This window comes from Mixophyes fleayi, chromosome 4 (genome assembly GCF_038048845.1).
Source record: "Mixophyes fleayi isolate aMixFle1 chromosome 4, aMixFle1.hap1, whole genome shotgun sequence".
Lineage (NCBI taxonomy): Eukaryota > Metazoa > Chordata > Amphibia > Anura > Limnodynastidae > Mixophyes > Mixophyes fleayi.
In genome coordinates, this window is record NC_134405.1 from 140047560 (window position 1) to 140191738 (window position 144179).

The 144179-nt window shown below is 39.7% G+C and overlaps 3 protein-coding genes across 5 annotated transcripts; 1 reads left to right on the forward strand and 2 right to left on the reverse strand.

Moving 5' to 3' along the window:
* Window positions 1–7999: 7999 nt before the first annotated feature.
* Window positions 8000–24272, reverse strand: GTF3C6 (general transcription factor IIIC subunit 6). 3 transcript variants are annotated; one of them, XM_075208517.1, is made up of 8 exons: window positions 24140–24272; window positions 23178–23285; window positions 19749–19881; window positions 18521–18601; window positions 15016–15079; window positions 14321–14365; window positions 9957–10064; window positions 8000–9370 (listed from the first exon to the last, which is right to left on the reverse strand). In XM_075208517.1, exons 3-8 carry the CDS (start codon window positions 19845–19847, stop codon window positions 8970–8972), a joined length of 798 nt encoding a protein of 265 aa, XP_075064618.1. In that variant the 5' UTR covers window positions 19848–19881; window positions 23178–23285; window positions 24140–24272; the 3' UTR covers window positions 8000–8969. The 3 variants fall into 3 exon arrangements, with proteins under 3 accessions (XP_075064618.1, XP_075064616.1, XP_075064617.1); XM_075208515.1 differs by having other exon boundaries at window positions 19749–19922; XM_075208516.1 differs by lacking the exon at window positions 23178–23285 and having other exon boundaries at window positions 19749–19922.
* Window positions 24273–24302: 30 nt separating this feature from the next.
* Window positions 24303–68689, forward strand: FSCN3 (fascin actin-bundling protein 3). The gene is made up of 7 exons (XM_075205948.1): window positions 24303–24351; window positions 28621–28686; window positions 44329–45028; window positions 46774–46883; window positions 49821–49980; window positions 66386–66556; window positions 68329–68689. Exons 2-7 carry the CDS (start codon window positions 28630–28632, stop codon window positions 68532–68534), a joined length of 1404 nt encoding a protein of 467 aa, XP_075062049.1. The 5' UTR covers window positions 24303–24351; window positions 28621–28629; the 3' UTR covers window positions 68535–68689.
* Window positions 68690–83280: 14591 nt separating this feature from the next.
* On the reverse strand, window positions 83281–101685 carry PAX4 (paired box 4). Its single transcript, XM_075205949.1, has 8 exons — window positions 101535–101685; window positions 99834–99964; window positions 98124–98339; window positions 96392–96470; window positions 91672–91833; window positions 88250–88332; window positions 86383–86452; window positions 83281–83607 (listed from the first exon to the last, which is right to left on the reverse strand). The coding sequence occupies exons 1-8, from the start codon at window positions 101683–101685 to the stop codon at window positions 83396–83398; spliced, it is 1104 nt and encodes a 367-aa protein (XP_075062050.1). The 3' UTR covers window positions 83281–83395.
* Between the last annotated feature and the right edge of the window lie 42494 nt (window positions 101686–144179).

Genomic DNA, 144179 nt, shown 5'->3' on the forward strand with positions numbered 1-144179 from the left:
TATGTTAGTAAAATTATTTTATATTTGATTCTTGAGAAACAGGCAACCAATGTAGAAACTGACAGAGTGACTCAGCAGACAAAAAATGATTTGCAAGGAAATTTAATCTAGCTGCTGCGAGCAAAATAGATTTTAGGGGCTCGAATCTGATTTTGGGAAGACCAGTAAGGAGGGAATTACAATAGTCGATGCGGGAAATGATGAGCGCATGAATTAAAGTTTTTGCAGTGTCTTGTGTGAGATATGTACGTATTCTGGAAATGTTTTTTAGATGTATGCAGCATGATGTAAATATAGAGTTGATGTGGGTAACAAAGGATAGTTGCCAGTCAAGGATTACACCTAGGCAGCGGGCTTGCGGGGTGGGATTTATGATCATGTTGTCAACAGAAATAGAGATGTCAGGCAGGAAGCTTTTATTGTTGGGTAAGAATATTATTAATTCTGTTTCTGAAAGATTGAGTTTGAGTTGGCAAGAGGACATCCAAGATGAGATGGCAGAAAGACAGTCAGTAACGCAAGACAACACAGATGGTAAAAGATCAGGAGAGGATAGATAAATTTGTGTATCATCCGCATAGAGATGATACTGAAATCCAAAGGAGCTTATTAGTTTTCCAAGAGAAGTGGTGTAGATAGAGAATAGCAGAGGGCCTAAGACTGAGCCTTGAGGTACTCCAACTGATAAAGAAAGCGGGGTAGAGGTTGTTCAAGAGAAATTAACACTGAAAGAGCGATTAGATAGGTAGGATAAGAACCAGTATAGGACAGTGTCTTGAAGACTTAGGGATTGTAGCCTCTGTATGAGGGGAGAGTGGTCAACATTGTCGAATGCAGAAGAGAGATCCAGGAGAATTAGAAGAGAGTAATCGCCTTTAGTTTAGTTTAGAAAGCCTAATTGAAGAGGATCCAATAGGTTGTTTGCAGAAAGGAAACGTGTGAGACGAGTGTAGGTAATTTTCTCAAGAAGTTTGGAGAGGCATAGGAGCTGAGAGATGGGGTGGTAATTTGAGAGTTTGGGTCAGAATTTTGTTTTTGAGCATATGTGTCTCCATATCCCACTAACTAAAGGGATGATTTCTGGGAATTATAATTAGCTCATTGAGACCACCTTTGATGTGCCAGGCCAGTACGAATGGGAATGGGAGGGGGATCTAGGACCCCTCCAGATGAATCTTGTTGAGAGCAGCTCAGATAGAGGATTTCCAAAAGCTCGATCTCTACATTAATTAAGGAAACAGCTTATAAATTGTACAACACCCCAGACAACCTGTACAAAATATATCCCACAGCCACGCCGAGCTTCTCTCTCTCGCCCCATACCTGATGAGAGCGCCCCTTCCAATATAATCAGACTTACCTGAACACCGAAGATCCAGATCTCTGATGGAAGCGGCATGCGGGGTCTAGACATTGCCGCTTTAAATTAACATTGATGTAAGTCGCGCTGACGTCAAACTGAAGTGCTGGAGTCATGTGTCTTCGGAATGATTGCCTGCCAGCATGCAGCTTCCATCTGAGATCTGGAGCTTCAGTGTTCAGGTAAGTCTGCTTATATTGTATTAGTTTTTGTCAGAATTCGTTTTTTTCTTGTAGGACTAAAGCCTGTCGGAATTTTCAGGATCGTTAATACAATTACTACCGCAGCAGGACAATGTCCCCAAGTTCACCTTACAAAGCACCAAGGAGTGGTTCAAGACAAAATGCTTGGCTGTTCTGAAGTTGCCAGCAATGAGTCCAGTGTTAAATCCCGTAGGACACCTGTGAAAACATCTGAAAACAGTGATCAGGAGAAAACACCTGTCAAATCTGGGTGGACTGGAGCAGTTTGCTCAAGTAGAGTGGACCATACTGCAAGTAGAGAAGTGCAGAAAGCTCATTCATGGCGATAGGAAGTGGTTGATTTTATTTATTTTGAAGAAATATTAAGTCTGGGGTGTCAATAAATTTGTCAATGCCAATTTCTAATTTGAAAGGATGTTCAGTATTATATGCAGAATCCAAAACAATGGTTCTGTAATATTACTAGAGAAACAATGTTGGAGATCAAGTACCGTTATTCAATTCAACTTATGTTTAAACGAAATTGTGAGTTATTTGAAAAAACTAGAAGGGTGCCAATCTTTTTGACTACGACTGTGTAGTATAAGTAAATAAGAAAACATTGAAACATCTGCATTTGTGCATTTAATAGAGAGGTATATAACTGCAATATTGATTTATAGTATTATCATCATAAATATAAAGTTACAGTAACATGATTTACCTTCAGATGTGATATCTCCTAGTAATTAAAGAACAAATAAGCATACACCATTGTATAGGTAAGTTAATACAGATCTTCCAAATTAATGATGGGAGGGAATAAGGGATATTGGGGATGTAGCAGAGGAGCAAAGAGGGATTGACATGTTTAAGAATATTAGAATTGACAAAATCAATCAAATTGGAAGATCATTTTACAGTAGTCTGTTTACAGACCATCCAGTGGTTTGAAAACGTACTTTTATTTGTTATTTAGTTGATTTACGCAACGGGTTTATAAATCTCTCCCAAGCTTCAAAAAAACATTGGACTTTGAATTCTTTATGTAAAGATGTTTCCAAACAATCCATCTTAAATATAAAAATAATGTTTCTTTACACAAATCAATGAAGGAAAGCTGGAGTGTATCCAGTTTGGAAGTATACACTTAGATGCTACTGAAATTATCAATAAGAACTTTCTTCTCCCTCTTATAAATTTTGCTTTTATATTTAGAAATCCCAGTATGGTATATTCTGGGAATATGGGCACGCAATTTAAAAGGTGTAAAGTCACATAATTCTTAACCTGAATCCCAAATCTCTTAATTACCTGAAATCTCATAGGCAATAGTATAATGTTGCATCTCTATAGGTACATTTGGGGTATTATGGTGAGGATAAATATCAAATTAGATGACTTCTAGATGGAGAGATACCCTGTGTAATGCATTTACCTGTACATGCTTGCTGTTCGTTTAATTGAATATGAGAATGCTGACAATTCTAGTTTCCTGGAGCTATGGAAATTATAATTGCCATTGAGAGATACCACTTTTATGCTGTTGAAATAAGGTATACAGACAATTATGTACTAGAAACTGCTTTGGGAGGTGTTTGTGTGTTTTATAATTAAATATCCAGTTCACGGTTTCAAACTGAATTTGGCAGGAGGAATAAAATAGTGAATATAGTGCTGAACTCATAAAGAAGCTAAATTATGAGAGTAAATTAATGTGAATTTAGAATTAACATATAAATGAGTGGTTTTGTTATTAGATTGGTCTGTTAAAGACAATGCTAGTCATACCTTCTCTTGCCCATGTGATAAAAGGGAAAATAGCCTTTCCTTTGTTTAGTTATAGTTTATAGTTATAGATAATAGATTTGTCACAAGTTTTAGTATAGCAGGAAGTACTGCTAGGGTGTATACATTTTTTGGAAATGTTGGCATATTAATTGTTTCCTCCACCTGAAAATGAAAGTGGAAGATGCTGCCATTCTGTAAGCGCAGTAGATTTTGCTAAAATGTTTTTAAGATTAAGCAGGTAAAGATAATGTATGCTCTTTAGTAGTTGCATTCCTAAATAGGTAATACTTTTTTTTTCATCCATTGGAGGCAAAGTTATTTACTCCTGGTTGGTTGTATTTTATTTTCCAATGCTAGAACCAGACTTATCTATATTTACACCAAATTCTGATATTACCAAAATATACCAAATTGTAATTTTTCCCCATAATAGGGTTGTTAGCTTTGTTCATGATTTCACATGCCTAGAACTAAATTGTCTGCAAATGCTATTAATTTAATATTACATTCTCCTTATTGAATAGCCCGGAATTGGTCCCATGCTTGCAAAATTATAATAAGCGGATCTAGAGACAAGTAAAGCATCCTTGGTCTATACCTCTAGTCATTGGTATAATTTCTCTTTTCATGACATTAATAATTAATGACGTAGATGGTTCTTTGTATAGGTATTTAATAAATAGTGCAATGGTAGTTGAAAAGGCTTATAGTACAAATGTTTTAAAAATCACTGCATGAATTTTTTTTAAACGTTTCCTCAGCATCAAGACTTAGGGCTAGATTTACTAAGCTGCGGGTTTAAAAAGGGGGGATGTTGCCTATAGCAACCAATCAGATTCTAGCTGTCATTTTGTAGAAGGTACTAAATAAATGAAAGCTAGAATCTGATTGGTTGCTATAGGCAACATCCCCACTTTTTCAAACTCGCAGCTTAGTAAATCTAGCCCTTAACGTTTTAAGATTTCACTTTGGCTGTTGATGCTACTACAGCCATTATTGCTGTTCTTTTACCTTTGACTGAGTGATGGCCATAGATGAAGCCTAATTGATGTCGTGTTGGGATCAGGGGCATTGTTTTCTGAAGGACCTTAATTTAACTAATAATGTAAAATCCTGATTTAGGAGTGATATTCATCTATACGCGATAAACCTAATGTAATTCTATATTTAATTTGGTTTAGGAAAAAGGATTGTTATAACATTTTTGGTATAAATTCGTTAAAGTAGGTACCAAGTACTCCCGTAGTATTTTATAAAATAGTCTTCATTTACACCATCCTGCACTGATGTCTCTATTTAATTTCTTCCTCTGTTGGGTTACAAGTATGGCTTACTATGGTAGGTAAAGACACAGAGATTTGTTAAAAGAAGTGGCAAAATATAGTTCATAGTAATCATTTTGGAATTGTGTTGCAATTTCTGAATGAGAGGTGTAACATATACCTGTTGTTGGACCTGTCACTTTTGTAATATGATATTTCCTCTTATGTTGCTTAGCTATATGTGCTAAGTCTCCCTGATTTTATTTCTATAGAACTGAAAAATATAATTAAAAACACCTATGCACACTGGAGAACAGTATAAATTCATATGAATGCTTAAGCTCCTTTATGAAAAATGAAGTGTAGGCTTCGGCACCAAAAAAGTAGCAGATCTCACCCTACTCTGTCCCTGATAAGTTTCCACAGTCCTTCCAGATATCCTCGGGGTCTAGACTTCCTTGTGGAAACTGCCAGCCGGCAGCAACACAATATGGTTGTTTACTATCCGAGGAACTGTGGAACGCACGGAACTTCAAGTATGTATGGTAGCTGAAACAAGCCAAAACACTAATTTAATCTGTCTCAAGACGACACGTTTTGTCCAATGGACTTTCTCAAGGGGACAACATTTTATTTTGTTCTCACATACACAGTGGTCTTAATTGTCCTGGCTGCACTTTTTCAAATGATTTTATTCACTTGTACACATTTTATTAATTTAAAGAAGTGCACCTTTTCTTTTTTCACAAATTCTAGTTTGTCTATTTGGGAGTTGGACCACTCTTAAGGTGCTGCATGCTTTGAAAAATGGAGGCTCAGGAAAGGTTTTGTGACACCCTGAGTACACTTGCTGATAAACTGACTAGGGGCTCGCCTACATGAGATGCCTTGACGTTGGCAGGTGAACTTATCCTAATATAGTCATATTGTGCACAAAATTTTTATGTATACGCTGACACATAGTGGAAAGTTAGCACCTGGTCTAATGACCAATAATCTGTCAAACATAACATTCTATGGCCATATACTTATAGCCGCAGGTGTGTGCCCATCCCCTGTAATGACATCATCGCCCATTCAAAAAAAACATTACCTCAACTCTGTAGCTGCAGACTTTTGATCAATGCAGACCATGTCAACCACTTATGTTGCTCCTACATCCCAGCATAGCGGTCAATTTAGAAAATGAATGCGACTTATATTTGTTAGATGGTCGTTTGTATAAACTAGTAACATACGCAGCTCTATGCTGCTGGACACAAATATATAGTTTTTGGACATTATATATATATATATATATATATAAATAATATAAATGGCTAGTGGCGTGTGTTAGTCTGTCTGTGTGTGAAAAAAAAAAAAAAAAAAAAGCTGCAGCGCCACCTGCTGGGCAGAGTTATACACTGACCTATATATTTCTTGAAGAAGTGACAGTTGGGAGTGGTTGGTGGTTGCCGGGGGTGACAGTGGGGAGTTTTTAACACCTTAAGTAGCTTGATTTGACTAGAATGCATGAGTATCATGTACGGGTTAACTGACCTACTAAATTCTTAGTGTGTGTGGAAAAAAAACCTCAAAAAGGGCTGAAATTTGGTATACTGACATTATTGACGAATTGAGGGGTCAAACTCATTTTCGTGAGGTAATTTTACCTCATGAACACACATGTGTACAGTGGCGGATCCAGGGGGGTGCGATCGGGGCAATCGCCCCCCCCCCTAGCAGGGGTTTGCTGCTGACGGCTGCACAGTATGTGCAGGTCCGTTTGGCAGTGACAGTGTGCTGCCCGGCTGCTCTGATTGTGTTTTAAACACAATCAGAGCAGCCGGGCAGCACACTGTCCCTGCCTGTCACTGCCGAGCAGACCTGCACATACTGTGCAGCCCCCGGCAGCCTCAAAAGTCGGAAAGGGGGCGGGGTCTAAATCGCCCCGCCCTAACATCCCCACGGGGAACAAACATTTTCTAGATCCGCCCCTGCATGTGTAGCGGCGTGTGTTAGTGTGTGTGTGTGTCTGTGGAAAAAACTATTTTCTCAGAAAGGGCTCATCCGAATGACCTGAAATTTGGTATACTGACATTATTTGACAAAAAAAATGCATGAGTATCATGCACAGGTTAACATATATATATATATATATATATATTTTTTTTTTTTTCTAAAAGCAAAATTTTAGAAACAATATGATAATTTTAAAAGCAACTGTTTGTTATATTTAGTACTGCTTAACTTCCTGGTAGATGGCAATCAATTAAACCAACTGCTTAATTTACTCATAACTATTGAACTTTTTTTTACTAAAAAACATCCAACCCATTTGTAAAACCATCCAGTGATTGTGTGTGAAAAGCTTGTCTGGTCAATCTTTGTATTGTCCTTGAATATATTTGTAGACAAATAGATTCAAATACACCCATGCAATCATTTCTTTAATAAGCTTGACCATTTATGAGCCCACAAGATCTCGTGGTCTGTCTTATACACAATTGCTCAAAACGTACCGCATATTCAAGATGCGATTTAACAATTAATGTATACAATACCAAAACTACTTTTGTTTCACCTGTATCTATGCCCCGTTGTATGTATCCTAACATTTTAGTAGCTCTTGTAGTAGGTACCTGACCCTGGGTTCTGCTACTCATCTTATTGTTTACTAGTGTAGCCAAGTCCTTTTCCATCTCAGATCTCCCCCAGTTGTATCCCATTTAATTATATAGAATGCGATTATTACCAAAGCCTAAATGCATAATATTACATTTTTTTACACTGCTGTGTGTTAATGACCAGTGCAAAACTTAATGTTATCTGCAAATATGGACACCTTATTTCCTAGACCTATTACAAGATCACTATTAAAACTGATAAAAAGGCAAAGCCTAGTAATAATACCTGAGGCACTACTACAATAACGTTATCCTAATCTGATTATGTTCATTTATAACACTCTGCTCGCTTTCTCAGCCCGTTATAGACCCATGTACATACATTTTTCCCCAAAGTCCCAGTGCTTATATCTTGTTTATCAATGTGTTATGTTGAACTGTATCAAATGCTTTCACAAAATCCAAATACATCCCCCATCATCTGCATTGCCAAGATCCAGTTTACAATTGACTTCCTTATATAAACTGATCAGATTAGATTTGGCATGATCAGTCCTAACCATTTTATATGGCAAAACACACCTTCACCTGCTGGAAGACACTTATGCTTCCTTAAGATGATCTTGCTGACTGAATTAACTAGAAAATCCTGTGGGAGGTCTACATTTATGAAACAGATTGTGACCAGTCCTACTTCTTGTTTGGCAGTGATATAGTGTAGTATAATTAATTATCAGGCAAAAACGTGAACAGAACGGTCATCAGAAATATGATAAAATACTATAAAAATAACATCTCTTATACATGGGGCAACACCTCTTGTATTTACCAAACACAACTTTACAAACTAAGTTTGACAGTATTTAGTTATCACAGTATACAAAATGGTTCAGCTTCATAGAAAAAAAAAGCACAGCAACTAGTATATGCATTTTGCCATACCTCCTTAGGGCTCTAGTAAACATAATAGCCCTGTAGCCTGTTAAATTGTATGTATAGGTATAGCACACTATACTTTTTTTTCTTGTCCACGGCCAAAACCGCACACCCGTGTTCCAGTACCCACACCTTAATGGAATTCAGGATTAGTGCATCTAAATGATGCCCATTTGCTTAATCCCTTATGTGTTTAAACCAGCTTCTACATCATGTCGCCTTTAACATAACCATGAGATTGATCTCTCCAGAGTCACAATGCAGCAATCAAAGTTTAGAAAGACTCATAACCCCTTATAGGAGAATTGGAGTTATACACACCTAGATATTCTGTACTGCAATATAAATAACGTGGAATAGTTCTTTTGGTAGATCATTAATTTCCCAAAATTGTTTGTTTTAAACAAAAAATGTTTAAATGAGCTTCAACATAAAAAACCTACAGAATTATCTCTATTGTTGTGCTGCCATCAGAACTTGATAGCAGGTCCAGATACAGTGCACAGTTAATTACCATATTTCCCCATGTATAAGACGCACCTTTTCCCCAAAAATTTGGGATCTAAAAACTGGGTGCGTCTTCTACAGTGGCAGGGGGGGAATCCAGGGGAAAGGGGGCCCCTGCAATCTCCACACACTTTGACAGCTACTGTAATATTTTTTTTCAAATTTTGAGGCCAAAATTTAGGTGCATCTTATACATGGGAGCGCCTTATACATGGAGAAATACGGTATTTATGGATCTACTCAAATTTGGGATTTGTTTATAAAGTGGCCTACAATGGATAAGTAAACAGCACCCATTGTAATTGACCAGAGTCTGATGTACTTTTTACAGAGTTGGGTCATGGCAGATATTGTCATCTGGTTGTGCAGAACTAGCTTCCTCAGATGGACATATTGCATGCTCCAATGTAGATAGATGCTTGTCTGTGTCATTGTCTATTTTCTCCAAGTCTAACTGTTGATCCCCCTTGGATGCAGGACATCCTTTCCCCTCAGAATCCGAGCGCCTCTTCCTCTCAGAGTCAGAATGTCCTTTCTCAGAACCAGAGTGCTGTTTTCCCTCAGATTCAAAGCTTTGGTCCACCACTCTAATCTCCTCAGTTGATCCATCCAATTGGCCTTGGCCTTCTTCTTCACTTTGAGATTCTTCCTGTGCAAAGCTGCATATCATTTGAGGCCAGCTAGGAGAACTATCATCTTTAACATGGAACCATTCTATCTTTCCTCCTGCAAGAAATATGGATCATGGTTAAAGCTATTCCAATCAGATAGAAACCAGGTAAATTTACTACAACAATATTGGCATTCGGTGTATTTTTACATGGATCACAAGTGGATGGAATAATTGCCGATATAGAGGCATTATGACAGCAGTGTGTGCTTCCTATGAGGCAGTGAAAAGGTACATCAGCTGAACACCAGAAGGGGAAAGAGAGAGTAATCTCACATAAGTCAATAAAGGCAGCTCATACTTTCATATCTTGTTATAGTAACATTCTAATAGTGAATCATATGAAGGCAGACACTGAATTTGTTTTGCTTCATTTGTATTTGACTAGCGTTACAATTTCCCTGTTAAGATTAGCAGCCAGGTGGTACCTCTAGATCAATAAAGATTGATTGATTTATTTGGGGATTTATTTCATGGCTTCAGTATTATACCTCTAGTGCCTAGTAAAATTCCTCTTTGTTAGGCACAGAATAAGAGAAACATTTACAAGGAAAATCAAATACAATATAATCGACAGTGTTAAACTATAATTAATACATACATATAAATTAAAAAAAATTCCCAGTTTAAACAAATACTGACCTCCCTCATCACCTTCTTTCTTTTCTGTCAAAAATGTCCTGGTCATATTCAATTTCTTTACAGTATGGCACTTGTACTTCAGTTGTGGTTTTGCATTCTCTCCATCTCCTGAATAGAAAAGAGTGCAGTAAAAACAAAAACATGCATTTTATATGCCAGTAAATCCATTCTGGCTGACAAAGTAATATACTGCCAGAGGCCCTTACATATACCCAAAGCCTGGATTACCATTTCATTTGGTGCGTCAACATCCTTCATGCTCCAATTTTTAAGCTACATACTCCACCTTTCCTCTTATGTTTTTACCAAAGAGCACCATGCATGGACAGGAGTTTAAATTAAAATGGCAGCACCCAAGTTACATAAACTCAATAGGAAATATTCAGATATTACTATAAAAAAAATTATATAATAAGCTCTAAATAAAATAATGAATCTGCATCATTCACCACAGCATTAAGTTGCCTATCCTATATTCCATAAGGAAAACTCAATTTCACTCTGGTCCTTCCACCACCCTGACCAAATATTGGCACATCTAACAAAAGACACCATTTTGCCTAGCAAATGGATGCAAGTTCCATGAAAACATGTGAAAGTGGCTTTTTGAAATGTGCTGCCCCATTCTTCTGGTTCATAAAGGACTGCCACTGTCTATATATTTACAGAGCAAAATATTGGAACACACTAATGGAAGGGGCTGTTTTTAAAATATTTTTATGTGCTTTCTTAATTCTGCTTTTTTGTTTTCTCTAAGTGCAGCTAATGTATTAGAGGCAGCAAGAGCACGTCAAAAGAAATCACATTGGTAGTAACACAATCAATGTAAATTTAAAAAGCCGATGAACTTTTATTAACATGTATCAAAGGCCTACATGAAGTGAACGTCGCCAATAAGTAGGGAAGAGTTCTTTTCAAGGTAAATTAAATCCACAGGTTGTAACACTACTGATGAGACAGCTGCACCACTACTCAGGAAAAGCAGAAAATGTCCTGATAAATACACCACCACACAGGTGAAGAGGTAGGTTATGTATCGAGTTACAGATACAAGCCTTCAGTAGGTCAATCAAATGTATTTGCAAAGAATCAAGATACAAATCGGTAGCAAAGTGTTAGCCTGTTCCTTCAACTTAAATTAATTACTCCTGGGTAGTGAGCAGCATATAACAAAAAAAATAAATCAAAATTTTGGGTCCATGGCCAGGAAACTCCCTAGACCTTAATCCCATTGAGAACTTGTGGTCAATCCTCAAGAAGCAAGGTGGACAAACAAAAACCCACAAATTCTGACAAACTTCAAGCATTGTTTAGGCAAGAATGGGCGGCCATCAGTCAGTAGGTGGCCCAGAAGTTGATTGACAGCATGCCAGCGCGAATTGCAGAGGTCTTCAAAAAGAAGGGTCAACACTGCAAATATTGACTCTTTGCATAAACTTAATGTAATTGTCAGTAAGAGCCTTTGACATTTATGAAATGCTTGTAATTTTACTTCAGTATACCATAGCAACATCTGACAAAAAGGTCTAAAAACACTGAAGCAGCAAACTGTGAAAACAAATACTTGTGTCATTCTCATTTTGGCCATGACTGTAGAAATGAAACTGGTGGAAATTAATTCATTGTAAGTATAACAATCTCATTTTCTCTTTCATCCATGGAGAACACTGGAGATGTCTCAAAGCTGTCCCCAAGAGAGGATACTCTTAGAAGTAGCGGTTTGCAGCACCTTACGTCCAAAACTGGCATCTTTGGATGCAAAAACGTTGAATCTGTAGAATTTTGTAAATGTGTGCAACGAACACCAGGGTGTAAATGTATCAAGCTGAGAGTTTTCCGGCGGGTTTGAAAAACCAATCAGATTCTACATATCATTTATTTAGTACATCCTACAAAATGATATCTAGAATCTGATTGGTTGCTATAGGCAGCATCTCCACTTTTCAAAGCCGCCGGAAAGCTCTCTGCATTTACCCCCTGGGGGTAAATGTATCATAGTCCGGTTTTTGCATCCCGTGCGAGATCGCAAGATGACAGCTAAAATTTAAAGCGGCGCTGCAAGAAGAATAGTATAGAGGCCAATCGAAAAAGATGTAGTAAACTCCTTCCTTTCAGTAGGTCTTACAGACGCTGTGTTAATTTGTGACAACCACCGACGACTTAGCCATGAGCATGGTCTGAACCAAGTGGTCAGGGAAGCCTTTAGCTTTGGAGGAACATGGCTTCAACAACCATGCCATTAAAAGGTATCCAAGGCAAACTCTGGTGAAGAAAAGGTCCGTCTAATTGAATATGCTCCATACAAGCTATGACCATCAATGGAATATAAAAAAAAAAAAAAAGAAATCTACAACACAAAAATTAGAAAGACATTTTATGAAGATACACCATGCTGACCCTCACTTCCTTACATGTCAGGGAATTGAAAAGGGGCAAGAGTAATTTATGGTGAAGGGGTAGCCTAATAATTGTTCTAATTCAATTATATGCTACAGAGCTTGTGAGTGTATTTTTATATTTTGCTTCTTGGTAAATAAACTTGCTTAATTGATTAGAGCAGCGATTTCCAACCAGGGGTTCAGGAACCCCTAGGGGTACTTAAAGTGTTACCTGGAGGTTCTCATAAAAAAAAAAATGAAATCAGTAATGGCTGCACATTTGTTATTGTCAAGTGAATGGATCTACTTGCGATGCATCTCCTGTCAGGTGACATATCATGTCCGGCCAGGGAGCCAGGAAGGGAGTTCGAATGATGAGAATGGCCCATCACTATCTGGAGAGCTGCAGGTTGCCACAGATTTTCTGTAACTAGCAAGGTACTTGTAGCTTTACAGTTGCACACAGGCCCACTCATTTCTTACAACACCCCTGGCTGGAGGCCTGCAGATCTATTCCTCTTCCTGAACTGCATGCTTCAACTAAATAGAAAAGGCACACTGTTCAACAAGAATACAATCATGATTCCTACCTAGTTAATAAGAAATATAAACAAAGACAGCTAATCACTTCTTTATGGATAGAATCGGCAATGGATCGTGGTTTAACAAGGGAAGTAAAACTGTTGGCCTTGAAACACACATGCAAAATACAGCAGCAGCTTCTGTATCTGATCAGCCATGTGCTGAATGGCCAACTCCCCCTCCATATTATTATTATTAATATTTATTTATAAGGCGCCACAAGGCATCCGCAGCGCCGTACAGAGACAAACAAAATCACAATACAATGGGAGACAGCACAGTACAGTAAACACAGCAACTCAGTACGCTCAATGCACAGCTAGAGAGGGCGGGGAAGGGGGAGGGAGGATCCGCAAACGACGGGGCCCAAGAAGGAGGGCGCGGAAGACAGGGAGACCCCCAGGGGGGAGGTAACATCTTTATGATATAACATAACATCTTTATGATATGAAATATAATCTCTCAAAATACAAGAAAAGAAAATAGGACGGTGATTAAATAAACGTTGGTTTTACATATATTGGGCACCAAGAGCAACCAAAACCAGTGTGTTGTTTGTGGTGAAGCACTGCTAAACATTTGGTGGTTTCATTTCCTATTTTACACTGGGTCTACCGATTCCATGCACTTTAATTAATCTAATGCTAATAGCTATTTTATTATGTTTGTGTAACATTTTGCAGTGTCTGTTTTTACTGTCAGACTAGATATGCCTACATTGTGTAGCTGTTATAACTGTAATGTTATTCCTTATTTTAAATAGCCTATGCCATGGAGGATTAACTGTAAGTGAATGGAGGAAGATATACTACCAAGTAAGACTGTGCTGAATTACAGTTAATAACATGTGAAAAACAAACTTCACTTTTTTGTTCGTAACAATGACTGTAGGACAGTGCATTGATTAGATATTAAATACAGAACACACCTCAGCAAGTCAACCAGCAATAATGCTTTGTATTACAGGTTGAAAAAAAAAAAAAAAAAAAAAAAGAAGAAAACTCTGAACAAGAGAAACAATTAAAAAGACAGAAACCTGAGCTGCTTATTCTACTTTGTTGTATACACTTTAGAAGTCCAGGCTATCTTAGCTTCCTATAAATGTCTAATATGTTAGTCGTTAGCTGGATCTGAAAACCCTACACTAATATTCTTTTTGATACTGTTACTTTTGATCCCATTCTTGTGTGCAGATGTATTTCTGTTTTTATCCCCTTTGCCATGAATGACCAGGACCTTTAAATTAATCACCGGAAAAGGATATTAAAATTCAAATTGAACAGTGATTTATTAAATTTTCTTGTAAGCAATAAAAAAACACAGCTAATGTAAGGTGTTGACTGTGCAACACAATAAAGCAAAATGTATGTTTATCATTTCAAATGTGCAGATGAAAATGTTTACCTTGTTCTGGTGTTTCTTCAAATATCACACAAGTACCCAACACATCTAGAAATACAGAAAATGTAGAAAATTGGTAGTCATTCATATTTTGTGGTATAAGGATGTACATGCCTGGATTTGTGGAGTAAATGAAAGGGAAGCACTCTATTTACTGCACTTAAAATTTATGCATAAATTATTTACATATTCTAAACATCTAACCATAGCTTTAATTAGGGCAGTGGTTCCCAAACTGTGCGCCTAGGCTCCCTGGGGTGCCTCAGCGATCTCACAGAGGTGCCTCGGCCAGGGCCAGTGGTAGAGTGGGGGACTACTTTGTAATTATTTTGGCTTAGGGGTGCCTTGAAAAAATTATGGAAACCCTAAGGGTGCCTTGAACTGAAAAAGTTTGGGATCCACTGAATTAGGGTGTAAGTTTCTCCTTCTACTTATGTTATACCAATGGAATGCATGGGGTGGTTAAAACCATGTTACAGTAGTGGCTGCACCGAGGGTGGTGTTATTAGGAGACACAGAAAATGGGACCTACTGCTATGTCTATTTTCACAATATAACATGATTACTAGGGATGACAAGAGCAAACACTGATATGACACTAAAGTTCTTCGATGGCAGACCCCCCCCCCCCCATAAACCAGGACCTGTTTTTAGGTTATACATCACATAAGTAGAGAAGTAACCAGTCCGTTTATTACCTTCATATTCTCCTGCAAACACGTATTTATCAACTTGTAAGAAAGGTTTTTCTGTGTTTATCCCCTGCACGGAAGGGAAAATTGGGTTACTTTATTTTAACTGCTTTCTGAATTTTTATTTTGCAACCGTAGTCATTTAGGATTTTCCTGGTGGTAGAACTGGCAGTAAAATAAACAAGCCTACATTGCAGGTCACAAAACAGGAAATTAATTGAAGTAACAATCATTGTGCCAAAAGGCAGTCAATTATGCCTAGGGCTAAATATATGATAACCATCACTAGCAGAATTTATAGACAAACATGCAGCATGTCTAGTTGGCACTGTGGCCTGTAGGGTCTGCAGGCAAACAACTTCACATTCAGTAAAAACTAGTGTCTAGAGTCACTGACCAAAAAGGGTAAATCTTATATTTCTGCCTGGTCTGTAAGTTGGAGATACAAAATATATATTATATTTAAACTTAAAATAGTAATATGCTAATTCTTATGAACACCACAAGCACTACTTTAAATCGACTCACTAATTATCCACTCCTATTACAAGTTTACAGTCACAGACAGGCAATGAGAGAGAAAGCGATATAGGGCATTGCATTAGTACTACATCAATAACCCTCTATCACAATCAGCAGAATGCCAGGAGAGTATGATTTTTGTTGGGATATTATGCAGGTGCTTCTGCGTAGTAACACAGTATTTTCAGTCAAGACAGTCTCAGTGTGGTGACAAAGAGCATGAAACACTCCAAAAAGCAGGAGCAGGGGAGGCAAGTATATATACATACTTTTATTTATTTAGATGCTCCATACACACCCTGAATAACATAAAAAAAAAAAAAGGATTTTTAGGCGGAGATACCTTTTAAAAAGAAATAACTGGCTTTAGTAATAGAATCAATGACACACATCATTAAGGTGCAAACCTATTGACACAACATACACCTCTTCACCTAAGAATTTGTGTGACCACTAACTAATGAGGAATTAATTACTGTATCACATTAGAAATCATTAAGTTAATGAAAGACTATATAATTCTGTTTTTGTGGCAGTTTGCGGATATTTCCCATAGATATTAAATGCTTACAAAATTAGAGCAATCCATTCACACCAGATCAATCCTACACTTTGGCTTTCTAAAGACAATTAATTTATGCAATTCTGAACCGCAAAATATTTGTGGGGTTTCTGCTTTTTAAATGCCATGGACCTATGTAACATGTACTTTACTCCTGACTTCCTGAATGAACAGTCAAACAGTAGTTATTGCAGATGGCCCGAATAGATCATTTATTGTATAAAAGGCAAGGGACGTTTCAGCGTTTAACTGGCATTATCAGGGGTTTTGAGATGTTAAGGATGACACTCTGCTCTAGTGTCCATATACATTACATGGCCAAAAGTATGCAGACACCCGAACATCACATCCTTATGTGCTTACTGTTCAATCTCATTCCTAAACTACGGGCATTAATATGAAGTTGATCCTATGCTTAGCAGCTATAACAGTCTCTTCTGGGAAGGTCTTTCACTAAACATTAGGACATGGCTGTGGGATTCACATCCATTCAGCCACAGAGAATTTGTGAGGTTGGGCATTTTTGTTGGGATGAAGGACTGGCTTGAAGTCAGCTTTCCAATTCATCCCAATGGTGTTTTACCGGGTTAAGGTCAGGGCCCTGTGTAGGCCAGTCAAGCTTTCTGGAAACCAATTTTTTTGAAGGACCTTGCTTTGTGCACAGGTGTATTGTCATGCGAAAACAGGAACCAAGGGGCTCAGGCCAAACCATGCTAAACAGAGCCAGACCATTATTCCTCCCCCACCATACTTTACAGCTGGCAGTAAGCATTCTCCTGACAAACCCAGATTTGGGTTTGTCAGGCCAGATCAGACTGCCAGAAGATAATGCTAATACGTCACTCCTTTCCAGAGACCAACAGCGGTGTGCTTTACACCACTGCAGTCAACGTTTGGCATTGTGCATGGTGATCTGAGGCTTGTGTGCGACTGCTCAGCCATAGAAACCCAATTCATGAAGCTCAACTTCACAATTACAGCACTTACAGTTGGCCAGGGCAGCTCTAGCAGTGCAGAAATTTGACAAACTGATTTATTGCCAAGGTAGCATCCTATGACAGTGCCACGTTGAAAGTCGCTGAGCTCTTCAGTACGACCCATTCTACAGCTAAAGTTTGACTATAGAGATTGTATGGCTGATTTTGTGGACATGTTAAATGGACAAACGCACTAATCAAAAGGAAAGTCCACATACTTTTGGCCATGTATTGTATATTCAATATCCTGCTAATATGTGTTTAAAACTCTGAAACATAAAAAATTAGAGTGTGCATTGAATGAATCTTAGCTGCATGCAGATTCCTATTGTCATGTATAAGTTCATTATGATCTCTATGGTAAACATATTCACCATCCCCCTAACTTACACAACCAGCCGTATTCTCCTACACTACCTGCTCACTGCTGCTTCCCAAATCGTAATGCTGCACACTTCTACGCTACTGCACCTCTGCAGTCAATATAGTTGTCACATATCCATGACTGTTCAATGTTAGCCTGTGGCCTGTATGTGATGTAGGGTACTTATGTTTGATTAAGGACTTGTGAATGTGACGGAGGACTTGAATGTCTGGTTGTTGCATGAACGGGTTGAGCCTTGTGTTTATATGTCCTGACAATGTTATACATACACAACATGTATGTCACTACATATACAGCGCACTTCCCCAGCAACAAATACAGCAAACCTTACACGTAAAAAACAATATATATAGACTTTGTTTCACATAAAGCTGCTCTTGCAACCATAATCTTTCTGTGTCTGTTTTACAACCACTCTATGCTGCTAGCGGACCCTGCTCCTTCCACTAACTTTAAGTCTGTGACTTCACACTTGCCCTCATTCTGCACCTCTCATTAGAACACTGCCCCCTCTACTGAAATAATATGTGCTGATGTGAACTTTCAGAAGATCTGAATGGCTACAGGTTGTTATATTCCTACCCCCTTTGAAAGTGGGGACCCATGAAAGAAAAGGAGAAGAAATGTTAACATAAAAGTGCTTAGGCCCTTATTGAGCGCACCTTAAAAAGAAAATCATACATTAACTGACAGGACAGACATACACAGTTAAACTTGCTACAGCAACACATTCATACATATGAGAAAGCAACACTGAAACGCATAGATCCTTACATAGTTTTTATATTTGTTTAAAAACATTCCACACTGGGAAATTACTGAGTCCCTTTCTCTAAGTTCACATACAGTCCTACAGCAATTTATAAAAACAATTGCTTTGGCTTAGTGATACCATTTTCTGACCCGGTTATTCTGCAGGCATACTGCATTTTTCTGCAAAAATCCAAGCGCGGATCAAAATGAGGATTCACTATCGATTTAGATGGAGTGTGAAGAGACAAGATAAAAGTTAAGTGAATCATTGTTGTTAAAAAAGAACATAAAAGTCAAAATAAATGCACTTACCAATATTTTGCATTTGTTGTCACATTTTTCTAAAATGTCTGAATCAATGATACCTGTTAACTCTACCAATACCAGTTGTTCCTGAAAGAAAATGATTTTTTTTTTTATATAAAAGCAGCATATGTAGTCAATTTTACTTTACCTTAATATATCTGTGAATCCACTGTTTGTATACTAGACATGAAATACTTTAGAAAAGTATCTTAGCTAGCATAAATCTAGTTAGGTTTCCTTTATATACATAAATGGTGGAAACAAATAAAACCCAGTAGATTCATAGTGTGATCTAACCCAGAAGTATAGAATGTTGTACAAAGTAAGTTGTATGTACTGGTAGTAAATGGAGACATCAGTAGACATTAAAGAGTATCCTATGTGGTTCAGTGAGAAGAACTTTGAAAAAGTAGTACTCCCCCTTTCAACCTAATAATAAAAATAAAAACAACAAAAAAAAAAACACATTATAGTTAAAGGGCTTTTCCAGTTTATTTAATCATTCACTAAATCCTCTCTCTTCTGTATAACAGTTCTTTCAATTAGCACCACCGTGTTGCATCTTCCCTGCTATGGAAAGTCAGGATGATGGCAAGACCCTGATAAATATAGAGAATGGCGGGGGTCCCAAGGAAAACATTCACAACAATGTACTATCTTAGAGAGGTAGGAGGTTTAGAAAGAAAACCTGTTTAAAGTGCTTATTGACAAGTCTATTTTGCCACTTTTTGGGTTGGTCTTATTCCAATTTCAGTATTTGGAACAAGGTATAATTTGTGTGTGTATCGCACAAACAACTACTTAGGGGCCATAAAATTTGTAAGAGGGGTCTTCCCTCTCCTCTTTCAAATAATGATATTAACACTTTAAGTGGTTTCTCCCCTGGGTCTTCATTATTTCTCTGTAGGCAGTGGATGAGGCGGTGTGTCTTAATGATATCATCATGTTGTCATTAAGTCACACTCCTTCCCTTATCAACCACCAACAGGTAATAGCTGCGGGGGACATGCAAGTATAATTTTAACTTCTTTGACCCCTCTATGTGCTAAGGATGAGTCCCACTCGTCCTTAGCACTGAAAGAGTTAAGGAGATGCAGACATGCTCTCAAACAATCACAGGGTAAGAAAAAAAACTTATTCAGCCTAGAAAACAAAGACAAACAGCTAAGTATACATGGATGTCCATTTCAGAAATATAAAGTAAAGAAAGTATACAAGTTATTTTATCTTTTACCTCTTCTTCTTCGTCATAATCATCATTTTTTTCAGAAAAACCCTCAGCTTCTTCACTGGTCTGTTGCAGATGAAAGTTTGTGCGACTGTTGGAAGTCATACTGAATCGCAAGGATGAACTGCAACTGCTAGTTCTAGGACACAAGGTGGCAGCAGATACACAGGTCTTGATTACCTTGATGTTTGTTAGAAGGATGAAAATATTAGTTCAAGCTTAAGCTATAGACATATATAAGTTACTGTATACTTTATGGCTCTAAATGCAATCAGAAAGCTTTTCACTGCAGCCATTTTGCAGAGAAACAGATTACAATTCAATGTCCCCAGAAAACATTATTATTCTTACCAGTGACCACTGTATACACAATGATCGACAGCAAGGTGGCTTAGTGGTTAGCACTTCTGCCTCACAGCACTGGGTCATGAGTTCAATTCTCAATCATGGCCTTATCTGTGTGGAGTTTGTATGTTCTCCCTGTGTTTGCGTGGGTTTCTTCCGGGTGCTCTGGTTTCCTCCCACACTCCAAAAACATACTGATAGGTTACTTGGCTGCTATTAAATCGCCCTTATACCCCATTGATACTGCACCGGGTTTTTGCCGGGGCGAGCTCAAACGACCCGGGTCTTGGTGCAGTATGAATGGTACAAGTCAAAAATCCCAGGTCTAAAAACCCGGGTCTTCAACCCGGGATTTATCGAGGGGTAATTCCCGGGTCGGACCCGGGTTGCCTGCACTATGAATGGTGCAACCCGGGTTTTTCAACACGGGTTGCACAGAAAACAAGCTGATTGGCTGTCTGCCTGTCTCTGGAGGATAAATAAATGTTATTTTTTTTTTATTTCTTTTATTCAATTTTAAAATATAATAGCAAAACAGTTTTGCTTCTTTGAGGATCCTTTTAAAACAGTAAAGGTATAAATTGCTATGGCTCTGAATTGCTGATGATTCAGAAGGGCAGAGGGAATAATTGGGCATCAGTTAATTAAATGATGAAATTTAGCTGCTACATTGAGCAAACCAACTAATCATTATGCTTTTTTAACTATGATTTTACTTATATAAAGTGTCAATAACATCACCATTTTTCAGCCAATGAAAACTGCTCTGGTGATGACTCCCACAAATTGCCAGGTCACAGACTTGTGCAGTATGAATGGGGTCAACCCGGGAAATTCCCAGGTCCGAGGTGCAGTATGAATGGTGTTTCTGAGCTGGGACGCTCCGAGCCCCGGCAAAAACCCGGCTTGAAAAACCCGGGATATTGCCGGGGCGGCAGTATGAAAGCGGTATCAGTCTCTCTCGATCTGCATGTGTATATTAGGGGATTTAGATTGTAAGCTCCAATTGGGCAGGGACTGATGTGAGTGAGTTCTCTGTACAGTGCTGCGGAATTAGTGGCACTATATAAACAAATAGATGATGATGATTATAGAACTCCCACTTCAGATTAATGCTTGTCCCTTTATAGATCTGTATCCTGGACCTAAAAGTGGAAGGCATGCTGTTGGAGAAAGATAACATTTTATTTACCAATGCAGGTAACAGGGGAAGCCTGAGCCAAGTTACTCTTCTCGAATAAAGAAGGGGGGGTGAACAAATGTCAGAATATATAAAAATAAAATCAGCCTATACCTCTATGGTTTATAACTGCTATGTCTTACACTTGTTTAGAACTACTGTTACATAATGAGAAGAGAAAAAGAAAGAGATCTATACTTAAAGGCACTCTCTATCCACTCAAACAAACAACAACAAAAAAAACAGGTGCTTCAAACCACGACTTTATTTACTCCTATTGAAAAGTTTTTTTCATCCCAAGCGAAATATTAAAATGACATTGTTATCAGTGCTATTACTATCATTAAAAAACTTTTGTTGTAACAATACTAGAATTGATTGAGAGTGCCTCCAATATAGAAATCTTCTTCTCTTTTTGTATTAATAGAGAAACTTTATTCTGGGAGGGCAGCCCCATAGAATGTTATACAAAATACAACATACAAGAAATAAGTATAATATGATAGGAAAAATCCACTGAAAGTCATACACAAATAATTGTTGCATTCAGCACGGATAATACATTCTTTGTTTTACTTATTTAGAATTACTATATTTGGGCAAAAAAAACAGTGATTGTTGAGATAGCTTCCTGAGGTTACACTAATTGCACAAAAGTAACAATGGGAAAGTCATAGAAAAGTCTACTGTTTATTATTTTTGGTTTTGTTCACTGTAAAATAGATTTAAAATAATTAAGTGCTTTAATACATTACCAAAAAATATCTGGTCCGAAAAATATTTTTAGTTTAACAAAGACGTAGCAAAATTACAGTTGCTCGTAATTGCAAACACATGTTCTAGCATACATACGTGACAGCCATCACTATCAATCAGCATTTGCACCTGCCCTGTACCTGGTGCACGTGATACTGCCTAAAAGCACATAACTCAAAGATGTAACCTTGGCAATCCCTCACTGTAGACTCCCCCACTCCACCCATGAAATTGTAGCCTGTCGGAAGTGTACTTTGTGTTCGAAGTTGATTTGGATGCACTTGCATTACCTAGCGTATAGTCTTTTTCGGAGCATGCGCAGACCAATTTTACACAAAATATGGCACGCATTGGCATTTATGGTCTATAATTAACCAAGCCCTTATACTCTGCATTGTTGTTAAATCAGAGTCACTGTGAATCTTAATGGTTACAATGTATGTGAGCCTGGATGAATACGTGTGCTTCACATGATGTTTGGGCTGATTGCTAGCTGAAACCCTAAGAGTAAGACTAGTTAATTAGACCAGTAATTACCTCATGAGCTATGCAATTTACAGCAAACCACTTTCATAGGTCACATTAAAAGCACAAATTATCGAACAATAAATAATGGATCACTTATGAACCATACAAAATGTGAACAGGCACTGCTTTTTAATATACTGAAATTATGATTTTTCTTCCATATAAGGACAGCTTTACTTTTATGGATCGCAGATAAGTTTTACTTGTTTTAAATGTAAAGACATTTATCATGCGTTAAAGTTTATTGGGATTTTTTACTGAGTTATCTGGTGTCACACTTTATGCTTGAACTTAAAATATCTGGGTTGTGCATATACTCTTACACTGAATTGCTATGTTTTTTTTCTTTATAAAAACTATATTCACTCTATTTTTGTGGAGTTTATTCAGCCCCTGTGCGTTTGTATGGAACAAAGTTTCCTACACAGATCTACTGCTATAGAGATGAAGATGCCGCTTCATAAAGTTTATTTTTATTATAATTTTGATATGCAGCTATTCACCAACACTATACATGGACATCTGTAGTTTTATTTACTAAACTATGTTTGGCAATTCTGTTTTCGTATATTGTTTTAGATTGCTGCACTTGAAAACAGGTGTAAAAAGAGAAGGAGCAGCCTTACCTGTATGTAGAATATTGATTGGTATAGTCACGGTTTATTGTATTGGACTGTCAGCTAGTGCCACAACCTTGTTTTTTTTTTTCACAATGTATAGATTCATATTGATTTCTAAAGAGAGAAGAGGACAGCGCACAACAGTCCATTTAATATATGCTCCTCCAAAGAATAAAATGTAAAGATATGTTTGGACTACAAATCATCATCATCACCATTTATTTATATAGCGCTGTACAGAGAACTCACTCACATTAGTCCCTGCCCCATTGGAGCTTACAGTCTAAATTCCCTAACATACACACACAGAGACAGACTCGTGTCAATTTTGATTGCAGCCAATTAACCTACCAGTATGTTTTTTGCAGTGTGGGAGGAAAACAGAGCACCCAGAGGAAACTCATGCAAACACGGGAAGAACATACAAACTCCACACAGATAAGGCCATGGACAGGAATTTAACTCATGACCCCATCGCTGTGAGGCAGAAGTGCTAACCACTTAGCCACTGTATTACAAATATTAATTCATAAATGAAAGTATAGAAACCAAAAAATATAAACTGCTCTATGTGAATTTTTTGTTGTTGTAATATATACAGAATTTTTTTTTTGCAAGAACAGATTATATTTGAAATAAGGCTGTACTTAATGTGTCAAGCACTACAGGAAACTATGTAACTGTTGCTTGTAGAATACCTTGTTAATACGAGTACACAGGACAAAAAAAAACAAGAAGCAAAGGCAAAGCAAAAAAAACTAATGATAGGACAGCATTATAATAGAGGGAGACAGAAAGATGATAACATGGAGAGAGACAAAGATAGCTGTATAACTATACTATACTGTAATACTTGCACACTAAAATATATGGAGCTAAATAGATGGATATACACACAATACAAAATCATGATACATTAAGCACAGCCTCGTCCGCATTTCCTGACATAAAGAACAAAGCACGCTTACTGTTCAGCATCCAGCAGATAGGTAACCAACTTGTAGCTAAACCGCTGGAACTAAACCAAACAGAACATCGTGGAAGTGTGCAACATAAGAGGCTAAGATCCCCTTCATAGCAAGGACCTTCTGACGTCACCAGGTCATGTGACTGCTGTGGTCACATGGTACACAGGGGAGGAGGCTGCTGCACATGTTCCTGTGTAGTAATGGAGGGTCAGGTAGAGCAGTGTTATAGTAACAAACATTGCAAGATTTCTACTGAATTCAGATGGAAGGATAGTTTCCCTGTCAGACACTATTTACTCCCAGAAAAGAGTCTTAAAAACAGGACACACTGAAGTGTATTAGTAGTTTACATGTCAGTAATTGGAATAATCCAACATTGTGAATGAACATTCCCAAAGTTGCATTTTCTATGTTTTTTAGTGCTAAAACTAAATGAGATATACGTAGTAATGGACAGTGATCTATCATAATTGCGCTTTGCCTTTACTGTAGTCATTTTTTGAATTTCATAGTGGGTCCTATCCCAACAGTAGAGAGAGGCAAATTAAATTTAACGGTTTCATATTGCAGTACTTTCAAAGCAATTCAATAAAGGTTAGGGGGAAACAATGAGGCAAAATTAACAAGTGTTTGCTGACAGCTTTGAGGGATTTTTACAAAACAGTCATATGTGAGTACTGCTTATGTTTTATGCATACTTGCCAACCTTTTTACACTTCTTTCCCGGAGATCCCAGGCAGGGGGGCATGGTTGGAGGGCGGGGCGCGGTGAAATCGCGTCATTTTGACCCCTCCCCTGTGACAAAATTCCATTTTTGTTGGCGGGGGGCAGGGCCAAAATGACGCGAATAGCATCATTTTGATAGCAAGATGCTGTTTGCAGGATATTTGCCTGCACTCCCGGGAGTCTGGGAGACCTACCCGAATTTCGGGAGTCTCCCGGACATTCCAGGAGAGTTGGCAAGTATGGTTTTATACTTGCCAAATAGTATACATAGGTCTTGTATAATTCTCTATGGTAGCAGAACATTTATATATATTTTTTTTTACATGACAGGTAAAGACCAAAAGCAAAAAAATATGTGTTGTTGAAAAATAACTGCTATGAGGTAAATTCACATTCTAAGGGGGAGATTCAATTGGCCGCAATGTTCCTGAGAACATTGCGGCCGTGCTTTATTACCATTATAAATAATGCAGCTTTTTTTTTTTACTGAAATAATGCTGATTTTTGCTCTCACTCCAGCTGCCAGCAAAAATCAGTGTTATTTCAGTGAAAATACCAAAAAAAAATCGGGGTGAGGTGTATCGCGGCCTTGCCGGAGACACATTGTACAGATATTTTGTAAATTTAATCTCCCCCTAAAAATGTATGAGCGGAAGGTTCAAATGTAAAGGGTTTTAAAGTCAGTATATACATTGCAGTTAATGATAGGTAACATTAGAATTCCGCAGAAAGAATGTATCCCATGCTTTGGAGAAAGGTAAAGTATTTTGGCAAAAGCCATGGTGGTTTGTAACAGGAAAACTTACTAGAAAAAAGAAGTAAGAAATCTTGTACTGTTAGCATTTAATGGATAATGCAATATCTTCCATTGCACGTCATTCCATTCAAGGGAGTGCAGACAGACATTGCATATCAAAGGTTTGCCATCCACAGTCCTAATAAGCTTTTTGTGGTCTCAGCTATCCTGTAGTTCACTGGATGACATGTTTGAGAGCCTGCAAACACAGATGTGACCTTTCCATGAAAACCCTTGTCCACCCTGGTCAAAAAATGATGAATCCTTTTATTCATTAAAAGGAAAGCACACTACTTTCTTAGAGGATAGACCCTTTGGTTTATTTTGCAAATGAAACCACTATCTGGAAGAATTTGCTATATAAACGATCCAGTATAGTATGCATAGCCGTAGTGTCCCTGCAACTCCTGCAATCTTTAAGAGGGCATCCGCTATAAGTCCTTGTTTGGCTGGTCCCTCCATTATGTCATATTGTCAACCTAATACAATCGAGAAAGTAATTTGTGCCACTCAGTTCAAACCTGATGACATCAAGTTAGTGACAAGGGGGAGAGGGACCATCATAGACAAAATACTTACTACGACTGAAAATGGCAGGAGAGGAAAGACACTGCTAGAGGGTGTATTTAGCACATCTAACCTTGAGTGAATAAATAAACATAGAAAAACTATTTAATCTTTCATTTTCTTTGGTTATATATATGTTTATTGAGAGCACAACAGATAGCTGAAACAGTAAGAAAGATGTAGCCACTATGGACAGGAAAAGTTAACAGCAATTCTTAATGTTATGAGAACAACATACGTAATAATGACTATAAAGATATAATAGACACTACAAACTACAGCGAGGGCTAGAGATGCCAACTTTTTTGGAGGTAGGATAATAACTGGGGGATAGGTATAAAGAATGGTTAGGGGGATCAATAACATATCTTAGTAAAACATGGAGGTGTGCTTCTGCGTATTCTGCAGCTACTGCAGAAAAGTTGTTTACATCAATAAATCCAACCTGCGTTATTTTGAGAATTCATGTCTAGGACACAAGTGGGATTTGAATGCCACAGGGTTTTAGCTAGTAAACAGGCGTGTTCCACAAGTGCCCCTCTCCCTGGCACATAAAAGCATTTTGCTACCAAAATATTTAATACAGCACGCTGAAAGTGCTTGTGTTGTATTGGACCAGCATTCTCCAAAGTAATGTCACCCGACTCACTTCTCCATGCTCAATGATTCAGAGGGACTAATCTTCCTCTCTAGCCGATCTACATCTACCTCCCCTCTCTGTCAAGCATTGCATTGGTTCCCCCTCCGTCAGGGCCGTAACTGTGCGAGAGGGGCTACCAAGGGAGCAGTGCTGAAGGGGTGCACAGTTTCAAAATATTTTCGGTTAATATGTTTACAATTGAGGGCTATGGGGGTGGCAGCTTGCATTCTCGTCCCAGGCGCTAAAATTTTAACTTACGGCTCTGCCCTCCGTTACAGAATCCTCTTCAAACTCCTCATCTTCACCAACAAAGCCCTCTTCAACTCCACTGCTTCTTACGTATCCAATCTCATCTGCATTCATACTTCCTCTTGTCCTTTACGGTCACCCAACAACCGCCGCCTCACCTCCCATCTGGTTACCACATCTCACTCCCGCATTCAAGATTTCTCATGTTCTGACTTCCTTCTCTGGAATGATCTCCTTCATTCTATCAGGCTATCTCCTAGCCTGCAAAACTTCAAATGTTCCCTTAAAACCCACCTGTTCAGGAAACTTACACTTCCTCTGTCTAACCTATCACCAGCCCTACACAACCCACCACTTCATGATCCTTCTTCACTAATCATGGTAAACCTTCCCCTCATTCTTCCTCAGCTCCTCATACTACACGTTCTTGTTCATCTTTTCCTTCAAATTTCTAGTCCCTTCACCTGGACTTCCCACTTTGGGTTTCTTGTTAGTCTGCCACTTCAATTTAGATTGTAAGCTCCCGCGAGCAGGGCCATCTTGTCCTTGTGTCTTCCTCCTTCTGCTACCTTTGCCTTCAGCACCCCAACCTCATTTTTGCACCTTGACTCTAGGCCCCTGCCCTTGGTCTCATCTTCTCCCTTGCCTTTGCATCTTGCAGGCTCTGATCCTGTTAGTTATTCCTGGCCACAGGATTAGCTTTAGTTCACTCCCCACCTCTCCTCCTTCCACTTTCTAGTTTCTACATGTTCTGGAATACACTTATACCTCTCTGCCCTGTGTACCTGCTCTCAGCTGGGTTGATAATTTAACTGCACTTTGTTTTTGTATTGACCTGTATACTGTGTTCTGTTTCGTCCTATGCTCTCTGTACGGCGCAGTGGACCCTTTGTGGCACCATACTACTAAACGATAATAATAGTTGAAGTGCCTGTTTACATTTGTAACACCCATGTGCCACGCTCAGGAATATGCGGGATAATTACTGGTTCAATCAAATGCATTAGTTCATCTTTGCATAAAAAAGAAAAGAGAATTCTCAAAATATGGTCTGATGGTGGTACTTGAGGGAGCGTGGATATACTCTGGTTTACAGCACCATTACTTCCAACGTCATTAACTTAGGAGACCATTAGAGAATACACAATTCATGAAGGGAAATAACTTTATCCCTCCAACATAGAGCCAATCTGGTCATATATTTTTGGGTTTAAATATCATTATCATTTTTGTATTTTTTGTCTTACTGATTCTGAATAGCAAAGAATCACAAATGAGAGCAAGAAGCATGTAAATCCATGTCAGCTCTTACAAAGCTGTGATTTTAGAGACAACAGCAACTGAAGCAGCCATTCAGCTGCTTCCAGCTCTCAATTACAGTGATAGTTAAGTTGTTGGCACCCAGCACTTGTTGATGAACTGCCTGGACTGATAAAGTACATGGTAAGACTATGAACTGCTGACCCTGACGTATACATAAACCTGTATTTCTGTTTTTCTCAGGGATGACCTATGATCTTTGTAATGTTCGGCTTACCCAGTTGCAGGAGGTTCTACTTTGAAAGAGCAGTAAGTCATCACATTAAGGATATGAAGAACTGAGCATTAGGCTAACGGATATACCTTGCTCAGGATAACAGTAGGAAAATAAGAACATACCACATATATAATCCCCATTTTATAAAATGACCTTGGGCAAACTGACTGCTGTAGTCACATGGTACTCGGAGTACTACATATGGTGCTGCAATTGTACATGTTCCTGTGTAGCTGCTGAAAGTAATGGAGAATCAGGCAAGAAGATGTGGTAATGTGGAGCACACTGGTGAAAAGGAGGCATGTGGGGAATGATCTGTTAATTCAGGGGCATGTGAGAGAAAAGCTTGTGTGCAGGGGTGACATAAGGGAAAAGCTTGTGTGCAGGGGGGTGACAAGTGATGGAAAAGCTTGTGTGCAGGGGGGTGACGTGAGGGAAAAGCTTGTGTGCAGGGGGTGACGTGAGGGAAAAGCTTGTGTGCAGGGGGTGACATGTGATGGAAAAGCTTGTGTGCATGGGGTGACGTGATGGAAAAACTTGTGAGTAGGGGGTGACATGTGATGGAAAAGCTTGTGTGCAGGCGGTGCCGTGATGGAAAAGCTTGTGTGCAGGGGGGTGACATGTGAGGGAAAAGCTTGTGTGCAGGCGGTGACGTGATGAAAAAGCTTGTGTGCAGGGGGGGTGACATGTGAGGGAAAAGCTTGTGTGCAGGGGGTGACATGTGAGGGATAAGCTTGTGTGCAGGGGGGGTGACATGTGAGGGAAAAGCTTGTGTGCAGGGGGGGTGACATGTGAGGGAAAAGCTTGTGTGCAGGGGGTGACATGTGAGGGAAAAGCTTGTGTTCATGGTGTGACGTGAAGGAAAAACTTGTGTGCAGGAGGGGGGGGGGGCATGTGAAGGAAAAGCTTGTGTGCATGGGGGGGGGGCATGTGAGAGTAAAGCTTGTGTGCAGGGAGGGACATGTGAGGGAAAAGCTGGCTGGTAAAGCAGAAAAGTGAGTATAAAGCTGGTGGGCAGAGAGACATATGTTTGATGAGGGGCATATAAGGGAGAAGTTGGTGAGTATAAGGGTTTAGGTGTATGTGGAAAGGCCATGTGATTGATTGATTTATTTATTTATTAATCTTTCTAACTGCAAGACCCTGCTGAAAGCTCGCCTGGTTAAGGAAGCGTTCAAATAGTGCTTGTGATTTCTGGATGGACATATCTCTGTGACTTGATTTCTTCCACAGCACTGCTCCATATGGTGAAAGGACACATTCTGGTGTTGTCTAATGTGGTTTTGCTCCTTTACGGTATCAATTCATCAAGTGATATTGCGAAAGTTTGATATTGCCAGAAACAGTGGTAAAAATAACTCTGATTAATTGAATGCTATGAGGGATAGCTATGTTGGCACTGGTTATCACAAGGACCAGCAAGTGGAATAATTTATCTGCCGCTATAAATGGATATTACCAGAGCCTTCTGTGTGCTGTTTCATACTACAAACAGCTGGTTTGTAATATCTAATATTTGCGTAACACACATGAATATGTGATGTAAACCAGTTGATCCAAAACTTTCTCAGTTCGAGGCACCCTTAGGGTCTCCATAATTTTTTTAAGGCAAGTAGTCCCCCACCTTGCTTACCACCGACCCTGGCTGCGGTACCCCTGTGAAAACACAGCAGCACCCAGTTTGGGAACCACTGATGTAAGCAATACATGCTGTGCGTACTCTGTTCTTGAGATTAATTAGACATGTAGCTATGAGCAGGATGATGTCAGTGATTGTGGGGCATTTGCCTTATCCAATGCGAACTCGCTGGCAAACGGTTTCAATTTTAATAGCATACATTTTGAACAAACCAAGATGAGAAACCATTTATTCAAAAATTAAACAAAAATAAATTAAACAAAAACACAAAAAATAGCAATAAAAACTAATTGCGTCTGCAAAATCCACATGCCTAAATAAGTAATGGTAGAGTGTTATCTCTGTAATCACTTGGCTTAAAAAAAGATAATAAATGTGTTAAAATTAATCAGTGACGGTTATCAAGTACATCTCCATGATTTCTGAAGATTTCAGCTTTGCTGAATCATGGCCTTTGTACCGAATCCATATGTTACATCTGTGATATGCATTAATCTTGCATGATAATGTTGGATGTTAAATACATGGCTATAGCATTATTTGATTCTCAAAAATATGGTTATTTCCTGAATTTGATCATACATGACAGGTACAGTTGGGACATAAAAGATATAAATTTGTAGCGATTCAAGTGGATATGTCTGGCAAAATGCAACATTCATTTTGCTAGGATAATTAGCTTTTTCAAGGCAAGAGACCCCACAAGTAGTCTTCTCACACTCCAGCCAATCGGAAACAAGTGGCTCTGATTGACTAATGCACAATAAAACTATGTATATTTTTGCGCTTGAAAGTTGGAATTATATGTCTGTATGTGTTACCCAGTATTGTTTTATTTCTGTGTTTGTTCCCAATTGTAAAGCACTACGGAATTTGCTGCCGCTATATAAATTAATGTTGATGACAATGACATGTCCAACTTTAAATTAGACCCTTTATGATATCAAGCTAAAGTGCCAAAATGTCATAAGAGGCTGTGGAAATATTGTTAAAAATTTGTTGACCTCCACAATATGGGCTTTCATTTCCATTGTAAGTTATGTGCATGTCATTCAGCTGCCTAGACTATGCATGATTTGCTTACCCTGGCTCTGCTCTTGCACTGAAATGATAAAGATGTAAAATGCTATAAATGCCAAATGCCTTAATAGAGCAGTGCTTTATTAAGTTTCTATATCAATGATGTCACAAAGGCTTGGGCTGTATTTACCATGTTGGGATTGTCAGTGAAAAGAAATATCGTTGTTTGGCAATAGAAAGCATTGCTGGTTTGGTGTCTTTTTCTAGATGGTGGTTAATTTAGAGAGGCAAGCTGTTGGTCTATCGTAGGATGATGTATAAAAACTGAAACCATCAGTGATATTATGTGAGGCGCATTTGAGCCTCAGCTGTCATCACCAGGTGTATGTTTGGATACCATAATGCCTATTGGAGACTGCATGAAAGTTGGCCTAATTAATCAGGCCGCTAACTATCTCACAGCTGAATGTCACAATATCAACACCTCTGGCTCTGAGTTGCGAAGAAGTCAGGCAAGTATTTGATGTGTGTGGATGCTGGTGACTACAAATGTACAATATCCCATACCAACCAGATATATATACATACATATATATATATATATATATATATATATATATATATATATATATATATATATATATATGTGTTTTGAACAAAATCAATCAAGGCTAACTGCTCATTGGTTGCTATGAGTCACTGCATTTTGTTACAAAATAGCCCCCATTGATCTGAAGTTGATCTGATATAGATCTGAAATTTGGTATCTTTACCTACTGTTGGCACTGTGTTGTAGTTTCATCTGGATAAGGACATTCCAGGTGCCACCAGCAGATGTTCACTGATTTGCTTATGCTACCGCTTGTTCTTAATTCATCTTAAACATCCAGTTAATCCTACAAAAGTATTTTTAAGCCCCCTCTCCCTCCTTTTTTTTACCATAAATATACTCCTGTCCCCTCTCCGTCCATTCAGTGAGATGCCCTGTTGGGGCTCACAGCAGCAGGGGGCTCCTCTTCAACTTCAATGCAGTTCACACTTGACAAGATTGGATCAGGGTATCCATACTTTAATTTTAAGTGCAAGGCAAAACAAGTGATTAATAGAAAATTTTAACCTGTGGTACAAGCAGCCAATTTAATAAAAATGACTCCGGCGAGAACACAGAGCAGGATATCATACTGGGGTTGCATTGCCTAAAACACTTGTTGTGAAATGAGGTATTAATATCAACCTAATCAGTCTGTCCCTCGTTTCTCACAAAATGTGGATTATGACATGTACTTTTTATAGCCCTTGCTTTTGTTCCCCAGCCTAATAGAATACCACTGCAGTGTTTAATTACATGTGGATAAGAGGGCATTGTAGTTAATTGTAAATATGTATATTGTGTATTGTATATTCATGATGTGGCAGTGAGGTTGTTATTCATTGTCCTTAAAGTGAAGCCGGGTGGGTTATGGGTAAAGATCAGGAGGTGTCCAGGATACAGGTGAAGGGGCTGGAACTGCATTAATTCCCCCCCCTCCTTCCTCTACAGGAAGCATGGAACAGCTGGGGACCCTGTGACATCACAAAGAAGTGTAAGGGGTTGATATTAGGTGGGGCTGACTGCTACCTTATCTTTGGAGGTGGGGGAAGCCAATTGGTATCAATTGTTCTCCATAGGACTAGTCCAGACATTTTGTCTGCGTCCCAGCAGGGGGCTTCTGTGGAAGCACAGCTCATCTCTACTCCCCCTCCAACCCCCTGATACAGCACCCACCAATGTTTAAGAAGGATAGACCCAGGGGTTTGCCCAGGGAGGGGAAATTAGACCCTAGATATAAGGATCCACTCCAGGTGGAAGGAGATATTCATTCTGAAAATTGATTCATGGAAAGTGCAGTGTGACTGGTTTTCAGTTTTCGTTCTCTACCAATAGACTACAGCTGCAGCTAAGAGAAGAACTCCATGGGTCTCTAAGTCAGAACATCCAGGTAACTGTAGCTCCTTAAGCTAGTGGGGTAAGGGACAGATGATGTGGTAAACCTGCCTGGCATTTATTTACTGTGTGTACATAGTAATCTAGGGCCTGATTCATTAAGGATCTTAACTTGAGAAACTTCATATTTCAGTCTCCTGGACAAAACCATGTTACAATGCAAGGGGTGCAAATTAGTATTCTGTTTTGCACATAAGTTAAATCCTGCCTGTTTTTTCATGTAGCACACAAATACTTGATAGATTATTTGTACACTGAATTTTAAAGTTGATATTTGTGTGCTACATTGAAAAACAGGCAGTATTTAACTTATGTGCAAAACAGAATACTAATTTGCACCCCTTGCATTGTAACATGGTTTTGTCCAGGAGACTGAAATAAGAAGTTTTTCAAGTTAAGATCCTTAATGAATCAGGCCCCTAGTGATTATTTTTATTACAATAAATGTATTGCTTTACTTTCTAACTGCATTTGCCTGAGTGGCTATATGAAAACTAGAAGGTACTGAGTAGACTTCCCTGGCATAGAAAGGCACCCGTGGGTGGCCAGCAAGCATGAAGTGGGTAACATTGGGCCAGATCAACCCAGTATCTTTACAACACTCATCACACCAGGCAATGCATGTTTGTTAGTTCTTTAGTGCAAAAAGCACAGACAATGGACTACCGAGCAATGAGGAAATTAATATGGTAAGTTAAATCATCCTTCACCATGTTCTGTACAAAAGGACAAGTGCACATATGGTGCTTACCTAAATTACTTTATAACCTTGAGTACTTATTTCCAATAGTGAAGGGTTCTGGTGGATCCTTAATATTGTGTGTCATATTTTCCTGGCATGGTTTGAGTAAATCATTTTCCTAGAAGGCTAGGGCAGTTTCCAGTTGCTAATTAATAGTACTGGGTGATTATCATGGCCCATATTGCAAGATTTATTTCCTAATGGAAGGTCTGTCTTCCAGGATGACAATGTCACCATCCATAGAACACTTGTGGTCGCTCAATGGTTTCATGAGCATGATACTGATTTTATTCATATGTCATGGTGTTCTCAGTCACCAGATCTGAACCCAATGCAGAGGTTATGGGATATTTTGGAATGACACTTGAGACAGCCTTTTCCACCAAGATCAATCAGGCACTCACTTGAGTGACTTACTTTTGGAAAAATGGTTTTAGATCACTTCTGCACAATTCCAGATATTGGTAGACTCAACGGTGGTCCTACACCCTATACAGTGACTTTATGTTGTGTTTCCATTTATCTATGCGCTACCTCTTTCTATTAAGGAATAGAGGACCTCTGCCCAAAATTGGGCTAATGTTTGGCAAATGCACATCACTTGCATAAGGGTACACTAACACACACCCATTGTCTGACACCTCTAAAGTGTATTTAATGGCATTTGTGATAGCATTTAGTACATCACTAATGTCAAAGTTGCATAATTGGATGAATGAAAGTATATTGTTTAATATTGTTTTACCATGCGATTGCGATCAGTATGCCACATAACACAGATCCGTACGTCACGTAACGCGTGGCATGGTGCGATCGCACGGTAAAATACGCACGTACCCACTCGCATTACATCATTTAGTTATTTATATAATTCATATTCATATTGGTTCCGTCACACTGTAACTTATGAGCAGATACTATTTGGTTTATTATTAGTTTATATAATATGATTATATGCACACTTTAGTGTTATTTAAGGTTCAGGTCATAGGAATTGTTTCATGTCTGATATCATATTAAACCCCTAATCATATATTGGTTAATTTTGTCTTACCGTGCGATTGCGATCAGTATGCCACGTAACACATGGCATGGCGCGATCACGCGGTAAAATACGCACGCACACACTCTCACTCTCTCATTTAGTTATTTATATATTTCATATTATAATGGTTCCATTCCACAGTGATTTATGAGCAGATGGTATTTGGTTTATAGATATATATATTTTAAAGTTATATGTACACTTTAGTGATACTTAAGGTTCAGGTTACAGGAAACAGTTACAGGAAACATGTCATGTTTAGTATCATTGTAATCCCCTACTCATCAGCAGTTGTCCGGTTCATTCCCCGAAGGGATTGCATACTCTAGTTAGCGATGTTAGGGAATAAATATTTAAAATGTTACTGACTGTGTATTGTGAATAGACTAGCTTAAACTGGTTTCTGGGCGGGAGAATCATCTGGAATCTTGACCCTCACCCTTGGAGGGTGTTGTTTGAATTAGCCTATGACCTGTTTACACTGGACTCTCCTGAAGTCTGGACCTATAGAAACAAGCCACGTCATCTGTATTGTCTTCTCTGTGACACTGAATGTATATATACAAGCTCCCTGGGACTAGCTAGGCCAGTCGTTCTCTGACCACAGTATTCTGAAGTGAAGTACTGTTCTTGCTGGATCCAGTAGAAATGCGCAGCGATCACGGCGGTATTTATGTATCTTTTGGTATCGTTGTACTGTATTATAATTATGTATTGAACTGCTAAATTTTGCATCTGCTAAATAAATTACTTTGTGCTTTGGAAACAGAAATCGCTTAGACAATGCTTATTGAAAAATCGATAAAATTACTTTAATAATTTGGGGGCTCGCAGCAGAGGTTACGTTACTGGAGGATACGCAACACATACGGATTTCGGTTCCTCAACAAAGGCTGGAAGACGCGTCACATACGGGAAAGAATGCAATGTGTTCAAAACCTGTTGTTCATTCTGTGTTGTGAAACTGAATGTCCATTGTTGCATAATCTAAAGGAGAGCTAACTTGAATCTAGGGACAAGAAAGAAAACTTTCTTTTTATTGTTTTACGTTTTAAAATGTATTGCATCGCATAGTGTATGTGTACTTCCGGTGATATTGTCACTTGTTTAAACAGTCGTTTTATAGTTTGTTATATGTACAGCATAATGACTTGCTAAAGCTTCTGAAAAGATATTACTATTGTTTGGGGAATTTATTTTCTGTGCAGAAAACAAAAGGTTGTATGTAAATGGTATGCATAAAGATAAGAGAAGAGTTTGTATACTGTTGAAAAGAGACAGATAAGAGAAGAATTTGTATACTGTTGAAAAAAGACAGACAAAGAGGTGATTTACTGTTGAAAAGACAGGGATATCGGTTGCTGCCTGACGAGGTGGACTGGACGGCCGAGGTTGTGTTTGAAAAGAGAACACTATTCTAGTAGTATGCAGTATTTTGAGTAGCATACAGTGTTGATTTATAAGTATTATACAGTGTTTTTCAGTAGTATACGGTTTATTAGTAGTATACGGTGTTGTTTTCAGTAGTATACGGTATTTTAAGTAGTAGACAGTGTGGTTATTAGTAGTATACGGTATTTTGAGTAGTATACAGTGTGGTTATTAGTAGTATATGGTATTTTGAGTAGTATACGGTGCAGTTTTTCAGTAATATACAGTATTGTGAGTAGTATACGGTGTATTGAAGAAGTATATGATTTGAATAAGTAGTATACAAGGTATACGGTGAGAACAGGTTTCTAAACAAATGTTAGAAATGGTTGATGAGGTTAAGGAAGGGCCGATTGGTTCGGCGCAGTTTTTTATGTTTAAGAAATATGGTGCGTACACAATGGCGTATTGCGACAAATGGGTCAAGATGACTAAGGATTGTGAGACCTTTTCCAAAGATCGGTAGTTTCAATTCAGAGGTGTTGAATAATGTTACAGATAAAGTACGGTTGATTAAACCAACAAAAACGAGAATTAAACATGATGACTGTTTAAAATTGTGGCAACAAGAAGGGTACACGTGGCAAGGGAGCGCGTGCTAAGCGGAAATAAGCGTGGCGCAAAGCACGCACACAACGGAAGTGAGCGTTGCAAAGCTTGGAGAACTGAGCGCATATGTGCCCTCGCAACCAAATGCGGTTGGGGTGGTAAGTACAGCCGATACCAAAAATGTTAAGAATTAACCAGTAACTTGTATCCTATAATTTATGTTAAGGATAATGTATCAAGAGAAGAAGGTGAACCCACCGTCATTTCGGCCACTGCCCATGCTAGTAAAATGCAAGAGGCACCACCTGGACAAGGAAAGGGAACGGTTCCACCAGCAGGGGCAGCGGCTGAAATTGGTGAGAATAATGTAGAAATTAATAGAAGGGGGGACATCCATTATTCTGCAACAGCAATTCCAGCAACTAGTTCAGAATGTAGTGATTTGGTAGGTTTGCATTCTGTCTGCACAATAGGAGTTCCCAATGGGAAGGCGGACAGAGATGGCCTAGTTCCCATAAGACATGTAGAAATGCATTGTCCATGGACTAGATCTGAACTGCGTTCAATTATATCTGATTTCCCAGATCCTAGGAAAGATTTAGCCAAGTGTCAGAAATTTGTTAGAGATTTGGGTTATGCACATGAGCCAACTAATAAAGATTGGTGAGTGGTGTTTAGGGCCTGTCTTCCTCCCGGTATTGATATACAAAAGTTTCTTAAGGATTGTATGTTGGAGGAAGAGAAGTCCTTAACATATGATGATAATCAGGAAAATATTAACCACATGATTTCTCAGCTGGCCTTATACTTTCCTTTGGTAGTGGACTGGAGTAAAATTTTCACTATCAAACAACAGGATAGTGAAAATGTAGCAGACTATCTTTCTAGAGCTCTGATAGCGATGGCAAAATACACTGGGTTATCAGACATAAAGGATGATGTACACTACAGGGAGGTAGCTGTTTCAGTTTTAATGGATGGCCTCAGGGAAAATTTGAAAATAAGGGTGCAAACTTCATTACCAAACTGGAGAGGGATCACTGTAGATGCTCTCAGGGAGTAGGCTATAGAACATGATAGAAATATAAATAAACAGAAAGAGACACTAAGTGATAGGTTAATGATGGTAAGTATCCAAGCACTAGAGGGACTGCACACACGACCACAGTATAATAACACCTGGGGGTAAATGTATGAATCTCTGGATTCTTCATCTCCGGCGTGTACAGCCTCTTCAGCGCTTAAATTTAAAGCGGCGCTGCATTGTAAAGGGAAACTTCCCTTTACAATGCAGCGCCGCTTTAAATTTAAGCGCTGAAGAGGCGAACACGCCGGAGATGAAGAATCCGGAGATTCATACATTTAACCCCTCGTTTAAGGAAAAGAAACAACATGAGTTGAGGAAGTGTTTTAAATGCACTAAAACGGGACACCAAGCAAAGGACTGTACAACGACAAGAGCGGAAGCAAAGAGACTTGGGCCACCTAAGGGGGAATCACATAGACACCCACAGAAAAGGCGCACACAAGTCTCAGGGGTTTCTCAACAGTTGCCTGCACACCTCATAGCAGCAAATGCCTTGGGGGAGAGCTATAGCCAACTCTAGAGGTCAGGTCATACCTGTAGTCCTACAACCAGGCAGGGTAAATGTTAAACTGTGCTAAGTATTAGTGTGCAGGTTTAGAAAAAAACTGATTTAAAAGTATATTTTGTTGTTAGTGCTTGTTTGTTTTATGTTTGTCACGGGCACTAGGAGTCTTTACCCAGGAATCACCAGGTGGTAGGCTTACCAGAGCAATGTAGGTGGTAATAGGGTACTCTGGTAGCAGGGTGATCACGGAACAGTAAATAGCAGATGATGAGATGCTCAGGAAAGTCTATGACTAGCAACACTGGTAATATGGAGGTAATAGTACACGAGGAACTGTATGGACAAGGACACGTGAAGGTAGTCAGTGGTCTGCGATAGCAAGTTGTACCACTGCTATAGTGAGGAGGAATGTCCAACAGAAACGAGGAAGTGATGAGAGTCAGCGGTCTGCGGATAGCAAGTTGTACCGCTGTCTGGGTGAAGGAATGGAATCCAAGTGGAGGTATCCGGGGAGTCAGTGGTCTGCGATAGCAAGTTGTACCACTGCTATGTGAGAGGATACTGGAACAGGTGATACTGGAAACAGGAATCAGTGGTCTGCTACTAGCAAGTTGTACCACTGAATATATATGTGAGGAGGTGCACGGGGAGAGACTGCAACACAGGGTAAACACGGCACCTTAACACGATCCACAGTAATATGCACAATATAGATATGTATATATGAATGACTGAACAGCACTGCAAATATGGAAAGTCTCTTGAAGTAATCCGGCACAAGATGGTACAGTCAATGATGGTAATAGTCTCAGCGGATAGTAAACTCCAGAGGAGAACAAACTCAGTCCAGCAAGGTATGCAATACACCAGCACAGTCAATGAGAAGTATGCATACCGTGGTTCAGAAGCAGGCTGTCAGACAGGAGCGCAGCGATACCTGAGCGGCAGGAGGCCGGCAGGATGAGAAGTCCCTGGATAGATGAAGCAGAGGTCTAGTAGGTGCAGCGCACAGGTAAGTAAACCAACAGGGACACGAATCCACAGGAATCGGTAGAACGCGGACTGGACTCTTGGAGGACCCAGGAGAATGGTGATGATCTAGCAGCAGGATAGCGGATGAGACAGGAATCCAATGCTGACAGGCGGGTAGAGACCAGCGGAACACAGGAAGGCGTGGAGAGCGGATCAGCAGTAGATGGACGATTAGCGCTGGCAGCAGCAGCAGGACTCTGCGGATCCCCGGAGGTAACCAGTAGCAACCAGCAGGTGCAAATAGCGATGGAACACGGGTGAGCAGAGTAGACCAGGAGCTGTTGATCACGGAGAGTAGCGGATGGCAATAATAGCAGCAGTCTCGAGGAAGCACGGGAGAGATGAGATGAAGACTGCAGTGCACAGGAACAGCGGATAAGAATCAGCTAACAGTCACGATGATGAAACACAGCCGAGTTGCAAGCTGGAGTCTGTAGTGCACGGAGGCAGCGGATAGGAATCAGCTAACAGTCACGATGTGGAAACAGAGACGAGTTGTACGCTGGAGACTGTAGTGCACAGAGGCAGCGGATAAGAATCAGCTAACAGTCACGATGTTGGAACACAGACGAGTTGCAGGCTGGAGGCTGTAGTGCACGGAGGCAGCGGATAGGAATCAGCTCACAGTCTTGATGATGAACAGGTGAGTAAATGTGGAGAGTGGCTGAAGTGCACGGAGGCAGCGGATAGGAATCAGCTCACAGTCTTGATGATGAACAGGTGAGTAGATGTGGAGAGTGGCTGAAGTGCACGGAGGCAGCGGATAGGAATCAGCAAACAGTCACAATGATATGAGATAGAGTTGAAGTGGCTTAGAAGACTGTAGTGCACGGAGGCAGCGGATAGGAATCAGCTAACAGTCACGATGATACAATTGATGGTAGAAGTGGTATGGGAACCACAGTAGTAGAAGTGGTTTGGAAACCACAGAGGTAGAAGTGGTTTGGAAACCGCAGGAATCAGCAGCGCTGAACAAACGAGGAAACACCTTCAGAGACTCATGGGGAATGAGACTCCCAGATCAGGCAACGTGGTGTTGACCACAGGTGCTTAATATAGGGAGTGTTGCCTGATCTGCCAATTAAGTTAAAGGGACATACACTGAAGGGTAGGAAAGGGCTGCGCATGCGCAGACCCTCAGGATGGAGGACGGCCACGGTTCCTAAATGTCCGGGAAGAGGCACTCACGGTCCGGTGAGTGACAATGTTGTCTTGTGTTTGCTTTCCTGGTCGCTGGCCGATGGTAAGGAATGAAAATGTTTGTTTAATTTGTTCTGTAAAGATAACTATCTTGTCTTTTCTTCTCACAGATAAGGGTAGACAAAAGAAATATAGATTTAGTGATTAGGGGGGTGGGATAGAGAAGTGAAAAAAAATACTCTTGAAAGACAAATTAACAATGGATCATTGGAACTCTCTTTGTTTAAGGCTGCAGTGGCTCATGATAATGTGTTTGGCTGAGAGTCATTATTCAAAAATGAAGTATGTACATACTTTGCTCTAAAATGTCGTTTATGTGTTCCAGATAGAAACACCTGTGAGATATTAAGTATGAGTCACTAAGAGTTAATTTTTCACTTCTCTATTATAAGCTAGGAAGTCTGTCACAAAGGTATATAGTTATGGTGATACCAAGTTCCATATGAGCTAACGACAGACGACACTGGATTGCACGGTTGACGTAAGACCCCCTAGTTAAGTATGGGGAGGGGTCATAGTTTAGCGAATAGCTAAGGGGATTAGTGGAATAAAATACAGCCATCATCCCATAGTGTCCAATCCAGCTGTCATGTTTACTGTAAAATCTCCTTTTCTGCCTTTCTGTTTGTACTCAAATCCTTGTACTCAAATTCTCCTATTCTTATTATTCGTTGCTCTCCTATTTTCTCATTCTTTACATCTGTTAGTATCTCTCTCTTCTCTTGTATAGAGATACAAAAAGATGTAGACACAGTCTCATTCATGGGGCTAAGACATTTGTGACATCAGACGGACTCAGGGATACACACACTAGATTGACATAAGTCACAGAAGCAGCTAGGGGTTTGTTTTAATGTGTATAGAAGCTGCTGATTTTAAGCAAGAAGGTTTTTGTTGTAGGAATATGATTCATGTTTTATAGATTGCATATCTGTTTTTTTTTATCTCCTGTGCAAAGTTTGCCTTTATATTTATGCAAAAAGGGTGGAGGGATCGCTATAGGTTAGACATACAGATATGCATCTCTGTGTAGAACATTGGAGTAGGATTTTTGCCACAAGACAATGACATAATGTGAAACCCTAGAAAATGTAAAATTTTCATGTTTTATATTTTTTCACTGTTAGCCAGACATGTACTGGATACTGTTATATTTGAAGAAAGTGTTATAGAGATAGAGCACTTTGCCCTTCTCACTTAGCCAAGTAGCTGAACGTGTGGGATTGAAAATGGCATGTGAGTTGGCAGAGGGAAAATCAGTTGTAAGGTTTTAGACCAAACTAAGTGAGTGCTGGAGGTTCTCTCATGTGCCTCCGAGATTATATAGAGTAGGACTAGTTCTGTTTCCACTAAATATTCCTGAGGTACCCGCATTATGGGTGGGAGGTCACTAGGGGAAAAGTACGACACCTAGGTCCTTTAGTATGGAGTCTCCCAATATTTGGCAAGCCGATCACTGTTTCATGTACAAAGAAACTTGAGTATTGGGAGACTAGGAAGAACGAACAGACAATAGCCTGTCCCTAAAGTGTTGAAGAAAAGAAATGTTGATATTATTGGAATGTATATTTTAACTCGGGATGAGGATGTTATTGGTGAACATGAAGTGTTTAAATGTTGTCTGAGCTTAAAGACATGCATTGAACGGATGAACATGTTAGACATGAAGAACTGTAGTAGAATATTCTATATTACTGATACATGTTCTATCGTACTATGTACCCTTCCAAATAATGTATTACATGTTTTATTGTACCCTTGAAGGGCATACAAAAAGGTTATCTCCAAGCTGCAGTGGTATACGGTCTACAGTAAAAGTAAAAAAAATTGTTTTGAGGATTAAGACTCTCTTATGGTAACCTGTTTAGATCTACAGACAGTGTGGTCATACACCAAGGGGGACTTACATTACAGAGCAATGAAACGTGGTACTGAGATCCTGCATATAAAATCTTTAAGGTGATAGTTTATTATACTATTAAAGGGCGGAACTGTCGAAGTCGCATAATTGGATGGACGAAAGTATATTGGTTAATTTTGTCTTACCGTGCGATTGCGATCAGTATGCCACGTAACACATGGCATGGCACGATCACGCATTAAAATACGCACGCACACACTCTCACTCTCTCTTTTAGTTATTTATATATTTCATATTATAATGCTGCCATTCCACAGTGATTTATGAGCAGATGGTATTTGGTTTATAGATATATATATTTTAAAGTTATATGTACACTTAATACTTAAGGTTCAGGTTGCAGGAAATATGTCATGTTTAGTATCATTTTAATCCTCTATTCATCAGCAGTTGTTCGGTTCATTCACCGTAGGGATCGCACATTGCATACTCTAGTTAGCGATGTTAGGGAATAAATATTTAAAATGTTACTGACTGTGTATTGTGAATAGACTAGCTTAAACTGGTTTCTGGGCGGGAGAATCATCTGGAATGTTAACACTCACCCTTGGAGGGTGTTGTTTGAATTAGCCTATGACCTGTTTACACTGGACCCTCCTGAAGTCTGGACCTATAGAAGCAAGCCAGGTCATCTGTATTGTCTTCTCTGTAACACTGAATGTATATATACAAGCTCCCTGGGACTAGCTAGGCCAGTCATTCTCTGACCACAGTATTCTGGAGTGAAGTACTGTTCTAGCTGGATCCAGTAGAAATGCGCAGCGATCGTGGCGGTATGTATGTATCTTTTGGTATCGGCTGTACTGTATTATAATTATGTATTGAACTGCTAAATTTTGCATCTGCTAAATAAATTACTTTGTGCTTTGGAAACAGAAATCGCTTAGACAATGCTTATTGAAAAATGATAAAATTACTTTAATACTAAAAACAAAGAATGGAAAATGGAGGACATGGCACCAATTATGCTTGCTTTTGTTTCAGGTTTTCAGTTACATTAAGCATTCAATTTGAAGTTACTGAAGTTTTGAAGTAAAATTTACCATAAGCTCTCAAACAGAGCAAAAGTTTTATGTAGTAGTAGAAGTAGTAGTGTGACTGTGAGATGCTCAGAGACCTCTGATTTGCTGTTTTTTCTCCCAGAAATATTGGTGTATTTTTTGCATATAATCATAAATATTTGTATACAATTTTTAATTAAAACCTTTAAAGTTGCTTTTACGTTATAATTTTATCCTTACTGTGAAAATTTTTTAAAAAAATATTCTTTGGACATGCAGAAATGGGTGATTCTTTGGGTGAGCTCTTTTACAGGCATCAGGAAGCATCTCATGGTTTAGCTCATGTATGTGCTTTTTTTGGTATTATGTTTAGCCAATAACATTATAATATTTTGTATTTTTCAGGTTGCTTCTTTATAAAGTGATTCTTATATTGCATATAATGCAATTGTATTGTCGACAATGCAAGCTCGTTATAATAGTAGACCGTTTCATTTTCTATTATTTACGTCTCTTAGATTTGGGAACTTACACACAAGGGTAGCAAGGAAGGCAAGCCTGTGGTGGACTTGAAATCACAAGATGGGTTGAACCTTGTAATAACAGAAGAAGGAACTGTCAGATGTTTTACAGCGTGCCAGAAATGTCAACAAGGTCTTTTCCAATTAATAAATAATGATAACGGGACCTGGACTTTAAAATCATTGTTTTCTCATAAGTACTTGGAGTCTGATGGAGAAAAGGTCTTCTGCTCTGGTAGAACTCGCTCTAGTGAAAATCAATGGATACCTCATTTAGCCATTCATGCCCACATAGTCCTGTACCATCTAAAGAGCAATTGCTATGCTCGAGTTGATATAGAGAAAAGCAGAATCTATGTGGACCTTACTACTCCCTGCCTTGCAAGCTGTGGTTTTGTTTTGAGATTCAAATCAGGAAAGTACCACCTTGAAACGTCTGCTCATAATTTTTTGTCTTCAGAGAACAAACTGGAACATGATTTTTCTACAAACACTGCATTTGATATGCACCTGAAGCCAGGCTGCATCGCCAGTTTTAGAAATTTGGAAGGGCATTTTATTTATCCCCAAGGAATCAAGAGCATGCTTCTTCCAGGACAGAATCCTCCTTCTATGCAAGAGTTGTTCATTATTAAGCGGTGTCCTCCATGGGTCACTTTGCAAGCTAGGAGTCATCGATATCTGGCTATCGTACATGGCAAGTGAATTTCTGTCTCAATATTTTGAGTGTAGCATGCTGTTATATATATATATTCAATGTATTATAATGGACTAGTCTTAAAGACTATAAAAATATGCTTTAGTAGAAGAGTATTGGGTTGTTAATTTTGTTCTGAAATAAAAATAGTTTTGCCCTATAGCAACATGACTCTTTAAATTAAAGTACATTTAATTGCATCTAGTGTTTTATTGATAGTAAGCTGTGGAATATAGCTATTCCCTCTCTTCATTTTGGTTTTGATTTAGGCATTATCGTAATACTTAATTATTGTGGACTGGAATCCTTATAAGATTGTCTGCTTTAAGGTGCTTAGGTGAATATTCTGTATTAATACTAACAGTATTTATCAAGTAAACACAGAATACCTAATTTATGACGTTTTGCAACTGTGCGCTTTGATGGCCCGTCTAGTGCACGTTTACTTTCTGCATCAGGGGGACATCGCTGATATCTAGAAGTGCAGAGCACAGTTCAAAAGTGTAAATATCACATCTAAATATGTCATTTCATTAATCTCACTGGTTAGTTGGTGGGTGAATGAAGGTGCAACTAAAGTTTCAAATGTCCATCATCCTGCCACAGCACAACTTACATGATTTCCTGAGTTTGACATTACTCATTGTGATTTTTCCAGATCTTCATTTCTCCTGCTCATTCTTGCAAGAGAGATACCTATGTTCATAAATGGTAGGCTACATTACAACAGTAGTTTTATTAAATAGATTAAAGTAAATTGCACTTTTATTAGCCAGAAAGGAAAAAAGCAAAAGAGTTGTTGTCACATTCAAACTAGACAATGAACCAAACAAAAAAAAGGTCATCAGGCGCTAATGAGTGATAATATATAGTATAAGTAGATAGTAAATAGTATACCAATATAAATACATTGCTAATTCTATATTAGCTATTTCTCTATGGCGGTCTGTGTCCATTATATAACACTAACAAAATACAAATAAATCAGAAGCACTTTATATAACTATCAGACAGGCATAAATTATTGTTTAAACTCTTTTCTTAAATATATAAGTCAGAGACATAAACACTATTCAACCTTTCATTCTAAAAATAATACACACATCAACACCAAAACAGTGAATATACCAGATTCTAAAAACAGTAAAAATGTGATAGATAGTAATCAGGACTTTAGGATAGTCCCCAGTTGCAAGCAGGGAAAACTTTTAGGATAGTCTCATCCAAATTAATCCTATGTAGTTCAGCGTGGACCTCTTTATGGCCAAACAGAATATCCTCCCTTTAGGAACACACATATCTCAGGTTACTTGTTGAGGACTGGAAACCAAAGGTCTCCTCGATTGATCATGCAGGATTCCTGCACTGCAATATCGGACTCGCCTGTATCCCGAAACTGTCATTCAGGGTTCTCACAATGCAGAATTGGACTTGCTGAGCTTTTAGTATCTCTGCCCTTATAATGTACAATGAACCGTTCTTGTGAATTAATCAAACACAGCAGAGTCCAGACACCTTGCAAAGCACCTTGCAGCTTATAAATTTGTTTGATTAGCATAATACAGTCCAGATATAAATCAAACTTAATCACACTTAATGTTTCATGGCAAGGCAATTTTTTTTTTAGTAGCTTTGTATACAAGGCTGCAACCACCATGAAGATTGCTATGAACTATTTAAAAATCTTTTAGACTAAAGGCACTAATAATGATGTGGTCCATTAATCAATCTTCATATTTTTGTAGGGGAGGACGTGAAAACCACCTCTAAAACAGTTTCCGTGTTTCACTTTCAAATGGATTCTGGAACCAGGATAGTCAGGCTATCTAGCAAAGATGACAAGTACCTTGCCTTGGTAAGAAAAATTCAGATGAAAATTCTGTCTAATCATGTTCAATATCTTTTTTTCTGAAATACATTTTACAGAGCTTAAAAAAACTGTTGCTATGTTGCTTGTATATGATCACTCTCATATCCAGTTTTAATTTACTGACATTTATGTATTTCCTCATGGAGCACTTCCAAAGATGATACAACTAGGCAAGGACTTATAGAAGGCAGGCAAACGCAGGTTATTTACGTGCATTGCTCAAATGTACAAATCAGCACTAAAACTAGTGATCAGAGTAGGCTGATATATATGGTGGTACGCCATACCGCCACTTCTCCTACTGCCTTCATTGTAAAACCATCAAATTCCATTCTCTTGCATTGTCCATGCCACCACTTCTAAATTTCCACTATGACCACTGACTAAAACCACAGCAACCAGACAGTTCTTTTATGAGCGGGCCTTGTGTCCAGTTTACAAAACAGATACCGTTTCAAGTAAAAGCCCTTTTAACTCCCAATTGTTTTGCCAGGCTTGCTATCTTAGAGCAGCATAACCTCTTTCCCACTGCCTGAGTACAAAGTATTTAAGGTTTAAGAGAACCTCAAAGTTTTGCCTTTACCCAAATGTATTAACAATGAAGGCTCAGATATGTATTGTAGATAATAGCACACTGGGCCACCCCTCCTTCTGGCTTTATTGAATGACATACTGAACTATAGGCAAATTTGTCTAGGGTTCCAGGTTTGGAATAAAAATGTAATAGGGTTTTATTTAAAATGAAGCAATCAAAAATAAAACAGTTTTACTATTGTATTTTGCCTATGTTATCAGCACTGTTATAAGCAAAGGTCTGTTTGTTATCATGGAACAACACAACATATTGGTCCAGATTCATTAAGGAACCTAAATGGAAATATTTTACGTATTTTGTGTTAAATTGTTCTGTGCAGAAACGAACTATATGCAGGATAGCGCAAGTGTGCGCAATTCATGTTCGAGCTAAATGGACACTTCCGATAGCCTGCGATTTTATGGGCAAAATGGGGAGGGGAATTGGGCGTATGCACGTAGTCAATTTACAGTAATGGCGTGCCAAGCTTGAGCACCCGATTTAAGCTTTGGGCATCTCTAAGGTACGTAGATGTTTTACTGTTGTGTCCTTTGCACCAGCTACAGGTCAGGTGTAAGTGCAGAGTGATAGTGATGACGGCCGTGCATGCATGCTAGAACATGTGTTTGCAATGAAGAGCAACTGTAAAAAATGCATCTTATGTATAGTAGACATTAGTAACATCATGTAAATATATTTCATAAGGGGGAAGGGGAACAAAAATAAAAAATTGGTTCAATGTTTTTCCATTCATTTTTCTATTTTTTTTCTGTGCGTTCTCCTGGGACTTTATATTCCACATATGTATTGTACGTATCCTGCAGTGTGTCAGAGAAGAGCGTACCTATACCCATATTCAACGTTTCTTCAGATCCGCTTGTAGTTGAATGCGTATGCTGGAATTCGGAAGTTTTTAAAAAAACGCACAATACATTTCTTTTGCGTGCTTCAATGAAACAGGCCCATCATATCATACTACATGCTGACCTGTATTCAGATACTGCATTATTCTGTGCTATACTAACTGAGTATACTGGGGTGCAAGGGGTATATTCAGCACATTAGTATGGGCACAACTAACAGGTTTACAGCTACTGAATGGGGTTGAGCCAGTGTAAGTTGATCTGAGGGCAAGAGTGGGAGAGATAGAGAATGAAAGAGGGTGATGTATACTACATGGAGAAATTGTAAAATGACGTGAACTGGAAAAAATATTGTTTTGTTGATTTTCTCAGATGTCTAGTACCTCAATAAATACAATTTTCATGAATCACTCAAAATGAAAGCTCTTGTAGCAGATGATCCCAAAATAGAACTTTGGGGATTTATTAACAACAGTAGGAACAATTTTTGAGATGTTTTTTTCAAAAATGAATGTGTGTCTTTTTGACAATCAAAATTTTGTTTTTGGAAATCGTACATTTTTAACTCTTATTGAAACTCTAGCTCAATCAGCTGAGCTAAAAATGCGATTTAAAGAAAGTTAAAAGCAAATTTTTCTGTAAGAGACTCGTACATGTTGCTATAGGTCATTATCCCTTGGACATGTTGTTTATATTTTAGTTAGTAAAAGTTATGATGATATACGTGCCTTTCCCCCATAACCAAAAAAATAAGTCTAATACCACTGGGGCTCATCATAGCACCCCTGGGTGGTTTGTGTTGGGGTAATTATTGTAAAAAAGTAAAAAAATAGTAAGCAACTTTGCATGGGTGTCCAACACTGTTCATCATCCTGCATTAGTGTAACAATGACCGTTGTTGCTTGGCTCACTTGATTCAACTTTATTTTCATTTAACATTGCAGATCTCCAGGGGAGATCTCCAGACAGCATCCTGTGGGCGTGGTCATGGAAATTACATCTCTAGGCCCCACCCCTCTGCTAAACTATACCAATTTTGTCCAATTACAGCACAGGTAATGGAGCGATTAGCTCCACCCCACCCACTTCACCAACAAACATGGTAGAATGCAGGAGGTTGCCCTACTCTTGCGAGAGGTTGTCCTATTCTCCTGGGAGTGCGGGAGAACACCCAAAAATTCAGGAGTCTCCTGGACATTCCGGAAGAGTAGACAACTATGACATATGCAGTATGAAAACAGATGTGCGTTCAGTTCTAAATAAGTCCTATAATGTTTAATAAGATCAGAATATACTGTATGTGTAAATATATGTGCTTTCATTTTAGTTATACTGGGACTTGTTAGATAAAAAATGAAGGATTAAATTAAGTATTGTGTTAAACGTATAAAAATATATTATGACCGGATCATAAATGAATGTAAATTACTGGTAATTAAATTGCTCCTGTCACACTGATTCAGATTGTTTATCTGACCAATACAGAGAAGAAAAAACATCATACTTGTGAATGGGCATAACACAGAGAAAGAAACAGCTTTCAAAGTCCGGTGGCGATATGGAGCAGTTTACCTTCGTGCTTGTAATAATGCCTATCTTAGTGTTTGCCCGACGGACTATGTTGTAGCAAAAACAATAATACCAGGTAAGAATGATATTCTTCTGTCTGCATCATTATGTTTTGAGCATGTTCTCTTCAGGACTATTTCTGTAATTGTTTTTTCAGTTTATATTCCAAACGCACAGCATTGTATCTAAGTCTATAAATAGTAAGAAGAGAAGCTAGCAGAACTTTCATCATGTAAGTAAGGAATCATGACACCAGTGTTGTAAATCTCTAGATAAAAAGAAAAACAGAGTACAACAGCACTGGAGCTTCTAGCATTAAGCTATTCACACACAAGCTAATCTTCCCCTTCTGCTTTATGTTAAGTTTCCAATTAGGATGTTCAGTACATGGGCAGATGCATCTTGAGAACCGGAGGGTGCAGCAGAAGACCTTTGAGAAGGTCTATGGGGTGAGGAATTCAGAATTCAGCATCTCTTAATAGGAGGAGCTGAGTGCTAGCTTTATCTACCCAAAAGAAAAATACATATGTTTTGGAAGGCAAGTTAATTTAAATCAGACCAAAGTAAACAAAATGAACCAAAAATAGAAACATTTACACAACAAATGTGACATAAATAATAAAGGTATACCCCTTATTATTGATTTCTGTAAGACTTAAATGAGGTTAAACCAAGAGGCATTTTAGGTGAAAAAAAGAAATGTTAAAATTAGTGAAGGGGTTGTCTGAAAGTGGATGTAGGCAGAAATTTAAAATTATGTTTTCACTCTTTCGATTAAACCCATTTCCAGTCAGTTCTGCAATTCTGCGCAAGTAGGCACATACTGATTCTCTGGCGGTAGTTATAAATACAGGTATGTAGACATACATCTATACATGCATAAGATTGACAATTAGGGCCATTTGTTGAAATAGAAAATTTCTGCACTTTTGTACTTTCACAATTGATCTTTATTGTAATTAGTATCACTGCATGTATTCAGCAGTACAATGAATTTTTACCAAGATCCACAATCTAATATAAATGTGTCCATTTTTGGGTTAATGTAGTGCTTAAGAATGCTTGAGTATAGTGCTAACAAGCCAATAGATAATAGAAAATTTACCAAAAGACTTGCTTGTTGTCAAATACAAGAAATGTACAATAAATGGAAACACCAATATAAAGTAACTTAGTAGGTATTTGCCCCACCATGTGCAGCCACTATGACTTGCAGGGAGGATGCAGCACCATTGATCCACAAGAAAGTCACTCAACTGATGCCTGGTTCATGGTGGTGGAAAATTCTGTCTCAGGCATCATCCCAGAATGTTTCAGAAATGCTCAATTGGGTTCAGATCCTGGGACTGAAAATGCCATGACATATGGATTACCCAACTATTACCCTTATCCAGGTCATGCTTATCAAATGATTGGGTGACCAAACATGTTCTTTGGATGAGAGCATTGTCATCTTGGAAGACACCTATCTCATTAGCAAAGCAATGCTGCAGCATAGAATAAAGAGTACCATAAAATAGTGATTAGCATTGACCTTGCCTTCTAAGGGAATGATTGCACCCAAACCATGCCAGGAAAATGTAGCCAACAACACTACAGAAGCACCTGGGTTGGTGCCACAGGTGCACTCGTCCGTTTGTAGAGAATATAGAGAAGGATGATTTATCTGTCAAAATTTGGTTACACACTGACACACCTCCCTTGTCGGCTGGTCAAATTCAGAAATAACTGTTATTTGATAGCTCCCTCAAAGCCTTCTGCTCTGAGGGAGTAAGGTTAGATTTAATCTGGCATTTCTTACAAGTCTGCATTTATAATAAAGGCTTTTATTGAAGGATTATTGAAAGTAGGGTCAAATGTGCTATTGGACCTAAAAGGCGTTGAGGAGGACCCAGACAGATCAACAAAAAATAATTTTAGTTTAAGTCATCTGTGTAGTTTGAATAAACCTACCTTCCACTGGAATTGAACATAGAAAGAGGTTGGCATAATAGAAAATTCCTTAGATAGTACTGTGACTTCTGGATATGTCAAAGGTCAGGAGGAGATGTTATATCAGATTTTACTGTGTGTTGAGGGAGGCAGAAGTTTTAGCCACCTCTTCTGCCAACTTCTGTGGTTGGGTCACGGACGTTTTTGGTGGTGCCCATTGCGGTCTTGTATCCATGAATAAATATATTTCAGTATCTTGAGAACCGGAGGGTGCAGCAGAAGACCTTTGAGAAGGTCTATGTCTGAAGAGGAGATACCAGAGCTGTTATATATTGTATTCAGATCAGCAGGTTTTCGATTCCTTCTTTGTCAAAGTTCCATGAATGGTCAAGAGAACCTAAGTGTAAATGATACTGAAACATTCACTGCTAACAGGTGTTATGCAATACATAGTAGGGATAAGCCGGTGTGGGATCTAGAGTTTTTGGTTACTAGTGGCAGTTTAGCAATAATATTGACAACGTAACAAAACTACATCTATTTTTTAATATCTTGATTCCCTGTGCTCTATTCTCCAATCCTACTGTCTGCTTGTGAACCTCCACTTTCTTGTGCGTGACCCCTGCAGACCCCTGTAATGTCCTTATTAACCTTGCTCATTTTATTGTAGATTTTTTTATTTATATTATTTATTTGATTTTTCAAAATACGTAGAGATTGTAGTTTATTAAAATAATTATAGTACATCCACTCCCCACATCATCAAATTCCTAAAAAGCAGCAAATCTTCTCCCTAACATCATCAGATACCGAACACACATTAAACCATTCCTCCTTCCATATTCTTAAATCCCCAATACACAATACAACACCCCGACATTATGAAATCACCAAAACTCAATACATCGTCCCTTCCAACATCAACATATCTCCAAAACACAGTGCACCCTCCCTTCCCCACATCATCAAATCTCAATAGCAAATGCAGTGCATCCCTCTTCTCCTCCCTGTCAGGAACACACAGAAATAGCAGTGGATCCAATATATTTAGTCTGATTTAACTCTACCCGCAAAGGAGGTGCAGAGTCTAATGTGGAGTAGGTTTTCACCAGTGACCACCGCAAGGAGACATGGCCTTCACTGATTGCACCATTCAGGTCGTGGCCCCCCGATGCTGGTACAAAATATGACTGGCAGGTAAGTATAAGCTACTAAAAGACTGAATAAGGACTGCAGAAGCACCCAATAAATATAGGGAAAAGGTGAAGCAGAAATAGCGGTGAAGGACAGCAATGACACTGGAGCTGCACAGGTAGGTATTTAGAAGTCTCTTTGAGCTGAAATCCAGGTAAGTATAAAAAATCACTAGTGCAGAAATGCAGGCAAGTATTAAGGAATCACGGAAGCCAAAAGGTATCTTAAAAGCAGGTGTCACACGCCGGGCGATTGGGCCATACACCCCATCCCCGGCACACTTACCTGCTCCAGCCGTCCGCTCGCTCCAGGTCGGGCATCGACATCTTCGCTCCGGGTCTGCGCATGCGCAGACCCATCCTGTCAATTTCCTCGGCCCCTCTCCCATTGGTTAAAGTTTTGGCTCCAAAAGTTTAAAAGGCACCTCCTCTGTATCCTCAGTGCCTGTTCTTTTTTTTCTTTTTTATAAATTTTATTTTTGCAAGGTCAAAAACCAACATCACCGACAAACATCATAGAGAAAACGAGCAAGTACACATCAGAAGAATCGTATAATATAATCAGATCGTCATGCTACAATAATACGGATGAATCGTGATGCGTGTGAAAAGATTGACCAATAGATTTTTATTTTATTAAGAGAAAGAAGTCAGGAAGAGAGGAAAGTGCCAAGTGCCACAAGGACAGAGGGCAAGAGGCAGAGAGTAGGACAGAGAGGCTGTAGAATAGCCGAGAAGAAAAAGAGAAAGAGGAAGAGGAGAGGGATTAAGTGGAGAATGACGGACAAATGTATGAATAGTATCAAGTGAAAGGGGAATAAGCGTGGAAAAACGAGAGCCAGGGGCTCCACACCTTAGTGAACGGTCTTGACGTCCTATTGATGATGCTGGTCATGTATTCCAGACGCTGGACCTGCCATACTCTGTTGATAATAGCCTGGATTGATGGTGGAGACTGCTGCTTCCAGTCAGCTGAGATTTGGCAGGTAGCTGCCGACAAGATATGTCTAGCCAGCTTATTCTGGTGTCGAGTCGCCGTGGGCGCTCCAAAGGGCAATAGGAAAAATTTAGGTTCTAATGGTATCGATATCTGGAGAACCGATTCGATCAATTGTTTAATCTCGACCCAGAATTTTGTTAACTTGGGACAGGACCACCATATGTGGATAAAGTTACCCTTATGGGAGCACCCCCGCCAACAGCGATCAGAAGAGTCTGGGAGAATTTTATGAATCCGGGAGGGAACGTAGTACCATCGGTGCAGAACCTTGTAGACATTCTCTTTTATCTTAACACAGATTGAACTGGAGGCAGCACTCTTATATATCTCCGACCATTCCTCGCCCAAAAGGGTTTCCCCCAAATCACGTTCCCAGGCCAGTTCATGAGTCCCTAAGGTCTGGAGAAGGTGGGGCGAGTACATAGTATAGTGTTGAGATGAGGCCTTTCGTAGAGGACTGGCAGAGGCAGAGGTTTTTCAAACAAAGTAAGGGGACGAGAAGAGAGGCGAGATTTAGCTGTATGGTGAAAATGACGGAGCTGGAGAAATTGGTAGAAAAATTTAGAGGGAATACCCATTCTAGATTGGATATCAGTAAACGAGGGGAACACTACCGTGGATGTGAGATCGTTTAAGAAACGGACCCCTTGCGAAGTCCATGAGGAAAATACCTTAGGGGAAAGGCCCGGTGCGAAGTCAGAGGAGTTAAATAGAGGTATTAAAGGAGAGGGATGAGGGGAGAGGCCAAATTTCCGAGAGGAAGAGTCCCACAGCGCTAGAGAGTGTGTAATGACTGGGTGGAGTGAGACACGCTTTGAACGACGAGCCCGTGGGAGCCATAGGAGAATGGATAGAGATAGCAAACCCAGACTTTCGGCCTTGATCTCGCTCAGTGCCTGTTCTTTATGTTTCATAGCATTCTGATGTGGATCCTTGTCCTCCTGCTCGTCTGCAGAGCTGACACTCCATTACAGCGCTTCTCCTCTGTTCCTGTGGAATCTGCTGACTGCTGAACAAACACCTCCTGAATGTTCTGCCGCCATTCCATTAGTAACCAATTGTCTGCAGAGCTGACACTCTACTATTGCCAACCCCTCAGGATTTTTCCTCTAAGAAGTTCCGCCTAGGTACTCCTAGCAAGGGCTGCGACCTGCAGGGAGAAGCAGCTAAACCCAAACCGCCTCTTGCGGCTGCTCCCTGGTGAATACCATCTCCTTGTTAGACTCCGCGCCTTGATGGGGCGTTGTTTCTAGATTACGGCAGGATCCTGTTCATCTACCGTTCTGGCATCAGAATTGTGACAGCAGGGCTAGATAGACTAGAAGATCTTGTACCATACATGTGCACTGAGCAGACTTAGAGTCCACATTAAACTAAGGGGATGGGCCAGAGGCAGGACTCGATCATGTGACTGAGTCGTTAAAGCTTGGGCGTGCACACATGCATGTAATTTAATGGCGATCGCATTGGTATCTTGAGCCATATTGCCCAGGAGCTGCCTGCCTGGCAGGCAGGTGAAGTGGTCCAGGCAGTGCACCGGATCCTGGTAAGTATACAAGATAGTCCATTGTGTCACACGCCCCCCACCAAATCCACTTGAGACTGACTACCTTTATCCTTACCTGAGTGTTTTTCACTTTACAGCAGAGGTGTTGACAATTCATTACTATGCAGGGGTGATGGGGAGTAGAATATCCAAAGAAAATTAAGTATTAGTGTGCTAGTTATAAGTAAAGTCTCAATATATTGTGAATGCAATTTTAAATCCAGTGATACTATGAAAACGTTTACCAGAGCACTAAATAAGCATCTACACCTGCTGAATAAGGGATAACTTATTACAAAAGTAAATATTCTGGACCAAGACCTGAACATTAATGGAACTAAGTCTGTGGCCCTTGGCAAGACTGCCCAATAAAATGAAGAACATGGGAAAACCTAAAGAAGAAGTGTGAAATCCTTCTTTTCACATCAAACCATATATACAGTATATAGTATTTCCCTCTCTGATATGTCACAGCCAATGTAAGCTTTCTTGCCTACAATGTAGTGTAGATAACTTCCTCCGAAAAGTCCCTGTTTGTCACTATTGTGGCTTCAGCAACCATGCCTTTAACAAAGCCATATGATGTGAGCCTGATGTAGAACAAATAGAAGATGCTTCTACAAAGGTACCTTCCTCCTGGCTCTGCCTCCATGTTAAAATGTTAGTATAACCCAATCCCCTTTATGGCCAAACTGGAGCCACAAAGATAACAGGCACTCCCCTTATTCAGCTATCTGGAGAACATGGGAAGTGTCGCAAACCAGAATCTCCATGGAACAGACACAGAGACTACTAAGAATGCCAGAGAATCCCTAGTGCTGAAGCATAACCTGTTTATGTGCTGTTGGGAAAACTTGTTAGTCACCCACATTGCCAGAGAACTTTAGGTTTCCCTCTCACACACACCATGGGCGCTACAGTGGCAGAATGAATTGGACCGGCCTGTCAAATAGTACTGACTGGGCCCCTGTCAACTGTTCATTACAGCCCTGAGCACCTGGACTTTGATGGAGCCTCTCTTCATCCTGGAACCATACCACTGAAAATGTAATTTCATGGCTCCCCAACTCTGAAGACTGGTGTGCCTTGAACATAAGATCCAATCTAATCTGCTAGAAGGAGAATGTCCAGGTACGATAATAATTCCACAAAACCCAAAAGAGGGGTGCCTAATAATGAAGCCAAACCAAAAGGCAGAGCTGAAATGTTAATGCTGTTTAGCGAATTTAATAAGGCCGTGTAAAACTTTCCCAGATGAGAAGAAAGGCATCCTTTATTTCGAAGGATACCAAAAATTGCCTGAATTCCCTGCCAAGATGCCAAATCACCTGAAGGCTGAAGTTCCATATTTTCCTGTTCAAGGTGAGCCAAACTGAAGTGTCTGGCTTTTGCACCAGAAAAAAGTCTGGAGTAAAATCCCCAAGTGTTCCGTACCTCCATTAAAGGAACAATAATTCATGATAAGCATTGACCAATGGAATACTTTAGAGGCAGCCTCCTAACCTTTTTCTATGGTAGGCCAGTGGAAAGAACCTATATGACAGCATAGGCATGATATTAAACAGTATCATGCCCATGTTGTCACATAGGTTTAAAGGCAAGTTTGCCCTTAAAGACATTGCCATTTTAAATTTAGCTGTCAAAGTCGCTAAAATATCTGCAATTTGCAGAATTCGCAGTTCAATACATTTACCCCCTGGGCTCTTAAACAGCAGGAGGGAAAATCACAAGGGGATGCCATATCTCTCCTCTCATCTTCATCCCCTTATATTTGAAGCCAATAGCATCCCAGATGACCTTGAATAACCCTGCAGGGTGGGATTTCAAAGTTGGAAATTTGGACTGTTTAAGAAGGACCTGCAAGGGGACTCAGGTGTGTTTGAGGTTCTACTGAGCCTGGTGTTTGAGTGTCCTCTCCTACCAGCTCCATCGTGGTTCCTGCTCCAAAACCTGCAATTTAGTCAATCTTTATTGGAACAACTTGTAACCTGCTTTGCTCCATTGGAGTTGCTTGAGTGTCTGCCCAACTGATGTGCCAGCAGAGTGGCTAGGGTGTAGACTCCTACCATTTCAATAGATAGCTTTGGCCAAGAGGCTGGGACCTGCAAGTTGAAAAAGATTTAAAGAACAGCTTGGCAGATAATTGTTTATATACAATGTCTATGAAGCTGAACAGGTTGGCTACGATATTCCGATGGTAGAAATACCAATGGAAATATAACCGACAGGCTAAATGCTGGTATGTAAATTCCCACAGAAATTTACATACCGGCATTTAGCCTGTCCGTATTTTCATGGCGGCCATATTTCTAGTGGTATTCCGTCAGAAATATTACTACCACCAGGCTGAACAGCTTGGCACAGAGATGCTAAAACAATAGCTTGGCAGGGAGTCAGACTTTGGAGTAATTCAGCAACAGCATCAGGACTACTGACTTTGGCAACAGCTTGACCATAGATTGTCTACAACTTGGCCGGAACAGAATAGAACTGGAGAATAGGACTTAACAGCTTGGCCAGGGATTGTCACAGCCGCTGATACAGACTCTGCTGTAACATTGAATGTGCAGAAAAAGACAGCTTGGCCAAACTCTGAGTACTTTCCCTTTCCTGGTGTACCATCATTGGATTACCATAGAAACTGCATTAGCACCACTGCTGAAACTACAGCTTGGCCAAAAGTGCAATTTATATAACTTGTCTGAATGAAAATTCCCATGCATTTTAATAGTGGCTCAGGTATAGTGTGTCCTTATAGTGTAATATATTGGAGATAGCAATAACAGCTTGGTTGGACTCTCAGTGTACTGGTGTACCATCCATGCAGTCCCGGCAGGACCACTAGAAAATTACAACTTGGTCTGAGAGCGGTTTTATACAGTCTGGCCTGGCTAAAGAATATAAATATTTCTATATAATGATTAACGGATGCTATTGGGTGTTATTTTAATTGTTCTTAGTTATTATTGGCGATTGTTTACAGTTATCTTCTGTTATATATACAGTTGTATCATCTCTCACTCTTTGCCTGTGTGATCCTGAACCCTTAGATACCAGGGTTACCTCCTGGGCTCTTGCCCTTACACCCTGGTATCCTAACAACCTATGCAAAAGAGGCCCCTGGAGGTCGAAGATGTAACCCATCTGTACAATGCCTCTCACTCACATATTCGGATAGAATGTCTACCAATTGCCCAGGTACAGCTGAAGGTGGCTCCCAACCCAGACGAGACTGGATTGGAAAGAACCACAATGTGCACTGTTAGCTTCAGTGGGCTTAGACCCCAGGTGCAGGGATGCCCACTTCTGTCTTCCCCTCTCTTGAACACTGTGTGGAGTGAAAGGTTGTCCTGTTGTGGCTAAACCTTTGTTCTAAGAGGGACACAAAAGGAAACCCTGATCCCTAAGACTTGGGCGCTTGAAATGCAGTGAAAGAACTGTTTTTCTGTCCTCCCATCGCCTGACAAATGATGTCAAGTTCTACATTTCCCTCAGAAGAAAAGTGCTTCCAAAGACTTTCTGTTTTCCCATCAGCTTCCCAGGACCTGAGCCAGAGTGCTTACCTGATAACCACTGATGAAGCTGAGATGCTAAATCTAATTAAAGCCAAAGCATGTCTACCTATAGTATCTACCAATGGAGGAAGTTCCCACTTAGCCATCTCTTCAGAAGGCAAGGGACATAAAATAGGAATATATGTATAACAAGAAAATACATGTCTGGCTTAGACCAAGCCTGAGCAGCTTCCAGATCCAATAATTCAAGGGCCTTTCAAATTGCCATAACTAGTTCATCAATGCCATGTCCCTTGAAGGATTCTTCATTGAAATCATATGGACTCTTGCCTTATGAGGCTAATTCTGATACTGAATTGTCCCGTAAGAGATCCTGGGCAACCTAATGACACTTAAACCAATTTCATTACCCCAATGTTCTGGCCGACAGAGGCTCAGCTGGGTAGCAAACAGTGGGACTTAGAGATACTTAGGAGACAGTCTCGTGATAAGGAGCGTCCGTTCAGATGGTCCTGCTAAAAAATAGTATGTCAGGATAGTCACTTGTCTTCAGCCTCGGACTGGCCTGCCGGGCAGCCGGACTATCCACCGGTAGGCCCGGAGGGGTTGAAGCTCCGCCCCCTCTGCTGTTGTGCCCGCGGATCTCCATCTAGATGTGCCTGAACCATCCCGCCCGTTCTAGACTTACATTTTGAAGGAGGACACCCGATCCCGCTTCTTCTCTTTTCAAGCCGCATTCTCACGCCGATAGGATCTCATTCAGCGTTAGTTAATGTTTGGTCAATTACACCCGGGACACGTTTCTTATTCCATTGTTTGCGCATTTGTTTTTATGGTTACAGTTGTTTTTATTGCTCTTTCTGGTCTGCACGGCCATTTCTCTGGACCTATTAAATATATATTTTTTGATTAATCACCCCTCTTCCATTTATTTTTGGGATAACCTGTTTTTTCCCCAATATATGTCTCTATTCTAGTTGGGTTTGTGTCACATATTCCATTATTGTGTCTTTTTGTCTTTTCCTTTAGATTTGGTTTACTGTTTATATATCTGCTGACTGCTATTCCCTTTCCTCTCCCCCCCTTTTTTGTCTTTCCCCTTTCTTTTTGAGGTCTATTATCCCAAGCATTTGTGGACTTTTTGAGACATTCTGGATTGATCCTCATTCAACCTGCACACCATCGTTATCAATTAGAGCTCCAACAGCAATAATTGCTTTAATATTGATTATTAAAATAGAGGATCCTCTAACATAGTTGCTGCATTATATAAGGGTATACATACATACATAGCTACACACATACAGACATATATAGTAAAAATTGGTGTTATGTTATCAATGTTTATTTTTTATGTTCGTTTTAATGTGCGGTATCATTGCTAGTTTTAGTGTGCGGTATCATTGCTAGTTTTAGTGTGCGGTATCATTGCTGGTTTTAACGTGTGGTGTCAATGCCCATTTTAATGTGGGGTTTTGATGATTGTTTTAATGTAAAGTATTTTAGTTTATGGAAGTAATGACTTTTCTTGTGCAGACAAGCTAGACGAGCCCTCTGGGAGAGCTGTAAATGTCGTACTAGCGGGTTATAGGTGTCGTAATGCAGGATGTGTCAATGCTTACAGCCTTATACCCAATGAAGACACTTTGCTCCTAATTTTAGATTTTAGGGCCCCCCCCTGTCTTAAGTGCCCTGGGCCGCTAATCCAGCTCTGGGCGGCGTGGCCATTTCCGTCACAAACTCACTACCACGCAGGTGTAGAGAGCCGTGTCGGTAGTGTGTTTTTCACTTCAGCAGGGGAGGAGGAGTGTGCTGTCTTCCTGGTATCACGGCCGCCCAGAGGAGCAGGATGCTGGAGCTTTCTACACAGGTAAGTGAGTGCCCTCCCAAGCCAGCCAGCCTGTCATTTTTTTTTTTCCACCAGAAAGGAGCAGAGAAGCCCGGAGGGAAATGGGGGAGTGGAATCAATACACATACTGCAGACCCCATCTAAATGGCACCTTATAATGAAACTTGTTAATGTCCTTCAAAATAATACTGCAGCATAAAAGAAAAACTCTACGAAAAATGTAGGGAATGGAAGCTTTTTGTTTGACAGCAAGTTTTACTTGTGTAGCTTAAACACACTAAAGCCTTATAAGATGGATCACAAGTAAAAATAAAGACTTATTTACCAAATATATATATATATATATATATATATATATTTACCAGGTGTCCTTGTTCTTTACGTTGTACGTTGCCCTCCATGGGCTGACCACACCCCCTTGACTGGCCACACCCACTCTTACAGTTTGCCACACCCCAATGTAGTGGGCCCCTATCACTGCATTCCCCCGGTGGGCCCTTCATGCCCCAGTCCCACACTGCTTGTCTTTTTAGGACCTGCAGCAATTTTGGTTAGCTCAGCAATGGATTGAGCCAGGGATCCTGTCCAACTTATTTGTAAAGTCTGAGGGCTGAGCTTCTGTTTGCTCAGGTGTCAGTGCAAGCAGGCTTTTGATTGACAATGAATCACTAAGCTTCCCTGTCTTTTAACTAGAGAGAGGGATGAGCCATGGCAGCATGTGGCTACTTTAATATGTGCATGTTTCCTGCACTACAACATAGCTGCTGCTTATTAATTTATTAGCAATGTGCTCTTTTGCTAAATTCAGGGAGCAGCGCTGAGTATTGCCAGCACCTTAATTGCCATCCACCAATGAGTATACTTGAATGCATTTCTCTCGATCATGAGGCAACACACAACTTTCTCAAAGTGAAAACTGGCTAAAATATTTTTTCGTGGCCTGGAGGGGCCTTAAGCCAGGATTTCAATAAGAAACTATTTGTGTATACACAATGTCATGCATTTCACGTCACTCACTTGTATGCAATTAAATCAGGGTATGGGAAATATTAAAACTGAAATGTTTGACATGTAAATAAATCATCCATTGTGTAACAGTAGTCACACTATGTATCAAACAATACCACTCTTTTATGTAGAATTTTGTTTTCATTGTAGAAACATCCATGTTCAATGAAGCTTGTTTTATTATTACTATGAAGAAATAATATATCTCTAAATAACTACAAGAATTAATTAAGCCTAATGTGAAAATAATAGGATTAACAGCTTTCATCAGTTAGATTTTGTATTACAGCTATAATAATGGAAGATTTACTAAATGTAATTTCTTGACAATCTGGAAAATATTTGTGAGAACTTGATTTGCATGATTACCTCAAAATGTATTCTGTAGTGTATGCTTGTTGTATTATGTAATTTACTTCTGCTAGTAAAGCAATCTATTTTTAAATATAACAATAAGAAAGTAGAGGAAGAGCAGTAATCTCATTACTTTAATGCTGTATATATCTGGTAACCCGCATATTAGGGAACTCTAGGCAAAAACATTTTAGTATAATTTTCTGGGGCTGTGCTAATTGTGTAAAATTAAGTAATTAATTCAATTGAAATTATAATTCCTTTGTCATTGTCCCTGTAATCAGGGGTGCCAAAGGGTAGGGGTGTATTGGGGGGCCTACTGGTGGCAAATTTGTTGGAGGTGGACAGATGTCCCTTCCCCATCCACTGCCCCACATGAGCCTGTTTATGGGTGAGGAATGTGACTGCACGGACCAATAGTTTCTGCGTTGTCACACACTCCTAGGAATTGAACACGGCTTTTGCCAAGGCTGTGAGTGGGGAGAGGGGGAAAGAATTAGGCACATCGGGTCCTGAGATTCCTCTGGGCACCTTGTATTTAATGCCTATAAAATATTAATACTTTTAATATAAAATACTACCAAATAAAATAGTTATTTTCTGAGAAAAACAATATAAAATCAGTCAGTATGTAGCACAGAAGTTTATTGACAGTATGCCAGGGCGAATTGCAGAGATCTTCAAAAAGAAGGCTCAACGCTGCAAATATTGACTCTTTGCATAAACTTAATGTAATTGTCAAGAAGTGCCTTTGACACTTATGAAATGCTTGTAATTTTACTTCAGTATACCATAGCAACATCTGACAAAAAGGCACCATTAGGGTGCCAGAGTATTAGGTCCCCTATGCTCCAGCCTACTTGTGTGTTGCTCCCAAGCTGTCTGCCTGATTCCCTGGTTACAAACTTCTCCTGACTTTGGTTTTTGAATACTCCTTTGGGCTTTATTTCTTATCTCCGGTATTGGACCGTTGGCTGCCTGACTATTTTTATGTGTACCTTGTTGTCTGCATCGTTTCGACCCGGCTTTTCTGACCTTTCTCTACCATCCAGTTGCTTTGCTGGTAACTCTTTTGGAGGTCTGCGACCTGCTTGTCTTTCAGAGTGAAACCCAGACCTCCTTGCGAGGGTCCTTGGCGAAGACCAGAGATTCGTTAGATTCCACACCTCCAATTAGAGCTGTGCCAATACTAGCCATCAGTCTGCGTGTGATAATATGACAACTTTTTCTATAACATCACTAATTGTCCACCTTGACCACTGGTTGCACCCTTATTTTTGCATTCAGAATTTTCCGGCGGGTTTGAAAAGTGGAGATGTTGCCTTTAGCAACCAATCAGATTCTAGCTATCATTTTGTAGAATGTACTAAATAAATGATTACTAGAATCTGATTTTTCAAACACTCCGGAAAACTCTCAGCTTGATACATATACCCCTGGGTGTTTGAGCCTGTTTACTATTAAGGTCAACGCTCTAAGATTCATGGTGGGTTTTGGGGTGAGTTAGTCTGCTTTAAAACCGTTAGTTCAACTTATCGGTCACTCGTGCAGAGGGTTAGGGAGAGAGGTGGGTGGGAGAGCATTTGTAAGTATGGGGAAAAGTTATCCTTTCTATAGTGAACTTGATGATACATCCTGTATTTTCGTAGTGAGGGTTTGGTAGTGACTAACAGCCAATGGAGTGGCAGAGAGAAGGTCCAAGAGTTTAATATCAAAACCAACACATGCAGTATAGGTTTATGTCACTGGCCCAGGACAAGGACAAGAATATTTGGCAAACATATAAAGCACAGTATAAGTGCAAGTACAGTAGAAGTATAGTGCTTAACTTTCTCAAAAAGAACACGAGTGACATATAACTAGACTAAGATCGTGTATATTGGAGGAAAGCCTAGTCTAAATACAATATATGAGAATTGATCAAACAGTTAATTAGAATTTTTATATTTATCTACGTTGCTTTCCAGGATACTCCATCTCCATTGTTTCCCTCAAGGAAGGCAAATTAAATGTTGTTGCATTCATAGCTAAATTTTTCATGGTTGCCTTGGAGATTGGGGGTGGGGGTTTCCGATAATCAATATAATGCTTACAGTTCGTAGAGAGAGAGAGAGTAGCCCAGAAATAGTACATTCCTTTTTAAGGGGTGAGAATAATCAGGACACCACAATATCTGTGGGAATTAGCAAGAGAGAAACAAACACCATTAACATATGAAAAATTTTCTAAGCTTTTTTGGTGCTAGGGTTTTTCTCTTTAAGTCATAAGATTTGGTCCAGTCTCTGGATGGAACTTTTCAACTAGGAAAGATTGCAGATTGGGGTGCTTCAGTCAGAGTCGGTGGGATTCACAACTTTTTTAATCAGGGGTTGTAACTCTGTGTGATATTCTTTCATGAGTCACCGGGAGGTAGAATGGGTGGCCTCATCGATATGGAATTATATGGTTTCTCATGAACTGTGTGTCAATTATGAGATTTTGTCTCTTCTTCAAGGTGGTGTGTGCTAAATCTTGGAATATCTACAGGTTGTGCCCTGAGTAGGCTACAACTGGTGCATTACCTGTCCAAGATAATAAGCCTCTCCTTGGAACAGTCCCACCAGATATTTTGGAAGAGCATCACATCAACTGATTCTGCAATATTCTTTCTCAGGTCCCAGTTTGCAAGGTCTTCTAGTTGTTCTTTCACTGCTTCTAATTCCAGTTGTACATCTGTCAACTCCTGCTTGACTGCTTCTTAGTTATTAAATACATTGTCAGCCATCTGTCCTAGCAAATTTGTTTGCAACCACAAAACAGCGAGGTACTCCTTAAATTTGTGGATGATTGTTAGTATTTAAGGTTGTATTGTGGTCTGAATCAATTTCATCAACTTGGGTGTTGAGCGAATGGCATCAGTGCTGGTTTATTCCTTTTAGGATCTGGGACTGGAAAGGTGTGTGTTGAGTGGGCATCTTGGCCCAGTTTCTTCTTTTTCCCTAAGAAGAATAACATCTGCATGTGCTAATTTCTTTTGTCATTGTGACATGGCACCATGAGTGTATTGTGAAATGGTTATATTGTTCAAGAATTTTCAGTGTATCACTCAGAGGTATGATTCTTTCCTTCAGAGAGTTGCCTGTATTATTATATTCTCTTCTATACTTACTATACTTAGATGTCGAGCCCCAGAACCACAGCTTATTTAATTGTATGAGATCATGATGGGAGACTTGCTCATGCTTTTAATTGGGCCCCGTTATCTTTAGGGCAAAGAATGATCAAGTGAGTTTCAGCTCTGAAAGAACTTCTCTCTGCAATATACAGAAGACTCTGTGAACTAATGGGATTGTTGGAGTAACAGATTGGATTGGGTGATCCACTAGAGTCTTTTCGGAGTTGTAGTGCTCCCTGGATAGGGCTTTCAAATAGTTGAGGAGCCTGATGAGAGCTTACAGATAAGCTCTGCTAGAGGTTGCAGCCCTCCCAAGATGTTGTAGGGCATGCTGGAGCAAAGAACATGCTCTGATGCGTGCTGTACAGACAAACTGTAAGTCTTATGATGGCTAATCCTAGTCAAGGACATTATCTGGGGTGCCCCTTGGGAAAGTATCTCTCAATTGGTGTCAGTAGAGCGGGGTAGTCTCTATGATTAGTCTGAATGGTAATATTTGTGTGACTGAGCTCTGTATAAAAGCGTCTTCTGACAATGGCTGTGAGGTCTTTTTGACCTGTATGTAATCTCATTAGAACACTATATTATTACCAACATGCCTGATAATGATCCTATCGATTTTAATAGAATCATTATCAGGCATCATGGCCATTTTCAAGCCACAAGCTCTGCCATGTTTACCCATTTGCCTGACATTGGCTATGATATTGCAGCATTAGAATGTTTTATTTGTTTCAAATGTAATAAATGATGCAGTGTCACATAGAAACCTGTGTCATACTAATTATATTTACATACTATATGTAACATACCTCTCACTGATCAGAACACCTTGATGTAGATAACAAATAAGTGCATTATTATTCTTTAAGTGTCCTTTATCCAGTCATATTTATTAATAATGTATGTCCTCTCTTATCCGCTAATAAGGTGTGGATGAGGAGTTCATTCTACGACTTTCTAATCGTTGCTTCCTGGTACTTCGGGGACATTATGGATACATTGGCCACTCAAGTAGTGCAGACATTCTGCAGTGCAACAGCCCAGTTCCTGAGTGTATTGAAATAAAACCCTGCAAATTGACTATCTACCACTTTAAAGGTAAGAAGATGATAAACAAAATCTAATAACCCCAATTCATCACCTCTCAATAACCATACCTAACGGTTGGTATGAGGTTCTTGTGGTAACACACTGAGTTTGGTTTTTGCTAAACAAGGCATTGAACATTAAGACCAAGCAACTTCACCTTTGTTTCGTCAGTCCAAAGGACATTGTTTCATAGATATTATGTTTTGTTCAGATGCAACTTTACAAACCTAAGCCAGATTACAATGTTATACTTGGAGAGAATGGGCTTAGTCATAGCTAATTTTCCAGGAAAACCATGCTTGTTCAGTCTTTTTCTGATGGTAGCATCATGAACTTTAACATGTTGACAGAGGTCAATAGATCCCACGATCATAAACCATTAGCCAATCACTAGTATCAAATGTACATTATTATATATTTTGTATGTTGTATGTAATTGTGTATGTTGCAAGTTTTGACAAGTGCTTGAAGTTTTTCAGAATTTTATTGTTTTCTCCAACTAAATCCATAAACATACCTGAAACTTGCTTGTTGTGTATTCAGGACATATAAGTATAGCATTATGCCCACTGAAGCTCAGCAGAGAATGAGCAATCAGCTGCTGTAGATTAAGTCTATAATGATCCTACACAACAAATGTGAGGAAAACTGAGACTTGAAAATAATGATTGCTCCTCTGAAACAGACCCACCCAGAATCTCAAGTTTTGTGATATTTATTTTATTAAGGATATTTCAGTTTCTCTTCATTATTTTAACCTAATTCATGCATCCTTTTGGGATTCTTTATGGGTCTTTACTAACTGCAAAATACACTGATTCACAGCATGTTAAGTTTTGCGCATTGCACTTTTTCCCCCATCTAGCACCTTCCGCTTTTGGGTACTGTCTGTGTAAAATAAAATAAGACTGTGCCTGCTTTTTTGGGATGACAGGTCCACAATCAAATGTGCAAAAAAAAAAGTCACTTCCACTTTAGGACCACCACCTTCATTAGTTTAAAATGTTAATTTTTTTTCCAAAACTACTGCTCATTTGAGCATTATTTATTATATTTATCATGATTGACGAGCCAACTGACCTGTCATTCTGCTGATGGAAAGAGCTCAGTGTAAGGAACGCCAGTGTAAATGCACTCTCTCAACCCCTTCAATCTCATTAAATATATAGTTGTGCAAAACAAAGTCTACTTTTTTGCAAAGCACATGTGCCCAGTCTGCATATATCTCCCTTGAGACAATGCAAACGTTTACAGTTTTCGCAAACACCAAAATCTCCATGGGTTAGGGTTAGGGTTAGTGTTAGGGTTAGGGTTTATTACTCAAAAATAAGTGCATGAAGTCACAAAATAACTGCTTTAGCAAATTAATGTAAAATTCTATGTCATATAGGGTGTTGAATAACAAGGGATTGATTCTACATCTCCAGAACCAGGAACCATGCAGTCATGGACTGGGAAAGAGTATGTATGGTAGATAGATCATTATATTCTACTAGTGCTTTCTAATAGATACCATGAAATGCCACACGTGCATTGTATTCCAACAACTGCAGCTTAAAAATTTTGTTAGTGTTTAAAGCAAAGAGAAATCTTCTACACAATGAGCCCAGCTTCTCTATGTAACCTCCATGCTCAGCCTGACCCTACACATTTATGAAAGAAAACGGTATTCTATATTCATTATGATACACTATGTTTCTTTCTGCGTCATGTTCTCATCTGTCATTACATTATGTTTTACACTTCAAAAATGTTTTATTGATTTTTTTTTATTTTACCAGGTCATGGCAGAAACTTCTGGAACATAACCCACCATAAAACATTTCACACAAATGGGCGATTTCCATCAAACTTCTGCATTGAAATTAGAGGAAGAAATATCCTAACTGTCCTTGCTCCCAATGGCCTGTTCTTACGGGGTGACAAGAGTGGGACCCTTATTGCAGATAGCAGTAAGATCAGCAGTGAATGCCTATGGGAATTCTAATAAATTTTGAAGGTACGTAGATACTAAGAAATATGGCATATAGTCTTTATTCAAAAATATCTGAAAAAAAGATATGGGAAGGGATTGAAAAACAAGAAAATATTTATAACACATAGGTGGTGTCTGGAAAGACCACATATGCCCATGCCTAGGGTAGAAGACACATAAGGGAAACAGCTTGTATTGCACTGTTTTTATATTTTTACTTTGTATGCAAATAATTTATTTACATGTAGCAAATATTTAACCATGGTGTTAGGAACCCCTCCAGCCGGCACAACACAACCCGGAGTCTACTCTGCCAGTCAGGTGTTCACTGGAGCCCCTGGTGGTGGGGACAGACTGGGCTGTAGACTGACAGAGGGTCGTGAAGTGTGTACCAGCTGGGGAGAACCCAGGCAAGCGGAGTGAGGTCCACGCAGAGGTCAAGGGCCGGCAGCAGGTAGCAAGTCCAGTTAACAAGCCGTGGTCAAGGGTCACAGGCAAACAAGAGATACGGTAACAGGCCAAAGGTCAGGGTCACGGGATACACAAGCGAAGTCCAAATCCAAAGCCAAGGGTCATACACGAGAGGTCAGCAGAATACAATAGACAGGAACAGGAACAAGCAGGTCAGCAGACTGAGGAACGGAAGCTATAAACCGGCAATGAGGTAGCAGACCTCATTGCCTTAAATAGTAAGCCCAGCCAATCAGAGCCTAGCTCTGGCAATATCCAGCCCCCTTGCACCTAATAATTAATTGGCCCGCAGGCAAGTAATACACTAAGCGCATGCGCCCGGCTACTCACCGCCGGGACGCAGCGCTGAATCGTCCATCCGTTGCCCCGGCAATGGCCGGGTTATGGGCGGAAGTGACGTCCCGGTCGCCATAGCGACGGCCGGGACGTGGGTAAGTGAGTCGCGGGTTCTAAAAGGGCTGCACTATAAATATTTATTTGAGATGAAAAGGGCCATTTAGCAGGGCCCAATCCCTCCTCCCCTATGATAACAGTGCAGTGCTGTAAGCACTCCATACCATATGAGGTCTGGTAAGTGTAAGCACTAAACGCACAGACCCAGACTCCCTCTTTTGTTTCTTGTACTATCTTAGTCCACCCCTGAGTTTAGGGTAGGAAAAGTATGTAGTTCTGACCCCCCATTAATGCTGCATTAGAAAGTACAGAGAGCTCTTCTTGTTAAATGTGCTATGGTCACACTTGGAATTGTTATTTTACTGAAGGCTGACATATAGGGGCATTTTCAGTTAGCTTTCCGGTCCGCGTTAATGCGGTACCGTATTAACGGCAATACTGCGCAGGATTCGCGGTAACGCGCGTTACCGCGAACCGGAAAGCTAATTGAAAATGCCCCATAATGTCAAATAGTGTTAGAAAGATATCAGGTAGGTGGTTTTACAGACTCCCTTTTGACTCAGTGGCTTTTAGGGTCTTTACATGAAAGTTAGAAAAAAATTATAAAAAAAAAGCTCTTTCAGTAATCAAAATTTGCTTTAATTGTAATCTTAAAGAAATTGATCTAAGAATCATTAAACGCTCATTTCTGCACAAGTCATTCCATGATGTTAATGAATTGCAATAAATATCACTGCAGCATATTCTTTTTTTGCACAATTGTGCCTGTTTGAGCAGCAGACAGAAGAACTGGCCCACACTGCTAGTCTGCATTTGATGTTACTCCATCCAATTGTTCTGTAATCTTGGGCTTATGACAGAAAAGCAAAGAAACCAGCACACAACATTTATGCTAACAAGTAGAAAACAGTGGGAAGGAAAAAGAAGAAAAACTTATTTAATGAGAAGTTTGAAAATGTGAGACAATAAAGCTGAGCTAAACCAGGGGTTTTCAATTTTTTTCATTCTGAACCCCCCCTCCAAACATGCACCTAAAAATCTTAGACAAAGCAGTTTACTGTCAACTTATTTCCTCTCTCTACAGCACCCAAAGCAGCTAGCTCTGTACTTAAACACAAATATTTAACCTCAAAACACACTTTTTTTTTTTTTTTAAAGATTTTATTTTTTGCAAGGGTCAACCAAAAGTAACATTCTGTACAGCACTGTGTTATAAACATCTGAAGAATACATATGTAATAAAACATACAGCGTCTTATTAGAAGAGAGCATTAATAAGGATGTTGACCCAATTTTTCAAGAGAAGCAATAATTTTAGAAAGAGAAGTAAGACTGAGGAGAGTAAGCAGGGGGGGCGGTGTGGCGGGCCGCCTACGTATAAGAGAGAAGAAGTGTAGTAGAATATGGAAAAAGAAAAAGAAAATGAAGAGATGGGAGGAATGGAATAGGGAAGGGAAAAAAGGATCCAGATGGAGTGATGCTGTAGAATCAAATGACAAAAGGGGTTTGGATTTGGAAGTATGAGGTCCACGGCGCCCAAACCTTAGTGAATGACTTAGAGGTATTACGGATTATACATGTCATGTATTCCATCTGATAAACGTACCAAATCTTGCCGATAATCGTCTGTAGAGTTGGAGCATTGGGCTGCTTCCAGTCTGTAGCAATCTGGCATAGGGCAGCAGAAACTACATGGCGAAACATTTTCATTTGATGTTTGGTGGCCGATGGGATCCCGAGAGGGAGAAGGAAAAACCCGGGAGAAAACGGGATGTCAATCTGCAGTAGCTGTGAGGCGAAGTCCCGAAGTTCCGTCCAAAATGGGGCAAGTTTAGGACACTGCCACCAGATATGGAGGAAGGACCCTTCTGCGCCACAACCTCTCCAACATGTGCTAGATGAATCTGGGAAGATTTTTTGTAGTTTGGTTGGAACCAGATACCAACGATAAAGTAGTTTATAAGCATTTTCTTTCAGTTTAACACAAATTGAACTGGAGGCTGTGTTAGTTCTAATTTCCTCCCAGTCTTCCTCAAAACACACTTTTATATACACACTTGCAAGATTTAATTCCATCCAAGAGGGAAGACTTATATAGACCACTTTTATGACATAAAAATTCTCCCCTTATTTTCTCCCATGCAATATCCAGCCCTGCGATGTACTGTGCAACTCCCTCTCCATTAGACACTGTGTTCCAGATGAGACAGCACCAACTGCTAATCCACAATGTAAAACATTACCTAATATCTGTGATTGTTTGCTCTAGCAATGAACTCCACTGACAGCCTACTTCAACTGTTATGGGCCTATCTGCATAAGTAGAGAGGCAGGAGGTGAACAGAACTACTCAATTTCTTCAAGGACTGTCAACACATACCTGCTTATTTCAGGTATCAGTGGCTACAACTACAATAGCTTTAAGTGCCAGTTATTTTCCTGCACTTGCATTTGTCTCTTTTCTTGCCATTCTTTCATCACTGTGTTATGATGGGGATTCTAAGGCCTGTAGGTAAACACCTCAGCTTTGTTCCTGAGCATAAATTAGAGCAGGGAATTGTTCGAATAGCTCTCCCTAAAAGAGGAAGGGGAAGGGATTCTGGATGCTGCCATTATCCTAATAGGGGGTAATGCATGAATCCCCCAGATTGCAAATGCAAAGTAGAAAAAAAGGATTAGGCGCAAATAGGATTAGGAAAGGGAAAATTAGGGTGAACATTAATTGGGAATTCTACATTACACTACACACTTATTTATATTATTTATATTGTGTATGTTTAGAATGTAGTCGTGATCTATGACGAAACGCGTTGGGCCCTATCACAGTTAAGACTGTTCCCTAGCAACGTACTTCAACGTCCCGAAATCCCCTCCACTGCACATCTGAGCCGCAGGTGAAGAGGTCTATCCCTCTGACAGAAGGACAGTGAAAGATACCTTTTGAGGAACATTGTTAATGCTCAAATGCATGGCATACTGCTAATCGAGGGAGAAAGGAGTCCCATATGAGCCACTGATATTTTGCAAGACACCTGTGGCATATAAGATCGATTTTGGAATTAATACACTTTTATAATAGTCTACCCAAAGGACATTGGAGTATTGACATTTGGTCACTTAATGGACTGAATATTCTTTAACACAAATTATATCCTCTACATGTATATAGCAGATCATGTGATCAGAAATATATCACATTGCATACAAATTTAATGCTCACCCTAATTTTCCCTTTCCTAATCCTATTTGCACCTAATCCTTTTTTATTCTACTTTGTTCCTGAGCGTGCCAAGGTGGCATTTGTCATATCTTTTCTCTCAAAACTCTAGCCTGAGTATCATCTCCATGGCAACGGAAGGGAATAAAATGATTCGCTGTTATACATAGCAACTGCCTTCATATCAAACTTTCAGAAGGTCTTCGACAAGCCTGGTTGGGTTTCCTCTGCAACTGCAAATATTTTACACCTGTGACAGTACACCCTGTCAATATGTTATTTGTTTCCATAAACTAGCTTTGGAGTTAGGGTGGAAAAACTAGGCCCTGCTGGCCACTTCTTGCAAACCTCAGCCCAAACCAAGTATAAATTGGTAGAACATGATGTTCCATGGATGACCTCATCACCCTTTGTAATAAAATTAATGTTTATGATTGATGCACAAGATGGAACACATCCAAGACAGCAGCCTTCGTGTTTGGCTCCAAACTTCTAGAGATCCCTTGTTGTCCCTCCAGAGGAACATCTGCATTTGGATTAATTTAATCTCTATGTAGAGGAACAATCCTGCAGACAATCTTTGCATGTGCTGTGGCATCAAAGGCCCCTTTCAGCCAGTGCCCCTGAAATTTGGAAATGTCAAATCCTAGCTGATTCTGAAGGGACCCTCCTTGGCAGTAGTAACAAAACTTATTCTGCATTCTCTAAAATTATTTTAGCAGTTTCCTTGTTTCTTTAAATCCTTTTTACTACTACAGTTTTCCTGGATTCAGGGGCTGCTTTCATTAAAATACCCTGGTTCTGTAAAGTATTAAAAGTACTTGTCCCTCTCAAGAATCCTTTCTACATAACTGGATCTATTTGTTTTCTGACTATGTTTTTGTTTCCTGACTGTCCTCCTTAACTTACAATTTGCAAACATCTTACATTAAAGCAGGTCTGAAAAGTTACCACTGCACCATCCCTTTGATAGTCCCATTAATTCTAGGTACCACTCTCTGAGGTTGAGTGTATCCTCATTCAGTTGAATCCAAGGTCATGTCAGATTACATAAATCACCATAAAGAATTAATTTATCCTACCAGTCATCATGAATACCGCATCGTGCCATTCTGCCTCTGCCATTTACTGGCTAACTTTCAACAATTAATGCATGAGATATTTAAGGGTAGCTTTATCAATTTATCAACTATCATTTATGTAGATTACAGCCTTATCTACGAATCATATCCCTTATCGACTCCACTTGAAAACTGTCCTTCAGTCTCTCCATGTAAATGAAAATAATGACCTTATTTGGAACTGAGACCTTTTAGCAGTGAAACAAGCTCTAGAGGAATGGAGACACCTTTTGGTAGGATCACTTTACCCCATTATCATTTACCAAACATTAAGGTCCTCAATATCTGCAATCCACTCAGATCTAAAACATTGAAAGTATGGTCCTGGCCATGATCAGTGGCACCAGCGGACATGCAATAATGAAGTTCTATTGCGTGCTCAACAATGCTCTTGAATTTATTTTTCGATCCAGACGTGATACACAATTCTAAATCTCTTGGTTTTGAACAATTGCACCTATACAGTTCACCCTGCATCACACCTACTCTGAATAAATCTGAAGAGGCGCACTGTGCAAAAGTGTCAATTTTCTTTTTATTCCTCCTAAAATACTGCTCAGTGTAGCATCATTTATGCTGACATTGTGACTGTCTATTACATGCCACTTTTGTATGATTGAAGCTGTGAATCAAAGTGTGCAGGGAAATGCTGTGTGACAAAGTTCAGCTGAAAGGCACTAAGGGCCTTATCTGGAGTTAGACACATTTTGCGCGCCAAGGGCCTTATTCAAGTCCGAATGCAACTTGTGGTTGAAAACAAAAAAAAGAGTGCAGAACTCGGACATATATTCAATATGAATCTTGGTGTAAGTACACTCTGCCTAAACGGTACTTGTCATATGTTAACAAACAAAACATATTGCTGGATACACACAATATGACAAAGGAAGAACGCATGCAAAAAAAATTTGTTTTTAATAAAATAAATGATCAACTCATAATTTTATAATCATTACAAAATGTGTTTTAAAGGGTTTTTTTCCCAATTCATTTTTTACACTATATATTTAAATCAGGATATTCCTAATCTATACTGTACATACTGCATAAACATGTTCTTTGCTATTTAGTGGCACGCATACATGTAGACAAAGACATACATACATACATACAAAGACAATGCTGTGTCAGTCATCGTTATAAGCACTTACACCTTCCCCATAGCTGGTGCAAATGATACGGCTAAAACAAGTGTACTTACAATAAACCCAGGACTTGAATCGTCCACATCTGCATTAGCAGGGCCGCCGAGAGGGGGGGGGGGAGGGGGCCGGTACTAATTACCCGGGCCCAGCTCAGGCCCTCACTGCTGACGGCTTTTTATTTATTTATTTTTTTCACCTACACTTTTTTACAAGTGGGGGGTGGTGGCTCCGCCCTGTTCGTTGGTGGGGGGAGCAGGGTAGTTAAAAATAAACCCAAAAGACATATACTCATGTGATCGAGGTGCCGCGCGTGACGTTATCAAGTCACGCCCGACATTCAGTGAGGAGCCGCGCAGAGAGAACCCAGCAAGAAGGCAGAAGAAATGAAAGGAAAAGAGTTGAAAGAAGCCAATAGAGGTAAGTAAAGGAATGGAGGCAAGGAGAGGCAAGCAGAAAAGCAGAAAAGCACAGTGTGAAGAAAAAGGGGGGGAAAAGGCACAGTGTGAGGAAAAGGGGGGGCAGAGTGTGAGGAAAAAGGGGGGACACAGTGTGAGGTAATAGAGGGGGCACAGTGTGAAGAAAAAGGGGGGGAGAAAGGCAAAGTGTGATGAAAAAGGGGAGGAGAAAGGCACAGTGTGATTAAAAGGGGGGGGAGAAAGGCATAGCGTGATGAAGAAGGGGTGGAAGAAGCATGGCACAGTGATGAAGGAGAGGGGGAAGCAGCATGGCACAGTGATGAGGGAGGGGGAGGGAAGCAGCATGGCACAGTGTGATGAAGCGGGGAAAAGCAGCATGGGTGGTGCAGTGTGATCATAAGGAGGCACAGCGTGGTTGTGATAAAGGGGCACAGTAATGTGTGTGTGTGATGGCATAGGGGCCTTGTAGCAATGTAGTGTGTGTGAGGTAGGTGGTGGCTAATTAATGGGTGCTATTTTGTTTGGGACGATGGTGGGGCAATTTAATAGTGGGGACTAAGATGGGATGGTTTAGGGGCTATTGAATGTAGGGGTGGGTTTGGGGAGAATGAGATATTTTTATTAATTGTGACTATGAATTATTAAATGGCAGTGATGGTTGTGGGAAATAGGTACATTTATGAAATGTAAATACTATTAATTTATTGCTGAGGCTATTTGCATGGAGGGAAATTGGTTAATTTATTAAATGGAAATACTATTATTTTAATGTTGGGGCTGGAGGAAGGTCTAATTATTACTCGTGGGTGCTATTGATTTAACACCGGGGCTGGTTGGAATTTTCTACATGTACCCATTTTTTTTCCAAATAGGGTCCCCAACATTCCAGGATCCAGACAAGCCGCAACTAAAGAAACCAGCAGCCACAGGTGGTGAATGTGACAAGAACAGGTAGGAAAGAGCAGGACAGTCTGTGAAATGTTGTGATTCTAGTGGGACAATCCTAATTTTTGGTGACTGTTCTGCCCAATGTAAGGGGCAGGCCAAGATTGTTAACTCTTTATATACACACTGCATTGTTTATATACTACACTATGGTGCTAGATGTCCTGAAAGTCAGGAGTGCACAACAATGTAGGTTTTTTTTTATGTAGGAGTGTGGCCTAGTGTTTTTCACCTGCTAGCCACGCCCCAATGATGCATAGCCACGCCCCCAATCGTAAGAAGACACCTATAGCTACTTTTACACTGCAGCTGAGCGGCGGTGCAAATTTTTTCCCATGCTCAACTATAAGGGGGGCCCCATGAAGTTGTTGTACCGGGGCCCTGAATTCCTCTTGGCAGCCCTGTGCATTGGTGCTCCGTTTCTGTACATTGCCTACGTTACCCTTTCCACCCACGTGCATGCAATTATGTTTATTGGTGTAAGTTCTGTTTTGGAGCATGTGCAAGGTGGATTTACGCAAGATACGGCACACAAATGGACTTATGTTCGGACATGAATCTGGCCCCAAATGTACATAGGATAAGACACATGCAAAAAAAGCATATCTAAGTGTATATGTTAAGTCGCATGCATCTTAAGATGCATTCAGCTCGAGAACAGCAGTATTTGTGCAAAACTAATTTAGGCATAAAAGTGTGTATACTTACACTCCATGACAGCATAGGTATGTAATGAAGTGTCATATGCACAAGAGGGAAAAGTATCTGCACAGTTATTAATAAAATGTGAAAATCGCATTTTCCATATAAAATGTGCTTAAATACTAACACCTCCACATCTGCTGTTTTCTCCTTTAAAAACAACAAAGGGGAATTTACTTTCCTGTAATAGAACAAATGGGAATTTCAATTAATTAATGAAAATAGATTGCCACAAGTATGTGAAGGTGTCCATACTGTCCTTGGCCGTTGCATCCGCGCCCTTGCCCATACCGTTCTGCCTCCGGGTGCAGGGGGATGCAACTCAACAATACAAATAAATCTGGAAACAGACCATATGCATGCATTTTTGTGAATGAAGCAAAGTGCAAAAATGTGTATCTTATTAATAAGATGTGCCCCAATAAAAGTATATAATGAGACCTGATCTCCGCCAGCACAGAGTTCTACAAAAATCTCGTGAAGCAAATTGGAAATGTCTGTGGACCATTCCATACAGCAAGGAACACTGCTACAAATTTACTCTCTCCGCTTTCTCATTTCAATCATTTTTAGCAAATGCAATATTGTTTTAGGAATCACTTTATTATATGGGAAAAGTTTTGTGATTTATAATTTATTGGTCAAAGTGTGCCTGAATGTACATTCCGCAAAAGGTAGGTGTAAAATGCGTCCCATTCAAAGTATAGAATTAGGGCTTGATTCAGAGTGGAACACGTAACTCAAGATTGAAAAAGCTGCATTCAACTGTATGCATATGTACGCCATATTCAATATTGTGTCCAGGTCTGAATGAATAGCAGATTCGACCCCTTGACAACTGACAAGCCTATCAGATACTTACATCCAACTTGAACAGTTACAAAAACCTTTTATTTTATTTGCACAAATGAAATTCCTATGAAGCATCATTTAAACTTGAATATCCTAGCTAATACAGCTGGAACATCTTACTGACATGCATACACAAAAACTATAAAAAAAAAATGTCTTTGCTACAACATGCTAAGCAAATCCTAATTTGTGGCCGAGCGACTACTAAAGTCTCAACATTTGCAAACCTCTAATTACAAGTGGTTCACTAGTTTGGGTGTTCATCATCATCCGCATCCGCTACTTGCACTTGATCACCGGCAAATAAAGACACCTTTAGTCGTATCTGCGACTATGTCCCAATCTGAATCCACAAGCAACTGCTCTTACTGTATACGGCATACGTTATAACAGCCCTTCCTTCTCCCGACACTCCTGTTATGACGTAAGAAGTTATAAGTGCCGAAAAGTAGGTCTGGATTGCCATATCTGCGTTCATTTAATATCTGAGCATGCAGACTTCAAAATAAATGCTCTTACCAAAATCCTATACCAGCTCCAGTGCTACACATTTTGGGCTGGTTTCCGCTATGAGAGATATTTCAAGTGTGGAGTTATCTTACCGTAGCAAAAACCAGCCACAGGCTATTCAGCATAGGACTGGAGACACAAAAACAGAGTGTTCCCCAACCCATCGGGTACCTGCCCCACTTTGAGATACCTTATTTGTTGGTTATTCTGTAAGCCCCAGGGTAACTAACAAAATCAGGGCCCCTGAAGTGGCTTCTTTACCAACTCAATTGGTCCCAGTAAAGCCCTTGTTCATTTTGCCAAAAGAGTAAAATAAAAAGACACATTTTGAAACTAAAGTTTCATTGAATAAAATTCATTGCCAACTTTATTAAATAATAAAATATGCTGGTCAGCCATCGACCATCACATTTTGTGGTGCACCTTGGATACAGTTTGTAATTGATTTCTTGTGTGTATTTATTTATTAAAGTCACCCCTGTCTTTTATTCAATTAAACCTTTTTACTATTGTGATATAATAGGCAGGGGTCTTACTTGGAGAACAGGGATGGCAAATTTGCCACTTTAGGAGTCCCAATATTGTAATTACACTAGCCCTCATAGCCTTGGGCTGGTCAAGAAGAGCCCCATCTCTTTTTAATGCAGGTCTAGTAGTCTGTTGGGTGGGAGAGGCATCAGCCAAACAGGAGGACTTTGACATATATCCTTTAGCTGACTGTCCATCCATTGGAAATTACTGTTTTACAAAGATGCCAAATTAGTCCTTTGTTATAAATCAAGTTTATTGTGTTCATTGTTTACATTTATATTACAAAAACAAAGATATCACATATATATGGCGAAAGTAGTATACACACACAGAGCACATGGACATTAAATACAAATTGGTTTGTTACTTTACCCTCATGTTCTTCATCTGTTTCTGTGAGTTAGTAAAGCAAATTCTTAAAGTTTTTGTTTACATAACTTTTTTCATTGTTTCTTGTTCTGGGCCAAACAATTACAATGCAGCTTTCCAGGATTTTATTGGTGAAATAAACACAAATCTTTTAACAAATCTTGGCTCATTCTGCGGAAGTATTGGGACCTTGTTAACCAGCAACCTTAGTAAGAATACTGTCCAAACTGGTGTGTGCTTATTTACTCTCAGTAGTGGTACACAGGTCGCAACCCTTCAAATGTCCATGGCGATCCACAGCTATGATGGTTTCTTTGGTATGCATAATTGTCCACACTGACCAATGGTACTGGCGGATACCTGTTTGGTGTACTGACTTCATGGTGAAGAGGAAGGGACCGTGGTTGTATAGCCATGGAGACAGGAAGTGACATGTTATCTAAACTGGGAATATCTGCATTTAATGAAAAGTCAGCAGGAAACATAGTGTTGCTTGTAATTGGAGACGGTGGTGAAACAGAGGAAAGTCCTGCAACAAATCACAAAAATATGTCATACACAGGACATGAGTAACATTGGGTTTGACAGTTGGCAGGATGTCAAAATAAGTAATAGAGATGTGGACTCCCTCAATTGAAAAGCCTGGAGAAATTTGAAACTAACCGGGATACATCCAGCTTACCAGCTGAAGCTGATTGGACAAGCCACTGCAGCTTTCCAATAGATAAAACTGACAATAGTTTTGGTAACATTCAAAATTATCCAAGCTCTTAGGCTTGTAGCATCCTCATCCACTTTGTTGCCCGAACTTGAATTATATAATGGTAGTAGTCCATTTATGGAAGCCCTACATCTGTAAAAGTTCTGGGAGTTCTTTTGGGTCATCTCTTCTAATAGAAATAGTATACCATATAAAGGGGCAGAAGGATATTAGACATTTTAATAAGAATAGCTGAAAGAGTCCATCAGAATTAGTGCAGTTTGGGGGTGCAAAGGAGGGGTCAGATTACAACAAACAAGATGTCATGTAATGGTGATAATGAGCATGAACAAAACAGTAAAGTTCAGAGATTATTTTTCAATCACAGGTCAATGAAGGGTAAGGAGAGTAAGCCTACTGGCAAACGGGAGCTGTGTGGAACCACTAGTCTAATATAGCATATACTCTCCCTATTTGCCTGTACATACAAAGTGTTAAAGACTTAATTCAGACAGAGATTGGGAAGGATTGTTGCAAAAAGTATGGGAATAGATTCCCTGTCCTACAGTGCCAAACGTTTGTAAATAGTTTAGATATTATCTGCGCTGCCCTACATAGTTAATGATAATCAATATAGTAAATTATTGCCACCTATAGGAATAAAATGTGAGGTGAGGACTCCCTAAACCTGCATTATATGGACTAGAATTGAAAGGCACTTAAATCCCAAGGCACAAACCGTGCATATACTGGGTGATCTGTAATCTAAGAATAGGCGTTCACTCATTTGTAATAAATTGTATATTGGAAACCTAACAAAACAGTTTAAGCAATAATGATTAATAAAGTTAGTCAACCCTCTATATATAGAATAGTGTATTACTTTTAAAGAGGCTGGTGTGGAAAGGCCGAATAAAGTAGACCTTCCTTGGATTACCTATTAAGTGGTATTTGGATGTTGTATGCGCAGTACAGACATTTGTCCTCCTCTACATGAGGCCCACTGTGAGCACACACCAATTAAAAAAAAAAAAAAGCAGATGGAAAAAACTGAATTGACATTTTATTCCTGTAGCACTGACTACTGAACACTACCATAGGTTTAAAACTGTAAAATATGATAAATGTTTTTCATGATGGGGCTACTGCACTGCGCAAGCAAAATCTTGTGCAGTGAAATCTGTTTTTGAACATACTGAAGGGATCAAAATGAAACTGGGACATGAAATATTTAATGGAATTGTTTGACAACAATAGTTATAGAAACATAAAATACATTTTTAGTGTTAGATGTCAACAGTTTTACATATTTTCCTGTTGTTCAGTAGACTAACTACAATGATGCACCATTGCTGCTCTCTGTGTTATGCGTATTCCATTAAAAAGGGCATCATAGTGCAAAGCCATTACTGGCCCTTACGCTACCTAAGCCAGACAGTGCAGGCACCGCCTCTGACATGGAATCTGTGTTTCTGTGTTGAAAATGTGCCCAGGCCTTAAATAATCCTTTCTCTCCCCCACCCTCTGTTCTTGGCTATTTGTCATCTTTATCTGTCACAGCTACATTCTACATACACTTACAGAAGGAGGAGGACATGGTGATTGAGTCACACATCCTGTAAGTGTAGTGCAGTGTGTGGAAGTGTCTGAGGATGTAGGGAGAGAGCGCATCATAAAGGGAGGTGTCAAATAGACAAATCCCACCTCTTAAAGTATTTCTTTATTTAATAAATTCCCCCCTTCCTGCCACCCGTAGATTCAGTTGCCTCAGGAGTGGTACTCGACTGAGTGTCACATATACATCCATCTTCTAAATTTTTAAAAAAACGCTTCCTGAACATTTATGGTATAAGTTAAAGGGATTTTGTCGTTTATTAATCAATTGTATTAAATATCTTCCTTCCCTAATAACAGTACATCTTTCTCTGTAGAAGGGCAGATCCTAAACAGCAAATTTAAGGCTTTCAATTAGAGCTAATGTGTCAGATCTCTCCTGCTATGGAAAGACGCCAATTGCACCAAATGATTGGCAGATGTCCCAATTGTATGTAAGTGTCGGGATCTTGCTAAGTACAGTGCTCAATGGGGGTCCCAGGGATTGGACTCCCAACAAAATGCTATTATTGGTAAGGAAAGATATTTAGTAAAATTGATTTTTAAAGTGGAAAACGCCTTATTTGTACATATTTATATCGTATAATATAAATGTGATTTATAATATATAACCTGCAACCAGAGCCTTCGAAATGATCATAGAAATTACAGAACAGCCACAAGCTAGCATCATTTAGTATGAAGTCTAATTGGGATGAGAGCTTCTCATTTCCATCCTTCCCACTTCTGTGAGCATTACTCCACTACATTCCCTTACTTAATCAATCAAATAACCCTATCAACCAGATACTGATCCTGTTTCTTGGTATTCTGGATTTGTTCAACGACTAACTATATATAGTTCATATTTGTATTTTCACTATTGCACAATTCTTACTTGTTGAAGCCTCTTCTGAGAAGAGCTGGGAAGCGCTGGGATGAAGTTTATAAGATGAGATTCTATCTAACCCAAAGGGTACAGTGTCCACCATTGGTTGTCTCTGTGAAATAGCAGAAATACAGCATGCATGACTGAAACAACTGCCCTTATTTTCTGCAATGTCAATATGTCACCTGTAAAAATGTTCACTACTAATTTATTAGGGAATCATTGTTGAAATGTTATTGTTTGGTATGGCTAATCAAGTGCTGTACCAATGCTAGTAACATTTTCTCCAGTGGACGTTGTTTCTCTGTAGTCTTATAATAGATGTTTATTTATAGAGTAATCAATATGGAAACAACTATTTCATTTTAGAAAATATTTCCCTTTGGAGCCTCAGGCAATTATTATTTTAATGCCACTACCTAAATTAAGCATTTAGGATGCATATATTCTTCTGCTGCAGTGCTGGCGAGAGCTCTGTGGACGCCATAGGCGGCACTTCACCCTCGGAGCTGCCGTCACCTCCCTCCCCCACCTTGTGTGTTTCCTCTCTGCCCCCCTTCTTCTTATCTTAGCAGGCAGGAGGTGGAGAACATGGGCAGGCTGGGCTGAGAGGCCAGGGGGGCATATGTCCCCCTGGGCTGGTCCCATAGACTGGGACCTGCATTTTTTTTCCTTTTAAAGTCGAGTCTTGCCACCCGGGCTAAAATTTGCCAAGCTAGGAGTATGGTGCTAGGCTGTGCAATCATCACCCACCACTACACTTCCAGCGTATCACTGACATTGATGAGCAGCAGCCAGCAGCTTCACAGGTGAGAAGCTGTTGACTGCTTCATATCCTTGTCAGCGCTCAGTCTGGGGGCACTGCCAGGTCATTATGATACTCATTTAGTGTTTGGGAGCCCCCTATGCAGAGCCGTAACTTAGAATTCTAGCGCCCTGGGCGAGAAAGACAAATGCCGCCCCCCTAGTCCTCAATTTTAACCAAATTAACCTAAAATATTCCTAAATTGCGCCCCCCTTCAGCGTTGCGTCCTGGGCGGTCGCCCCTGTCGCACAGCCCTAGTTACGGCCCTGCCCCTATGTACTGATGCCCTAGGCTTCCCTAATGGTAGCTCCAGCCCTGTACTGCTGCCATGTCCAAATATTACCTGTAACAAAAGACACTTGCTCATCATGGAAGAATGAAATGGGTTAAGTCCAAAATGTGGAACTATTAATTCATGCCTTGAACCTGGAAAGAGACAACAAATAACTGCTATAACTAACATTACATTTTATCCTCTATAATGACAAACATGCATACCATGTATTAAACAACAAATTGAAACATTTCATATCTCTGAGTAAATATTATATTAATGCTTTTGACCCATGCAATTTTCTTAGATCAGATGTTTTATTATGGCTAAAGATAGCCTTAGAGCTTGGGCTATGTTTGGGATAGAATTTAGGACGGAGATTGGTCCAATGTTAGGAACAGAACTTTGTGCACCAGATTAGGACTTGCATATTAAGTTTGAGGATGATCTATTTCCTGATATTTATTTGTAAATATCTGATATTATCTAGAGATGAGCGGGCTCGGATTTCGCTAATCCGAGCCCACCCGAACAGTGCGGATCCGACGGGATCCGAGCACTGTTCGGGAACTTCCGGGCGCCAAATGAAGCCAAACCGAGGCTATGACATCCAAGTCTCGTGTCGGATCTCGCGAGACTCGGATCTCATAAATGCCCCGCTCGCGGCCGCCATCTTCATTCTCCCTGTGGTTAGTGAAGAGGGAGGTTGATGTGCTCTGTCCTGCTGATAACTTTACTAAAGTGGTGCTTTGTCCTGCTGAGTGCATTAGTACTTTGTCCAGTGCTCTGTCCTGCTGATTTATTTAGTCAAGTGGTGCTTTGTCCTGCTGAGTGCAGTAGTACTTTTTCCAGTGCTCTGTCCTGCTGATTCCAGTGGTGCTTTGGCCAGTGTCTGTGCTGCTGAGTCCAGTGGTGCTTTTGTCCTGTATTTGTTTCTAATAAGTCCATAGCAATTTGTTAATTAGCCAAAAATCTTTTTAAAAAAAATAAAAAAATCTCTAAAACATCTTTAAAAAAAAAGATTAAAAAAATATAAAAAAATAATTGAAAAAGTATAAAAAATATTATAGAGCAATATATTCTTGCAGTCCAAAAAAAGAGGACCTGCCATTTCTATTACTACGTTAATTGTTTCTGTAGTTCCTAAAAAGAGGAACTGCCATTTCTATTACTACGTTCATTATTTCTGTAGTTCCAAAAAAATAGGAACTGCCAGTTCTATTACTACGGTCATTGTTTGTGTAGTTCCCAAAAAGAGGAACTGCCATTTCTATTACTACGTTCATTATTTCTGTAGTTCCAAAAAATAGGAACTGCCAGTTCTATTACTACGTTCATTGTTTCTGTAGTTCCAAAAAAGAGGAACTGCCATTTCTATTACTACGTTAATTGTTTGTGCAGTCCCAAAAAAGAGGAACTGCGGCCTTAACAGCTATGTTGGTGTTAGACGTCCATCCGGTGTCTGCCATCTGTGCAGTGGAATTTAGACCAGTTGGAGGAGGTATTGTGGGCCCGGTACCAAATTGGGTACCAGGGCCACTCCACTACGCAGTCCAGATAGCTGCGTATCAGATATTAAACTACATTCAGTGTTGGGGCCAAATCCAAAAATAATTAAAATGCACTGTCATGATCGAAAACAAGAGGTATTAACACGCTAGAACTCCACCCTGTATATGCTGCAGAGGATGTAGGAGCAGCCATATGTGCAGTGGAATTTAGAACAGTTGAGGGAGGTATTGTGGCCCCGGTACCAAATTGGGCCCACTCCACTACGCAGTCCAGAAAGCTACCTCGGTGCAACGTTTTGGACTAAAAACAATATTGTGAGGTGTTCAGAATAGACTGGAAATTAGTGGAAATGATTGTTATTGAATGTTATTGAGGTTAATAATAGCGTAGGAGTGAAAAGAAACCAAAAAACTGGATTTTAGCACTTTTTATGCTTTTTTAAAAATAAATCAGAACCCAAAACCCTAAATCAGAACCAAAACCTTTCGTCAGGTGTTTTGGCAAAACAAATCAGAACCCAAAACCTCAAGCTAATCAGAACCCAAAACCCAAAACACTAAAAGTGGCCGGTGCACACCCCTAATATTATCAAACCCATTAATACATGTGTAAAATCTGTTCCATGCCATTTTTAATAGGCATTATAATACATTTTAAACAAACTAAAGTACAGAGGAAAATTACAAAATGGAGTTATCAGTACTGGCATTTGTAAATTTAAATGAGCAGAGTGCACTACACATGCATGTTCCGAAAGAAATATCATCAAACATTGTGTATGCAAAATAGTATTGTAGTAATATTATAGTATTGTGTTTTTGGGAAAACAATGATGTGGTTTTTTTTTTATACATCCCATCATTGCAATCCTGAAGAATTTTACAGTAAATGTAGGCGATAGTACCACTCATGTATTCTTCCTTACAATGAATCTATTATGTGTGGATCTCCTTACAAATTAATAAATGCGCTGTCATGTCTTGGAACTGCCATGTGTTATATATGGGATTATGCACTCTACTGTAATTTAAATGGAAAGTAGAAGACACTCAAGCCAAGTGATTTTATATAGGTATATATACTGTAAATTATAAGGATATTATAAATCACTGAAGGCATGAGGTAGACTGAATTCTTAAATACAGTTTATAATCTCATCATCGATCTTCAGGGCAAATACTAAAATTTAAATTAATTTACAGTGGGGGTGCATTATTCCTTATAATACAAAATCTTTGTTAATAACCATTGAGGTGATGACATTTGCGCATTATAAAGTAATATTCCAGGTTTTACTAAGGCAGCTATAAATATATACCATGTACAGAAGAATAATGTATATATGTACTGTATGTTTTACTGAACACATCTATACAAATAAAGCATCTGACCATTAAATAAAACAGACCCCACACCTGAAAATTGTGCATCCCGTTTCATTTTTTCTTCTCTCCTCCACTTTGCTCTTCTGTTTGAAAACCAAATCTAAGAGAAGGAAAAACAAAAAACAATTTTATTTGTCTGTGCCTACTATGTGCAATACAGCTTTGCGTATTACTTAATAAGAATTACCCACCCCATTGATCTCATAGCTTCACAGTTACGGAACAGAAGGCATATGGCAGTGAATAAGGAATCTTATGTATGGCTTCAATTTGACCCAAACATTATCCTGTAGCTCTAGCTGTGGCACTTTCGTTCTATCACCAGTGGTGTAATAAAGGCAGGTCAAGCCATGTGGAAGTCTTGGCTTTTATTGTTTCTGTAATGACAACTGCACAAAGCCACTTCTCTTGTTCTGCATACTGGGATATTTGACAATCATATATTCACGATTCCTGTCCATAATTTCATGTTATTTAAATATTAACCTTTTCTGCATGTTAATTTTCATATCAGCCTCACCTGCATTTAAACCGCATCCAATGTTTTGAATTGTACTGTATTGTAAAATGCTTATCTCCGTGACTGTTATTTAGTTTTAAATTGCTGTATATAGCTGTATCTCTCACATACAGTATTAATTTCACTATTTTTATCTCATGGTAACATTGTCTATTTATCAGATCATTACACTTAATTGTTTGAGGTTTTCAGTGTATTAAGAAAGGGTGTTTCAAGAGTATAATGTCCACCCCTTTGTTAAAACATAAGATAGCCTCTGGGACCTCGCATTGCCCCCTTAATAGCAGCAAGGTCACTGTCACCATTTAAATTGACGTCAATGTGAGTGCCGCTATGAAAGGGAATTCATCAGAGAAAATAACTTTACCCCAGTCCTCAGCAGTCCAATCCTGTACCTTCTGCAGAATATCAGTCTGTCCCTGATGTTTTTCCTGGAGAAAAGTGGCTTCTTTGCTGGCCTTCTTTACACCAGGCCACTCTCCAAAAGTCTTTGCCTCACAGTACGTGCAGATACACTTACACCTGACTGCTGCCACTCCCGAGCAAGCTCTGCACTGGTGGAGCCGCGCAGTTGAATCAACGGTCCTGGCTCTTGCTGGACGTTCTTGGGTGCCTTGGAGCCTTCTTCACAACTATTGAACCTCTCTCCTTGAAGTTCTTGATGATCCGATAAATGTTTGATTTAGGTGCAATCTTACTACCAGCAATATCCTTGCCTGTGAAGCCCTTTTTGTGCAAATCAATGATGACTGCACGTGTTTCCTTGCAGGTATCATCATCATCTTCATTTATTTATATAGCGCCACTAATTCCGCAGTCTGTTGTTCTAACTCAATTAGCATTACAGAGTGATCTACAACCTTGTCCTCGTCAACACTCACCTGTGTTAACGAGAGAATCACTGACCTGATGTCAGCTGCTCCTTTTGTGGCAGGGATGAAATGCAGTGGAAATGTTGTTTTTGGGATAGAGTTCATTGTCATGGCAAAGAGGAACTTTGAAATTAATTGCAATTCATCTGATCACTCTTCATGACATTCTGGAGTATGTGCAAATTGCCATCATAAAAAGTGGAAAATATTATTTGTGTAATTCTCAAAACTTTTGGCAATGACTGTATACACATTTCCAGACAAAAGCAAAAATAGGTATCATGGACCATGCACTTGCAATAACTTGTAGTCTAAAGTGTTTTTTTTACTTTTGCAGAAAACATTATATTTATGTGTTTGTGTTTAATTTATGGGTTACCTTACATGCTAAATTTATAGGAATTTCTTATAGTACTTTCCCCACAGTTTTCTCAATAATGTTTCATTCATTCATTTTGTAGACCAAATGCAAAGATCATTGAATATTGACATATAATACACGCACTCTGATGGTGACTTCAGGAAGTCCAGTCTCAGCAGCAAGTTTCTCCCTGGTGGTCATATCTGGATACTGTACACGTTGAAACTCTGTAGTTAACAATAGCAAACAAGAGATAGATGAGCTATCTTGTTTAAGTAGGCTGTGCACTTTAAAGTGCAGTATTATATATATTATAGTATAGAATGTGAAAGAAAGAACTTACATACATGCAATGCTGACTGTCTGGCAAAATGTGATAACTAACTAACCAGTGCAATTTTGAAAAAATAAAAGTAATTTATCAACAGCAAACCGTTCAAGCTGCAGTACATTTCTGTTTGCTCAAATAGGCCTGATTGCCCACATCTCGTATAGCAAAGAGCACACTCACAGTGCATTCTAATTCCATATTTTGGAACTGTCCGTGTAAACAAATTCTAGCCAATCTTTTGGGGGTCCAGCTGGAAATGCTCATTGTAAAAGTAACAAATCCAGTCTTTTACCACTTTCTGATCAACTTTTCAGTTTTCTCCTAAACTATTACTCAGTTTAGCCTAATTTATATCTTTAATTATAAGAGTAAGAAGACATTGGGACATTATTGCATGTGTCACTCTTGGCTATCCCACCATTAGGTATTTTGAGGGCATCTAAAACACTTAATGAGTAACATAATATTTCTCATTCATCATCATTGTTTATTTTGTAGGTGTCACAAACTTTGCAGCATTGGACTGTCAGAGATACACATCATACAAAATACAATTAAACAGAAGAAAAGAAACAATACAGACTAGGTTTATGAAGGAGGTGCAGCAGTTAGACAAAAGGTAGAGTGGATCCTGCTCGTGAGAGCTTACAGTCTAGAAAGAGAGAGGGCAATGCTGAGACAATAGGAGAGGTACTTAGAGTGGACATGGGACTGTAGCTGCTAGAATATGCAAAGGGCAGTGTCGGAATGGGGCATGAAGGGCACACCGGGGGACTGCAACGCTAGGGGCCCACAAGAGGGGGTGTGTCCAGCCATCATAGAGGTGAAACCAAACACTAGAGGGGGAGTGGTCAGCCCACGAAGGACAGCTAGCACCATAATGTAGTATATAAACAATATACAGTCTTGACCTGCCCCTTAGATTGGGCAGAACAGTCACCAAAAATCAGGATTGTCCCACTAGACTCAGAACATTTGACAGACTGACCTACCTGTTCTTGTCACTTTCACCACTGTGGCTGCTGGTTTCTTTAGTTGCGGCTTGTCTGAATCCTGGAATTTTGGAGACCCTATTTGGAAAAAAAATGGGTACATTTGGAAAATTCCAATCAGCCCAGCATTAAATATATAGGACCCACAATTAATACGTAGGCCTTCTTCCAGCCCCAGCATTAAAGTAATAGTTTCCCATTTAATAAATAAACCTATTTCCCTCCCTCCAGACAGCCCCAGTAATAAATTAATAGCATTTACATATAATAAATATACCTAATTCCCGCAACAGTCACTGCCATTAAATAGTTCATATTCACATTTAATAAAAAGACCTCATGCTCCTCAAATTCAGCCCCACATTCAATTAATAGCCCCCAAACCACCCCTCTTAAATTAATAGTTCCCACTATAAAATTAAATTGCCCCACCATCACCCCACAAACAAAATAGCACCTATTAGTTAGCCACCACCTACCATACACACATTACATTGCCACAAGCCTGCTGTGCCATCACACACACATTACTGTGCCCCTTCATTACCATTCTGTGCCTCCTTATGATCACACTGTGCCCTCCATTCTGCTTTGGCCCCCCTTCACACTCTGCCATGCTGCTTTAGCCCCCCTTCACACTCTGCCATGCTGCTTTGGCCCCCCTTCACACTCTGCCATGCTGTCTGGGCTCTCCGTTCACTCTTTGGCATGCTGTCTGTGCTCCCAATACAATCTCTGACATGCTGTCTTGTGCTCCCCCTTCACTCTCTGCCATGCTATCTGTGCTCCCCCTTCACTCTCTGCCATGCTGTCTGCGCTCCCCCTTCACTCTCTGCCATGCTGTCTGCGCTCCCCCTTCACTCTCTGCCATGCTGCCTTTACTCCTCCTTGCTTCCGTTCCTTCACGTACCTTTTCTATTGGCTTCTTGCCAACTCCTCTCTGCGCCGCTCCTCACTGAACATTCAGTGCGAACGGAGCAGAGAGGAGGGGCGTCGGCGCTGCTGTCACGTGAATATTTTTTTTTTTTTAGTCACCTGCTCCCTACACCAATGAAGAGGGGGACAATCAGGGTCGGGGCTTACCAGGGAATACCCCAGCCCCCGGCGGCCCAGTCCGACCCTGGCAAAGGGTATAGTATCAGGTGGGGGTAGGTTAGACTATAGTGAAAAGGTGGGTTTTGAGAAAATATTTGAAAGATTATTGACTGGTCAGGCAGGGTTGGGTGTTCCATATGTGGGAAGCACACAAAAGTCTTGGAGCTGGAATGGAGAGGTGATTACAAGAGAGGATGACAGATGCAGGTCAGAGGCAGATTGAAGAGGATGAGCGGAATCTCAGTGTTTTTATTTTCCCTGCAGTGCCCTTGCATATAATGCTAGCCACCCGTACATTAATATAACATAAACCGAATAAACCCCTTTCCTTATTGTCTTACAATGGGGAAGAGGGGTGAGTATTTAATTATTTATGTTTATTTCAGTGCTACGTATAATGCTGTTTGTTATTGGTTTTGATAATGTAATGGAACAAGGACTCGTGCTACTTACCATTATACTGGGATCCCCTAGGGTGGCAATTTTTCCACTCCATAGATACCCATATTTTTCATTACCCTGATGTCCACATGCCGGGGTGCCAGTAAGAGTACCAGCACTTTTCAGTGCCGATCTGGTAGTCTTTAAGTGATAGACATCCAGTTTTTTGTGGACTCCCCCATATGGGTTCCAGCCCAGTGCTGACCAGCTATTTGTTTCCACAATAGCAGAAGTCGGCTGGCTCATTGCCCGTGGTTTTAGTGGGAACCAGCCTTGGTTGCCTACAGCTGGATCTGGTTAATGAATTTGTAGGGGGCCATGCTTCCTGATTCTATTTATATATTTTTAATATTTTCAACTTCTATTTATTTCAGTAGCCCATTTATTTCAATTTTGTTTCAGATTGTAGCGCACACCCTGGAAACCCCACTGAATGGGCTATTGAAATGAAGGAGAAATGCTCCTTGCTGCTTACATCTGGATGCATTGTCAAACAGATGTGAATGCGTCCAGCACATATCAACTGTGGACATAACGCATATGAGCTACATATCATACGCATAGCATTTATATACAATTTCACATGTTGTTTGCTTTTGTATTTTTGACTCTGTAATGTCAGTGGTCACAAAGCCTACAACAAGAAATTCTTTATGTGTGGTTTATACTTTCCAGTGAAAATTGGAATATATAAGAAATTAGTCTACCACCTTTTTCTAGGATGTCTGTTTGATCAGTAGAAAATATAGTCCTGCTGCGATGATGGTTGCTTTGTGGGGATGCACTAGACTGAGCTTCAGCATTACTTGCACAAAGGTCTTCACCTGGAATTTTCACATTGGTTACATCCAGAGGAACTGCTGGAGATCCTAAATAAAGTATAGATTTATGTTTAGGGTTATGTCACTACTGGGAACATATTACTTTCCATAATTAACACTTACAGATCAAACAAAAAAGTGCATGTGGTTTGTATAAGTCAATCTGTAAATGGTGCTGTTCCCACCAATTACACAAACCTGAATGATTATTTGCAACAATTATTTTTTAATATTCCTCAGAATAACATCAAGAGTTCTGTTATTAGAATAAAAGCACATGGGGCCTGATTCATTAAGGAACGTAAATCCCGTTATGTGCCGTATATTGTGTGAAATTGCTCTATGTATGCTCAGAAATGGACTCCAGTGAACACAAGTGCATGCAATTCATCTTGGAACGCAAAGGACACTTCCGACTGCCTATGATTTCAGGGAAGGGACATATGCACATAGGCCCATGTCCTGTAAGGATGTACCAAGGTTGAGCGCACACATAGCCGTCGAATTTAAGCTCTGGGCACCTATCAGGTACGTGGTTTTTTTTAGCTGTATCACTTACACCAGCTACAGGACAGGTGTAAATGCCGATTGATAGGGATGACGGTCGTGTTTGCATGCCAGAACATGCATTTAAGAGCACCCGTAAAGATACATTTTATGTACAGTAGGCATTAATAATATCTTAAAAAATTTATTTTATGTCAAAATATATACCGTTTTTCAAATGTAAATACATTGTTATAAATTATTATAGTATTAACAGGTGTTAATGTATTTAATATTTTTTTTTTTAGCTGTCTGTTCTGATGGGACTTTATATATACATATGCATTGTGAGTATCCAGCAGTGTGTTGTGTCCTTTCCATACAACAAGTTCCATATAGGTAGAACTATAAAAAAAAAAAAATTGCGTTAACTTTGCATTTCTCAATGAATCAGGCCCTTGGTGGTGTGACCTTGAGGTTCAATCCACATGGCCTATTTTGTAGCATTTACAAATTGATATCCATTTCTGTAGTAGAGCATGACATGCTGCATAGAAAACAACTATCCTTTTATATTTGTTACAAAGTTGCCCTTATGACAGGCCACCATTTAAGTTTACAAAGCTTCTTAGTGTATTGTAAACTTTCAATTTTGGTACTAATATTCCTAGTATATATTATAACTAGCATAATAATTTAATTCACTTTATCACAAACTGCAGCATACACGTTCTGAATGTGTTTGAATGTTTTTTCTCCAGAAATAGATGTTACCGACAGAAAAAACTGCTATTCAATGGCAGAAAATGTTTACTTTTTAAAACATCCTACTGCTCAGATGTTTCATTAAGTGACAACTCTTATACATTCTCATATGCAATACTGTGCAAAAGGTTTAGGCAGGTGTGTAAAAAATGCTGCAAATTAAGAATGCTTTCAAAAAATAGAAGTGTTAATAGTTTATTTTTTTATCAGTTAACAGAATGCAAAGTAAATGAACAGAAGAGAAATCTAAATCAAATCAATTTTTGGTGTGACCACCCTTTGGGTCATTGAGCAATGGAAGAAGGAGGTCTGGTCTGATGAAATCACATTTTCTTTTACATCATGTGGAAGGCCGGTTGTGTGTGTTTCGTTTATCTGGGGAAGAGATGGCACCAGGGTGCATTATGGGAAGAAGGCAAGCCGGCAGAGGCAGTGTGATGCTCTGGGCAAATATCCTGCTGGGAAACCTTGGGTCATGGCATTCATGTGGATGTTACTATGACACGTACCACCTACCTAAATATTGTTGTAGACCAAGTACACCCCACCATGGTAAACATATTTCCTGATAGCAGTGGCCTCTTTCAGCAGTAAAATGTGTCCTGCCACACTGCAAAAATATGTTCAGGAATAGTTTGAGGAACGTGACAGAGTTCAAGGTGTTGATTTGACCTCGAAATTCCCCAGATCTCAATTCGATTGATCATCTGTGGGAGGTGCTGGAAAAACAAGTCTAAGTCATGGAGGGCCCCACCTTGCAACTTACAGGACTTAATGGATCTGCTGCTAACGTCTTGGTGCCAGATACCACAGGACACCTACAGAGGTCTTGTGGAGTCCATGCCTTGACAGGTCAGAGCTGTTTTGGTGGCAGATGGGGACCTACACAAAATTAGGCAGATAGTTTTAATGTTGTGGCTGATCAGTTTATATACTTGTTCATTAGATACACTCTCTTACAGAGTTATCTGACATGTACCTCTTCTGCATGCAGTGCATATGCACTCATCTGCATAAGCCCCCCCTACCCTTCCCCCTAACCATTCCTTCTCCCCATAATTTTATCTCCACTCCTCTATTCTGGCAGATTCAGAGAGCATAAGTAAGTGTTTTTTGTTGTTTTTTTTTGGGGGGGGGGGGGGGGGGGGGGTTGGTGTGAGTGTGTATTAATGTTATCTAAGGTGTGTAGTACCGTTATCTTTTTGTGTGTGTTTTAATCTTATTTTGGGGTGTATTAATGTTATCTTGGGGGTGTATTAATGTTATCTAGGCTAATTTGAGTGTGTATTAATGATATCTGAGGAGGTGTATTATGCATGTGTATGTATTAATGGTATCTGGGTGGCGTGTGTGTATTGATGTTATTTGGGTGTGTGTGCGCACATGTGTATTAATGTGATCTGACAGATGTGTATTAATGTTATTTGAGTGGGACGAACTAGTATCTTGTCAATTACCATGTCGTCAATGGCAACTTGTCAATGCAGACAAATTCTCACCACCTCTGGCTTACTGAAGATCTGTTTCAGACCATTACTGCTTGACAGTAACCAAAAGCCTGTGATTAGATAACAGTGTAGGCTGCTGTTTGTTAGTTACTTTAACAACAGACAAGTACTTACCAGAAGAGGGAGCTTCAGTAAGCCTGAGGAGGTGAGAAATTGACTGCTTCTTGTACATGGGAGTCCTAATTTTTTTTGCTATGGAGCCCATAAGTGTCTAGTTAAACCTTTGCAAACAGGTTACATTTACAACATGCATTTTGATTTTAACCTATGGGTAATAGATAATTGGATTTTAAGTTTTAGTTTTCTACAGACTTCACTCTTCTGTTGCTGATAATGAAGATGTGCTTCCATTAGCAACTTTTGTAGCAAGGGAAATAATTAAAGGAAAAGTATCACATCCCAGGGAATCATGCCAAAATTTTCAAATAATAAAATATTTGCATTTTTTGTTTATTTAGTCAACCTGTTTTTATTGAAGCATTATTATTAACATGAGGTGGCCAAAAACCTGAATCAAATATGTCTAGTATTCATTACATGGGCGTCACAAAGCTCCTAATTCAGCACTTTTGTCAGGGCAGTTACTTCTCATCTTAAATCATTAACCTAGGATGGGCTTTTACAGAATTAAGGAAGGATGTACACAAAGATGAAAATAATATACAACAGCACAATTCACCCTATTTTAAATGATACTATTTCACTTTAATTACCGAAACTGTGAAAGAAAACTATATGTAACATATCCAATAAATACAATTATAGATAAATAAAAATGTTCTTGTCTCCTTCCAACACATTCCACAGCATAAATAAACTCTGACTGACACTCACACAAATTATATTGGTGTCATGCACTCAAACAAAAATACATTGGAGGTCACACAGAATTAATGCTGCCTTAACCCATAAGAGAATCCAAACTCACAAATTATGTGTGCCCACTAGCGTTTCTACCTTAACTTGTTCGCACAGTAAAGTGTATTGTACACCAATGTGTAATTACTGTATAAGTTATGTTAAAACAATTAAAAAATACCTTATCAGTGTCTCATGCATACTTTGATAGCTGTCATACCATCTATGTAATGTATACGCCAGCATCTTTCCATTTAAAACTCTACAACTACCAGTACTGTATGTAGTCATAGATTACTAGTATTGTATTTAATCCCAATATATGAGCTCTAAAAGTGTTATTTATGGAATGCAAAACATGCTCCTCCCATAGCGCATGCATCATTCGCTCCTGTTTTTGCACAAGTGTGCCAGGTATTAAGTAACCCAAATACATTTTGCTTATGGAAATTGCAGTGTTTGCAGGAGTTCAAAATTTGTAATCTTCTTGTTGGAGGAGCCAGCCAGTAAGTTCCTTGCTGAATGTTCCCAGTAATGCAATAATGAGAACTGTGTTTATTTAAATGAGATCAAACTGGTGGAGAAAACACATTTGCAGAAGCGCTGCATGGTTAGCAGGAGAATGAAGAATATTTTTCTCCCCGCAAAAGGGATTGAACTTCACACATCCACAGAGGTAATGGAAACCAGGTTGCAATCTATACAGTACTTTCTATGGCATCTTTTTGCAATTTCTAGGTGTACCTTACACTGTGGAAAGACATTTTTAGGTACATTTCGTCAAATGTAATTACAAAGATTCAAAAACACAAACATGACACCTGTAATAAGGACAGTCCTAATGTCTCCTCACTCATAATTAATTTAGACATAAATGAAGCTAAGCTAAACAGTAGTTAAAGTGATCCTACAGTGGTAATAGGCTCCTCCTGGCACATTTCTACAATCCCCAAAACTGTAATGTAGGGTAAGTAAAAGATACTGCTCACCTGGACTCGCTGGCTCCAAAGGAGAAGGGAAGTTCAATGTCAATATTAGATTCCTTAAGACTCTATTTATAGATGACACCTTGATAAAGGAGAATTTTAGTTAAACCATTTTTTTTTATTTATTGAAGCATCTGTTATGTCATTAAATCCATATTTTAAGAAATTAATTAAATTATAACTAAAAAGTGATTGCATTGCGTAATGTATTTACTTAATTATTGCTCTGATTCATTTAACTCTATTTTATAGTCTGTCAATGTGGAGCTGAAGTCCAAGGAGGGCACCCAGACACCAGCCATTGGACTGAGGTACCCCGCCACCACTACTCTGTTACCTAATCACAGGCTATTGGTTACTGTCAAGCAGTCATGGTCTGAAAACTAGACAGATATTCAGTAAGCCAAAGGTGGTAAGAATTTGTCTGCATTGACAAGTTGCCATTGACGACATGGTAATTGACAAGATACTAGTTTGTCCCATCCAAATAACATTAATACACATCTGCCAAATCACATTAATACACATGTGCGCACACACACCCAAAAAACATTAATAGCCACTCACCCCCAGATACCATTAATACGCACACATTCCTCTCCTGGATAACATTAATACACCTCCCCAGATATTATTAATACAAACTCACATAAGCCTAGATAACACTAATACAGCCCTGAGGTAACATTAATACACAAAGCATGGGTGAATCCTATGTACATAATCGTATCTCGTACCAGAGGGTATAGCGAAAGCACTTTAAAACCTAGAGGGGAAGAGTTTCAATAACACTTTCCCATGATTCGAAAAACTTTTGCACGTATTTTACCTTTTGTAGCAACACTTCAAGCCAGTCCATTTTAAATACATGAAAAAGTTTCTCCTGGAATAGCGAGAAGGACTGAAAGCGCCCTGGACCTACATTTTAAGTATGCTTTTCTGTGCGGCTGCAGATACGGCCAGTAAGAGTTTTTTGTACATTTTGAGGTTTTAGTGATGCTGGGCAAAATGGTAAATATTGCCCATTCCAGATTTGGGGGTAGACTGGTAACTAGGCGGTCATAGGCAAACCTCCAAACCCAGGTCCAAAATGCATGCTTGGCGGACATTTCCACAAGAAATAAACAAGGTACATCATAGGGGCCCATATTTTGAGCAAGAGTGATCGTCTAATATTTCATCATCATCATCATTTATATAGCGCCAACATATTCCGTAGCACTTTACAATTGGGGACAAACATAATAAACTAATAAACAAACTGGGTAAAACAGCCAAAGAGGGGAGAATTATTTCAGTGATGTAAATGTCAGCAGAGCTAGGTTCTGTAGTAAATATTTAAAAAAGTTCTCCAGGTACATGACTCATGCTAGAATTTTAATTGAATCCAATGGTGAATAAAGTAAAGTTTCCATAGAAAGAGTTATCTAAAGGGAATCATCATATGTGCCAGCTCTGTGGGTGCTTGAGCACCCCCCGGTATTCATGCTGCCACTAACCATGTCTATGCATGGCATCTAAAAAAGTTGTCTCTTATGAACTTTTAAACTAAATGCAAGGTAACTCAAAATTGGATAACACAACATTAAGTCTGTGATAAGTCACTCCCCAAAGGGTGGTTCATGTGTCAGAAGAAAAAAAACAGCACCTTGCAGTAACGTATGCATGATATTTGTGGGTAGTTGTTTTGTTCTGTGTGTGTGTGTGTGTGTGTGTGTTTACATTTAATACTCACACTAGGAATCTTATCTTCAGGGCAGACCCTGTCAGTAAGTAACTTCTCCCGGATCTCCCAGGCAAAGATCGATGGATGCTCCCACTTCAGTTGAGCAATCTTCATTACAACTTTGGGGGTAGCCAATCTAGGTTTGCTTCCCCCTATTGCCTTGGGCTCCACAAACCCTGTTTGGTAATAGCGACCCAAAATTTTGCTGACACAGCCATTGGACACCTGCAACATGACAAATATGAAATTCATTTTTGTCAGATCTAGGAACAGTTATGCCCAGTTTTGGTCTGAAAGTAACCCATAATCATCATGGGGGAAATCTAATTTACATGTATTTTCTCCGCTACTATTGGTCATGACCAATAGTTCATCTATAAAAGATACTTACACAAAGAAAGGAGTAAAAGTGACTTACATATTTAAAAAGAATTATACTAATCTAAAGTCATTTTAGTTCATAGGAATTAAAATGTATGTAAATGAGGCAAATTGAGCTCAAATTAAATACCTGAAATACAATAAGTATTTCTTATAGAAAACAATGTAATTTATATAGAATTGGCATACACATTTTTTTGTTGTTTTTTTATACTACACCAAATAAATGATACTCCATCATTAAAGTGTCATCCACAGTTGAAAATTTTGGTAACATGAGGGATTTTTTTTTACAGAAATAAATTACATAATTATGCATTGTATTGAGGGAAAGGTCCATTTTGCTATAACATCTCATCTTTCTCATCAGGCCTTCCATTTAGCAAAGAGTGGTGGGGGAGGGTCTGACGATGAGGACCCTCGTGCACTGTGTTTAAGAGCTTCTATGGGCGAATTCAATTGTTAAAAAATCCACTTGATGTTCTAATTGAATCCAATGGTGAGCAAAGTAAAGTTTCTATAGAAAGAGTTACGTCGTGGCCAATTGAATTTGCCCCTATGTGACAGACATGGACAAGCTCACTCACAGTATACTGAGAGCTCACAGTGCTATTGGCTTGTGTTGACTTCTGGAGTTAGGTAAATGAGGATGAGAAGGGCCCAAGAAATGGGTCTTGCCCCTATTTGCTACAAGACAGGCTATTTAAGAAGGAGGGGAAATTCTTCAAAAAAAAACCCAAAACCATTACTATTATTTTTACTGTACATTCTTTTATTTACCCCCCCCCCCCCCAAAAGGAGTTGCTTAGTAAGTAATCTACATGTTATTTTATAGAATATAATTACACAGCAGGGATTGTATGGCAAAAATTGAGAAAACAAAGAAAAAAAATCAGCCTTACAATACTTTTTAGAGTATAGTGTATTGTTTTCTTAAAACATATTACACTTTTTTTTACTCTATTATTCCACAAAGTTATTGCTATAGAATAATGCCCAATAAAGCAAAAGAAGACAGTGGCAGAATTACAGTGCATGCAGGGGGTGCAGCACAGAGGGAAGGGGGGCTTGGCAATGCTGGTATCTCCCCCTCAGAGGGCCCAGCAGGATCCCATACACCCCTGGGGACCCCACATTATCTCCCAACACTGCTGCTCTGGAGTCCTCTTCTCTTCCGGGCATGTTCAGAAGAGGGCCCTTCTCTGCATTGTTTAGAGTAGGGGGGTCCCTGAGGATACATCGGCAACACCAGCCCCTACCCAAGTTTTGCTATGGGATCAGATGTTCCCAAGTTCTGCCCCTTAAAGGAGAGACTAGATTGCAGATATATAAACTTACCTGCAAGATCCTGGAGATGTCACATGCCCTTACCCCACTTGATGCCAGTTCTATTATCCTATTTCTCTTACATGTAGGGAGAGGACGCCCATTTACAAACAACCCACCTAGCTGGTTTACACTGCTCACACCTGGAAAACACAGAGAAGAGAGAGCGAGAGAAAGAAAAAGAGATATGAATTAACAGTTTATATGTTGATCACACTGTTCAGAAAAAAACTTCTAATCATTTCAATGTAAACAGTTGCTAATTAAATAATTCCTTTTGATAATCATTAAGAATAAACCTTGTTGATTTTTCCACAATAACACAAAAATATTACCACATTTCAAAGCAAAACAATTGTTAGTAGAAATGGAATGGAAGAATAAAATTAATTGTGCACCTATATAAATCATCTAATTAGATTTTTACAGGAAAGGAAGTTTCATTACGACATCAACCGCCGGACAAAACTGCCATGTGTGAGGCCAGCTAAACATGGTCGTTTACAAAGGTATGTCGCAGTGTGAAGGTTGTACAGAAGCTATAATGTTTTGAAACCAAGCTACTACTTTTGTAGTACATTTACCGTATGGTTGACAAGATGTTTTTTTTGCAAAAACTAGGACTTGCTCGTAGAACAGTCACATCCAGGGTGGTTGCGCGGTTCTATATGGATTGTGAAATATTTGAAAATATGAACCTCTGGCATGAGTTGCTAAAACAACACATGTTATAGAACAGTGTGCCTGCTTCAATTTAGTGAAGTCCAGGGGGTAAATGTATCATACCCCGTTTTTTTCAACTTGCGGGAGATCGGCATCTTTGCAGCTAAAATTTAATGGAACGATGGCTTGTAAAGGCAAGTTTGCCTTTACAAGCCATCGCCCCCTTTAAATTTTAGCTGTGAAGACGCCGATCTCCCGCAAGTTGAAAAAACCGGGGTATGATACATTTTTCCCCAGGTGTGCATGTTGTACATATAGATAAAATTGATTCATAAGATTCCATAGTATCCTGAGTGATCAAACAGGAGGTAATAAGGACAGCAGCCACCTAGGGGATATAGGGGAATGCGATAAGGGATTTTGTTCTCATATCAACAAGGATTGTGATCTGAGACAAAAATATGAGTTTCACTGTAGACTTCCTGTCATTGTGAAAGCCAAATGAATGTTAGTGCCAGTTACTAACTGTGCCATTTTATTTATTTATATATATATATAATATACATATTTATCTATCTATCTAATCATTATTTCTTGTTTACCGTGCTGATGACATGATAATATTAATAGTAATGAGACAAATAAATAATCAAAATGTGCTACAGTAGCACCCCCATTTCATTTTATGCCACACAGTATTGCCCCCAAATCATATTATGCCACATAGCTGTGCCACCAGTTTAATTTCAAACATATGTAGGCAGTTTATGTGTGACTCACCTCACCTTACCTCACACATCATCAGTTCCGAAACAGAACCTGAAAGTAGTTGCTGTGCATGTGCAGTAGCTGCTTTTTGGCCAACTTCGGCTTTTGTAAAGCAGCTTCGGCATGCCAGAAAAAACTGATCAGTGTGCCATGGGTGGCACAGAGTGATGTAAAAGGTCAAGATTATAACATATTTCACAGAAAGCGTTAATAAGCATTCTATGATTATCTCACTCGCTAACTTCCATCCCATTTTACTTCTGGACTATGCCTCTAAATTACTTGAGCGGGTTGCTGTAAACGCCTCATCAGGCACCTCACTGACATCTTCCTCATTGACCCTCTCCAATCTGGCTTCCGTCCTCTCCACTCCCTTTAAACTGCCCTGGCCAAAGTTACAAACAACCTTTTCTCGGCTAAATCTAGGGATCATGGCTCCCTGCACATCTTGCTGGACCTCTCTGTGGCCTTCGATCACCCCCTCCTGCTGCAGACCCTTCTCTCTCTCGCTTGGTTCTCCTCATACCTCGCCAACACGCCTTCTCTGTTTACACTTCGCTTCCAATTACGTAACATCTCAGAATCCAACTCTTCCTATCTCAGGATGCCACCAAAACCATTATCCATGCACTCATCATTTCCCAGCTTGATTACTGTAACCTTCTCCTCACTGGCCTACCCCGCTCCCACCTCGCTCCCCTATGTTCTATACTCAATGCGGCTGCAAGACTTATCTTCCTCTCACTCCACTCTTCTTCTGCCTTCCATCTCTGCCTTGCCTTACACTGGCACAGAATCCTTTTCAAGCTCCTCACCCTCATATACAAAGCCCTCTCCCACTCCACTGCCCCATATATCTCCAACCTCTTCTACATTCACACTTCCCCCCATTCCCTGCAATTGGTTAAAAGACCATCGCCTCTCCTGCTCTCTGATTGCCTCTTCCCACACCAGAATTCAAGATTTCTCCCAGGCTGTCCTCCTCCACTGGAACTATCTCCCATACTTTATCAGACTGTCCCCTAATCTGTGCACCTTCAAACGGCACTTAAAACTCATCTGTTCCTCAAAGTCTACCAGCCATCCACCTATTTATCTACATGCTTGATCTTCTCACCTCCTTTTCCCTGTCCCTGTCTGCGTTCCTGTTACCCTAGATACCTCCACTGACTCCACTTGTGCTTGCAGTCTGTTTACCCTTCCTTCAGTATGTAAGCTCTCACGAGCAGGGCCTTCCTCCCTCCTGTCTCTCTACCATTTCTTCCCCTCCAACTTCACTGTACTAGCTATGCTTGGAACTATTGGAGTTTTGGTCTTACTCGTTTATTATTCTGTACTGTTTTACCCTGTATGGTCAACTGTTTGTATTTTGTATGGTGCTGCCGAAAACTTGTGGCGCCCTATAAATAAAGGATAATAATAATAGTAATAAGCATGCAAATAATTCTGTGCATATCAAACAATGTATTTAACATCCTTGTGAACATTAAAACTCCAGAAGGATTCCTTATGTGTCTGGAAATGCTTCCCAAAGTGTCTCCCAAATATGGTAATGGTCCCTGGTGTTATGGATGAGGACAGATGCCGAGCCATTCATTAGGCCTACAGACTGTGTCTTCCAGATTACCTATGAGCCTGCTGGCAATCAGGAGTGGTGCCTGTAAAAAGCTGCAGCTCTGTTCATCATTCTCGCAGACCTGGGAAGGAGGTTGGATGCCTCCTGAGAGAGACTCTGTTAATTGTGAGAAAATATCTTTATGTTTGGTATGTGTCTGGAACACAAGGTCCCACACTTAAGACTTAAGAGAGGGTGTTGCTTAATAAAACTGGCTGTGGCCAGTTGTATCGAAAACCCTGGACAGTGGTCGAAATGGATACTTAGAAGTGACGGTATGGGAAATGTAAGTGATTGGAATTTGATAGTTTTATAGTCAAAGCAGTAGGAAGGATGGTGGTATTGCATCCCACCATATACACCCCAACTTTGACCACTGTATATCTAGTATATATATATTTCATGAATGTAAAAAACTGAAAACTGGGTTGCACAAGTGGTGTGCTCAAAAACACATTGGATCCTCTGCACTCACCACATACATGATAAATTATATTCTAGATAATTCAGGCTGTATTCTGTATTATAAAACAGTGAATGGTAGTTCCACATATTGCAATAAATATTAAGCTGACCACCTTGTGCCAAAGTTTTTCCCTTCTGCCCAGTCCTATACTAAGCATAAACATAAATTCAATATGAATTTTACCATTATCATTGTTAGGCTTTTTAATTGGGTTGAGGCTCACATGCGCACAGCTTTTAAAGGCAAGTACTCCCCAAGTAATAGCAGCTATTAAACACCTAGGGCCTCATTTAGAGTCGGACGCAATGTGCATCTAAGACTTACATGAAAGAGTAGGAGTGGGAGTGTGCCGCAGCTTGGTAGGGTATTATGAGTGGCATGCAACCCTAGTTGCGTCCCACTCTTAATACCTTACCAAACCTCGAACAGTTCCTGCAGCTAGCTAACTATTTGCACCACCTAATTCCTACCGCACTTTTTCAGTCTTGTTTTGACGTGTGTTCCACCTGCGTCTAGATCCGACAAGTAGTTTTTGCGTGTATACGCCAATAGTATCTGAATTATTCATGGACACGCCTACATAACTCTATGTTCCACCCTTTCCCTCGTACTGAGACGCAAGCTGTTGCTGTGTACACTTGCATCTGAAAAGCAGACAGAACTGCAGGGAACTATTGCTTATTGCACATGCCCCATCAGTGGAAATGTGCAGGGTGCGCCTGAAATAGACATTGCGTCCGACTCTAAATGAGGCCCCTAGGGAGTAAATAATACAATGCTGAGACTCCATTAGATGATGGTCAAATAAACGCTACATTGAGATAAAAAATGAACTTTTCAAATTATGAGGGGGTTGGCTACTTGTGATATCAGGCAGTGCCTTAAGACGACTTCTCCCCCTTTTGGAGATCATGCAAAGTGTCTATGAACTTGGACCTTGTGATTGTCGATACTCTGTATATGCATGATGCATTAAAATAGGCACAAAAATCCAATGGAAAATGTGCCATAAATGACCATGTTATCAAGATAAGTAACTTTTCATTATAACTTCCATTTACGTGTTATGCTACACGCAATAAATAAATAAATCCCATTTTTTATTTCAACTATTTGCCTTAATTTTGTCTGTTTATTACAAATTGTTAGATTGATAAATACAGTATATGTATCAATATGTCATTATAAAATATAAATATAATATGCACAAAATAGATTTGTTGCACAATCTGCACAATGCAATAAAGTAAAATAAGATATTAAAAATTATTTCCATTATTTATTGAACTAATGCTAGAAAATATAATAAAAAAATTAGAAAATATCATTGTACTCAATTACAAATATATGCATAAAAAATTCCCCCCAAAATGCAAAGTAACCTATAATTTATACATAAATATTAAGGTGGTCTATTAGAAAAAAATGGCAACATTTATATGATGATAATCAATCAAAAAATTGTTTGTTTGTAGTACATTTTATATAGAGTGTAATGTACCACATTTTTCCTTTAGTCCTTTTTTCTCTTTTGTTAAAAAGAAAGGTCTTTTTTTTGTTTTACTTACATGCGTGTATTTTTTCTATAAGTATTACTTTTATTTGTATTGTATGTGGTATGATTGAAATTTAATTAAAGACAATTCGTTTCAAGAAAGTTTAATATGTATGTTTTATTAAGAAATCCTGCATTTACTTCTCAATATAAGCATCAGTATTATTTTATGTTCTTCTCTTCAAACTGTGATTTCCACTAAATTAAACACATAAGTTTAATATGATCAGCATGTGCAATATCATAGGGCCTTATGGAGTTGGACGCAAGTCCAACTGATCAGCACAAACAGCACTTTTGGCCAAGGAACTGTCTCATTTTGGACTGTGACTGAGACAAATCTCCCATTTCACTTCTTTGCGCTTAGAGATTTGGAACAGGGAAGTTAGTAATGTATTCACACTCATTACATGCTATGCTGAGTTGAAAGCAGCTGCAGATAGGTCTCTAGCAGATGTATCTATTGTGAGTACTTTCTCCTGGTGCAACAGACCTTGCTGTGTTAAAAAAATAAGTAAAAAAATAATTAAATTTAAAATAAAAGTCAATATAACAGTGACAATTTTGGATAGTTTCATAAGGCTCCACATGTCCGTTTTTATAATGTGCACAAACCAGCCCAGATGAGCTGTCCGTACTATTTTTCTGGCACAGACACATATCAACACGGAACTGCACAACTTAGGTTTGTACATTCAACTTGTTATTATGTATAGCTGTAGGATGGTGTCTACTAACCAATGGACGGGCATTTATATTATGGTTATCATTGCACAATGGATGTATTTTGTTTATATTTTGAAAATATAATATGGTCCAAGCTACAGGACTCCAAACAAGTGTTTGTTACTGTGAGACAGAGACCCTACAACATGGAAGTGTCACAGTTTATCCTCTGAGTTCCAGCACTTTGCTCCATCTGATTAACTGTCTACAAGATTGTCATTTCACACTTCCCTTGTTCTTTGTCTATATATCAGCAAAGTCCCTGTCTCCTCTTTCACTCTGAAGTGTCAGTGGTGAGTCTAACGATAAATAAATGACAACAGTTATTATTTTTTGATCTCAGTCTTTCAATAACTGATTGTCTTACATCTAAATCAAACTCGATGACAATTCCACCCTTGCTCTCTGGGATATTTCTATGTGAAGGCTTTATTTCTGAGCTGTAAATTCACTGTGGCCCCACTGTCATGTGCAATGGATAAATCGCTTGCATTCTGAATTATTCCAAGGCTGTGTCTTTTGTAAGTGACACACTCATAGATAACCACACTTTCCTTGCAGAATCATGTTTGAGTAAACAGCTCCTCAGCAACATTGGGGTAATTAAATATGGGTGGACAATGGTTTTATATATAATTGAATTCTTTCAAAAATAAAACTTACATACAAATAGAATTTCCTTCAAAATTACATTTAATTCTCTATTGCCCAATGAACATAATAGGTCAAGACTTATTGGTCTGTTCTAGATTGACGTACAAGAAATGAAAATATAGGCTTTTCACCATTAGATTACCTTAATTATTATCTTTATGTATATATATATATAAGTTATTGTGCTGGGATAATATGCAACTTTGCCGGGCTTTGTGTACTTGATACAAGTATATCCAGACAGCAACTGTGTGTTGTATCCCAGGTTAACAAATATAATCAAAGCTTCCTGCTGATATAAAGATATGGCTGGAAAGCACATTGAGAAGCCAGAATCCAAACGCCATGTATTTAGTGGAAGTTGAACGTGGCAAAAGCTGTATACATCAATAAATTAAAGTAATTTAAATGTGGAAACCCCAATTAATGCTTCTATATTGCATGGATTTATTGATTATATGGTTAATTGCATGTTTATCCACCTACATCATTACTGGCTCAACCCATTTATAACTATATCTGTAATAATAATCTTAATATTTTAATTCTACAGTGGTAAGTTTGCCCATTGTAGACAGAAGTAGTAACAGTCAGGCCAAGGTCAGATTAGGAAACCCTCAGGAATATTTTCCCTGAAAAAAATGATTCAACAGATAGTGAATTTAGCTGAAGTATCTCAAGGAAAATTACCCTGATCGATGTATGTAAGGAGTTTCACCCCTAAACAATCTCCGATTCATTGTTGCTATACTTCTATATTGTAGTGTCTTTGTTTTAGTGAAGTCTCATATACAATTGATTGGAATAAAAATACAAACTTTTTTTGTGTGATACAGTCTAATAATTTAGAAACCAGATGACAGAATATTTATATACCATTATAGATCCAAACTAGCTGGAAAACTTACATAAAAATATGGACTTTGTGTAATTTTTAGACTATTTGTTAGACAAATTATTTGAAAAGGAAGCAGTCTTAAATATTGTCTCAAAAGAAACAATACAAAAATACAAAATAGGCACCGAAATAGGCAGACTAACTGAACCAATCATTTTTTCTGCTTTGTTTGTATTTCTATTGTCTGAAATGTGCAGTTGTATATAGTTAGCATCTAATATCACATCACAATAATCTGACCCTACCATAAAAAAAACATTTTTATTGCTTTACTTGTAGCCGTCATAAAGTCAAACTGGACTCAAAAGTGAATTTCAAAATCTTAACATTGAGGCTGACAGACAAGGAAAAACTGGTTCTGTAGATATCATGTATTAGAGTAATATCATTTGCATTGTGGGTTGTTATTTCAGAGTGGCTTATAATAACGGTTACATAAGAGAAGAGAACAAGAGACATCACTCAGCATATAATTGTAACTTGAGAAAAGTGTTACTTTGGCTAGACTCTACTGAATGCAGATTGCTACAATGCTTCAAAGACAAAAAGGATGAAAAAGAATGTCCAAGTGTGGCAAATGCATTTTAATTTCCAAAAGTAGAAAAATACAAAGGAAGAATGTGAGAAGAGTGATGGAAAATGGGACATGTGCGTCATATTTTTCTCTTGATAATAAACTGCATTACTGCTTTACAGCTGCAAAAATAGCATTTAACTTCTTCACTCTCAGAGACAGTGCTAGGATTCATGAAGGGCAGCGTTTCCCAGGTTTTGGTATTGGGGGAAGTACCATAAGCTAGAGACTCATTCATTAACACTTCCCATAGGACTCCTGATACTGCTAGTTGAAAATAAAATTGTAAGATCAACTTTATGTAGAGACAGAAATAATAAAATATTACTAATTGCATACTTTTGCCAAATTACTACACAGAGCAAAAATATATAGTGAATACACTAAATTATTCCTCAATACATAACATTAATTATAAAACTTTTGACTTTTTATATTTTATGTTTGTGTTAGTTTTAATTTTTGCTAGATGTTCACAATTGTCTGTTTTCAAATGTGTTAGCACTATATTCCACTTTTATTATCCTTATCTGTTATTCTCAGGGTCGTTGCATGGTTCGTGCCCTAGGTGCCCCATCTTCAGCCCGCCCTCACTTCTGACCTAGTATGGAGTGGGGGTGAGGCTGCATTTTCTGTTCTTGGGAGTGTGGTTCTGTGCTGTAACATCATAGAAGAGCAACACACCCTCAGACCAGTACAAACATGGAGGAGCAGAAACTGCTATCTGCTGCCCCTCCATGTCTGCCATTGGCGGTCAGTGTGAGGGGCCCAGGTCACAATCAAGACACTGATTGAGTAACATTATGTTACTCATTCAGTGCTTTAGACAACCCCTACACACTGGCAGTCTAGGCAACCACCTAGGTTCACCTAGTGCTAGCACTGGTGCTGGTTAATGGTTTTGAAATATTTATTTTTTACTTAGTAGGGAGATGCATTAGATATTATAGTAATTTACAATTAAAGGAGACGCCATGGCTTAGTAGTCTTGACCAAATAAATAGAAAGTCACCAGCAACATTTCCTTTGAGTTTTTAAAACACAGTGAACTTGACAATCCTTATCTGTTGTTTTAAATATACCACAATTATTCAGTGAACATAAAAATTTCATATCAGGGAGGAGGGGCAGAGAAATAGACCATATATTATAGTTAGTAACTCGCAAGTCTCAGTAGTTTAAAAATCAGTGTATGCTTGGTTTTATCTCTTATTCCGAGCAGGCAAGATTAGAGGCATAGATAAACAGACAAATGCTTTTTTTACATTGTTAGATCAATTTGATAAGTTGTAATGTTGTAGCACTTTTTGTAGATTATCTTGTTAGCAGTTTAATTTCCTCTTTAAGACATTTTTCATATAATGACCAGAAGGAGATTTTAGAAAATAAATTTTGGGATATAATGTTCATTCATTTTCTATTCCGAGTGACACAGGTAGAATTGTTTCTTACTGGAAATGAACATACTGGACCTCATTTAGAGTCGGACGCAAAGTCCGTTTTAGGCGCATCCAACAAAAAAACACTATCACGCATGTGCTGCAAGCACCAAATCAGTCTGCATCTTGGACGCAATTAACACTTGCAACAGCTTGCGACTCACTACGAGAGAATGGGAGGAACGCGGAATTGTGAAGGCGTGACCATGTAAATACATCCTAGTCGCAGTGAGGCGTAGATGCAACACATGTCGAAACAGGGCTAAAGCTGTGTGGCAGGAATTAGGTGATGCAAGTGGTTAGCTAGCTGCATGAACTGCTCGCAGCTCGATAAGATATTAAGAGTGGGAAGCAACTGGGGTTGCTTGCCAACTTTACCTTCTAACTTGTTTACATTAGTCAGCTAAACTTCTACATTGTCGACTTTGTAGATGACAACTTATAATATCAACTATTCAAATATAGACATTATGGAGAAATAGTTCAGTGAAGATGACACTTAAACTATATTCTACATGAAAAGTAAAACAATAAGCTAAGATGTACATGATTGATCATGACAGAGGTTTGACATGTGTGACAAAAATTAGTAGCATGTCAGTCCACTGGTGTGTCATAGAAAGGGCAGGCTGGGCTGGGGGCAGAGAGGCATGTACCCCCCCCCCCCCCCCTCTTGGCCGCTCCCATATTGGGCTAACTTGGGCTGGGTCACTGGGCCACCTGCATTTTTATTTTCCTTTAAAATTTCCTTATATGCTGCTGGGTCGATTCCTGTCCCCCAGGCTAAAATTTGCCATCCCTCCCCTGGACATACCATAAGAATGGTTGTGATTCACTGTCCTAGAGATATTACTGCATAAATTAAGATGGTGCCCTTTGTATGCCTTAGTCAAGCCTTTAAAATATTTATTTTACCGTATTATCGATTGTAACCGAAAAATGTAATCACTGTATTCAGTATTAGAGCTATTACAAAGAGGAGAATCAGTAATTAAGGCAATGGTAAAAAACAATGTGGATATTTAAAACTGATTTCTTATGCTCTTCCACCTCCAAACACACAGTTCTAGTACAATGCTTCTCAGATATTGCAACAAAAACCGAGTGCAAAACATGCTGATTTTTTCTTTAACAACATTAGATGCACAATATTTATAATAGTATCGCTTGTTGTCCATTAACATTATTGTCACTCAAATGCAATGTCATAAGTTGCCATCTTTCTGTAGTATGATGTAATGATACGTCAGTGTAACTTTTGGTAGAAAAGAGGAAATTAGTGCTTGAAACTCAGCGTAAATGATAGCCTACCAGGGAAACAGCACCACAGTGTATACAAATCTGATGCCATTCAAGTACTTTCAATATTGTTAACTGGGAATATTTCGAGTGTTTTAACTATGAGTGGCGATGAACATAATGAGCTGTTTATCATTATTACTACTCATGTTTTCAACATCGCAACTTTTTCTGTAAAATGTAATTGGCATTCCAGAAAATATAATGTTTTGCTATAATTTAGTTTCACAAAGCACAGACTGCTTTACAGCTAATTCTGTTATAATTCTCAAAATAGTGACACCTAGCAGATCGTAATATTAACATTACCACAAATTGATTTTGATTAGGGTTCATTTGCCCCATATAGTCCAATTTTGATGTGGGACTTAAACGATATTACATGGGAATGGGCACAAGTCAGTGTCTTTATAATCATTACTCCTACTAACCTTATAATGTTTATTCATTTTAAGATCAGTCATGGCTATGTATATATTCATGCAATATTAACCGAGATGTACAGCAGATATACTGTTTGCATCTCAACATTCAAACAAACTTAAACGATTATAGGGAGAAGTTAAAGGAAATATTAGATGAGTGACCAAGAGATGTATTGTAGGTTCTCAGCTTTGAAGTGGTCAGAAAAGTATCCTTCTAGTCCATATTCAACATTTTACTGTGCATATGGGTTGCTCAACGGGGAGATTTTAAAGTACCTACGAAATTGATTATTGCCAGCACTACCGCACACAAGACTGAAACTTGAGATCTGGGAAAATATTCTTATGCATTGCTAAAGAAGACTAACGCCAACTTTATTACTAAGTGAATCTGCGCAGCGTGTGGAATATCGTAGTGCACTTTGCAGGTGAACACTTCTGGAGTAATCCAAGCTCTGCAACCATTCCATTCTGAATATATTTATATCTAAAAATGCAGATTAGCTTTGTAGTCAGCCAGTTGGCACAGGGATCTAGGGGAAGTAATTTGATTACTATCACTTAAACTTAACTCCTGGATGTTGCCAATATTTACCTTCCATTGAGCAGCTCTCCATTGTAAGATGCTATATTCCTCGTCTCTGGGTGCTGCCTTCACACCTCAATGAGAGCCTTGCACTGCGGGGAGGAGAACCCATGTAAAGATGCCTTATAGGAGATGTGCCTGACATCACACTACAGTACCACAGCAGGGGAGGAGCGTCATGTGTGATCATCTGCTAGCAGCAACTTGCATTATCAGCAAATGTGTGTATTCATATTTCAGAAACTATTGCTCTGACTGTGATCATAGGCAAATGAACAAACCTTTGTTCCTCTAATTCGTTTTGGTCTCCATAAAATGTTTAGTGTCATTGCTGTATATCAGAAAACACAACGTGAAGTAGCATTCTGTGAAGATGATGAAGACACAAGTGACATTTCAACATCTCCCTTAATGAAATGTAGTATAATTGGACCATTAGTCTATTGGTGGATACGAGTCAGTTGTGAAGCTAATACATAATTATGGAATACATGCCAAAATATACATGTTATAGCTAGTAACTCTTATTAGTAATATCTGCAAAATACACTGCAGCTTTTCAGTAAAGCAGAGCTTAGAAAAGTATAAAGAATAAAAAAGTCCACAGAAAAGGATAACACTGTATCTAAATGACTATAAGATTTATTTTAAAATCCCATGTAAATATAGGAATCAAAGCTTATCAAGGGAATCAAATGAAATACTACTGCAGTTGCTGTGATTTAGTTGGGTAACAAAAAGCTCACAAGAATAGACACAGAGAGACTCTTACCACTACAATCTACTACGATGAAGGATTTCAGCACTAGCTTTGTGTGGACAGCACTCTCTGAACACTTGGTGAAGCTGAAAAGGATTGGTTGGTTCCCCAGTATTGAAACCAGTTTTGCAATATTCTATCAATTATCAATATTCTTTTCTCCCAGTATCAAATAATTTACCTTTTAGTGCTGCTTTAGTTTCCCCATCTTCTTCACTGATGAGCTACCAGCACTTGCTGATCACGTGACTTCAGCATCCCTATCCTTTGCTAGATGGGCCAGGAGGCTCAAGAGGCATTGACTGGCTTTTCCAATGTGTTTTTTTTCCTCTTCAAAACAAACAGCCTGTTCCAAACACACCTGCCATATGGTAAAGTGCTTTTGATTAAATCATAAATCCAGTCTATATTCAGTTTTATTACATTTTTTTCCAGCATTGAACAAATAGAGGGTTTAGGGTGCCTGGAAGCCCAGAGTGGCTTGCCCTGATGAAAGTACAGGGAAAGAACCTTCCCCAGATGTCCTACCGTCTGGTCTGCAGATTAAATATGTTGTAAACGTTTGTAACAAAATATTTGAAGAGCAAATATTAACAAATGGAAATCCATGCAAGCCAGCTCACATAGCCTGTTAAATGACTAATTGTCCATCATTAGCCAGCCTCTCACAGACCTGAACACTTCAGAAAGAATAGAGACTATTTTAAAATACCATATGTTCCAAATTATACATTAACTACGACCAAACCACAGACTGCTTCCCACTACAAGCTTTGAAACCAGGTCAGGAGAGTTTTATAAAAGGGAAAACAATCCTAATAGCAGCCATTCAGCAGGGCCTCCTAATAGAGATAACAGAATAGAGCTGTATTGGATGTGTGTGTTCTTCTTGTTGAGTGATTTTCATTTACCTCTTATTAGAACAGAGCAGGGATGCAGTCATTTAGGGGAACGGTCTTAGTTGTCTGATTCGTATGGATGCAAAACATCCCAGGAATTCACATCTGCAGGAGTGACTGGAGTCACCCAGGAGCATCTGGTTTGCTAGAAACGCTTGGAACCACGTTTTCTAATGAGCCTGTATCTTAGTGAAATGGAAGGGTACATGTATCTTGGGAAAATGAAAGGCTAACCTAATACAGCTAACACGAATTATGTGTCACTAGGATAACAAATTTAGCATCACTGCCATAGCCTAAATAAAAATTCTGAGGCTAACGTTAGAATGTCCCATGCGTAATGTGAAGAGTTAAGTGAAAGTATTTGGATCATTGTAATAGCTGCAATGTCGATTTTAGTTCATTAATTTGTGGGAGAATCAGTTCAAAGATTTACATTTTTGTCTGGACACGTCAACCCCATTCCGGTACGCTGCAGTGCACTCATGAGTTTACATTCTACTTTACGATTACCAGAGAGGATTAAGACGCACAAAAATAATGCACAGAACAAAGTTACAAGTGTACCACTGAAGCTCTATTATATGATAAGCTCTCAGTTTTAGAAATATAACATTTTTGAAAAATAAGAGTGGAAGCAATCAGTTCTGATACTGCACCCATACTATTAAATGTATTATTGTGCCAATGTGTAAGAGTTCATTTTGGATACGCCGGACGCACAGTTTGGATAAAAGTACTCATTGGAATTGTGAAAATGTAGCTTAGCTACAAAGTATAAATAAAACTCCTGACTAACTACAAAATTTTATTTGAAAGTCACATGAACTTGCCCAAAGAGAATACTGCACCAAATCTACCATTGTGATTAGTGGCTCAGACCTCGACATCGTGGATAAAAATATTTCAGAAGCCAGATATTTTAATGTTCCGTATCTACCCTCTTTCAGCAGTAGCTCAACATAGCAGTTGGCAATCGACATAAACCGGTGGAATTTACTAATAGAATTCTTAAAACACCTAACGTATCCTTTGGGTAAAATTGGAAATTTATACAGTGCAAACAGTCTGTGACTCTGCAGCAGATGTGGAACTACCAGTTACTATTAGATCCGCTGGAAGCCCACAGGTTGTCTAAGACATTCTACATTCTATCACGAATGACGCCATGCCAGTTACATGCTTCTTTTTTTGTATATAGCAGAAATAATAGATACACTGTAATTCTTATTTATATAGGTCTAGGACAGCACACTACGATGGGTCTAAGACAAACGTCAATCAAATTCTTAAATTATGACAATACATCAACAGCACAATTCTCACTCCGTTTCAGTAACTGTGTCTGTACTAAATATATGGCACAATTGGCGCCGTGGTGTGTGTTGGAATGCCACAACCCACTGTGCAACATTAGGGATCATCTGCACTTTATGAGACAGTATTTCGTGCCATCAGTGAATTGCACTGGCTCCAGAACTAGGGATTAGTCCTGATATCATATCATACTACTTCTGCAATAAGTTCATCAGGAGAAAAAGAAATCTAACCAATTCAATGTCCTACCGATTTTCTTCTGTTAAACAGACATCAAACCTGAAACTGGATAATGTAAACGTGTCACAAAGCCACCAAGCTACCACTACTGTATATATGGGCAAACAGAATGCTTACTGCATTGTGCTTAAAATATAGTATCCATCCAATTTTCCAGTAATAAATATAGAATATATATATATATATATATATATATATATATATATATACCTTATTAATAAGACTAAGAATGTACTAACATGCAGATTTACATTCTATTGCCAGTATATATCTTAATGTACTTTAAGTAACTGTACGCAAACCGCTGGAAAGAGCATTTTGTCTAATCTCTTTGTGCAAATAAGGCAACACGTGCAATAAAACATGTAAGACTGTAATATTTTACCTGTCTTATGGTGCGTGCATAAAATGTCACCAAAAAGTGAAAACATTTCATTGGCTGCAATGTAACAGCTAGATCATATATTTTTTCTCAACATAAATAGGTTTTCCAATAGAAACAATTTTGCAGCGTCTCATTGTCATGTGTTTTCTGTGTAACGTGGCTGTTAAAAAGTGTATTGTTAGAGGGAACTCCATGAAAATTGCACGATTTACAAAATGTTATATTAATTCAAAATCACATCTGCTTATATATACACTGTAACAATTCCAGAGAACATCCAGCCATCTTGTGCCTTTTGTATCTGTGATTAGACAGGTCCAAGGTAGCTTTGTGGCAAGGGAAGTTTTTGGTTGCCAGGTACTGTGATTGTAGATGATTGGCTATTGATTGTTGCCAGGCAGATAAAAGGAGATATGATTGGTCAGGAATGGTGCATATGCCAGGCAGATATTTGTCTTTGACATTTATTTTACAATTCATTAATTCTCTATCACCAACTATTATTCTGCATTGTTTTCAAAAATATATTACATTTCACATTTATATTACATTTTAGTTAACAGAATTATTGGTAAATTGGAGTGACAATGAGGTTCTATGTGTTTCACTTGTGTACTGCATTGCAAAATATAAAATGTAGTGTATTCTTTGAAATATTGAACTGGTAAAAAGGATTTACATTGTAAACAATGGTGGCAGCGACAGCAAGAAGAACCTGGGAACATAGGGGACATGCTTAGGTTTCCTCGCAATCTTATGCTATTATCCACAAGTGGTTAGCATGTCTGCCTCACTACACTGGGGCCATGGGCTCTATACACGACCAGGGCACTATCTGTGTGGAGTTTGTATGTTCTCCCCATGTTTGCGTGGGTTTCCTCTGGGTTCTCCAGTTTACTTCCACATACCAAAAACATACTAGTAGGTTAATATTTATGTGTGTGTGTTTAGCTAATTTAAACTGTAAGCACAATAGGGCAGGGACTGCTATGAATGATTAAAACAATTCTCTGTAAAGCACTGCACAATATATTGGCACTACATAAATACAATTTGATAAAATAAGTTATAAGCAGAACCAGATAAGGCTAGGGGCTGTAGGGAAGGTCCTAACTGTGATCTGTGATCATGAATTCCAAATTCTTTTTGCACTACACATTATAACTATTACTTTAAATCACCTTATATTGTATGTTTCCTCCATCTACAAAATAACAACATAAAACAAAATACATTTCAGATATTGCTTCAATATACACCTAGTGCAGATTAAATTATGCAGTATTCAAAATACAATTATACTATCTGTTGGTGACATGACAAATGGATATGGCATGATCACAATTTAATTTTAAATACTTGCCATTCTTATTTTGTATCTAAAAAAAAATTACTAAATTAAAAAAATACACCACGTGTGCACAACATGAGATGGGCGTTGTTACACATACATATGAAATAAGAAACGATACAGGTATTTGGGTAAAGCACAAGACAATTAGCATGATGCAGATGTCCATATATGCAAAATAAAAACTGTCCGCATGTAAAATGTATAGAAAAAAGTGGCAAAAAAAGATCATTTACAAGCAGATGGTACAATGTAAATCTGGCTGATTATATTAGCACCATGAACACAAATAAACATGCACACAAACACTAATACCTGCCTGCTGCATTGACAAAACAGAATGTACATGTTTGACAATAAATAAACTACCACCTTCCACTCTTGTCCAAGCCCAGTTTAATAAAGTGGCAGAAAGAACCTATGCCCTGGGCTCACAAAGACAGAAATTATACTATTAGACTTGGATCATGGATAGGAGAGGTCCTTAAAGAGCTTTTAGGTAAACCCCTTGTGCACAACGAAAACAAGAGATCACTTTTTTTTAAGAGGACAACCTTATCTTTCAATAGAGTTAAAATACTAATCTTAAATTTAAGTTTTAATCCCAACCCTCACATAGCCCCAACATATGCCTGTCTGATGTTTGGACCAATTGTACCCTAAGCTCAACCTCCGACCTATCGTTAGCCAAAGACCCAAAGCAAATCTTCCATTTGTGTGATGAAGGAACTTGATACTATCTATCGTATGTTTTGAAAAGGAATATGAGTGTCCACTAGATAGTATACTAGGATTTGTACATTGGGCCCACTAATGTACTCAGATAATTGTCCCTTTTCATTGTACAAATGTAATGTTCTGACAAGCAGGGTCAGCGTACACACTGGGGCACCCTAGGCAGGCCCCCCACTTGGAAGTGCCCCCAACTTGGGGATTGAGCCCCTCTGGTTCATCCTCTGCTCCTCAGACTAGAGTGTGACGCTTGGCTGTTAAATCATAGCCATGTGCCACATTCCCAGCATAACACTGACATGGAGGAGCAGCACCTGGGAGCTTCACATGTTAGAAGCTGCTGGTTGCTTCTCCTTCATACCACCGACCGCGCTCTGTGCAGGGGCAACACAATGATAGCGCTGAAAGGCCACCATTAGTGCTATTGGATAATGAGCATACACACAGCTGCAGGCTTCACCTGACTGCATTTACCTTCCGTCCTCATTGACTGTTTATCTTTGTTCAGATGTCAAGTGATAATGGTGGTCTTTCTGGGATCCTACACACTGCGATTTGTGTCCAAGTATGTCTAAAATTGTCTAACTGACCATGAAAATTGCAGCATTTATAGGCACCTTCAGCCTCTGACCTTACTAACAGGCTGCTCAGCCTCTGCTGCAAGTGACTGTATCTCATCTGATTGGCTCATCAGGCCAGCATAAGTGGTAAGGAATCAGAGCATGTTAGAAAGCACTGCAAATAATGAGAATATGCGTTACCTTATAGTTTGTTTAATCATAATATCAGACATCAGAGTTAAATGAGTGGTCACTGAAAGATAATCCTTCAAATCAAGGAGGCAATCACACCAAATTGCTTTTATTTCATGAAACATTATTGATTTACTCTCTAGGAACAATATAACACAAAGTCTACAATGGTAATATAAATTTTTTCTTATATCAATTATTAATATTTGTTCTGATTCTATGTACATTTCTATAAAGTTGCCTATAATGCCTGTATTAAACGAGATGGTACAGTATTTTATTGTGATGTGAGTTGCTATTGATACAAACAGATAACAATAATCATTAAAATGAAAGTAATTTATATTTATTTCAATTTTAGGAATCACTCTATGCTATTGCTGTCTAATTCATTGCATTTTTCTTTTACCTTTCTATTTTTTTACACATTTTTAACTGGAATTTCATGGTAGGCTGATTTCATGAATGTTGTGCGGCTATAAATGTTTTATTTTTTACTTACATATCTATCATTCTCTTAGAATGTGACAATAGCTATACATTGGAAATAGAGGTTAATCCCACCTGTGAACAAACTTTAATATCATCACCTTGTGTATAGTACAAAACCCCTGTGTAAAGCAGGGAATACTTTGGGGTCGTTTAAATTAGGCCACGTTACTTTAGGAATAACACAGAGCTATTAGTATTACCGCTAATGCAGTTATTTTAACGCAGATTTTTGCTTGCGGCCTCGAGGGCTGTGAGCAAAAATTAGCGTTAAAATGACCGTACTAACAGTAATACTGTGCAGACCGCGTTATTCTTAGAATAATGCTGCTGAATTGAAATCCCCCCTTAGTGTGAAAAAGATAAAGGTTGGCAAAAAGAACTAATTTGATTACAAGGATTCATCGCATTGTCTCACATTTTAATAACTCTTGGTCTGTGTACCATTTGCCATTTCTGTGTGCATAAGTGACAGTAAACTGTACTTATAACTTATAGCCTGTAGCAAATACACATTTTTTAAGCTCAATAGGCTGCAAAGAGCAAATGTTAGAGGGATACTGCAGACTTACCAGCAGGGGTTATAGAGAATTTTTCTCTGCAGCTCAGATCAGATAAAGAGTATGGACCTCATTTAGAGTCAGACGTAAAGTCCGTTTAAGAAGTGTAGGAGTGGGAGTGTGCCGCAGCTTGGTAGGGTATTATGAGTGGCAAGCAACCCCAGTTGTATCCCACTCTTAATATACTATGGAGCTGCAAGCAGTTCCTGCAGCTAGCTAACTGCTTGCGCCACCTAATTCCTGCCGCACAGCTTTAGCCATGTTTTGACGTGTGTTGTGTCTGCGCCTCACTGCGACTAGGATTTATTTACATGGTCACGCCTTCACAATTCCGCGTTCCTCCCATTCTCTCGTAGTGAGTCGCAAGCTGTCGCAAGTGTTAATTGCATCCGAAATGCAGGAGGATTTGGTGCTTGCAGCACATGCGTGATAGTGGTTTTTTTTGTTGGATGCGCCTAAAACGGACTTTGCGTCTGACTCTAAATGAGGTCCTGTATGTAGGATGATTCTTAAGCTGAGTACACACAACAGAAAATCTATTGTGCGGATCACACGATAAACAAGTTTTTGGTCAGATATCGCATTACTGTACGCTCCAACGGTCCTGTTTTATCGTACCAAAGCACATCGCATTATTGATTTACTTTTCTAACCTTCCTAAAAATCACAATCAACGATGGTACAATGTTGTGAAAATGTGGAAGTGTGTACATACTCACGACCGTCTGTCCAACAAGTCTGCAGATAGTTCCTCCAACAGTGCCTTTGTGGGCTGCATATTTAAATCTATGATGTTGTCTTCTATGTGCTGTGTTATCTAGACGTACAATGTAAGCGCATGGAAATACAGTGATCTTTTCATAGCAAATCAATAATAAATGTTCTTTAAATGCTCCATAAGTCATATATTTTTCTTATATCCAAGTATATTCTACATGAATTGTAAACACATGTGCAAATACATATTCTCAATAAAGTCTAATTTATTTACTGCTGAGTTGTTATGTGTCTAGTTCTTAAATTCTGTATTATGTACCTGTATGTGTAGTTAATTTGCCTGTTCTACCGTCTTATTATGTATATATCTATAGATATATACTTTTTTTCTCCAACACAGGACTATTTTTTAAACTGTCTTTCAAACTTCTCAAGAATACAGTGTTCAATGATTGATTCATAACAACATATACATATATAAATAAATATGAACTGCTCACAATAACGATCTTGATAATCAAAGCTATACATTCTCCAGATATAGTTATATGTCATCTCAATATAATCAATTAAAAAAAGACGGACATATATGACCATTTCAAATACACATGCTGTACAAAGGGTACAACATCTATTATCTACTGTAGTCCTATATGTATGCCTTAAATATATATATATATCATTTTAGATTTTTTTATTACATTATATATATATATATATATATATATATATATATATATATATATACATAGATGTTATATATAAATATAACCATACATAAATGTTGTATAGCCATGAGAGATGCAGTGAGGTGATAACAAATGACTAAACTCTAATCAAACACAGGAGAGTCTATAAATCCACATATTTCAACTGAATTAGTTAACTGTGATTGAATGCTATATATCATTAAACTATGATTGAATGCTATATAGGATTAGTATATTTATACAATGCTATAGATTATTTTGCTATGATTGAATGCTGTTTAATATTTTGCTACAATACTACTATATTGAGAATTTACCCTTTTCTCATAACAAATTAATCAAATTCTACATTATTATTCCCTTTCTGTAATTATTTTTGTTGAATCGTAGTCATGTTGGTCCAGCACTATGATCATAATCCCCTTTTGGAGAGCTGCAGGTTATTACTAAAATATTGAGACAACATAATTACGGACGCAGCTGGGGTCTCTCCTTTAAATTGCAATTATTTGCAGAGAACTCCATTCTGTTTGCTAAGTCAGCTACTCAAAGCCAAGAAATTCTCTCAAAGCTAGTGATCCTACCTAAACCTAGCCTACAGGACCTCAAGGTAAGTACTCCACAAGCTTCACGCTTAAAGCCCCCTTCACAGCACTATTTGAGAGCTACACCATGACAAGAAGTTGCTCCCCTGTGATCAGACATTTATCTCCTAAAAATGATTTAGACTAAGAGGCTTTTCTCTTCCCCCTTCTCTCAATCTTTATTGTTTGTTACAAATCAATCTTCTAAACTATTTTTTCCTCCTGCACATATGCTGACGTGGTTTTACCCTTCAAGACTAACTGTGTGTGTATATATATATATATATATACATATAAATATATATATATATATATATATATATATATATATATATATATATATATACATATATATAATATATATATACACACACACACACACACATATATATATATATATATATATATATATATATATATATATATATATATATATATATAAATAAAAGCAAAGGCAGATATGCAAGACAAGGATAATGATACTGTCAGTCAACAAGTCAACTCCAGGCTGTTCGGTACAGAGGATTAGTATATTTATACAATGCTATAGATTATTTTGCTATGATTGAATGCTGTTTAATATTTTGCCACAATACTACTATATTGAGAATTTACCCTTTTCTCATAACAAATTAATCAAATTCTACATTATTATTCCCTTTCTGTAATTATTTTTGTTGAATCGTAGTCATGTTGGTCCAGCACTATGATCACAATCTCCTTTTGGAGAGCTGCAGGTTATTACTAAAATATTGAGACAACATAATTACGGACGCAGCTGGGGTCTCTCCTTTAAATTGCAATTATTTGCAGAGAACTCCATTCTGTTTGCTAAGTCAGCTACTCAAAGCCAAGAAATTCTCTCAAAGCTAGTGATCCTACCTAAACCTAGCCTATAGGACCTCAAGGTAAGTACTCCACAAGCTTCACGCTTAAAGCCCCCTTCACAGCACTATTCGAGAGCTACACCATGACAAGAAGTTGCTCCCCTGTGATCAGACATTTATCTCCTAAAAATGATTTAGATTAAGAGGCTTTTCTCTTCCCCCTTCTCTCAATCTTCATTGTTAGTTACAAATCAATCTTCTAAACTGTTTTTTCCTCCTGCACATATGCTGACGTGGTTTTACCCTTCAAGACTAACTGTGTGTGTGTGTATATATATATATATATATATATATATATATATATATATATATACACATATATATATATATATGTGCATATATATAATATATATATATACACACACACACACACACACACACATATATATATATATATATATATATAAAAGCAAAGGCAGATATGCAAAACAAGGATAATGATACTGTCAGTCAACAAGTCAACTTCAGGCTGTTCGGTACAGAGGATTAGTATATTTATACAATGCTATAGATTATTTTGCTATGATTGAATGCTGTTTAATATTTTGCTACAATACTACTATATTGAGAATTTATCCTTCTCTCATAACAAATTAATCAAATTCTACATTATTATTCCCTTTCTGTAATTATTTTTGTTGAATCGTAGTCATGTTGGTCCAGCACTATGATCATAATCTCCTTTTGGAGAGCTGCAGGTTATTACTAAAATATTGAGACAACATAATTACGGACGCAGCTGGGGTCTCTCCTTTAAATTGCAATTATTTGCAGAGAACTCCATTCTGTTTGCTAAGTCAGCTACTCAAAGCCAAGAAATTCTCTCAAAGCTAGTGATCCTACCTAAACCTAGCCTACAGGACCTCAAGGTAAGTACTCCACAAGCTTCACGCTTAAAGCCCCCCTGGGGCAGCGCATGTAGGGTAATAAAATGTGTGGAATTTGTTAAAAAGTTAAAAACACAATTTTAGTTTGGGGAAGTACAAGTCACAGCCTGCCTGGGCTGCCATTAAGAGTCTGGGCATGCTGGTGCCTGTAGAACTAAAATCACTAGCATACCCATGGCAGCCAGGGCATGCTGGCATGTGTAGTGGCCATGTAGTGCTACAAACTAAAATGTAAATAAACCACAACACCCTCATTATTACCAAATTACTTTACATTAAAAAAAATAAAACTCCTAAAATAAAACACAAATCCCTCATTATAACCACATATATTTATTAAAACTAATAAAAACCCCAAATACTTACCGTCAGATGTCTTCATCTGTATTGGATCCAATCTTTCAATCCAATAAGGCTTGTAACCATACCCAAACAAAACAAAATTCATATTCCAATAGTCCATGAAAAACATTTTCTTTTCTTCAGTCACATATTATATCCAAATATCCATGTAAACAATCTTCTTGCTTCAGTCCAAAAGACCCCAAAATATTCCAAAATGGCTGTAGAAATCTTCTGTTCTTCATCCCAATAGACCCCAAAATAAATCCAGTGGAACAGGCTTGGCAAAACAAGAAAACAATAACAAGCAACGGGACTTAGTTCTTCTATGGAAGAACACACTACGCTGAATGAGAAATAAACAGATGCAAGATCTATTTATACTGTAATAGAATTTCCCATGCTGTCATGCTGAAATCAGCACTAGCCTGGCAGCACTAGGGTTAAGAGATAACCTGGCGTAAGAGATATTGGCGAAATGGGAGTTTACTCCAATGGCCGTACACCTTGCTACAGCAGTGGCTGCATGCGCTCGAGTTTGGCACACCCACAGTGGCTTTGGCCACGCACCAAGACACCACCCTTTCACGTAGGGAGTAGTAACAGCCCTTTCCGTATCTGCTGGTTCTGAACATACGCAGAGTGATTTTGTGGATGATACTCTCAAAACTGCCCTAAGTAATCAGGCCCATTGAGCGTGTCTTGCAAGGCCGTCTCATAATTGGAGGTGATTTTAATCTTTTGATAAACCTAAAACTAGGTAAATCTTACTCAACTCATCCTAAGGCAGACATTGTTACTTTGAAGGAATCACTTGCACTTGTTGCACATAGTAGAATACTTAACCTATATGTCACCTGTTGACTAGAAAATCCAACAGCTAAAGGTTACACATCAAACTCATTCACAAATTGACTTAGTGTTCTCCCAATCTCTGACACACTCGGCTGCTGAAGCAGACATAACTCCTCATAGACAGACCAATTGGGTGTATACATATTTCATATATAACATAATAAAGAGAACTCTTTGTTCTTGCAGGTGGTGTCTAGATGACTCATTATTATTAAATAAATAAATTATATATATATATATATATATATATATAAAAGTTTGTTTGTTGGCAAATATATTCAACACTTCTGCACCGATTGTTATGAAACTAACCCAAAATGGTCCAGTTGGATCCTGGCCACAATTTATGTGGCCAGGGTCCCGGTCAGACCTACCATTGGTATATGCTGGCTAGAACTTTGATCCAGGAGCATTTCCTGAGCCTTCCACTGGATGGATTGGTTTTGTTTGCCTGTCTGGATATGCATTTGGACACCCCTGCACTGATTTGTATGAAACCAATGCGAGGTGGTTCAGTTGGATGCTGGCCTTTTAGGGGGGTTAGTGTCCCAATCAGACCTCCCTTTGGTGTATGCTGGCCAGAACTTTGACCCAGGGAGCCTGTTCTGGGCCCTCCACTGGATGGATTTGGCTTGTTTGTCTATCCAATTATGCATTCAGACACCCATGCACTGATTGGGATGAAACCAACGCTATGTGTTCCAGTTGGATCCTGGACAGGTTTTAGGGGTGGTTATGGTACTTGCTCAGACTGCTCATTGGTGTACGCTGGGCAGAACTTTGACCAGGGGAGCCTGTTGTGAGCCTTCCACCTTATGGATTTTGATGATATTTAATATAAAAACTAAAATGATACTGGGCAGCCACCTCATGGGTGTGTTGGAAGGGCTGCTAAGCTGCTAATTATTTTTAAAATGTTTGACAGTTACATCCAACTCATTGACAACTTAATAGCTTGAAGATTTAATCCCAGGAAAAGCCGGGTACTTCATCTAGTATATCTATATATGAAAATAAAAGACACAATTCCTCACTATTTGTTCTGATTGCCTCATGTAGCTTGTCATCAGATGTGTCATCTGGGAAGTCTACTAGGCTACAATAAAAGGTAACTTTATTAAACATCACATCAGTGAAGCATACACATGCAGCTTCAGTGAAATTTTTCCCCTTGAGAAGATTGATACCATCACAGGACAGTTAAATTCACTACTCTTCCATACAGCAGCAAACAGCTTAAAGAAGTTGCAAAAATGGTTCTAGGACAAGGCTGATAAGGCCAACTTGTTGTTGCCTAATAAAGGCAGCCTCAGCCTCAATTGTCAATGAATTCAGAGACTATTACAGCATTATATAATTTACAAAAGCCTCAGTTCTCAGCTGATGTGCAAAAGGACTAAATTGATGCTTATCTCTTCTCAACCCTACTGCCAAAACTATCGCAAGTAATCTCAGCTGCATTGAATGTCAATGTTATGGCAGAAGAAACTTTGGAGGCTATAAAATCCATAACGTCTTCATCTGTCCAAGGACTGGATGGTTTAATAGCAGATTATTGCAAATAATACTTGCCACTGCTTGAACCGCCCTTAACAGGCCTCTCCAACCAAATTCTGGAGAGGGCAGCCTTCAACTTAGCTACAACTATGGCAAATATAGTTGTGATTCTAAACAGTCAATGTCCCACAATTTGCTCTAATTTTAGGCCAGTATCATTATTAAAGCTGAATATCCAAATAAGTTGTTTTAATCAATATCTACAACTACGGCACTCTTACAGCTCAACTGATCCCCCTTTGCAATGGTCAAAGCTATCTACCTAAAGCATGCCTGTTACGGTTCTCAGGAGTTTTCTAACAGTCAGTGTTAGCGCTGGCTTTCCTAAGACGCGGAGTCTAAAGCTCTTAGTTTAGCCCACTGACGTGATAGGTGACGTTTGGTAAGAGGTCCGGCAGAATAAAGGAGAATAGACTCTGTAGTGATAATGTAGCACGGCACAGAGGAGCAGGATCTGTTAGCTGAAGAAGCACAGCACATGCAGAAAAATCCAAGCCATATACAGTGGAACTCTGGGTCGAATACACTGAGAACACACCACACTTAGGAGAGTCGCTGAGTCAGATACACAGGTGAGTAGGCAGCAGCGTAGTCAATAAGGATAGCTGGGTCAGATACACAGGTTCACAGGCAGCAGAGTAGTCAATAAGAGTAGCTGGGTCGGATACACAGGAAAACATCAGAATGCGGCACTGGATACACAGGGAGAGCCAGATGCTAAGTGGTAACTTGTTGCTCTAACAAGGCTGCAATGTCCAGGTGAGCTTTATATAGTTTGCAGATAGTAAACCCTGCCTACCAGCTACGATCATGTGACCGCTCAAACCAGGAAGTGCTGCTGTACACGGAGGCAGGGCAATCAGCAGCATGGGAGCAGGCAAGTTTATGACAATACCCCCTCCCTTAAGGGTGGACACTGGACACCCAAATAGGTTTGTGTGGAAATTTTTTAGGAAATTATTTTAAAATATCTGGGGCATAAAGATCTTTAGCTGTAATCCATAAATATTCTTCGGGTCCATACCCTTCCAGTTAACTAGAAATTAAAAAGAGCCCATGGAAATACGAGAGTCTAAGACCTCATCAACCTCATACTCTTGGTCTTGTACAGAAACAGCCACGAGAGGCTTTTTAGATGAAGAAAAATTGTTTATAACAAGTGGCTTTAGAGCGAGACATGAAACACATTATGTATCCTCATGGTGGGAGGTAATTCCAATCTAAACGCCACAGGATTGATGACCTCTGAGATCTTAAACGGACCAATGAAGCGAGGAGCAAATTTTCTGGAAGGTACCTGGAGGTGAAGGTTGTGAGTGGATAACCACACTTTATCACCTGGAGAAAGGGTGGGAGCAGGCCGTCTCTTCTTATGAAAAGACTTCTTGCTTAGAGTAGAAGTTTGAAACAGTTTCTGCTTGATTTGGGCCAACCAGGAAAACAAATTCTGCAAAAGAGAATCTACGGCAGGAACTCTGGAGGGTGGTAGATCCAAGAACAGAGGAAGCTTGGGGTGGAATCCCTGAAGGGCAAAGAAGGGAAAGACTGAAGTTGAGCCGTGACAATGGTTATTATCGGCGAATTCTGCCCAAGGTAATAGGTCGACCCAGTTATCGTGCTTAGCAGAGATATAGCACCTGAGGAATTTCTCCAGCTGTTGATTGGTTCTTTTAGTCGGACCTTTGGTCTGGGGATGGGAAGCGGATGAGAAATTCAACCTAATCCCACATACGCAACAGAAAGCTCTCCAAAATGTTTCCACAAACTGAGCCCACGGTCAGAGACTATCACGTCCGGACAACCGTGGAGACGAAAGATCTCTATTAATAATAACTCAGCAAGGGTGGAGGCCGAGGGTAAACCTTTCGAAGGAACAAAATGAGCTGCACGAGAAAGGTCTGCAGATAGTAAATGCCGTCTCCCAGCCACGATCATGTGACCGCCCAGACCAGGAAGTGCTGCTGTACACAGAGGCAGGGAAATTAGCAGCATGGGAGCAAGTAAGTTTGTGACAATGCCTCCACGATTGGTCTAGTTTTAATATACTATCATGAACATATAAAAAATGAGACCTCTCCAAAAGATTCACACAAGCAAGCCTTGGAGGCTGACTTTGGAGAATGATGATAAATAATAATCCGAAATTAGAGATAACACAGCCAATAGTTCACTGTGCATCAACATTTAGCAAAATGCTTACAGTCTATTACTCTGTAGGTGTAACAGATTCTGGATACTTCAATTACTAATCTTGATTAGCGCTGGCTTACCTGAGGTGCGGAGTCTAATGATCTCCCCGGTGTTCACCAAGAACCGCCACAAGACAGGGTGGGCTTCGCTGCCAGGAGTCGCAGGTGGCGGTCGTCAGGTTTGCCCCAAGATGTAGTACAGCGGAGTGGAGCGGAGGTTGCAGAGTCAGACAAGCCAGTTCGGTACACAGGAATGGAATCAGGCAGAATCAAAAGGCAACTCGGAGTCAACAAGCCAGGTTCGGTACACGGGTCACAAGAACAGAGGAATGGTCAGCAAGCCGAGTCGGTACACAGGAATAGGAGAGCCAGAGTAGTCAAACAGGCAGAGATCAGCACACAGGAAGACACAGGAGACTGGAAGACTCAGCAATCCACGAAGCACAGGAGGCAGGAACAGGTAAGTGTTGCTCTGACACTCAGCGAGTGTCAGAGTGAGGTTATTATCCTGACAGGGATTCAAAATCCCCGCCTCTAGGTTGCGGTCATGTGACCACCTCCGGGTGCAGTCACGTGGTGTTGGATGCGGAAGTGCGGCTTCCGGGACGGCGGAGAAGGTAAGTCCGTTACAGTAGGTACTATGGTACAGCAAGACTGCATATATTTCATCCTGATGTTTCAGACACTTGTTGGAGTGTTCTGCTCTTGCATCTTTTTCTCATATTTGGTGATAGTGCCCCAAAAGCTTTTTATCCAACTCTATTCAGGACTTAGACATATTTGTCTCCCAAATACTTTCTTCCTCCATTGGCTACCTGCCACCAAACCATATTTATCTTCAATAGTATTTTTTTTTTTTTTCAAACTTTAGGGGTACAGAAAGATAGAGAGGGGGATGAACGGAAAGGACAAAAAAAAAAGAAGGGAAGGGGAATACATAGTGGGGAGGAACCCATTACACAAAGCCAAAATTACAGTACAAAATATAGAGATATCTATGCATTCTGTAGGACGCTTATGTATTAGAAGCGGGGAGAGCCTACCCTCAATTATTCAACCATTTGGAGGAAACTATTTGGACCCCAATGGGGGTTCATTCAAAAAGAACGGGGGAGGGGAGAGCAACGAATCAGGTTGGACTGAATTCGCCCCTTCACCTTCTGTGATATACTTGTGCCAGGCAAACCACCTCATTAGGGGTGAGGAAGGGGAGGAAGAATACGGCATACCCACCGTCTCCATTTTGAAGGTATATTGTACCTTGGCTTTCACCCTATTTAACAAGGGTAAAGTGGGGGACTTCCAGTTTTGTGCCAAAGAGGCTCTTGCAGCAATTAAAATATGACCAAACACATACCTAGCATGTAAAGGAAACTGAGGGGGTGTCACGACTCCGAATGGTTTTGTAGATCCCTTGCCTCTGTCTATATAGGACTTGCCCTGGAGTGTGGAGTCTAACGGATAGGAGGTATTCACCAGGGATCCCCGCAAGGGGATATGGACTCTGCTGCTCCTATTCCGCAGGTCGCGGTCTCCCAGGCAAGGACTGACAGAGGGTAGTGGAGGCAACACACAATGAAACAGTGGATGTGGTATCACAGAGTAAAAAGTTCAGGGTTCACAGGCTTCAGTAATAGTAGTAATAAAACACTGGAGATGGTAGTAATACTGTAGAATAATATATTGACTGATGGTACAATAGAAATGGAAGAATATATATATAATGGCAGATATTAAATACACGGCAATTAGGACACAGGCAGGATGCAGATCACATTATGCTACTTCATAGTTGGTAACTCTTGACAACGATATGGGATGAGTAAACAATAGTTCAAACATAAAGATGACAACTGGAGAATGCGTGGATCCAATAATGTAACACACGGCAGATAAATGTGAATCACTGGTCAGCAACGGTTCCGAGAGAATGAGAAGGTAGAACAGTTGCTCCGAAGATAAAGATGATTCTACGTAGCAGGTGGGTTACAGGTATCACGATAATTCTCAGAGTAGAACAGCAATAATCGTTGAACTAATAGGTTCTACTAATAACAGTCCCAAATGATGAGGTTGAACAGAAGAGACTTCAAACAGTTGGTTACCTAAAAGTAGCAAGAACGAAGAGTATACAAGCCGAGTATAAAACTGCAGATGGACAGAGCTCCGCTCCAACTCCCAAGAGACTCGTTCTTAAACACCGTTAGAGGGATTCCACCCCGCAAAGAAGTGTTGAGTAAGGGGGCTGAGCCTTCCGAGACATAATTGGCTCACCAGCCTCGCAACTTACGGGCTCTAAGCCGCATCCCGTGTGCCCGCTTTCTGCAGGACAATATATAATATCTGGAGCGGCAGCGACACGAGGCACATCCGGGCTGCCGAGTGTCGGCAAGTGAACTCACCTGGTTCCGCAAAGCTTTGGACTCCCCGGCGAGACCCCCGCGATCTGCGGCCTGGTCGCAGCCCCGAAGCCGCGGCTGAAATTTGGCTTGGAAGAGTCTGGCGTGACTTCCGGTCGGCGGTGGGAGGCGGAGAGTCGGTGAGCAGTGGAGAGGTGCTGTCCCCGAGCTTCCCTTATATGCACCCAGGTGCACACCACAGTATCAGACAAGATAAGGCCCACGAGAGAGAGGCCCAATTAATTGATAAGGTGCGATATTGCCCTGTTACAGAGTCACCTGCTGAAAGAATTAAGGATCAGATTCCAATCAATACAACTGAGAAGGACCCTGTCAATCATAAAGTAGGTCACTCCTGCAGGCCCTCATCTGTAATAGCGGAATTTCCTCCGAGGGAACTGCCCCAGCGGTTCAGTGGGTGTGCGGTTGCTGAGGACTCCTTGGCTACTCCTGTTATGTTGGTGCAAGCTTACCTCATGTATCCCTGTACCTGACATGGCTGTCTAGACCTCAAATGGGGGGACGGGTCTAGTGACGGCAAATCTATATGCTATAGTTCTGGCAAAGAAAAACAGTTTTTGAAACCTGCCAAAGATATTGGTTGGAGGCCCAGATGGGCAAGGATAAAAAAGGTTCCACCAAGAAAGCTTCTAAACAACCTGCGGCTACTCCTCAGCGCTCGAATCTACGTGACTTTCTGAAATCTTCATCTGGATTTGAAGCAAGCAACATGGCGTCATTCACTAACAATTCTCGGGCATCTACACCTGATTCCCCAATAGCCATCTCTCAGGCCGCTGGAGCTTCTCCCGTCAAAGATCAGCTAGAACTATCCCAGATCATGGGCATGCTCCGGACTCTGCCAACTAAACAAGAGGTCCCTTCCAAGAAGGATTTCGTGATGTTGGAGACCAGATTGAAGGAGGCAGTCCGCCACGTGGTGGCTACTCTCCAAGCAGATCTGGCGCACATGGGACACCGGTTGGTGGCTCTGGAGGAGAACAAGGAGGCAGAGGAAAGTCGTTATACCACCCTCCAATCCACAGTATCAGCACAGGGAAAAGTTCTACAGTGGCTACATTACAAAATGGATGATATGGACAATCGAGGTCGCAAAAACAACCTGAGGATGTCCCCTACAGGGTCTGGTGGACGCCCTCACGAAAATATTTAACGAATTACTAGAAAAGCCGCCGGAGAATGTCATTACCTTTCATAGAGCTCATAGGGCATTGCGTCCACGAGGGGCTCCTTCAGAAAGACCCAGAGACATCATCTGCCGCTTGCATTATTTCACACAAAAAGATGAGATCATGTGGAAGCTGCGACGCTTGGATGGCCTCCAATTCAACGGTCATAAGATTCAGGTCTTTCAGGACTTATCATGGCACACGTTCCAGCAAAGGCGGATGCTTAAGCCCCTTACAGAAGAATTACGGAAAAATAATATTATGTATCGCTGGGGCTTTCCCTTTCGGCTGCAGGTGGTTCACGAAGGGAAATCGGCCTCGCTGGTGGAACCATCAGGCCTTTCAGAATTCTGCTCATCACTGGGTATCCCAAGGGTTACACTTCCAGAGTGGCAAGAGTCCTTCTCCCACTTGACGCTGATGGAGGCTCCTCAGGGAGCGGAAAGGTTCCAACAGGTGGGCAGGTCAAGGAAGAGTCCTCAAAAGCGCCAAAGTCAGCCAAGTCAAGAGGGCACTTGATCAACTACTAACAGACTCAGGAGTCCAAATGCTACAGGGAGTGGATCTAGGAAGACTTGAATTGCTTGCCGCCTTTGTTACTAAACAATGGACATAGTAAAGAAGTCTTGCAGACAAGCCATTTGTCCTCTATGTTTCCTTGTTTCTCCCTTCCACCGTACCCCTCCCCTACCCTTCTCTCTTTTCCTGTATCTGTTCGCACAGGTTGGCAGTGCTATATCATCAGGAGAAGGATCGGGAAACCACAGAAGAGAACTGATAGCTAAATGTGGTCTGTTTCTTTGAGGGGACTTGGGTGGAGGAGGGGAGATCGCTCCCTGCAGAACGTTTTTTAAGTTAAGATATTTGCAAAGTTATGATTGTTTTGGCTCTTGCCTCTGTTCTTGAATACCTGTTGTAAGTTTTAGACATGTTAGGTTACATATTTTCTCACTAAAAAGCCTAAAAAGCCTAAATAGCAGTACAGAAGAATTGTTGTACAAAGTTGGCACAGACATTAAACCCCCCAGTACCCCCCGACCCCCAAAAGTTTTTTCCAAGGCTTGGTAGGTCAACGGCCCCCCATGTTTCCCCGGAGCGGGCTGATATTTCTGTTCAAAGTATCTAATATTATTTTCAAATCGTATTGTTTTATGCATTTTCTTTCACCATGTCCCTCCTTCTCACCCCCCCCCTTTTACCCTCTTCTCATTATACTCCACTTCCACATTTCTGGGCTTCACGGGCATGCCCCCCACAGAGCAGCTGCCATGCCATCATATGTTCCATGTTCCACTTAGATGACAAGGGATAAACTTAAATGTATGACCCTTAATGTTAAGGGTCTTAATATACCAGAGAAGAGATCTAGGCTTCTAAGGGATCCCATAGCAACAAAGGTAGATGTGGCTTCAAACAGGGTTCTGAGCCTCGCCTTCGTAGTCAGCATTATCCGCACATTTTCACATGTAACAACCCCGACAGCAAGACATTAGGTGTAGCCATTCTTCTTTCCAGACGATTACAGGTCAAGGATATAGCAATTCACAAACTGCAAGCGGGTAGGGGTCTAGCCCTGACCTGCAAAATTTTTGACCAGTCCTTTACCTTGGTAACTTTATATGCGCATAATCACAACCAACCTGTTTTCCTAGAAACCATCCTGGATAAGGTGGACCCGCTGAGAGAAGGTATCCTTGTTCTAGGAGGAGACTTCAACTGGGTGCTTCATCCTGCCATCGATGCCTCTTCAGGGCTGACTAGATATTCTGGCAAACTTTACCGCAAGGTGTGACACACCATACATGGGCACCAGCTGGTCGACACATGGAGGTTTAAGCACCCCACAGAGAGAGATTACACTTTTTTCTCCCACCCGCACAACATATATTCCCGACTAGATTACCTTTTCCTTTCACATAATCACCTAGCCCTGGTGAAGGAAGCAACAATAGGTCAGGTCACTTGGTCGGACCATGCCCCGGTATACCTGTCCTTTTCACTACCCCAACCTGGTCACAGGCCATTCACGTGGAGGTTGAACAAGCTCTTGCTCCAGGAGAACTATAGTAAATCCCAAATCGAGACGGCACTAGATGACTATATACTTCATAATGACACTCCTGACATGCCAAAAATGTCACTATGGGAGGCTCATAAATGTGTTATTCGGGGAAAGATGATTCAGCTAGGCACATTCATGAATATACAAAAGATAGCATACCGAGACCTACTCCTGGAAAAAATTAAATCTCTTGAAATGAGACACAAAGTCTCTAGAGAGTCAGAAACCCTCGCTGAGTTAGCGGAAGTGAGAAAGACACTCAATAGGTTGATGTTGGGTAAGATACAGTTGGACTATCGTAAATGCCGAAATAAGTTCTATCAATGGGGTGACAAGCCGGGAAAACTTTTGGCCTGAGCCCTGCGAACTCAGAGAGCCCAGCTGTATATACCACACATTAAAACAGAAACCGGGAAGCTGTGTGTTACCTCCTCTGACATAGCTAAGACGTTTCACGCCTATTATTCTAACCTTTATAATGTTAACAGTAAGGTATCGCCGGCAGAGCGCTTTGTTAAGCAAGAACGCATCGCTAACTACCTAGAGAGGGTTCAGTTTCCCACGCTAGATATAGACGCCATTCAAATGTTGGAGGCGCCTTTTACGTCTGAAGAACTAGAGGATACAATCAAAACGACACCTTCAGGGAAGAGTCCTGGTCCAGACGGTTTCACAATATCTTACTACAAAACCTTTAAAGCCAAACTGATACCACTCATGCTTCAAACCTTCAATGCGATCTCCGCCCAACCCCACTTTTCACATCAATCTCTGTTAGCCCACATTACAGTATTGCCTAAAGAGGGAAACCCAGCGCTTTGTCCAAGCTAAAGAACCATATCTCTGCTTAATGTGGACATAAAATTATACGCTAAACTTATAGCAAACAGAATGAAGCCACTTCTGCTTAAAATTATTCACTCGGATCAGGTAGGATTTGTCCCAGGGCGTGAAGCTAGTGACAATACCACTAAAATAATTGATTTGATCCAACATGTCACTTCTACCAGTACTTCAACCGTCTTAATATCCACAGATGCAGAAAAGGCATTCAATAGAGTTGACTGGGATTTTATGCATTTGGGTTTGGGTCGGTGGGACTGGCAAGAATTCAGAAATTATACACACACCCGACGGCCGGAATTAGAGTTAATGGAGATCTATCAGAACCCGTTAATGGAACAAGGCAAAGCTGCCCCCTCTCTCCTTTGATTTTCATCTTATGTATGGAGGCACTCGCACGCTCAATTAGAGCAAACCCGGATATCTCCGGAGTCCGGATGGGAGAAAGAGAATTTAAACTAGCAATCTTCGCTGGCGATCTCCTTGCAATCCTCACAAATCCAATTGTCTCTATTGCGAACTTAGTTTCGGAATTCCGTGTTTTCGGAGAGCTATCTAATTTTAAAATTAATTTCTCAAAGTCAGTGGCCCTCCATATTTCCTCTCCACCTAACGTAATTGAAGGCTTGAAGTTGGCTTTCCCCTTTGCCTGGCACCCCACACATATTAAGTAATTGGGGTTGATCATAAACATAGATAACTCAAAGATTTATACGGATAACTTCCTACCCATTAATGCAACTATACATTCCAACTTAAGGGACTGGCTTCAGAAGGACTTTTCCCTAATAGGTAGAGTTAATATTGTAAAAATGAATCTACTCCCGAGAGTTCTATATCTCCTTTCACACACTCCCAATCCATGTCCCCACTTCATGGTTCAACTAGCTACATAAGGCTATTAGACATTTTGTCTGGAGGGGCAGGAAACCTCGTTTCAAGCATGACATACTATATAAGCGCAAATGTGATGGTGGTCTTCAGCTGCCACATTTTTCAACATATTATGATGCTGTTATGCTGAACAGGGTTCTTGACTGGACAAGAGGAGGAGGAGACAGACAATGGGTTTGGATTGAAGATCATGTATTAGATACAGCTATTGATCTTGTCCCATGGCGGTCTTCTCTTCCCACGACTAAACACCCGACTATTTCCCCCACCCTAGCTAGATGGTCGAGGCTGCGAACTACCCCAAACATTTCAACAAAACACTCTCCCTTGACGGCACTTTTCAACAACCCAGACTTCCCTCCGGGCCTCTTAAAACAGTCTTTCCATCATTGGACCCAAGCGGAGATAACCCGTGTCGGCCAGCTGGTGGGCAGGTATGGAGTCATACCTTTTGCTGATCTACAGGCAAAATGGGGCCTACCCACTGTGGAAATTTGGAGGCATATTCAATTAAGACACTTTGCAGGTTCTAGGGGAATCCGTGTGGAGGCAGGTAGGACGTGCACGCAGTTTGAGACCCTATGTACGGCGGCTCAGCGTCCTAGACATACCTTATCATCTATATATAAGATCTTGATCTACACTCATTCAAAACGCTACCCAAATTCACCAGGGACTGGGAGCGGGAATTAAACAGGGACATACCTGAGTCAGATTGGGGAGACATATTTCAGCGCACTCAAGCCAGCTCAATTAGTTTAAGAGTGGTTGAAACACACTACAAAATATTAACTCGGTGGTACCGGTGCCCAAGCCTCTTGGCAAAGATGTTCCCTGGGGTTGCGGATCTCTGCTGGAGGTGTCGAAGAGCTTCCGGCACTCCTTTACATATATGGTGGGAATGCTCGGCAATCAGACCTTTTTGGGATGCGGTTATCCTCATCTCCAAATCAATTGTGGGAACCGAATTACCAAACTGCCCGAGTTTCTTGCGACTCAACGATACCAACATGCCAGTCTCTCAGTACAAAAAGTCCTCGGTAAAATTTCTCAATAGCGCTGCCAAGGCTGTGATACCGGTCCACTGGAGATCACCGTTAGCCCCCACTATAAAAGAATGGTTTACACGAATAGACTTTTATATGGCAATGGATGAGATCATTTATTCGGCAGAGGATAAAAATAGAGCTTTCTACGTACTGTGGTCGGAATGGATCGAATTTAAAAACACAGTGTTGTTTGCTCAGTGGAATGTATGAAACCCAACTCCTCCCCTCCCCCCCCCTTGCCTTTCCTCCCTGTCTTCCCCTTCTATCTCTCTATCCCCTATCCCCCTTATTTTCTTTTAGTATCTTTTATAACTAAGGTTAAGCAAACATACACCACTTTGGGTGAACCTGCAAATGTTGTTGTGCAACGAAATGCTTGAAGTACTATATTTATGTGTTAATACTGTTGCATACATATGTATATGCTGTTTCACTTCAATAAAAAAAGATTATACAAAAAAAACAAAAAACTGCAGATGACTAATATCTTCCCATAAACTTGTCAATGAAGAAAATAACACTGTTGGGTCAGCCGAGTATTAAAATAATTTTATCGGTTTCAAATAAGCATTGCCCAAGCGATTGTATTGTGTTTCCGAAGCAGAAGCATTTTATTTAGCAAAAGCAATTTGTTTAGCAGTTCAATAAATAAGTACAATACAGTACAATATAGCTGATACATGATACCTATTAAAGATGTTACATTAAAGCAGGAAAGTATGAAAACACCGAATACATTACATTTTCCTTATAGAGCTTCACCGAGGTCCATGGAACACAGCCATGCTCACATGTAGCCACGTTCAGAGAGAGAGAGAGAAAGAGAGAGCTTTGGCTGATAAAAAAAGCTTGATAGTATCCGGTTTCAGTATAGAAAAAACTACTGAGGATGTCATGGCATGTTTCCATTGGTTCAGGGTTCAGGACAGTCTAATGTAATGCAAGTCTTAGGTCAGTTCAAAGGATTTCTCTGGGAAGAGGGGATCACCTTCCCCCAACAGCTGAAAACATGTGCTTCTCAAGGAAACTGACCCAAACCAGTTCTAAACAACTTAAAACGCAATGCCATTTTGATCATTCAATCTTTTATCTTCCATAACTATTGATTGCAGGAAGCGATCGCAAAGCCGAAATTATACGATGAGAGATGGTAATGTGCAGATCAAAATGACACTAAACATGATACATTTGCTAAATCCTGAGCCTTAGATACTTTTAAAGTGCTTTTAACATTATTATATGTAACTGTAAACTCTATTACATTTGATTATAAACAACTGTGTGTTGGAACTATTTTAAGGTGAACTATTTACAAGTGAAAGTGTAAGTGTATGCGTGCGTTATTTATCGTGCGATTGCGTCATAACAATATCAATCAGTATAGTTTATTTCATCCAATTATTCAACTTTGACACGAGTAAAAGCAGAAACTTGAACCGTAGAACTAGCTTGAAATGCAACTGACAACTCACAGGAAAAAGTTCAACATGCAGGTAACAGCGAAGAGGAGCAAACGATGAGGCCACTGTGGATCTGCAAGTGACAGGCACCCTTGGCCGCAGGCCGAAGTGAATCAGCGGGCAGATTAATCATAAAGGACAGTCTCAATAGAACCCAGCATGAAAGTACAACAACAGGTGTGCAGGATTAACCACAGGTGCAGCAATCAACTCACAGTGGACGTTCAACATGTAGGCTTGATAGCAACCGAAGAGTTCAGCAGACCAACGTGGAACTACGTGGAAAACTCACCTCTTCCGCAAAGCCTACCAACCACTACTTAACCACCTCACCTCCTCCACTCGCTCTCCCTTCTCTCTTCTGGCGCCCCTTGTGCCTGTTTCTGTCTACCCTCCTTTAGGATGTAAGCTCACATGAGCAGGGCCCTCTTCCCTCCTGTCTCCTCACCTGTTCTTCTGCTCCGTGCTTATTGCAGCAGCCTGCCTGGAGTTTCTGAAGTATTGGTATTTTTGTTTATTGTTCTGTACTGTTTCACCCTGTATAGTCTACTGTTTGTACTGTGTACGGCGCTGCGGAAATCTTGTGGTGCCTAACAAATAAATGATGATAATAATAATAATAACTACAGGTACCAGGTACTATAGTTGAAGATTGCAGAAGTCCAGCAAGCGGGTATCAGCAACAAGAAGTTCAGCAGGGCAGCATGGAACTACAGGTAACTGGTACATGGTTGTAGATTGCAGAAGTCCAGCAAGCAGTTAACAGCAGTGAGAAGTTCAGCAGGAGAGGCAAACGGAAGGTCAAGTAGTGGCAGCCAGGACCTAAAGCAGACTGAGTAACACGAAGAACAGGCAATGAGCCTAGGACCATGGATAGTTTAAGTAATACTCCAGAGCCAATGAGAATCAAAAGGAGATCCAAACAAGGCAGTCAGGAACACCTGTGTAAAGATAGTATCTCAGAAACAGGAATAGGCTCAATCACAGTTCCTAGAGGCAAGTCCCAGTGCCGGTACTAATCTATGGGACCGGCGTGTGACAGTACCCCCCCCTTTTAAAAGTGGCCACTGGACACTTAGCAACAATCTTCCGAGGAAATTTAATATGAGACTTTCGCAAAAGTGCAGGAGCGTTGATGTCAGAGGCATTTACCCTGGAATGCTCTTCAGGGCCAAAACCCTTCCAATCCACTAAGTATTTAATCGTTCCTCGAACCATCTTTGAATCCAGAATTTGAGTAATCTCAAAGTCCTCTTGTTGAGAAAATTCCGGTATTATTGAAGAATTAGTAGATGAAAAATGATTTATAATCAATGGTTTCAATAACGATATGTGGAACGAGTTGGAAATATGAAGTGATGAAGGAAGCTTTAATTTGAAAGAAACTGGATTGATAACCTTCAAAATTCTATATGGGCCGATGAATCTAGGAGCAAATTTCATCGAAGGAACTTTAAGACGAATGTTCCGGGTAGATAACCAGACTCTATCACCCACTTTGAGGGCAGGTACGGCCCAGCGTTTCTTATCTGCCGCTATTTTATAGCGGGCCGAAGTTTTCCTGAGCTGAGATGTAACTTGAGCCCAGATAGAAGAAAAGTTCAGAAGAAGTTCTGCTGCAGCAGGAACATGGGTGGGCGGGATGGCTGAAAACTTAGGCAATGTAGGATGTAAGCCATATAAAATAAAAAATGGAGTAGAAGAAGTAGACTCATGAAATAAATTATTATGAGCAAACTCTGCCCAAGGCAGGAGATCCATCCAGTTATCCTGTGTAGCAGAAGAGAATATACGAATAAACGTCTCAAGATCTTGATTTACTCTCTCTGTCTGTCCATTAGATTGCGGATGATATCCTGATGAAAAGTTAAGCTTAACTCCCAATGCCTTGCACAAAGCTCGCCAGAATTTTGAAGTAAACTGTACTCCTCTGTCTGAAACAATCTCTTGAGGACACCTATGCAGCCGAAAAATCTCCTGAATAAAATGTTGTGCTAGAACTGAGGAAGAAGGCAGACCCACAAGTGGAACGAAATGAGCCATTTTTGAAAACGGTCTACCACGAACCAGACGGTATTATGACCTTTACTGATAGGAAGATTGGTTATGAAGTCCATGCTGATATGAGTCCATGGTTTAGAAGGTATCAAAAGAGGTAATAGAGGTCCCATAGGAGCCAGACGAGAGGACTTATGCTGAGCACTGACATCACAAGCAGCCACAAAATCTTTAACATCAACACAAAGAGATGGCCACCAATAGGAACGAGAAATCAATTTGTAGGTCTTCAGAAATCCTGCATGGCCAGAAAACATAGAAGCATGGTACCAGCGTAATAATTTTTTCCGGAGTGTTTCAGGAACAAAAGATTTGCCTGGAGAAGGAGATGGAGTAACAGTAGACACCTGTAGGCACTTAGGATCCAAGATGGAACGACTAGTGGTTGGATCAGAATCAATCGAAGTAACAAAGGCTCGGGATAAGGTATCCGCTCTTTTATTTAAATGTCCAGGTTTAAAGGTGACATGAAGATTGTGCCGTTTGTAGATACAGCAAATTCTTGTGATCTGTAAAAATGGTCACTACATGTTGAGCTCCATCTAAGAGATATCGCCACTCAGATAATGCGACCTTCATTGCTAGTAATTCTTTATCTCCAATAGCATAATTTTGTTCTGCTGGAAGAAATTTTCGAGAGAAAAAGGCACAAGGTAACAAACGATTAGTAGGAGACCGTTGATAAAGAACTGCGCCAACACCAACTGCTGATGTGTCTACTTCCGAGAAAAAAGGTTGAGAGAGATTTGGTTGTTGAAGAATAGTTGCTGAAGAGAAAGCCTTCTTGAGATAAGAAAAAGCCTCCAAGGCCTCTGCTGGCCATACTCTTGGATTAGGGCAGCACAGTGGCCTAGTGGTTAGCACTTCTGCCTCACAGCACTGGTGTCGTGAGTTCAATTCCCGACCATGGCCTTATCTGTGTGGAGTTTGTATGTTCTCCCTGTGTTTGCATGGGTTTCCTCCGGGTGCTCCGGTTTCCTCCCACACTCCAAAAACATACTGGTAGGTTAATTGGCTGCTATAAAAAAAAAAAAAAAAAATTGACCCTAGTCTGTCTGTCTCAGTCTGTGTGTGTGTGTGTGTGTGTTAGGGAATTTAGACTGTAAGCTCCAATGGGGCAGGGACTGATGTGAGTGAGTTCTCTGTACAGCGCTGTGGAATTAGTGGCGCTATATAAATAAATGGTAATAATAATAATAATAAAAGATAATCTGAGAAAAGGCTTTATCCGGAAATCCTCTTCTCCTGCTGAGGCAGGCTCTTTCTTCATAAAGAAGAAGGACGGGGGCCTCCGCCCTTGTATTGACTATCGAGGTCTAAATGCCATCACTGTAAAAAATCGGTACCCCTTACCACTAATCTCAGAATTATTTGATCGTATGAAGGGGGCTCAGAGGAGTCTATAACCTGGTGCACATTAAGGAGAGGGATGAGTGGAAGACAGCCTTCAACACCCGGGACGGTCACTTTAAATACTTGATCATGCCGTTTGAGGTTATGCAATGCCCCAGCTGTTTTTCAAGGTTTATTGAATGAACTCTTTCAAGACCTATTATACCAATGTGTGGTCATCTACCTAGATGATATCCTCATCTTCTCCCAAGACTTAGTATCACATCGCAAACATATCTTGGAGGTTCTATCTCGTATTAGAGAGAATCATCTATATTGTAAATTGGAGAAGTGCATCTTTGAACAAAAGCAAGTTCCTTTCTTAGGTTATATCATCTCTGGCACTGGATTGCAAATGGATCCTACCAAGTTAAAAGCCATATTAGATTGGCCTCAACCCTTGGGCCTTAAAGCTACACAACGGTTCCTAGGGTTCTCCAATTACTACCGCCAGTTCATTAAAGGATACTCTACCTTGGTGGCACCCATCACTGCCTTAACCCGTAAGGGCTGTGAATGCCAAAGTATGGTCTGTAGAATCCACCCAAGCCTTTGCTACCTTAAAATCCCTCTTTTCCTCAGCACCCATCCTCCAACAACCTGACTGTTCTCGCCCGTTCATTCTAGAGGTGGACGCATCCTCCTTAGGTACATGAGCAGTACTCGCTCAAAGAGACTCTACCGGTAAACTACGTCCGTGCGGATTCTTTTCCCGTCGCCTTCTACCTGCTGAAAAGAACTACGGTATCGGTGACAAGGAGCTCCTGGCCATCAAATTGGCTCTTTTGAATGGAGGCATCTCCTAGAATTAGTCCAGTTTCCCATCACCATCTATACTGATCACAAGAACTTGCTATATCTATGTACTGCACACTGCCTAAATCCTCGACAAGCAAGATGGTCCTTATTTTTCTCCCGATTTGACTTCAACATTTCCTTCCATTCTGGTTCTAAAAATATCAAGGCAGATGCTCTATCTCGCTTATTTGATCCTGCTGACTCGGAACCCTTGGAGGAGAATAAATTTATTCTGGATCCTAGTCGAATATTGGCAGCAACTCATATTAAAAAAAGCTGTCCTCCAGGCAAGACCTTCATTTCTGCACCTCTTTGCATCAAACTCCTGCGATGGGCTCATTGTTCCCTCTTCTCAGGTCATGCTGGCATTCGCAAGACTTGGGTCCTGTTATCTCGCAACTACTGGTGGCCTTTGTAAGGAGGTTTGTGTCTTCGTGTTCCATATGTTCCCAACACAAGACCCCCAGGAGGAGGCCTTATGGTCATTTACTTCCATTACCAGTTCCTGAATACCCGTGGTCACAAATCTCCATGGATTTTATCACGGACCTACCCCCCTCCAAGTCTTGTACGGTGGTCCTAGTGGTCACAGACCGCTTTTCCAAAACTGCCCACTTTATTCCACTGAGAGGTCTTCCATCTTCCTCCTCGTTGGCTGATATTTTCATCAAAGAGATATTCCGCCTTCATGGTTGTCCTCATCACATTGTCTCCGATCGAGGATCTCACTTTATATCCAAATTCTGGAGATCCTTTTGTCACAAATCTAGGATCAAGCTTGATTTTTCCTCTGCATATCACCCCCAGTCTAATGGCCTTACAGAGAGAACCAACCAGGAATTGGAGAAATTCTTAAGAATATTCATTTCTGCCAATTAAGACAACTGGGTGGACCTCCTTCCATGGGCTGAGTTGGCTCATAATAACCATTTCCACAAGGCTATCTCTAATTCTCCTTTTTTCGTTCTCTATGGCTGTCATCCTAGATTACCCACCTTTTCCCAAATTTCTGCTTCTGAAGTCCCAGCAGTGGATGTATTATTTCGTAACTACTCGCATATTTGGGAACAAACCAAATCAAGTCTCAGAAAAGCCATCTCTCGTTCTAAGGAGGCCTATGATAAAAAGAGAGCAGCCGGTCCTAATTTCTCCATCTGTGATAAAGTTTGGCTATTTACACAGAACATTCGTTTAAAGGTTCCCAGCAAGAAATTTGCCCCCAGGTCATTGGTCCATTTACCATCTCGGAGATTATCAATCCAGTAGCTTTCAGACTAAGCTTACCACGTTCTCTACGTATTCCAGATGTTTTTCATGTATCATTGCTGAAACCAGTGGTTACTAATAAGTTTTCCACCCCTTCTAGGACTCCTCCTCCTGTTATTATTCAGAATCAGGGTGAATATGAAGTAAAACAAATACTTGACTCCCGTAAAAACAGAGGTGGCGTACATATCCTAGTAGACTGGAAAGGATATGGTCCCGAGGAACGCTCCTGGGTAAGAGCAGTCGACCTTCATGCCCCCCGTCTACTCAAATGCTTTCATAAAAAATTTCCCTGTAAACCTGTGTAGGTGTCCGGAGTCCACCTTTAAAGTAGGGGGTACTGTCACGATACTTACCCCTCCGCATTCCCCCACCGCTCCGTCGGACCCGGAAGCCGCACTTCCGGGTTCAGCGGTCAGTGACCGCTAACTACGGCGGTCACATGATCGCTACCTAGGGCGGGGAATTCAAATGGGACACTGTATAAAAACATAGCTCTGCCACTTGGTGAGTGTCAGAGCAACTTACCAGTTCCTGGCTTCTGATTCCTGTGTCCTCCTTGTTCCTGCTTCCTGTGTGTTTGACCTCCAGTGTACCGACCCGGCTTGTTCACCCTTCTGGATTCCGTTGTCCTCTGTGTACCGACTTGGCTTGCTGACCTTCCTTATTGCCTGTGCTCCTGACCCGGATTGCCTCACGCTCCTTTCTCTATAGGTTTATCTGCCTTCCTGTGTACCGACCCGGCTAGCTGACCACGCATCTGTTCTGGTGACCCATGTACCGACCCGGTTTGATTGACTCCAAGATTGCCTCCTGATTCTGTCTGCATTGCCTGCCTGTGTACCGACCCAGCCTGTCCGACTATTCTCATCTTGCTCCTACTCCGCTGTACTACATCTTGGGGCAAACCTGATTACCGCGACCTGCGACTCCTAATACCGGGGAGATCGTTAGACTCCGCACCTCAGGTAAGCCAGCGTTAATCAAGATTAGTAGTATATCCAGTAAATCCGTTACACTTATTTGCCGTCAAATTCTATATTTCTATGCCTACAAGAAGTTAAGC

Excerpts from the sequence above, each read along its gene's own strand:
- GTF3C6 (XM_075208516.1), bottom strand. The coding sequence starts at position 19,847 with ATGACTTCCAACAGTCGCACAAACTTTCATCTGCAACAGACCAGTGAA. Across the intron at positions 15,080-18,520 it reads ACAACAAATGCAAAATATTG|GGGATAAACACAGAAAAACC; the intron begins GTAAGTGCATTT and ends CCTTCCGTGCAG. Across the intron at positions 14,366-15,015 it reads GTTTGCAGGAGAATATGAAG|ATGTGTTGGGTACTTGTGTG; the intron begins GTAATAAACGGA and ends CTGTATTTCTAG.
- FSCN3 (XM_075205948.1), top strand. The coding sequence starts at position 28,630 with ATGATCTTTGTAATGTTCGGCTTACCCAGTTGCAGGAGGTTCTACTTT. Across the intron at positions 28,687-44,328 it reads GGTTCTACTTTGAAAGAGCA|ATTTGGGAACTTACACACAA; the intron begins GTAAGTCATCAC and ends TACGTCTCTTAG. Across the intron at positions 46,884-49,820 it reads ATGACAAGTACCTTGCCTTG|AGAAGAAAAAACATCATACT; the intron begins GTAAGAAAAATT and ends TGACCAATACAG.
- PAX4 (XM_075205949.1), bottom strand. The coding sequence starts at position 101,685 with ATGATCCCTAGATTTAGCCGAGAAAAGGTTGTTTGTAACTTTGGCCAG. Across the intron at positions 96,471-98,123 it reads CTGAAGATAAGATTCCTAGT|GTGTCATCTATAAATAGAGT; the intron begins GTGAGTATTAAA and ends TCCTTTATCAAG. Across the intron at positions 83,608-86,382 it reads ACGGGATGCACAATTTTCAG|GTTCAAGGCATGAATTAATA; the intron begins GTGTGGGGTCTG and ends GTCTCTTTCCAG.